This window comes from Camarhynchus parvulus, chromosome 4 (genome assembly GCF_901933205.1).
Source record: "Camarhynchus parvulus chromosome 4, STF_HiC, whole genome shotgun sequence".
Lineage (NCBI taxonomy): Eukaryota > Metazoa > Chordata > Aves > Passeriformes > Thraupidae > Camarhynchus > Camarhynchus parvulus.
The window spans coordinates 2,541,616-2,685,191 of NC_044574.1; the positions used below are offsets into that span (position 1 = coordinate 2,541,616).

At 43.7% G+C, this 143,576-nt stretch overlaps 1 protein-coding gene across 1 annotated transcript; it reads left to right on the forward strand.

Moving 5' to 3' along the window:
- The first annotated feature begins 3,671 nt into the window (after positions 1 to 3,671).
- C4H20orf194 (chromosome 4 C20orf194 homolog) lies at positions 3,672 to 77,897 on the forward strand. The gene is made up of 37 exons (XM_030948458.1): positions 3,672 to 3,794; positions 14,200 to 14,279; positions 20,908 to 21,027; positions 21,838 to 21,962; positions 25,266 to 25,362; positions 27,192 to 27,298; positions 30,911 to 30,988; positions 32,188 to 32,286; positions 33,044 to 33,099; positions 34,254 to 34,389; positions 36,440 to 36,521; positions 37,386 to 37,422; positions 40,031 to 40,118; positions 40,560 to 40,636; positions 40,944 to 40,988; positions 41,547 to 41,592; positions 41,902 to 42,013; positions 42,885 to 42,955; positions 43,841 to 43,891; positions 44,683 to 44,770; positions 46,874 to 46,977; positions 49,534 to 49,680; positions 52,277 to 52,365; positions 52,601 to 52,696; positions 52,953 to 53,070; positions 53,858 to 53,946; positions 55,993 to 56,169; positions 57,982 to 58,107; positions 60,079 to 60,116; positions 65,070 to 65,205; positions 65,553 to 65,639; positions 67,065 to 67,171; positions 67,853 to 67,927; positions 68,079 to 68,281; positions 69,870 to 69,935; positions 70,245 to 70,338; positions 71,907 to 77,897. The coding sequence occupies exons 1-37, from the start codon at positions 3,712 to 3,714 to the stop codon at positions 72,017 to 72,019; spliced, it is 3,543 nt and encodes a 1,180-aa protein (XP_030804318.1). The 5' UTR covers positions 3,672 to 3,711; the 3' UTR covers positions 72,020 to 77,897.
- The last annotated feature ends 65,679 nt before the right edge of the window (positions 77,898 to 143,576 follow it).

Genomic DNA, 143,576 nt, shown 5'->3' on the forward strand with positions numbered 1-143,576 from the left:
CTGCTGACTCTGGGGTTATTTCTGGGTTGCCTTTGCCCATCAGGGATGGAGACAGATCTTCCTGGGGTTCCACCATCCTGGGAAGTCCTGCAGGATGGCTCATGGATAGTTCCCTAGTGTGCACCAGGACGTCAAAGCCATCCCACAGTCCACATTCCCAGCAGCCAACGTTTTCCATGGGGAAGGGTTGTGGCATGGGATGTACCAATCAATTTTTAAATAAAGTTTAGCCTCCAGCCTCACTGAGCAACCATCAGCCCAGGGTGGGAAGTTTAGGCATTCCTCATGGATGGGGGAATAAAGAACCTCTCCAGGTGCACATCTCAGGGTGAACAGCTAATTTTGGCCTCTCTGTGCGTACAGAATTGTTTTCCCCAGCAGGGATTTACTAAAAATAAACAGATATCCAGGGAGGAGGGTGTGCAGGCAGCTGTCTCCATGGGGAGATGCCAACCCTGAGGTACTCAAGCTGAAAACACAGCAAGGATCAGCCCTACCAGCCCACACGAGCAGACTCAACCCACATCTGCTGTTTGCTTTTGGACAACATCTAGGTCAGGAAGACCCACCAAGGAACATCAGCAGCAGCTTTCCCCCTCTTTCCAAACCACTCTGCCACCCCTCTTCCCCTCTCTGGGAATTGTTGTGTGTTTCATTCAGCTTCTGCAGCCCTCAAAACGTGCAACAATAGTGGGATAGGGAAGCTCAGGAAGCTGGAGAGCAGGAACAATAGCTGATGTCACCTTCTTTCCCCTTCCACCTCACCTCACTCCTTCTCCAGGAAGCCTGGCCTCTCTGTTGGGTGTTTTCCAGGTTGTTGGCCTGATTTGTCATCCCAAGGGAGATACGAGGCTGCAGGCCACAGCAGTGGTGTGAAATATCTCCTCTTGTTGGCCAGAAGAGTTTTGGGGGCAAAATGTTCCGAAATACCATCCTGGGAATATCCCTTCTCCCTCTCCTCTCCCGCCATAGCCTTGATGTGTTCCTGGGGCTTTGGAGTGCCTGGGCAGGCTCATGGAAGAGGAGATGGAAGAGAGGAGATGGAAGGAGCCAACACAGCACTCAGATGTTGCAGGGAAAGGATGTGCTGTAAGGACCTGTCTCCTTCCTTATGTGGGTGTTGGATGTAGAGGGGGCTCGGGGAAGGCTTCTGGAAGCTGGTGGTTCATGGACTGGCATGGGACAACCAGCAGGAGCTCTGCAGGACACTGTCCCACTCAGCAAAGGACAGGAGAAGCAGGAGGGATGCATTTCAGGATCTTTCTAGAGGGAAGCAAAGGGTTTTTAGCAATTCTATCCACTTTTGCTTCCAGGCCTTCGGCTCCTGTTGGTGATGCTGCCTTAGCAAGCTCAAAGTGTGTTCAGGGGCTCAAAAAACAGGAAGAAATTGGGATTGGGATGGTGCCCGCTCCTTGTCAGCACAACCTGTGCTGTGGGGACTTGTCTGTACGTGGAACCATCAGAATTTTATCAAGGGCAGCTAAAATGCTTCCCAGTGGCTGCAGGGCAGCTGGGCCATGGCCCAGAATATTTATTTATCTTGTCTTTGCTCCGTGGCACTGAGCAAAGTCCAATTTGGTTTTTGGGGAAAAAAGGAAATAGCACTTTGGAACGTGTTCTCACCTGCACCAGGTTAAAAGTGAGGTGGGAGTGAGAGCCCCTGAGTGTTCCCCACTGGATTGGGATCCTTTGGGAAGGGAAAAGGAGCTTGCTCCAGGCAGCCCCATGTTTCCATCACACTCCAAAGCTGCAGATTTGGGGCTTTACACCGCTGCTGGCAAATAGTGGTGTAATTAAAATAAGATGCAGACGAGGGGTGTTATCCCACTCTCCACCAGGGATGAGGAGCTGGGGGGATTAATGGTGCAGGGAGCTGGTCACAGATTAGCACTGGGGGATGGGGATTAACGTTCTGGGGGGGAATGAGAGCCTCCACAGCAAATTCAGCTTTCCTTGATGCTTACTCAACCTCCAGTCCTTCCCCCAGGGCTGCGTGGTGAGGCAGGAGCATGCAGGAGGAGCAGGATGTGCTCCCCTCAGCTGAGGGTTGTGGGATTAACAGATTTCCAGCCATGTGCCCCTCAAAGCCTGGCTCCAGATCCTTCCCTGAGTTGTGATGACCTCAGTCCTTTATAGATCCTTGCAGGTTTTCTGTGCAGGACCCAAAATCCCTGCTCCTGCTCCCTGGGAGCTGGGGGTGCTGGCTCAGTTGTTTGGCAATGGTGACACATCAAAAAAAATAGGAAAGACTGGGGAAAGGGTGACAGAGGCCAGCAAGGCTGGGATCTCTGGGCAGAGCAGGAAAAACTCCTTTAATTTCTGGTCTGAAGAGAATAAAGGGTGCCTGTAAGGGTGGTTGTGCTGGTATTAGCACACAGAGGGGTGCTGGTTGGAAAGGGGGGGTTATTTTTTGGGGATAACACAAAAAGGACCATGTGGGATGCTGGTGACACCCCAGAAGGGTGCCCAGATGGGACTGTGGTGTTTTATAGGGAACGACAGCTGGGGAGGGGTCCCATGGGGGGTGCAATGCTGGGGGGATCCAGGGCATGTCTGTGTGTTGTAGGGTGTTTTTGGGGACAATACTTTGGGGACACCAGGGTACATCACTCTGGGGAGCTCCAGGACACACCATCCCCCAGGGCTCTGCAGGATGTTGGGGGTCTCTGTGTCCCCCTGCTCCTCGCGGTTCTGTGTCACCCTTCCCTGGAGGGTTTTGTGTCACCCATTCTTGGGGGGCTCTGTGTCACCCCACCCCAAGGGCTTCAGGGGGTCTCAGGGATCCCTTGTCCCCCTCCACGGGGTCTCAGGGGGTCTCAGGGGGTCTCAGGGGTCCCTTGTTCCCCTCCCCGGGATCTCAGGGGGTCTCAGGGGTCCCTTGTCCCCTTCCCGGGCTCTGAGGGGGTCTCGGGGGTCCCTTGTTCCCATTCTCCGGGGTCTCAGGGGTTCCTTGTCCCCTCCCCGCGGTCTCAGGGGGTCTCAGGGGTTCCTTGTCACCCCACCCCGGGGTCTCAGGGGTCCCTTGTCCCCATTCCCCGGGGTCTCAGGGGGTCCCTTGTCCCCTCCCCGGGCTCTGAGGGGGTCTCTCAGGGGTCCCTTGTCCCCCCTCCCCGGGGTCTCAGGGGGTCCCTTGCCCCCCTCCCCGGGCTCTGAGGGTGTCTCTCAGGGGTCCCTTGTCCCCCTCCCCGGGGTCTCAGGGGGTCTCAGGGGGTCCCTTGTCTCCCCTTCCCGGGGTCTCAGGGGGTCTCAGGGGGTCCCTTGTCTCCCCTTCCCGGGGTCTCAGGGGGTCTCTCAGGGGTCCCTTGTCCCCCCTCCCTGCCATCGGACGAGCTCACGCCCCATCGTGGGGGGGACATCAGCAGCTGTGGGGGCTGGACGCGCCCAAGAGCGAGCGGGGGGGGCGTGAGGGGTGTGTGAGCAGGGGGCTGGACTTGGAAGAGCCCATTCCTGCTAGAGGGGGGAACAACCTCATCCCCGCTATGTTTACTCCCAGCTAGGGCCTCTATCCGAGAAATCCCAACCGCACTTCCTGCGAGAGGAGATAAGAACTCAGGATAAATCCTACGCGGACAGAAAATCTGGGAACGGAGGGAGCGGTGCGGGTGTGCCATATCCTTCCCACCCCCGGGCCGCGTGGTGCGCGCGGCGCGGGGCGGGGCGCAGGGCCGCAGTGGCGGAGCCGCCCCGTCGCTCGGGCGCATCGCGGTCGCCATGGCGCTGTGCGGCCGCTCCGCGCTCCTCCCGCCGCCCCCGCGACACCGGCCTCGGCCCCGAGCCCCGGGGCCCTTCGTCAGGTACCGGAGGGGACAGCGGGGAAGGCGAGGAGAGGGGTGACAGCCAGCGGCAGGGCTGCGCTGAAGGGGGTGTGGGGTGGGGAGGGGGTATGCGGGGTGGGGGGGTGTGTTGGAGGGGCGCTGAAGGGGCGATCTGGAGGGTTTTGGTGAATTTAGAAGGAATTTGGTGTGCGAGCAGCTGGGATTTTCACAGCCGTGGCCCTGCTCGTGGAGGAAATAGCGTTAAACGCCGGTTTGGGGGCGTTGGGGTGCGAGGGACGGGGGGCGCAGCGCTTTGGAGGCGCTGGAATAGAGGGGATGGGGAGGGGTTTTAAACCTTAGGATGGGGTCTTGAGGGGTTTGATATGGAAGAATTTGGGGTGTTCGCAGAGCTGAGGGTGATGATTTGGGGTACGATAGGGTTTAACACCTCTTGAAGGTGTTCTGGGAAGGATGGGGGTGGGACAGAAGGGATGGGACATTCATGAGAGGTTTGGCGGCACTGAGCTGTGCGGGTGTTGCGGTCGGATTTGGGATCATGAAAGGGATTTGGGGGGCTGGAGCAGCATGTGAGGGGTTGGGAACGAGAAGGGAAGGACTGGCCATGATGGGGACAGGTAGATTTGGCAGGTGGCTGTCGGGAGGGAGGTATAGGACGGCAGACAGGGGCCTGATGTGACCTTGTGGATGGAGGGATTGTCACAGGCAGAATCCTGCTGGAGGAGGAGGATGTGTGGGTGAGGAGCAGCAGGACATCACAGGGGGCTTGGAGCAGGGCTGGTGTGCACAGAGTGGCTTTGGGGTTGTGTTTCTGTAGCGGATAAACCTGAGACTGATTTCGAAGGGGTCAGCATGAGCTATCTTGGCAATAAAAGAAAAAAAAAAAAGGCTTGTGAAAGGCAGGAGAAGTGAATTTTAGTGTAGGAATAGCTGAGGTTTGGGAGGGGCTGAGGGATTATGGAGAGAAAGAAGAGGTTGTGTTTGTGTGGGGGGTTTGTGGATACAAAGGTAATAAAATTTCCTGAGCTCTGAAAATATGTTGGGTAGGGCTTGACAGGAGCTGGGGTGTGGGGACATGTGAGATGGTGGCATTGGCTCTGTGGGAGCTCAGGTGTCAGCTCAGGTATCCTCGGGAGCTCTGTTTCCTTTTGGAGACTTCAGGTGCACCCATGTGTATGATGCTGCAGCCCATTATCTAAATGGTTTGAATAGAGGAAACGGCCTCAAGGTGTGCCAGGAGAGGTTTAGGCTGGATATTAAGAAATATTTCTCTGCTGGGAGGATTGTCCAGCACTGGAACAGGCTGCTCAGGCCAGTCTTAGAGTGGTCAGATATTTAAAAAGCAGTTAAATCCATTTTTGTGGTGCTAAGTGACGAGGTTTAATGGTGGCTTTGGCAGTGCTGCGGTAACAGCCGGACTCGATGGTCTTGGAGAGCTTTTCCAGCCGAAATGATTCCATGATTCTGTTTTATGGTACCACAAAGGACAACCCAGGAACTGAAGTGCTTGATGCTTTCAATAGTTCCAGCACAATACATGGAAGTATTCAGCAGTGGGAAGCCAGATAATCAGGGAAGGGAGACCTTGCACGTGAATCGCAGACAAACGCTTGGCCAAGCTACCTGGCTCTGTGCTTGCTGCAGATTTTCAATTAAAAACCAAACAAACAGCTTTTTATCTTAAGTACAAGAAGGGAACAAAAGCATTTTCACTTTTTGGATGATTTGCCAGTGAAATGAGGAATTCTGCAGTGAGAGAAGAGAGAAATGGAGGTTGCTCTGCTTGCTTGAAACACGTGAACACGGCTGGTTATGTTCCCTCTCTCCCTTTCTGAATTGAAAATAAGGCAGAAGGAAAAGTGACCTTTTCAAATAATTTTTCCACTGAATAAATTAATATTAATTATTTGGAAAGAGCTTGGTATGTTTTTAGAGCTGTAAAATATCTAAAAATTCATGATGGGTAACGAAATGCCAAGATGGTTAAAAAAAAAAAAAGCTGAAAGAGAAAATGGTTTCCACTCAAGCCTTCCTCTTCCTGAGTGATTTTTGTAATCTGAGACCCTGTTTTAGAGTTGTCATGAGAACATTCAGACTCTCTGAACATCTGCAAGCTTTTGAGCTCCACTGGGAGATGCAGCCAGCAACTGTAATTTGGTGCATTTGTAGGAGCCATGTCATCTGTTAATTTTTTTTCCTCCTTAACATTCATTCTTGTGCTGTTCTTTTTTAAATTTTTTTTTATTGTCAGGCCAGATGGAGGCCAGTGTTTGCAATTAATTTCCCGGGCAGTCAGCAGATAGCAGGCAGTTAATAAAAATAACTTAAAACAAAACAATCTGTTACCCTCCCCCTCCGCCCCCGAGTTCCCAAACAGGAATGGAAAAATTCTTCAGACTATATAAAGACTAGAGAAAGGGCCAGAGATAATTCCTGGAGTTCTTCCACATACTTGAGTGGTTTGGTCTGCCATGTGGCACCTTGGGAGCTGGCGACCCTCAGCATTGTAACAAGTAAAGAATGGGTTTGGAAATAGAAAGAAAAAATCCCTTAAGTAAGAGAGGAGTGCTGCCCAAAAAAGGGGAAGTCTTTTTGGGAGGTGATGTCATCTTTCATGTGCCTGTGTTTGGTGGGGAATGAGTGTTTTCCTTGGGAATACAGGCATTTCTGAACAAAACTCCTACTTGTTTTAAATACCTGCATCAGAAAATCAATTTTTTTCTATTTCAGAGCACTCTGCACCCCCACCCAACCTGAATTACCTTTATGTAAAACAGAGTAAGCAAATCCTCATTATTCATTATCCATGCTGGTAACATAATACAGATGAGTTCTCACCACATGTCCTTGTGGGGAAATGCAAAATGAGTCCTTGGGTTAATTTTTCTGTTGTCTCTTTTTCTGTGCTTAACATTCTCCTGGTCTGTTGTTAATCACATGGTGGTTAAATATTTGGCTTTTTTTTTTTTCCATGAATGGGGTATTTGGGAGCACAGGACCAAAGAGTTGTTGTGGTTTCCCAACCAGTTTTTGTAGGGGACTTGTCTGTGATGCCAGATGAACAAATTTTTCTGTCCCTGTGTGTTCCTTATGTAATTATGCTGAGGTTCAGGATTTTGTAAGAGCACAGTTGCACTGGAATTATTTTTTTTTTTTTAAGGAATGTGCTGTATTTTAGCAATGCAAAGAGAGAGCTAATTTAACTTGCAGTACAGGAGGAAAAAAAGAGAAACAACCCCCATTCCTTGAATATGGATGATTTTCTGCCACCTTAGGGAAATAAGAATTCTCAGGGTCTGCTACAGTGAGAAGTGAGGGGTGTGAAACCATTTGATTGATGGGAATAGAGAGGAAGAAGGGAAATTTGCTAGGGAGAGGAGCAGAGCTATGGTGTGGACCTTTCAGCTGGAATTCTCCCTTTGTGATCATCTCAGCATCTGATTTGGAGCTTTGTGGCCACGTGGCTGCAGAAGTTCTGGCCCAGGAATGAGCCCTGAAGGTGAATTTAGTCTTGAAGCACTGAAAATCAACTTGATTTCTGCCCAAATGCCAGGCAGTGCTCTGTCCTTTTAATCAGAGTGAGTGATGGCAGAATAATCACCCTGGAGCTGCTGCTCTTTGTCACTTTTTCAATTGTTGTCATTTTCTCAGCTGATAATATTTTTGGAAGGGAATAGTTGATGCTCTTCATAATGTGCTGCAACATAAGAAAATGAAAATACAGAGATGGTTTTTGTAAATCAGCCTGTTAAGGAGAGAGAACATCAAGGCTGAGGGTCTGACTGATGGGCAACCCATAATTTAGTAAATATCCTCAAAAAGTTTGTGATTGTGCAGAATGACATCAGGCAGTTCCAGATGTTTGGTAAGGAGAGATTCAGAGTTGTTCCCATGTGCTTTGAGGTCTCTGGATTACAGAATTGAATATTCCTGTCCACTTAAGATCATGATTTGGTCCTGAAAATGCACACAAAGTTAACATTTATTTATCTATGTCCATTTTTTTCTGACTGTTCCTAAAAAATTACTGGATCTCCTGTTTATAGTCAATATCCCAATGCAAATTTCTCTCCCTGTGTAGAGAAATTTGCAAAATAGGTGGAAAATTGACGTCTATTTTAATGTGGGTGAATGTTGTCTTTTATGAGTACCAAGCAGTGAAAGAGTTATTTTGAAATCAATGAAATTCTGAGAGTCTTTAGCTTAGTCTGGCTTCTGGTGTCTGTTTTCACAGCTACAGTGAGATGGGGATAATGTCAGACTGGGAAATCCAGGAAAATCCTGGACTCTTAATACAAGCAAACATTTCTGATAGAAATCATAAGGTCAACAAGAGACCCAAGAAATATAAACTTGATTTTTCAAGGACTAAAATGGAAACAGATGTTCACAACAGCGAGTTAACAAGAAGTGAGTGGGGGGGAAAAAACCCTGTAATTTATCATTCTATTTTATTTATTTGTTTATGGTTAATTGGGCTGTTAATGGTAAAACCATTGACTTTGGTAGGATCTATTCGAGGTGAGGATTTTTTCTAATGTGGGGATATCTCTGATTTTCCCTGCCATCCATCCAGCCTCGGCCACATGGGGGTTTTTAGTGCTGCCAAGCCTTTGTGGGGGAGGAGCAAAACATCTGCCAAGATGAAACACAGGGAAAGCAGCGAAATGCCAGCCTTTGTCAGCTGAATTGGACACAATGAAACACAGCCAGGCTGTGGGAATCCACTGGGAATTGGGAATCCACCAGGAATTGAGAATCCACCCCTGCCAGGCTGTGGGAATCCACTGGGAATTGGGAATCCACCAGGAATTGAGAATCCACCCCTGCCAGGCTGTGGGAATCCACTGGGAACTGGGAATCCACCAGGAATTGAGAATCCACCCCTGCCAGGCTGTGGGAATCCACTGGGAATTGGGAATCCACCAGGAATTGAGAATCCACCCCTGCCAGGCTGTGGGAATCCTCTGGGAATCCACCAGGAATTTAGAATCCACCCCTGCCAGGCTGTGGGAATCCTCTGGGAACTGGGAATCCGCTGGGAACTGGGAATCCACCAGGAATTGGGAATCCACCCCTGCCAGGCTGTGGGAATCTTCTGGGAATTGGGAAATCACTGGGAATTGGGAATCCTTTGGAGATCCACCAGGAATTGGGAATCCACCCCTGCCAGGCTTTGGGAATCCGCTGGGAATTGGGAATCTTCTGGGAATTGGGAAATCACTGGGAATTGGGAATCCACCCCTGCCAGACTGTGGGAATCCTCTGGGAATTGGGAATCCAACAGGAATCCCAATCTGGGGATTCTCAGTTTCTTTTTCTTCCTCTGTCAAGGAAGGCACTTCAGATGGTATTTTGTGCTCAGGCTTAGATTTATTATTTCTTATTTGTATTACAAGTCCTGACTTCTACAGCATTCACCTAACAAGGCACAAAATGGCTAACTGTCTTTTGTTAAAGGTCTTTTAAGGCTAAACTATCCAATTAAGAAATGACACCTAAATTATTTTGATTTTTGACCCTGTAACTAATCACTCATGTCCCGCAATGTGGATTTTTCTGTTCAATTGCAAAATACCACCCAACTCATGAAGATGAAGGTGAGGAAGAACAAGCAGCCACTGCCCTAAAACCTCCATCTTTTTTTTATATATATTACTATATTCTAAAACCTTAAACTCTAAGTTTTCCACCCTGTTATTATATATTATATATTATATATTATATATTATATATTATATATTATATATTATATATTATATATTATATATTATATATTATATATTATATATTATATATTATATATTATATATTATATATTATATATTATATATATTATATATTATGTATTACACATTATCTATTATCTATTAATTATATATTACACACTTCTATATTATATATTACATGCTTCTAATCAAACTACACACCCATAATCCCAGTACTATCAGTCAATTTTTGGAAGCCTTCTCCATGGTCTTACATTAAATACAATATTTTCTTGTGGGTCTGTGCCTTTCAGCACAGAAATTTAAAATTCTCAGCATCCAGGATTCCAACAGGGGTCAATGCTGACGATGCTGCCTCAGTTCTGGATTACCACGTCAAGAAAAGGCAGCTTGCACTCGGGTTAAATCCAGCCAGCAGCCAGGGGAAAAAGCATTGTGGGAGAAGAAACAAGATGGAAATTCAAGCACCATGTGGCTTTCTTGAGGAAATGGATTTGTTCTTTGTGATTGAGAAAGGCACAGTTGTTAATATTCTCTTTATTTGCCAACAGACGTGCCTTGCAGCGCCGTGTCTGTTACCAAGCTGTGACAGGCTGCCTGTTGTAAAGCGATGTACTTTGCATAATTAGTGTGAAGACGTGAACAGATGAGCACTAATTCTTAGAAGTTAATGATTGTCAATTATCTCCCCCTTTTTTTTTTCTGGATCTAGTCCAAGATTAGTGGAATATCAAGTACCTCAAGGTACAGTTCCTTAATTGGCCCAAGCACACTTTATTGCCAGCTGTCGCCCCAAAACGTGGCTTTGCTTTTTGACCTGCCTCAATCAGCAGTCAGGTCAGCTTGCTGCTGTTTGAAAGCATTATTTTCTTTTTAATTCCTGGGCTGGAGGTTGTTTGGATCCATAAGCTGATCTGACCTGACACATGGCTTCCAGATCGTTAGCGCAGACAGAAAGGGGGTGAGGAGGCTGAGACTGTCCCTTGCAGCACCAGGAGATTTTATCTCGCCTTAAACCCACAGGGAAATCCCAGCTTCTGCTCAAAAGTGGTGCAAAAATTCCCACTTCACCTATTTCAACTTCTTACCTGCTCCAGAAGTTGCCTCATAGGTGCTTAAATAACTTCCAGCTCTTGTCTTGCCCAAATCTTGTTGGAATTCAGGATTTTGGAGCTTCCTTAAGAGCATGTTTCCCAACACACCTATATTTTTTTTGTTTTAGCAGCAGGTTATTTAGGTTTAACTGTGGTTATGTAGATGGTGGTGGATCCAGAGCCACAACTTCCAGGGCAGCATCCCAAGGCCCACAGGTTGGTGTGGAGGTTGGTTGTTGTTTCTGTTTGAATTTGTGCTGCTGGAGCAAAATGAAAAGCAGTGCTTGTTTTGGAGATGGGAAAAGTCATGGATTTTTGTTCCCAGGACAGTCTTTTTGTTTTTGGCAGATGACTGTTTAATGTGAAATCCAAGAAAATGCCTTTATTTTCCCCTCTCTGACTTTATACACAGTTTAGCCTGTATTGTTTAAAAGCATGTTGTGAGAATTCTAATTATTCTCTGCCCTATTTCTGAATGGCATCTTTCTTCAGGCACACAAGTCTTCTGTGTTTGGTGTCAGCCTTTGAATATCATGATTTATCCACACTTGAAATGACGTTGAAAATTTTTCTGTGAAGGAGCTTTTGCAAAGAATTCTCTCATTCTCTTATTTCTTAAATAAGGCAAGGAAAAATATTCTGCTAAATATCTGTTTAATATTAAAAATGAAATATCTTTATTGGACATAACTTTTTACTGTGAAATAATGAATGTATAATTTGCTCTGTGCTTTCACATTTTATGTCAGGACACATAGCACTGACATCCAGATTTACCTGGCAGAAATGTTTTAGCAGCTTCATCTGAGATCTTTAGGTATTTTTAAGGGCTGCACCAAAGTTATAATTTATTTGAAAAATAATGAAAGTAATTTGATGAGAGTAAATTGCTAACCTAAAAAGTTAAAATAAGGAAGGAAATGCCCAACCTGTGAGGATTCTCCTCCCCCAATTCTTCTTCCCTTTTTCTACCCAGCACTTGAACTGATCAGAAAATACTTCCCCAGAGCTCAAGAAGACAAAAACCTCATTTATTTTGCTTTTCTCTGCTCTGCTCTTCTTGCACAGTCTCATAGCACTACTTCTTCTAAATGACAAATGTGTTTTTTTAGGTCATTCTTGTGTGGAAGCCTTTGAAATTAAATTTTAAATATCTTAGGAATAGCTAACCTTGTTTCATAGGAAATGTTTTTCAATAAAATGGAAGAAGTCTTTCCCTGTGAGTTTCCATAATTATTCTTTGTCAAATTGAGTTCTAACCATTTTTTAATAAGTGATCAGTACAGGGAGGGGAAAAATAGTGGGAAAATCAAGATGTGTATTGCTGCTCTGTTTATGATGCGTAAGAAGTTCTAAAAATGTTACAGATCCTTAAAAACCTGTTTTTGTCTGGAGAATTAAATTTGCCTTCCCAGTTGACACGAGTAGCAGAAGAATTACTGTGTCTTGTTTTTGAGGAGCTGAAGGAAAATCTCCTCCTTGTGCCCTCAGCATTTTTCCTGTTGACTGTTTCTTTCCTCACTTTGAGCAGGAACAGGAACATGCATCCTCTGATATGAAAAATGTTTTATTAAAAATCACTCAGGGAGTTGCTTGCTGTGTCAGTGCAGAAGTCCTTGGACATGCTTTTTCTCCCAGTTCTTCTAATTTGTCCTTCAGATCCTCTCAGAAATCATGGGATAAATTCCTTTGCAGGCAGGTCAAGAATGAAAAGTTGCTTTCATGTTTTTGGTTTTTTTTTCACAGAGGCTCCAGCAATCCTGCAGCTGCTCCTCAAATAACTGTGGGCTTGTGTAATTTGTGTTGCTGTTTCCATACCAACAAATGAAATAAGTCCAGTTTGTGCCCACAGTGAAGAGTCTGGGGATTTTTTTTCTGCTCTCTGTCTTGTGATATGGGAAGTATAAAAAGATGAGCTCTGAATAGCTTGGAGTGAATCATCTGTCAGCCAGCTGCTCTGGGCTCCTGTTTAATGATGGGATGGAAATTTTCCAGAAAAAGATGCAAAACCTTAATTTTGTGTAGCTGTGAGATTCAGGTTTAGGTGAGGTTTGAAAGAATGAATAATCAGTAGTTGTTTAAATGTGCAGCATAAAGTTCAGCATGGATTTCCTGCCATTGCCCATGTGGGCAAACATCTGATTGTACCTGATGAATCTTTGCTGTCATCAGTGGCTTTAATTTCTGTTTCCTTATCTAAGAGTAGATCAAAATATCCATCCCTCCATCCCTCCATCCATCCATCCCTCCATCCCTCCATCCCTCCATCCATCCATCCATCCATCCATCCATCCATCCATCCATCCATCCATCCATCCATCCATCCATCCATCCATCCATCATCCATCCATCCATCTATCCATCAATCCATTTAATATAAATTGAAATATTCCAGCTAAAAAGAACAATTGAGGGATTCAGAACTGAAACATTTGACCTAAAAAGGGATAAAATTAATGCTTGAGATTGCAGTGACTTTGTGCTTCCCATGGAAATATCTCCAAATGAAGTGTTGTCTGTCCTTTATCATTGATGTTTGAATTTCATTCAGATTTGCCATAATGGAAACCTTTCATGTACATTTCTTTCAGAAAAAGTAGAGCATAATAATTGTAGTACTGCTGAAAAGACCTATTTGCTTTTTTACTTGGCTAAAGTAATGCTGAAAATAGAAATATTTGACCTTACTTTATTGTTTGTTTGAACTGCTCATAAATTTAGCTCTGTTTGAGTGTTTCTGTGAGAGACATTTGTTTCCTGGAGCTGAACAGCTCATATAAACAAGTCTATAAACAAGAAATCCCATTCACTAATATCAACAGTGAAATTTCTTGTCTTTTATCTGTATTTAAACAAACTCCCAGAATGTTGCCTGGAAGCACAAATTGTGTTGCTGTCTGTGTGGCTGTTGTAGCTGAAAGATGCATGTTGGGCAACTGAATTAAAATTTATGTAATGAACTATTCACTTGGATTATTAAAAAATATCTGGCTGTTGCAGATGGAATTTTTGTCTGGTTTAAAGATACATATTGGACAGCTGAAGTAAAATTTATATAATAAATGATTAATTTTGATGGTAAAAATTCTCAGCAATACTTGACATTGTTTTATTTCTCTTTAATGCTTGAATTGGTGATCTTGGAGGTCTTTTCCAACCTTAATGATTCTCCTGATGGTGCTGGAGGTTCCAAAACTTTTCCCCAAAATCCTGTTGGGATATTGGTGCACCCGTGGTCCCTTTTGATGTTACTTTGTTTTTGCTTCTCTGGTAGAAAAGGGAATTTCTGCTGACCAGGTGAGAGCAAACCTGAACAGCAATTTTTGCCAGGTTGGAGATTAACAGAGCTCATGGGTTGAAGGAATAGTTAAAATTCCTGTCTTCTCTCAGTGCTGTGGACTTCATCTTTAGTGGGCAAAAATAATCAGGAATGGCTTGATTTAAGGTCCATTTCTCAAGAAAAAAAACCCAAAATTGAAGTGTGTGTCCATTTACTTTCTGTAACAAAGAAAACAAAGCTGGGTCAGCTCTTCAGCCTCCCAGTTTGACATTTCACAGCAGTGACCTTGAGGACAAATTCTCTTTTTTTTTTTTTTTTTGCAGCTGCAGCCGCCTCCGAAATATTCAGACTATTCTGACACAGAGCAGCAAATCTCAGCCTGATGGAATCCTCTGCATTTTAGGTTAGTGTTACAATTTTTGTTCTCATTATGCTGATAAAGATACCACGAGTTTCAGAAAGAAGAAAAACATCTTGCTGCTGTTTTCTCAGCTGATGTTACACTTTCTTCTCCCTAAACAATTCTTCATTCTATTTACTAATTTTGGGGCAAAGAGTTTTAAAGAGTGGCCCAAAAAACCTGGGAAGCAGTTAGGAGTTAAATGTTAAAATTTCATGTGGTTTCAGTGCTTTATTTCTTCTGGGACTGGGAGAAAAGGGCAACAGGAAATAAGGGTGCAAGTGTGCTGTGGGAAAATAACAGGGGTTTTGTGTTGCTTTAATACCATTTCATTGACTCTTTGTTTCATATTATATGATCAGTGTCAAGATCTTAAAGGAAAAATACAATTATGAGTGAAAACTTGAGTGCTTAGAGAAAAGGACTGAGGAGTAATTCTTTAAATAATGTGTTGCAGTTAAATAGCAGAAATCTGATGTAGCCCTAAAGAAGCTCTGTGTAGGAAGTGATACCACAGTCTGGTTTTTTTAGGGTTTTATTCTGTTTTTTAATGATGTGGCAAGAGAACTTAAAGCTCATTTGCTGGACCACAGAATAAAATTTATAAATAGATATGTAGATGTCACCCTATTCTTCTAAAGTTCTTCTAAGCCTTCTAATGTTTACATTTTTGTAATGGAGTTTCTCAAGTACTTTTCTTATAAACAATGATTGTTTTGCATTCCTTTCTAGAACAGGAGAGAATTGATGGCTGTTAGTTTGACCAGTGTGGTTAGAGAGGTAGCAATTTCATCCTCCAATCCATGGTCACTTTTGGAATTCTATAAATATCAAGATCCAGAAATAAATGTACTTTTTTAACCTTAAACATCTCAGCATGTGTGTGTCATTCATTTTGTGTCATATTTTGACATATATATATTAGTATATATATATATATAGAGGTATATGTATAATAGCTAATTTATAATAGATAATAATTTATAAAATTTAGAAGTAGATAATAATTTGTAGTAGATAACATTCTCTTCTAGTCAGTGTTGAGTGTACAACATGACCCTGCATTCTCTGGGCTAAGAGGTTAAGTCTCTGACTAAGTAGTAACTGTACAGCCAGAAGCTCTGTGAGGTCACTGTGTCAGCCTTCCAGTGAAACTTAATCATACAGGATAAACTCCTTGGGTTCTGCCTTTGCTGCTAATTTAATTCCATAAAACGTGTTAACTGATGACACTGCAGCATTTTTTAATTATTATTAACTCTGAGACTGCAGAAAGTCCCAGAAAACATGGCCCAGCTTTAAGGAAAGCAGAGGAATTGCTTTGTGTAATCCTCAGTGTTGTGTGGAGGATTTAATTCTCTTCAGAAGAACATACCTCTTTATAAATAAGCACTTGTGGTATGGAAATATGGGAGGTGTGTTTTGTTGGGAGATTTGTGCTTTGCCCAGATCTCTCAGCGCCCACAATGGGACTCTTGTGTGCTCTGGCCAGGCTCCTGTAGCCTGCAGAATTTCTGGCATAACTTCCATGAAACAGGCATGCCACTGTTGTAAATGCATTAAATCTGTCATCAAACACAAGCTTCTGATGACAAAACCCATGTAGTTTTACATCCTCCTGACTTGTGTGGAAAGTGGATACTCACAACTGAGGTTTTTTACAGGCAGTGCATGTTCTGTTTCACTTGGCTGCTTTTAATGGCCTGCAGTTATTGCAGTTCCCTCACCTCAACTTCACTTTCAAACTGGGCTGGGAGATAAAACCAGAATAAACTTCCACAGCTTTACTTCAAATTCATGGATATTTGTACTGAAATTAAACCCAGCATTGGAGATCTCACAGCGAGATGAGAACTGGCCCACTGTTGATACAAGTATTTAAATGGAGTTACAGCTGGTTTTTAAAAGGAATTCTCTAATCTGATTTTGAAGGGGTTGCATGGTAACATTCCTGCATTCTTTGCTGGGGATAAAAAGCCTCACAACTGACAAGAAAAAGGAATTTGGAGGTTGGCATGTCAAATGGCTTTAAAAAGCTGTCACGTCTCAGCTGAGTGTGTTGCTGTTTAAACTGATCTACTTAAATTATACTGTAAATTATTTTCTACCATGCTGCTGTTTCTTGGCATCTTACCTTTCAGCAGAGATTTTCAGCTCCTGCTTCAGTTGCTGTGATTTTTGAGGATGTGCATTTGCTGTGGGCAGGGGTGTCTGTAACTACTGGAGCTGTAGCTGCTCTGATTGTGGATTAAACTGTTTCACCATTCACCTCAGCTGAGCTGATTTTGCAAATATTGATATTTATTTTCCATTCTCCTCAAAGAGTGTGGGGACAATTTCAAGGCTTTCCAATATTTATTTTACTTTGATTCTGTTCACATGTTGCTTTTTTAGATTATAAATAATCTAGATTATTTATTTAGATTATTTACTTAGATTACATATTATATAAATATATAAAATAAATATAATATAAATATAAATATATAACACATATAAGTATAATATTATATAAAATATATAATAAATATTAATATATAAAATATATAGTATATATGGTATTATAGTACATATAGTATATATGTATATATTACAGTATATTTAGTATATATGATATTATATATGTAATTGAAATATATAATATAGAACACTTATATTTATACTATTATATAATATATATAATTCTGGTATATTTTATATGGTATATTATATATTAAATATGGTATGTTATATATGTAGATGATATGTAATCTAAATATATAATATATAATATATAATATATAATATATAATATATAAAGTATAATATAATAGATATAATATATGATATAATATATTTTTATAATATATAATATATAATCTAAATAAATCATCTAGGTTATTTATAATTTTAAAAAGCAATACGTGAACAGAACCTAGAAACATAATGTTCATATAATCTTTTTTAGGTTATTTTTTCTCCATTATCTCCATCCCACACAGAGCTCTCCCTGCTGGTGTTTCTCCCACATTCTGAGAACCTTTAGCACATCACTCTGATTGTTCATCCCATTCCCTTTCCAGACAGAGACTATTTGAAGGATTATTTTGCAGCAGTTCCAGAATTCTGTTGCTTTTGGGCCAATATCTGAAGGTGATGTGTCCATTGCCTCCATCCTCTCCCTCCTGCTGTCCCCAGGTGCATTTTGCATCCCTGGGTATCTCACACCCACTTGATCTTATCCAGCAGACAGATTTCCCCCCCTGCATTTGGCCAGAAAGCTTTTTTGAAAATTTTTATGATTGGCTCTTCACAAATATTAAAATGAATATTGTATGTGTTATGTTGGAACGTTATATTGTATTAATTTCTTTTAAGTAGCGTGGTAAATAGAATTTTGAGGCTATAGCATAATATTAAAATGGAAATTATGTGATGTAAGAGACTTTTTTGTAACTGACCCAAGAAATGGAAAAGATAACCAAGAAATTCTTCTCATTATCCTCTCTGGATGGAGATACAACAGGATTCCAAGGAAAGAATTATTGCCTCCTTATTGGGAAGGCCCAGACTCCAGGGAACCAAGGCAATTTACAAGATGAAGGGGGGAAATTGACAATAAACAGAAAAATCCTCAGTTTGAAGGGGATGTTTGCATCATGTATGAGATATATGAATATGCAACAAGCTATTGCTTTTAAGGGTTAATCCTTTGTTAGAGAGCTCTGCTTTTTGGGGCTTAGTGCCCAGGAAGCATCCAGAGGTCCATAATTCTTTGCTTTTATTGTCCTAACTCTGATTGGCCATATTATTATTACTCAATTTTTTAATTACTATTTTTATAGCTATTTTATTACACTTAAACTTTTACAATTTTAAAACAAATTATTGGCTTTTTTCGCACTTTCTACCAATTTAACAACCCGAATGGGCTCTCTGAGGGGCAGCTGAGCCCTGCCTGGGGAGCAGAGCAGGAGCCTCAGGCTCAGCCTGACTCAGGGTGTGCTCACAGCCCTGCCCCGGGCTGGGAACAGGAGGGGGGAGTTCCAAACTCCCAGCTCAGCTGGAGACAGGCGTCGGGCTTTCCTAAATAATGGCCTTGCCCATTGTTCTGGGGAGGACTCCTGATATGCTCTTATCTTGGTCATTGTTTCATTTCCTGTTTGTTTTCTGCTAACTATATCTGTTCCTTTAACTCCATGTGTTGCTGTAGAATAGCACTAAAGTCTCAGTGTGAAAACTCTTGTCTCGACAGGATACTTGAAAGACTCAAGTAAATCACAAATTCCAAATATTTTGCGGAATTCATGGTTTTATGTTAAACAAATGCCTTCCCTCTGTGGCTGTCAGTGCTCTGCAAGCAATAATTCACCCATGTCCTCTATTATAAGAGTTAAATTTGTCAGCTGTCCCCCTTTAAGATCTTTTGTTTTCTCTTCCCCTCCTTCTGTCATTAACTGAAAAAAGCAGGGGTTTGACATTTGGCTTGGAAGATCTTCCCTGCTCTAAGCTGCTGTACCCAGATAAAATCTCAAACTCTTCAAGTGATGGTGACATCAACTTTTTTTTTTTTTTAAAGTGATGGCAGTTTCTCATTTTTCTTCTGATCTTCCAGAAATTAGAATCACAGGATCATAGAATGGTTTAGATTGAAGGGACCTTAAAGTAGTTCCAACTTGGTGCCATGGGCAGGGACACCTGCCACTGTCCCAGGTGGCTCCAAGCCCTGTCCAACCTGGCCTTGGGCACTTCCAGGGATCCAGTGGCAGCCACAGCTGCTCTGGGCACCCTGTGCCAGAACCTCAGCACCCTCACAGGGAACAATTCTTCCCAATATCCCATCCATCCCTGCCCTCTGGCAGTGGGAACCATTCCCTGTGTCCTGTCCCTCCATCCCTTGTCCCCAGTCCCTCTCCAGCTCTCCTGCAGCCCCTTTAGGCACTGGAAGGGGCTTTGAGATCTTTCTGGAGCCTTCTCTTTCCCAGGCTGGACATTGCCAGCTCTTTCAGTCTGTCTGTGCCAGATTGTTGCTCCTCTGAGCCTTCAGAAGGTGCTTCAGTTAGGCAGGTGATCAGTGGAACAGATTATCCTCAGGAGATTGTGTGTGCTCACTTCCCAAGGCTGCAGCTGATTCCAAGGAGGCTGATTCCATTGAAATGGAGTTCTCTAAAACAATGGGACTGTTTCTTCCTGAAAGAAGGGAGTCAGGGAGTCTCCACTTGTTTGTAATTAAAATCCCACCTAGACACAAGGGCTTTGCAGCAATATTTGTTTGTTGAGTCCCGCTGAATTCCAGATTACATTGGTGCGCCTGCTTTCATGGGGCTGAAAATGTAAATAAAACACAGGGACACCTATGAATGAGAGGTCAGAAACAGCAGGAGAATGAGGATTCAAAGATTATGGCTGGAAAAAGACTTTGAGGGCTGAGAAAGCTGAGACAGATGTGAGGCAGCTTTCCATGAAATATCAGATACCTTGGAAAACATGTGAGCTACCAAAGTTACTGAGCAAACAAAGAGTTTGTTAAGAGTTTGTGAGATGTTCAGTAGCTGGATGCAGACACATCATCTGGTTAGCACCCTAAAGCTGAAACCTAACATGAAAAAGGAGCATAAAACCTGAGGTTCGTTCCAGTTTTTGCCAAGTCCAGGTGACTCTTGACTGGTTTGGTTTCCAGTTCAAGTGCTGAGACTCAGATGTTCAGGCCATGTTATTACATTATCAATGTCCTGATCTCTCTTTTAGCAGTGCTAACAAATCCCATTTTGTTGGCAGCCATTCCACTGCATCCTAATGTAATAAATCCAAATTTGTTGGCAAGGATTCCACTGAATTCTAATATAACTTGGTAGGAAAATTTGCCATTAGAGGAATTTTTTGGCATTCAGGACTGGTGAGCTCTGTGAAATGTGGATGGCAAGGATGTTGCTTTATGTGCACTTGTATTTGTTTGAAAAAATTTGGTTTATTACAGTAGAATTATGACTGTGACTGTCATCCAGAGAGATGAAGATAGATGAAAATAGTTTCTAAATCTGTGACCTCATTCCTTTCTTCTTGAATTTATCTTCTGTCTCTTCATTCTCCAGATCTTCAGTTGTTTTCATTTAATTTTCCCAAAGACCAGGAAAGGTTTCTTTGGAAGCTCTTTGTACCCCATATTTTTTGTCAGAACATCTTTTCACAAATTGTCAGAAGTCTGCAGTGGCTCTCTGGTGACTCAGGGATTGCTCTATAACACTGATAAGATAATGTTTAATCATGTATTCTAAAGCAGGAGATTTGGGTCACAGGATTAGTTTGTTAGGAAGCTTCAATCAAGAACATATTAATTAGAATGCATCCTGCATCCAGACAGATGTTTGAATTACTAGAAAAAACAGAATTTTGAATGCACAGCACTGCAGTAAACAAGATATTTAAATTTTTCAAGGAATACTCATGGATTTAGATTGAAAGGAGGATGTCAGCATGTGGCAGTGATCTTGCAAAATCTCCTTTTTCCCTACCCTGTTCTCTCAGTGTGTTCAGTTGGAGAGTTGAGTTCATACTCCTGCTTTAAAATTTAATAAATTGAGGAAGAAAACAAACTTTTCAGGTGTGCAAGGTCAGGACACACACCAATTCTCCTCTGGTTTTGCTTTTGCAGGGATAGACAGTCGATACAATGAAGGGTGCAGAGAGCTGGCAAATTATCTGCTCTTTGGTTTGTACAACCAGAACAACAATGACTTTGAAAGGACAGGTTTTCCTGAAGAAGTTCTGGATGGTGAGTAATGTTCTCAACATTTTTTACCTGTTCTGGACAGAAGATGAGCAGAAAAAGGGACATACAAAAAGAAAAGAAAAGGTCATTAAGTCTCAAGTTGTCTGTGTAGTCTGTATATGCCTGAAGATATCTTCTTAGAAACAATGCTGAAGGACTCATTTTTAAACATAAAAAGATAATTTGTGGAGCATAAAACATATGACATTTATCTCAAATGTTGTAAACTTACACAATTACAGTCCATTAGTTCAGTCAATGTGTGTATGTACGTGTTATTAATATTATGTGATCACACCTCTGCACTTCTGAAATACTTGAGCTCTTTTTTACTTCACCACATTAACTCACCTTTGTCATACTCGGAATGTGGCCAATCCCTGTGATCACAGCTTGTTTTTCCCTTATTTGCATGAAACTTTTGGTTGTTGGCTGTGGTGTTGATAGTTTTTACTTGAAGCAGCTCTGAGGTAACATCAGGCAAGAGCAGCTGGAGTTTAAATTCTGGAAGTGCTCTGGGAAGGCTCATCCTGAGCCTCTTGGCTGCACAAAGGACAGGCTGATGCAAGTTCTGTGCAAGACTTGGGAATTACCCCCCAGTTGTCTGGAGCAGTTACAAGTGCTCTTGTGCTTGGGACTGCCTGTGGCTGCCAACTGTTCTTTCTGCTTGTTTAAAAGAAATCAGGAATTGCATTCAGATAGCTGAACAATTTTCTTTCTTAATGAGGTGCATAATAGAAAAAAATGTTTTTCTGTTCAGTTTCTCTTGTGTGTGGAGTCCTGATGCTGGAATGTTTGTTGTGCTTGTTGCAGATATAATCATATTAATAAAACCTGACAGCGTTCATCTGTACTGCAACCCTGTGAATTACAATCATCTTTTACCCTATGTGGCACACTGGAGGAACTTGCATTTCCACTGTCTGACTGAAAATGAGGTAAGTGAAAAGTGAATGCAGACAAGATTTGCTAATGAACTTGTTAATGAACTGATCCTTAAAGTGAAACTTTAAAAAATGTTCTTTCCAGAAGCCTTTTTTTCTCTTTCCTCCTCAGCAGGGGGGATGATATGTGTATACATCTAGGTATTAATCATTTGCTAAAGTGTGCAAGAAGAATATGTTGTCAATACTTTTATTTGTTGGAGTGTGAGGACAAATTGCTCCTCTCTCCCACTAATTACTGTTGTTTTGACCCGAGTCAGTGATCTTTTAATGAGGAAAAAAATGTGGCTTGTGAAAAATGCAAAATGTGAATCAAGTATCACAGTCAACGCTGAGATTTCCCACATCAAAGCAAAAAGCAGTGTTTGCATTGGCTGCCAGTAGTTTTAGAATATTGGGAAAGATGGGCTTAGTAAGTCCTTTAAAATAAAGAAACTTCATAATGTATTTTCATTTGAACTATTAAATCTTTCTGTCAGGAACTGTTAACCTCACTTCCACTACATCCCATGACTGATGTGAGTTTCATCTTGAACTTAAAGGTCAAAGTATTCTAGAAAAAGTCCATTTATTGTTGTGAAGTATTTTTAGAGGAGTAAAAAATGAAAATACTCTTTGTCTGGGTGTAGAATAAGGACCTTTTCATTCCAGTGGAGACTGGAAATGCTTCTTCCTACACTGAGTTCTGTGTAGTTCCTTTTCTAAGTTAGAATTGTTCTGAATTCTGCAGGGAGTGGGTTTGGAGCCTGTTGTGGTGAGTGGAGCCAGTGGAAAAAAGAGTGGGAAAGTCAGGGAGAGAAACTTTTTGTTGAGTTTTCAGCTTGGAAGGGATGGGACTTAAAATAGCCTGATTGTGTTTTTATGTGTCTGTGATGGGGCTTATAATAGACTGATAGTATTTTTATAGCTTAGATCACAGAATTAGGAAATAATTCAGATTACAGGGGACCTCTGGAGATCATCTTGTCCAGCCTCCTACTTCAGTGGTGAGATCAGATCAGATTTCTCAAGGTTTTTTTGCAGCTGGGTGTTGGAAGCGTCCAAGGATGACTGCAGAACCTCGGCTGCATTTTCCCACTGTCCTCCTAGTGAAAAAGTGTTTCCTTTTGTCAAACCCAAACCTGATCATTTTAAATCATGACTTTTGTCATGACCACTGTGGAGAGGCTGACTTCACCATCTCAGTAATATTTTGGTGGGTTTGAGGTGCAGATATTGAGCAAGCCTGGATGTCTCCTTCTGGGACAAGTGCTGATTGTGGTGGCCCTCCACTGATCTTGCTCCAGTTTATAAATACCTCGTCCATGGATCCCAAAATTGTGGATACAATTCCAGGAGTGCAGCAGAGAGGGATAATTCTTGTTAGGCTAGAACAGCTGAGCTCCAGGTTAAAACATGCCCCAGCAAAACTTAAAGCCTGGCTTCACAAGGCTTCTTTGTTGCCAAAATCCTTGTTGAAAGGGCAAATCTGATGCTGGGAGAACATTTGCACTTTGGAGTCAGGAGCAGAGGAGTTCTTACCATGCAGTTGCCAGTGCAGCTGCAATCTCAGCTATTGAATTTTAAACTTCATCTGCTTATGGGCTTTGATATGATTTATTGTGGTAAAGAACCTTAATCACACAGTGTTGCCTTGAAAAAAATGATGTGACTGGCAAGGTGAACCATGTGCCTTGCTCTTTGTGGAAATGAGGGGAAAGGTTTGGATTTGGAAACTGAAAATACGGTTCTAGTTCATTGCTGTCTGGTGTGAGTGAACTGAGCACTTCCAGTCACATTGCCAATGTATAAAAATTGCCAGTTTCCTAGATTACTACTGAAAGACAAACAAAACCTTGCTGTGTCAGGCTTTTAGTGCATCCTGTTTGCAGGAGAATTGCCTGCAGTGGCTTTTAAGTAGTTGCTTTAGTGATAGAAAGAACTTCATAAAAATGAAACCAAAAAAGCACAAGAATTTTAGAAATAAATAAAGCAATGCTGTACCTGGCTCTGCCAAAACACAGAGCTTCTCCTTCCTTTTTTCCTTCCTACTTGCTTTAACTAGACCACAGGAATTTAAGAGAATATCCTAGTTATTGGGGAAAAAAAATCCCATTTTACTAAAAAAATGCCCATGTTCAAAGTGACCAAATAGGATAAAATACAGAAATTTGCTGTAGTAAATTTTGGGGTGCCACAGTTGAACTGGCTGCAAGAGTAGATTGTGAGCAAACCTTTAGCACCCTGCCAAAACCCAAGTTCTTGTTCCAATGACATTTTGAAGTCTTGAGAAACTGGCAGTTGTTTGGGGCTTGGCTTTGAGCTGCAGCTTTGATCTGACTGCCTGGGATTGAAGGAGGAACACACCACAGAGGAGCTGAGGCTGCAGCTTCAATTCAGGCTTGGCTTAAAAGAACTTGTCCTCAAAAGAAATGTGTTGGGTGTACCCTGAAGCTCACAAGAAATTCATCATCATTTCATTTGCCTTGATAAGAAGCTCAGAGCCCTGCACATAAAAATAAAATTAAATAAAATAACTTAGGCAAAACACCTCTGCCTTCTGGTCTTGCTCCAGAAAACAAGTGGCTCATGAGGAAACCAGCAGGGCTAAACCTGTTGGTTCCAGACTTGCTGCTAAACTGCTTTTCAGCTCAAAGTCAGTGTGTTTGCAGCTTTGTGTTCTGTTAGAAAAATGACTTGAGTGTGATTTGTCTCTTCACTCTGGTTTTTATGCTTTTCTGAGTTAGGATATTTGCTCTTCAGTCTGCTGAAGTCTTCAGACAGTGTTCAGGAGGGTTTCTCCTTTTCTTGCCTCCTCCTTTTCCTGCAGTTCACCTCTCCCTCAGACCAAAACTGATTTTCTTTGCCTAACCCGTGACCTGGGGTTTATTCTGTCATTGATTTTCCTTGCTCAGTGTTGTTTAGCTGGTAATACAGTACCTTATTTTCATTTTTTCCCCTCAGTGGCACGTTTTTCATGGCACATCAGTTGGTATCCTTACAATTACTTCTATCTTTCAAATCTGGATGTTGAAAGACTTCACTGAAAGCTGAAAATAAAGTCTATAATTATACCTTCATATGTCATGATGAAAAACATTGCTTTGAAGTTTGATTTTTTTTCCAATTTCCATTGGCTTGAGTCCATCTCTGCCATGGTGGGATTTCCAAAATCCCAAAGCACCTCCCAGAAATGGGTGCTTGAGCTTCAGGAGGCTGTAGGTGATACTTTAGTGCTTTGAATGCTGCATCTTCTCTTTCCTACCAATCAAATCAGGGCATGGCTAATCCAATTTGATTTGAAATGGCTTCTTTTAGTATGAAGATGAAGAAGCTGCAGAGGAATTCAAGATTTCCAGCTTTGTGGACATGGTCAGGGATTGCAGTCGCATTGGGATCCCCTACAGCTGCCAAGGTAGGGTGGGTGATGCTCAGACTTGTTGGTTTTTGGGGTTTTTTTTGGTCTATTTTTTGTTTTTTTTTTTTTTTGTTAAGGTTGGGATTGAAGGTACTTGAGATGGTATTTCACATTCAAACTTAGATTTTTAAAAAATTTATTTTACAGTTTCATAAGTAGTGAGTTGTGTAGTATTTTACTCACAAGGTATAAAATCCCTAACTCTCTTTCTTTACAAGGTCTTTTAAGGTTAAACTATCTAATTAAGAAATGATACTTAAATTATTTTTATTTTTCACTCAATAACTAATGTTTTATGTCCTGCAATGTGAACTTTTTGTCTCATTTGAAAATATTACTTAAACTCATGAAGAAGAAGGTGAGGAAGAACAACTAGCTACTACTTTAAAACTTCTTATATAGCTTTATATATATTATTATATTTCAAAACTTTAAACTCTGCATTTTCTACTTTGTGATATTACACACACTTATTCAAATTACACACTTGTAATTACAAATTACACACTTGTAATTACACGCTTCATGTGTATTATTCTATTTTAAACTTTAAACTCTTAAGTTTTCTACTTTGTGATATCACACACTCTTATTCAAATTACACACTTGTAATCTTAGTGCTGTTAATCCATTTTGGAAGCCTTCTCTACAGCCTTAGGTTAAATATAAGATTCTCTCGTGGGTCTGTGCTTTTCAAAAGACAAAGTTTAAAATTCTCCTAAAGTTCCAGCACAGAGTGTGGAAGTGTTTTTGCACCCTGCAGCTTCAGGGAATGAAGATTTCCTTGCCTTAGGAGAGAAATAAGGATTAGTAAGTCATTAGTTTCCTTTTCCCTGAAGAGTTGAATTTCTTTCTGAGAGCTGGAAGCCCTCAGAGTTCATTTGGGGAGCGAATTCCCCCAGTGTGAGGCAGAGAAATGATTTGCATTCAGAGCAGTGTCTTGAGCTGCTACAGAACTTCTCTGTTCCCATGGGAGCTCCAGATAAATCCTTCTTTATGGAAGGGGAGAACAAACATTTCTTTATGCAAATTTCCTTTTTTAGAACTGAAAAAAACTGCCCTGCACAGCTTCCTGTTGGGATCTGGAGCCAGCCTTGAGCCTCAGCACTGTAATCTTGCATTCTTTTTTTAGTCCTAATTCTTTATTGCTTCCCTTAGGGAAGGCTGATATGCTCTGACTGACTGAAAAGTCATTAATAGAAGTGCCAGGAGGAAGTTTTAATCTCCCTCAACTTAAAATTCTGATTAAATGGGGTTGATGGAAGAAATTCCTCCCTGTGAGGGTGGTGAGACCCTGGCACAGGGTGCCCAGAGAAGCTGTGGCTGCCCCTGGATCCCTGGAATTGGGTCCAGGGATCAGGATCCAAGCCCCATCCAACCAAGGCCAGGTTGGACAGGGCTTGGAGCACCTTGGGGCGGTGGAAGGTGTCCCTGCCCATGGCAGGGGGAAAATGGGATGAACTTTAAGGTCCTTTCCCATCCAAACCATTCTGGGATTCTGTGATTTTGACAGTATTTCCTTAAGACCAAGCATTTGATGAACTGGAGTAAGCAGAGCTCCCTCTTTATTATCTTGAATTTTAATTGTTAATCAGCATGTAATGAGGTTTGCAAGGGAGATGTGAAATATCCTGAGAAAAAGGCACAAATTCACAGTGTAGAGGAGCTTCCAAAATTGCCGTCTGCATGAAAAATGTTTTTCGCTTCAAGATTTTCAATTGTACAAAAATAGGATTTTCCTACAACTGGATCTGTGAATCCCAAGGACTCAGGGAGAGCTGAAATGCCAGGATTTGTGAGGGAATGTTGCTGTGCTTGCTTTGCAGGCCACCTGCAGATATTTGACATGTTCATCGTGGAGAAGTGGCCGATCGTGCAGGCCTTCGCGCTCGAGGGGATCGGGGGCGACGGCTTCTTCACCATGAAATATGAAGTGAGTGCTTCCCTTGGTCGTCTCCTTCCTGAGGCACAGCTTACTCATGAAATTCTTTTGTTTGGAGAGCACTTTTGGGGATGATCTGGTCCTGACTCACTGCTCAAGCGAGCTGCTAAATTGGATGGAGGTTTTTGGGATCTTGTAAAACTGTGGCAGGATGGGGAGCCTGTGGTGTGGCTGAGGTTCTGTTCTGGGTTACACAGCACTTTTCTTGGATTAACCATTATTTGAACATTCTCCCCAGGCCTCTGCTGTGATTTAGAACTCTTTTTCCTTTCCTTTCCTTTTTTCCTTTCCTTTTTTCCTTTCCTTTTTCCCTTTTTCCCTTTTTCCCTTTTTCCCTTTTTCCCTTTTTCCCTTTTTCCCTTTTTCCCTTTTTCCTTTCCTTTTTCCTTTCCTTTTTCCTTTCCTTTTTCCTTTCCTTTTTCCTTTCCTTTTTTCCTTTCCTTTTTTCCTTTCCTTTTTTCCTTTCCTTTTTTCCTTTCCTTTTTTCCCTTTCCCTTTTTTCCTTTCCTTTTTTTCCTTTTCCTTTTTTCCTTTCCTTTTTCCTTTTTCTTTTTTCCTTTCCTTTTTCCTTTTTTCCCTTTTTCCTTTTCCCCTTTTTCTTTTTTCCCCTTTCTTTTTCCTTTTATTTTTCCCCTTTCCTTTTTCCCTTTCCTTTTCCCCTTTCCTTTTCCCCTTTCCTTTTCCCCTTTCCTTTTCCCCTTTCCTTTTCCCCTTTCCTTTTCCCCTTTCCTTTTCCCCTTTCCTTTTCCCCTTTCCTTTTTCCCCTTTCCTTTTCCCCTTTCCTTTCCCCTTTCCTTTCCCCTTTCCCTTCCCTTCCCTCTGGAGCCATTTCTACCAATAACCAATTTTTTTGCCCCCAGATGGATTTTTTTTACCCCTAATTTTTTAGATGGGCTCTAGATCTTCAAGAGCAGAGGAGGAGGAGCTGGTTAGTGACAAACACCTTGAGATGAGCTCAGAAAATAAGAAAAGACTATTCTTGGGTCACTGGTTTTGACCAAAGAGATGCATCTCCTTCTCTCCCTGACATTTTATATTCCTGGTTCATCATACTCTGCTCAATAGGGCAACAATCAGGATTTAATTGCTCCTATATTTAATAATGATTTAACTCTGAGCAACTTATGTCATTGATTTGCCCATTTATTAATTATGCTCTGAACAGCATTTTCAGATAACAGCTTTGCATTTCTGTGCTTGTTTAAAGCTTCTTTGCTTTCGTTTTTGAATCTCTGCCACAGCAGTGCAGATGTTCCATTTTTTCTTATCACTCCTCCATTTTTACAGCCACAATGGGCTTTTGTCTGACTCCTGATAGCTGGAGAACCTCCAGAGGATGAATAGTGCCATTTCTGAAGTCTCATCATATCTATAATTGTCCATGCTTGCTCAGAAATATTCTCTGTGAGTTCCTGTGCCTTTGTGAGCACCGTGCTCTTTCCACTGGGTGGAAAATTTTAAGCTTTCTTCAGGTTTTTCAGTTTTTTTTTCATTCCATCGCTGGTACTGTAACACCTTGTGGTGTGAACCTGCCCAAAGCATTAAACACAGAGTGCCAACAGATGAGATCTTTGGGGAGGGCAATCAATCACCCTTCTTGATGCATAAAATGAGTTAATGAAAATTTCACTGCCAATTCAGGAGCTGTTTGGGTCTTTAAATGCCCTTTAATTACCCCAGTTCATTTCAGAAATCAGTAGAGGCTCTGAAAAAAAAAAAAAACCATGTTCAGACATGGTGGCACAGACAGAACCTCTCCTGTGTGATCCAGGGAGCTGATTCTGTCCCCAAGCACTCCTGGAATGCTTCAAAAGGAGCAGGGAAAATTCTTGGACTCATTTTTTGAGAGCAATCATGTTGGCTCTGGCCGTCCAGGCAGCTCCAGCTGGAGTTCTTGTTTGCTTCCTCCTTGAAATCATGAGGGGATTTCAAATGGGAAGTGACATTCTTAACTTTGTACATGTTTGTGTGGTTCTGTGTCACTGAGGGGGGAGGAAACCAGGCTGGAAGTGCATTTGGGATCACTGTAAATCATCTATAAATTAATTCTGCCGTTATTAAAAGGGGAGGTTTTTGGTGCATTTTTAGCTCAGACTTTCCCTCTGAGGTTTCCCCTCTCCTGTGTGTTCTCTTAGATTGGAATATAATTGAAGGATGATAATTCAGGATTTTTCCCCATCTTTTAAAGGCACTTCCTCTTTTACTGGATATATCAGAGTTGTTAATGATGCTGTAATTTAGAAAATTTCCTGTATTTATAGGAATGGAATGGAAGTGAGGTTTGGGAAATCATTATTACATGAGTACCTGGAATAACTGTAAAGAAAACTGGTTAAGAAATTCCAGCCAATGTTGCATTTTTAACTAAGTGGATGATGGGGAGTAGATGCAGAATCATTCACATACAAGTGTCCCTTAAGAATATATTTTTAAATATTGTTCTCCATATGCATCTCTCATATGCATCATCTGTAATTTAGAGAATTTCCTGTATTTATAGGAATGGAAGGGAAGTGAGGTCTGGGCAATCATTATTGCACTGGAATAGCAGTAAAGCAGTTTGTTGAGAACATTCCAGCCAGTGTTGCATTTTTAACTAAGTGGGTGATGGGGAACCCTGTAAATGGAGAATCATTCATATACAAGTGTCCCTTTCAGAATATATTTTAAAATGTTTTTCTCCATATACATCTCTCATATGCATCATCTGTAATTTAGAGAATTTCCTGTATTTATAGGAATGGAATGGAAGTGAGGTTTGGGAAATCATTATTCCAAGAGTACCTGGAATAACTGTAAAGAAAACTGGTTAAGAAAATTCCAGCCAATGTTGAATTTTTAACTGAGTGAGTGATGGGGAACCCTGTAAATGCAGAATTATTCAGATACAAGTGTCCCTTTAAGAAGTGAGGTCTGGGAAATCATTATAGCATAAGTACCTGGAATAACTGTAAAGCAGAGGGTTAAGAAAATTCCAGCCAGTGTTGCATTTGTAACTAAGTGGGTGATGGGGAATAAATGCAGAATTATTCAGATACCAGTATCCCTCAAGAATATATTTTTAAATATTGCTCCCCATATGCATCATCCTGCTACTTGGAAGAAAGTATTGCAAAGTTAAAATACTGTCTTAGCCTAAATTTAGTATTGCTAAGTTAAAATGCTGTTTTAGCCTAAATTTAGTATTGCAAAGTTAAACTGTCTTGGCCTAAATTTACATCAGCTTGGAGCAGGTTTTGGCTGATGTTTAGGATGAGTAGCCCTGGAATTGGCTCTTGGCTGTCTTAACTCAGAAAACTCATCTTGCCCTTTTGCCTGCACCAGCTCATGCGGTTCTTTGCTATTAAATTGAAAAATATTGTGAAATTATTTGTTTGGAGCATGCAGAGAAAGCTTTGCACAGAGTTCAGACTCTCACTGGTCAGTTCTTTTGTAACAGAGTGGAAATATTTGTGAAATCAGAGTGGAAATATTTGTGAAATCAGAGTTAAGGAGCACTGTTAGACAGGGCACTGTTCCCTAATTCTGTCTCATCTTAAACCTCAGTCTGTGGCCTTCTTTGTGGTGTTTTTAACACAGAAATGTGTTTAAAATCTCTTTCAGTTAATGGATGTCAGTGCTGATTTATGGAAGACCTACAGCAAAATGGATCCTGTGTCCTTGGAGGATTTGCTTTTTGAGGTAATGCAGGTGAAATGTTCTGCCTCAGCTCCTGCTTGGTGTAACCTCAGAGTAAAAGTTTGATTTTGTTTGGTTTTAGTGAAGTTTGTGGGGTTAATTTTCAGGCTCTGCGTGCTGTTGCTTGCAGGGTCTCCTCCCATTCCTTAAATCTACCACAAACTCTGCAAAACACTAAAATAATTTGCCTTGCTTTCCTTGAATGTATTGCTTTGTCTGAAAATCTCCTAAAAACTTTCCTTCATGTCATTAAACCATGTACAAAATACATAAAGTTGCTGTGGTTTTGTGTGTTAATCCTCCTTTTGCAGCAAGGAGGGTTAAAAAAATCCCCTTTAACACACAACCATTATTCCAGGAATGAAAAAAAAAGCATTTTTCAAATGTTTTGTAGCTCCTTGAAGTGGGGAACAGTGACACTCAGTGGCTGCTCTGATGCTGTGGGAAATACAAACAGAGGGAAGGGATTCTCACATTATTGCCAGGCTCTGATCTCAGTGCTAGAGGAGAAACCATTGTATAAATATTAGTATTTGTAATTATAATTGATATTTGTAATTTATCTATATTTATTTCTATTATAATTTATATGTATCATAATTTATTATAATGGATTTATATTATGATTTAATTATTTATATTTATAATTTACTAAATTAGTATTTATACTTTAATAGCATACATAATTTTATAATTCTTGATATATATTAATTTTTAGTCTGTTTCTAGCTTGATAGCAAATTAATATGTACAAAATTCAGCAGGAATTATCATTTATTAATAATATATTGGTAGTTCACACCAATTTAGTTGTTCAGTCAACTGCTGTAATGAAAATTAAAATATCGTAGAGTTTTTACAAGGCTCTCAGTCTAAGTAATCACTCTCTGAAATTTCACTTCCCTTCTCTGTGTGGAAGTGAGATTAATGTTTGGGACTTGTCCTACACTCTGAGCAGGCCTATTTATTATAATTTGAAGTTTTCAACCTGAAAGTTGTTAAATTGACTTAAATTTTCTGAAAACAATAAACGTAAACCACACACCCACAAAAAGACATCCTGAAATCCAGCAGAATGTCCTTATCTTCTAAAATATATTTATTTTCCTGAGCTTGTTGTTTCTTTGGGCAGTCTGTATTCCAGAGAAATGTCACCTTTGCCTTCATTTCTCTTGAAGTAATGTCAAATATTTTCCTTCTAGGATTTAATGATTTTTGAACACCAGTGGACCAACTTTTTTGCTAATTTTGACACTGAAATTCCCTTCATTCTGGAACTCTCAGAATCTCAGGCTGGGGAGGTAAGCCTGCTTCAGCAATCCTCCAGTATCCATGCAGAAGGAATAATTATTCAGCATTAATTTGGGGATTTTTTTTCCTCTATCCCATCTCACTTTTCATGTTTGAGGGTTAAAAACACATAATTTGAATTTTTTAAAGTCACCACCCACCTTAAAAATCCATGGTATGATGGCTTAGGGCTGCAGGGGTAATTCAGTCAAGTGTTTGCTCACTGATAATTCAATTTCTACCTGCACAGGAGATATTTGTAGGTAGATTTAACTTGCATTTGGATGGAATCTGGTTTGTTCAGGGCTTAACAAGTTGAATTTGCACATCTCAAACATCAGACAAAACTGAGGGGGTGACACAGAGCATGGGAGAAAACAGCACAACATTTCTGGGGGTGGCTGTTGCTTTTTTGATGCATTTTGTTGCCTTTTTGATGCATTTTGTTGCTGTTTTGAGACATTTTGAAGCCTTTTGATGCTTTTTTGAAGCATTTTGTTGCTTCCTCTGTTATGGTGGAAGGTGTCTCTGCCCATAGCAGAGGGTTGGAACTAAATGGGCTTTAAGGTCCCTCCCAACCTAAATAATTTAATGATTTAATGAAATGAGAGATTTAGTGGTGTTTGGGTTTATTTGTGGAGATGGAAGTATTTTCTGAGGATTCAGGAGTTTTCTCTGAGAAAGATAATTCAGGTTTAATTAACAAGAGGATATTTCACACTTCTGTCCATGTACTTCTTAATAATTTTTGTTTTCAATTCTTCCCAGCCCTTCAGAAGTTATTTCAGCCATGGCATGATCTCAAGCCATATAACAGATAACAGGTAATTATTACTACTACTACTACTTCTTCTTCTTCTGCTTCTGCTTCTTCTTCTTCTGCTTCTCCTTCTTCTCCTTCTTCTCCTTCTTCTCCTTCTTCTTCTCCTTCTTCTCCTTCTTCTCCTCCTTCTCCTCCTTCTCCTTCTTGTTATTATTATTATTATTATTATTATTATTATTATTATTATTATTATTATTATTATTATTATCATCATTATTATTACTCATTATTCCCTCTGCTGTCATTACTACCTCAGTATTTTATTTCCATATCCCTGATGCCATAGTGTTTAAAATTCTTTTCGATATCACCTCAGTAGATCCAATCTCATACTAAAAAAAGCCTGTGCAAAGTTCCTTCATGTCCTGGAAGGATAAACGGAATTTTCCCAGTGTTTAATGCTGTAATTCTTACCTATACCATGAAATTTTGTTCATTATGATCAGTTCCTTCCTTGTTCCATCCCTGGAAAATTTGGATGGGGCTTGGAACAACCTGGGATAGTGGAAGATTGGAATGAGATTATTTTTAAGGTTCCTTCCAACCCAAACCATTCTGTGACTTTATGAGAGACTTTTAACCAAAAGTTGTTGTTTAGCTGAAGGTTTCTGTTGCAAAATCCATGTTCTGCTGTTGTGAGCTAATCAAGGTTTGTTTAGCTAATTCAATCTCTCTGCACATTCTCCTCTATTTGGAATAAACCAGTGCAGTTTAATGTCCTTTATTGCTGGCAGCATCCTCTGGTGTTTGCATTGCGTTAAAGAAAAGAAAATCTTTGACCTCTCCAGCTGAGTCTTGGGCCCAAAGCCAGAGCTAAACCCAAAATAGTTTTGTTTGTTTCCAACAGAGTAATTTCAGGGCTTTTCAAGATAGTAAATTTTAAGCTAAGCAGCTTTTCAAGGCAGTTTAAGATAAAAGAATCTTCTAAGAGCATTTGGGAGCAACCTTGAGATAAGTTCATTGTATTTGAAAGAAATTACCATTTTATAAATGCAAGTAGATTTTTTCTTTTGAACTTGCTCCTTTCACTGTGAAGCTTTAGTAATTTTTTTTATTATTAGAATGAGAATTTCAGCAGTTAAAAGCTTTGATTTCATTTGTTGTTTGTAAACTTGCTGCAAGTATTTTGGTGGTGATTCCCTGTCTCCTCCTCAGCCCAAGCAGGCAGCCCTTTGTCCTGTTTGGCAGCCACTCCACAAAGGAAAACTTGAACACTGGGAACTTTAATTTTCCATCTGAAGGGCATCTGGTCCGAAACACTGGCCCTGGTGGAAGCACTGCCAAGCATATGGTAAGGCTTTGGAGAAGTTTTCTGAGATTTTAAAGTATATTCTCTTTTTCTTTGTATATTTTTTGTGCTTGTCTTTCATGAGTTAAATGCCTAATTCTTCTTAACATAAAGCACCTTAGCAATCCATCAGTTCAAGGAAAAAATGTGATTTTTCTTGCTCTTTCCAAGTGGAACCATATTGGATTCTTAATCAGGGACTGCTGAATGAATTTAAATAATTTATTCTCTGGAAAAAGACAACTTTTGCTGTAAGTGGGTGGGGGAGAGGGAAATGCTGTTTGTGTCCTGGCCACAAAGTGAAAACCTTCTGTGATACACTTAACTGTGACCCACAGATTCTATTTTAGTCACATTTATTTAGCCATTTCTTAAAAAAGAAACAAAAAGCCACTTTTTTTTGGATAATATCTTTCTGAATAAACCTGGGATATACCACACATATCCAAATTCCAGTGTGTGCTTCAACAACTATTGACAAAACTCTGAAAAACCTTTCATAAAATTCCAGGACTGTTCTGATGAGGATGCAAAGCTTAACTTATTTCCACTTCCAAGTAAAACATGATTAACTAGTTTCCATTTCCAAGTGAAACCTGGGTTGTTAAACATGCTTTTAGTTGTTTTGTTAAACTTTTGCTTTTACTTTTCCATGTCCAAGTAAAAGCTGAGTTGTTAAAGATGATTAACTTGTTTCCCTTTCTAAGTAAAAGCTGGGATAATAAACATGATTAACTTTTTTCCATTTCCCAGTAAAAGTTGGGTTGTTGAACATGATTAACTTATTTCCACTTCCCAGTAAAAGCTGGGTTGTTAAACATGCTTTTACTTGTTTTGTTAAACTTCTGTTTTTACTTTTACATTTCCAAGTAAAAGCTGGGATATTAAACGTGATTAACTTGTTTCCATGTCCAAGTAAAAGTTGGGCTGTTGAACATGATTAACTTGTTTCCATTTCCCAGTAAAATCTGGGATGTTAAAGATGATTAACTTGTTTCCATTTCTAAGTAAAAGCTGGGATGTTAAACATGGTTAACTTGTTTCTATTTCCCAGTAAAAGTTGAGTTGTTGAAGATGATTAACTTGTTTCCATTTCCAAGGGAAAGTTGGGTTGTTGAACATGATTAACTTGTTTCTATTTCCCAGTAAAAGTTGGGTTGTTGAACATGATTAACTTGTTTCCATTTCCCAGTAAAAGCTGGGTTGTTAAACATGTGCTGAGGTCCATCACCCCAGGGATTTGGAATCCTCTGGCTGGGTGGCTCCAGAAGGCAACTTGGCAGCGAAGGAGGAGAGAGGTAGAGTGTGGAGAGAGCTCCCTGCTGCCTCCAGGGGCTCTGGGAGTGCTGTGAGCCCTGAGCAGGTGGATGTGAGAGCATGAGTGAGCCCATGAGTTGATGAGTTTGTCAGCATTTCATGTGCAGCTGCCTCAGGGATGGATGGACGTGGGGCTTCTGGGCACAAATCACGTGTGCAGAGCCTGAGAAAAGAGTGGGTTTGCATCTTGGTGAAATCTCATCCTCCATTTGCTGCTCTTAACATGATTTCTGTGAAAACGCTTTCAATTCTGTCTTTCCTTCCCTTGTTAACGATAAGATACCTTTGAAAATGCAAGTACTGTGTTATTGTGATGTACTTGCTCCATCTGTTGTCCTCAGATTCTGATGCTGTTCTTAAAAAGGTGGTTTATTTACAGGTACAGGTGATACTGTTTTAATAGGGTGTCATGAAAATAGTAAATAAGACCAAGTGCCAGCCTAGTTATGGGAACCTGACCCACTTTCCTCTTCATGAAAAGAGCAGTTGACATAGGAAATTGAAAACACAAGTCAGAGCTGATCTCCTTTCCAAAGTCTTTCAACCATTCAGGTCAAGTCAAAAGTGAAATAGACCTTTGAAAACGTAAGTTGCTTTTTCACAATCCAGTTCTGTGTTGTAAACTTCTGTAGTCTGTCAGTGCTTAGAAGACTAAAGGGGAATGTAGTTAATTGTTAATTATTGCACCAATTTGTTTTACTGATGTCTTTTGTATCTCATTAATACTGACTGCTAGGTAGTGCAGTGTGTATCTCCAAAGGGACCTCTGGCTTGTTCAAGGACCTATTTTTTTGGAGCCACTCACATTCCTTTCCTGGGTAAGTGCATTAAATACACCAAGGCAATTATTACCTCTGATTCCATGAAAATTTGTAGCAATTAAAGGCTTTGCTTCCTTTCTAAGTGGTGGATTCTGTAACCAGTGCATGAAATCATAGCAGATTTTGTGGGGAAAATCTGTCAGATCTGAGTGTTGAACATAAAATATGTCAGATCTCAGTGTGCAGACTCTTTTTAAAGCATTAAACAAATATTTCAGTCCATGTTCCATATGGAATTATAAAAAAACAGTCTCCAAAGTACATAATTCAAACTGAGAGTTGCCAAGTAACTGAGGATTTTTAGGATGAAGGAAATTCTTTCAATTCTATCTTTTATCCTCAGTGTAATGAGTTTCAGTAGCTGTATTCCTAATATTCCTAAATAAAAACAAGCCATGTAAAATTTTTAAAAACCATTTTCTTATGTATTTTAAATGGCTGGAAATGTCCATGGATGAAGTCAGTCCTTAGGGTTATCTTGAAAAAAAATAAAATTATAAAATATATATTATATGTAACATATATATTGTATATTGTATATTGTATATTATATTTATATTATATATGTGTAATATATACTTAGTATGTATGTAATATATATATTTTATATATAATATATAGAAGTATATAATATATAAAATATAAAAATATATAAAATATATACAGATATAATATACTGGGCTCAGAACAGCTGAAGAAAGGATGGTTGGAGAATTGGAATTACAGCCTGTGTTTGCCCCAGTAGCATAAAATACTGGATAAATTCCATGTAAGATGTGCAGCAGAAATGTTTTCAGAGTGCTTAAACCAAACTTTTTTTTATTATTATTTTTGGTTTTTTTTATTTTTGTTTTAATACAGGAAATGACAACGAGATACACAAGCAAGCTGAGCAAGTGTAAGCTGCCAATTTTTTATATTATTCCTTAACTCTTCTCTCTTTCTACCTCGTGGCGGTAGGTGAAACCTGCTTTTAGTGGCTGTTGGCATTTGCAGGGACATTTTTATTCAGAATAATGTGCATGGGACAGGGTTGTAGAAGCAAAATACTTGTGGGGAGTTTCAGTGGGTACATGGGGAGTTGTTCAGAAAGGAAATATTAGTAAATTTTGCTCAAATTGTAGTAAAAAAAAATCTTGAATAATTTTTAAAGATACTTTATGTAAACCAAGGGGAAAAAGTCTCTCACACTGTAGCATCATGCACAGATAGAAGAAAAAGTAAATTTTTGACCAGTTTCATTAAGAATGTGGAAGATTTCTGATGCTCAGTGAAAATGCCAACAGGGAACAGTCAAACCTATGAAGAAATTCACTGTGTTCAAGTCAGATCAACCTTAATTTTTCCTAAAATTTGGGAAGCTGCAAAGCTTCTGCACATTTTAACCTTCTCAAAATCCCACTTTGTTTATCCATGTTGATGTCCACTTCCTGTGCATGTTGTAGATCCCTGTCCAGCTTGGAGAACACAATAGAAAATCTGCTTTGGTCCTGCTCTCTCTCTTGATAAATCAGATTTTTCCTTAGAGATTTTTGTCCTCCTTATTAGTTGGGATCATTTTAGGAGCCTGTTTTTGCTTCTGCAAAGCTGCATGACCTGGTAGCAAGATATTAAAAATATTAAAGATGTGTCAGTACTGTCACAATAAATACTGTTGACTCTTGGTAATTGTGAGACATAAAAATGAAATTACTGCACTGAGCAGCAGATTTTTCTTTATGTTGGAGAAAACTGAACTCCAACAGGTGTTTTTTCTTGCATCTGTGTGCTGCTCAAACATTTTTTGTCCTCCTTCAAAAACTCTTTTTACTAAATACATTTTAATCAGGATGAGTAGAGAAGCTCTAAACAAAGTAGAGGTGGATAAAAGCAGTCATTTAAAAATAATGTTTTTTCCTTGGAAGCATCCTTGTATTGGTTCAAATAATCTAATTTCAACAACAGTAGTATAATTGGCTTTTTTGACAAACCTGAACTCATGATATTCAACTTAGTTGGCAGTTGTGTCCTGCTTCTTACAGTTGTCAATATCTTATAAAAAGTGAAATAAAAAGTATTTTATGAACACTATTCATTCCAAATTTGGCTGTACTGATTGCCTGGAGTGCATAAACCAACTCTGTAAATGGAATGATAAACTGGGATAAATTTTGTGGTTTTATTTTTATTTAAGAAAATGCTTCAAAAGCAACACAAAAGAAATCCTGTGCTTTTTTTTTTGGTTTTTTTTTTTTCCTGCTAGCTTTAAAATGTTAAAATAGGAAGAAGAATAAGACAAAGGGCACCTCACTGAGATGTTTTCTTGTAAATATATATGTGAATTTGAGGGAAAATAGGGATGGTTACAAAGACTGGAAGAATTACAGTATAAAGGAATTACATTGCTTTAATGCAGTGAAAATATGCTAAGTGCATGGAAAGCACAGGAAAATTCAATCCAGAAACCTGAAAAAATAGTGAAAAAGCTGAATTTTAAAATCACTTGCTGCTGTTGGGGATGATCCAAGACAAGCTTTGGTGCGTTTTGAGGTTTCCTCCATGTTTGGGATCTTCAGATGCTTTTTTCCCATCCTTCAGGAATGCTTTGCCTTTGGCTTAAATGCTGGATCCTCTTTCCTCCCCACTCTTCACTCCCTCAATACTGACAGTGGAGTCATGAGAAAACTTAAAATTTAGGGAGTAATTTTATTGGCCTGTTCATCTTTTTATTGTAATTTAGCAGGAAAACAGAAGCTGATGTTCCTTGGTTGGGTTTTTCCCCAGTGGTTCTGGAGCTGTAAATGTGTCAATAGCTGAAAGTCACTCCTGGCTTCTCCTGGCTTTGGTTTATTTCTTTACAATTTTTTCAGTCCCCTTTTAAGAAGGGAATTGGACTAAGCTGGGATGGAGATTTCATGGAATTGTGGGATGGTTGGAAAAGATCTTTAAAGATCATCTCATTCCAATATTCTGCCAGGAGAGGGAGGGACAGCAGGGACACCTTCCACTGTCCCAAGTGGCTCCAAGCCCTTGGACACTTCCAAGTGGCCTTGGACACTTCCAGGGGTGCAGGGACAGCCCCAGCTTCTCTGGGAATTCCATCCCAGGCCTCCCCACCCTCACAGGGAACAATTCCCTCCCAGGGTCCCATCCATCCCTGCCCCTGTCAATGTGAAGCAATTCCCGCTGTCACTCCAGACCCTGCATGTAGGATGTGGTTCTTAAACCCAACTGCAGCAAAAGGCAACAGTAAACCAGATTTTTTATTCCTGACTAACAAAAGCACCAGACACATTTATATCAAGGGTTATTTCCCTAAAATATCCTGTAATTTGAGCAATTTCCTCGCTCTGATTTCATTTTCTTAAACAGAAAGCTTAACTATAAAACCACTTCACTTATTCCAACAAAGATCCCTTCCTTATTATTAAGGGAGTTGTGCAATGAGAGGAAAAAGTGCTCCTTTAAAGAGAGGAGGAAGAAAACTCTGCCTGTCCAGTAAATGTTGTGTTTGTATTTCTCTTCAGTACGCTGTTGTCGCAAATATATTCTGCTGTTGTAGAGGCTGTGCTTGCTGGCATTGAGTGCTATGCTAAAACTTCCACTGAATCCAAGGTAAATGAAGTTGGTAAATGAAATTTAATTGTTCTCTCTCTGTAATTGTTGATTTGGATTGCTTGCAGTATGAGATTTACGTGCAAACCAAAAAAAAAACCCCAAAATAAATTCAGTGTTTTGCTCAATGGAATAACACAAGGTTCATACCCTGCCCTCCAAGCAGGCTCTGAATTCTGTTTTAAAAAAAAAAAATAAAATAAAAGAGAGATTTCAGAGTGTGTCTAATTTTACCCATCTCCAGTTGGTTTTCCATCTTCTCATGAATTTTCCTGACCTCCTAGTAAGGAAAATGAGATCTGTGAAAAATCAAATTTTAGCCTGGTGCATCAGTGTGTTACAGTTTAGTGTCTCCTGTTGGTCTTAGGGTGCTCCTGGAGCTGCTGGGAGTTGGAAAGGGGATGGCAAAAGGATATTTTAATTTTTATTTCCTTTTTTCAGGCAAAGGAAGTGGCAGAGCAGGTGCTGCTGTCTGCGTTAGACTCCCTTGGCTTAGCACAGCTGAAATCTGCTTTACGGTGTGTATTTCCAGAGTTACTCATTTAGATACTTTGGGGGAAAAAATATCGATTATAAACTGAAAAATATCATTTATAAACTGAAAAATATTAATTATAAACTGAAAAATATTAATTTTAAACTGAGCTTGTCTGACTGCCAGATTTCAAGACTTCATAATGCATCCAGCCTTTAAAAATCGTTATAATTATCCCATTTTCCAGTTTTCTTAATCACTTCTTTTGCTTTAAATCTATTCCTGCTTATTTTTTACCATTTAAAAATATAAACCAAACACATTTCACCTGTACAATTTCTATTCTACAGCTCCAAAATTGCTTTTCAAATCCAGGCTGTGAACAACCATGGCAGGTTTGTATCACTATCTTACAACTTCTTGTTATTAATTACATAATTATGTAATCAATAACTACAATAATAATATTAATAAATAATTAATATTAACAAATATAATAATAATTATATTATTATCTTGTTATTAATTACAGTGATTTACATACACTAATAAATAAATTTTTCTCCTCTTGGAACTCCTGTAAAACCCCTTGTGTTTGATAATTTCACACAAGTTGTGCTAAGTGCTTTTGTGTATGAGGTAATTCAGTGATTTCATATCTGTAATTCTGTGGAATCTTAAAAACATTAAAAGGAATAAAAAGCAGTTGGGCAGACTGATTTTTATTAACTGTTAATGAGTAGAAGCAGCATGAGCTCATTAAGTTTCCTTTGAAAAATGTTTTTAACTTAGTTGATATCACAAACTTGTGCTTATTTAATCCCCACACTAATTGACTGAAATGACCTGCACAAATAAGTGTTTGTTTTAAACCAAAACAGCTTTTTTGGTTGCTGTGGAGTCACAGAAAGATGATCTAACTTTTAAATATTTAATTATCATTGTTGTTCTAGAATTACTCCATTAGATAATGAGGACAGCCTGAGTTTAATCAAAACGGTAAGAAATAATAATATTTATTTATTTTATTAGAAAATAGAGCTCAAGTGTCTGTTTTTCTGGGTTATACTGAGATTTTTGTGTGAATACAAATGTAAGGGGAGACATGAGAGAGATTTCAGATGCTGGACCAGGTTTAACAAGAAATCAGAATTCAGAATAAAACATTAACACAGATTTATGATCTCAGACTTTAACCACAATGTAGAAATACTGGTTTAGGATGCTTGAAAAATACAAATTTTGCTTTTTCAATTGAAATATTTCAAGTTCTTCTTTCTCTTCCCTCCAACTGCTGGATGGCTGCAGGCATCCATGATGGTGTTTGACATTCCAGACCTGCTCACAGGAAGAGGATGCTTGGGATCTGTTGTGTTTTCGGAGTCCTTCCTGACATCACAGATACAGGTCAAAGAAAAAGGTGAGCAGTTTAAATTCTAAAATTCAACACCACTCATGTCCTTCTGTGATGAGAAAGCCAAAGGAATTCCTTTGGATGTTTTTGCTGTTACCCTGATGGGTTTGGAACAGTAAGAGCAAAGGAAGAAGCCATGGAAAGATCAGAATAAATCAGGATTTCTTTGGAACTCTGGAGCAGCCATGGAAAGATCAGAATAAATCAGGATTTCTTTAGAACTCTGGAGCAGCTCTGTGTATGTCAGAGCACAAGAGAAGAGGACTGGGAGTTAGCTCTGAAAACTCCATTTAAACACTCAGAAATCCTTAAAAGAATGAGATTTTCATATTTACTAAAGAAATTTCCAGTCTTAACAGTTAACATACATTATATTCTGAAGTATGTGGGTGGTATAAGTTTAGTGGCCATGGTGATATTAGATCAGATGTTGAAAATTCTAAAATTCAACACCACTCTTGTTCTTCTGTTGGCTTTGCTGTGATGGGAAAGCCAAAGGAATTCCATTGGATGTTTTTGCTGTTACCCTGATGGGTTTGGAACAGTAAGAGCAAAGGAAGAAGCCATGGAAAGATCAGAATAAACCAGGATTTCTTTAGAACTCTGGAGCAGCTCTGTGTATGTCAGAGCACAAAAGCACTGGGAATCTCTCTGTGAAAACTTCATTGAAACACTCATAAACCCTTAAAATAATAAGATTTTCAAATTTACTAAAGAAATTTCAAGTCTTAACAGTACCATACTGGGCATTCTGAAGTATAAGTTTAGTGGCCATGGTGATATTAGGTCAGAGGTTGAACTTAATGATCTTGGAGGTGTTTTCCAAACTTAATAATTCCCTGTTTCCATTGCTTTGCTTCCCGTGGCTTCCCTGCAGATGGCAGCATCCATCCAAACTCCAGGCACGTTATCCTGACTGCAGCTATCCCAAGATTTGCTTCCTGGCTGGTGAGTGAGAGCACAGAGCCTCAGCTCAGCTCATCCACAGGGCAAAACTTGCTCTGGGCATGGGCTTGGCTGAGGGAAAATCTGGAACCTGAGCATTGAAACACAATGTTGTATGTATGTTTTAATATAAACATACCCTGGTTTTTTAGATCTGGACAATAAATGAAAAATTAAGCTGATGGTTCCATGATGCATAGCAGGAGTTTTAAATTATTATTATTAAAATTATTTAAAATAATTAAATATCATTAAATATAATACTAATACTAATACATAGCAATAACAATAATAGCAGCAGCAACAACAACAACAACAAAACAACAACAACAACAACAACAACAACAACAATAATAACAATAACAACAACAACAACAACAACAATAATTTCCTTGTCACCTCGTCAGGTTTTTAATCTTTTTAAAGGTCTGGTTGCTTTTGAAGTGTACAGTTTGACTTTTGAAAATTCTGTTTATTGTGGGGCATTGTAGATCAGCCCAAAAAAGTTTGATTCAAGACTTCTGATGCCCTACACTGTGTGAGAGATAGAATTCCCAAGAATATTACAAAGCTGGGCATTGCCCTTGGCAATGCAAGCTTGAGCAGTAATAAAACAATAAAACTGCATGCTTTCTATCTATATAATATTTTAGTCCATAAAGCAATTTAATGGGGAGAATGTGGTGCAAGAAATTATTTTGATCCCATGGTAACACAGTATTAAGAGGAAAAAATTGTTTTTGGAACATTCTGGGCTCAAGGCTTCTTCTGTCTGTGGTACCTGAGGTTCTTGTTGGTCTCAAAGCTTTTTTAATGCTTTTTATTTAGTGTTAGACTTGCTTTATTTGTATAAATCACAATTCAAATGGAAGCTCTTTCTGGCTGCAGGTTGAAGACAGTGATGTGAAACTCTCTGAAAAGGCACAGCAAGTATTAAAGGTAAAATTAAATATTTTTCTTAAACTAAAAAAGTTACACGTTGATGGACCAGTATTTGAAAAACTTGAGCCACTACCAGACTCTCTTTTTATTATGTGTGTTACTTGTCTTCTACAAGACTTGCCTGTTCTGCCTTGTCTTTTTCTAACTTGCACATACAAAATAATATATTGTGTGTAAAAGTTTGAGGCTTTCTTTATTTCAAAGAATCATAAAACCCAAGAGCAGAAAGAATCCTAATAAAACTATGATTTCATGGAAGTCTCACTAAACATTACTCATGGAGCTCATGTGTCTCCAAAAACCCCTAAAACTTGATGCAACTTTCTTTTAACTTAATTAGCATGCTAATGTCTAAAGGAAAACACTCTAAGCACTAGGAAAAAAAAAAGGAGTTTGGAATCTGGAAACATCTTAAATCACATGAGTTTCACATTTGTGGTGCAATTTGTGGTTCCCAGGAATGTTCATTATAAATAGATTTATTTTCATGTTTTAGCTCAGTAGATGGACAAAGTAAAAACAAAAAGCTCAGCCTTGTGGTTGTGACAATAACTTGTAACTTCATTGCTGCTGGCAAAACCAAAACGGGGGGAAGGCTTTTAAAAATGATACTCTTGCCTTGCTCTCTTTCCCTGGTCCATGCAGGATAAAACTCTTTCAAAAGTTCTTGACTGATGCTGTTTGAAAATTAAATATTTTCTCTTGGAGCAAAAGCAAGAGAAAATATTCCTGCTTGGTTTGGTCCTTGATTCAGTGTGTGATGTTGCTGTTTGGTTTTTCCTGTTTAGGAGGACAAATCTTTCCTGGGCACTTTACTCACTGGGGGTGATGGAATTTATATCTGTTCCAGCAACCCACAGGCCACGCCTGCAGAAGGTGAGATGTAGTTGGGTGGTTTTCTTTTTTGCTTGCTTTTTCTTGTTTTGGTGGGTTTTTAAACAGGAGAGAGCTTGTGAGATTCACACTCTGGTGAGCCAAACTGTGCCATCATCTTAAACTTCCAATTTGCCTTTCCATGTCTCTTGTTTTTAATTCCATTTTTTTTTTGGCCCCAACCTCTGCCTGGAAGTCCTGGAAGGAGAATTCCTGCAGAGCTTTGGGCTTTGCAGACTTTTGGTGGGAGGAGGCTTTTCCCCACAGCTCACCTTCAAAAATGCCCAAACAAGCTCCTCCTGTCCTTGCCAGATGTGCTGCCAGATGTTTTCTGCCTTTTCTGTCTCTTGAAAGATGAGGTTGGAAGGATTGGCCATTGCAGAAGTTCTGTGGGTTCCCAGCTCAGGAGGAGAAGGCAAATATTCCTCCCAAAGCCTCCTCCTGGAGCTGACATGTTCCAGGTTTCTGCCACTGCCATTTTCTCTCAGGAATTCAGAATTTGTCAGCCCAGCTGCTCAGTGTGGCACAGAAAAATGCCTGAATTTGGTCCTTCTCAGATCCAATCCAGTTACAGCTTTTTGACACAACATCCCTGACAGCAGTCTTGGATTATTCCTGTTTTTTTGGTGCCTTTTCCTTCAAGAACTTAAACAACATGAATATCCCAGGAATAAGACTGAAAATAATCTGATAGGACTGGTAGATTTCCCTCCCTCCTTGTGCCCTGAATGCATAGATTCTTTTTAAGTAATTTTCTATATATTCTGTAATATATAATTCTATTCTATAATATATTCCTGTATATTTTCTATATATATTTTCTACAGAGAAGGTGCTGCTGTCACAGTGCTGATGTGCAGCAGGAGGTGCTGAATATCTGACATTAAGTGCTTGCTGCTGACAGTATTTAGAGGAGAACCTTCAGCTTTATTGTCTTTGCCCCGGAGTGTGGAGGATAAATAATGATGTGCAAGGCAATTAAACAGCAACCCTCACATCAGGGCAGCTGCTTTGGCTCTAATTGATCAGATTTCAAAGAGAAGAGGTTAATGCAGAGTGGGATGTTCTGCTGTTTTGCAATGCAGTGCTGTGGGCACTTGTTCACTCAGTAAATAACTGGAGAACTCTGGATTTTATTTTATTTTATTTTAATTTTTTTTTCTTTTGTTAAAACTGGCTCTGTGTGCCTCCAAAGGAGCAATTTTTTCTTTTTTAAATTTTTAAAAATTTTTTTTTGAGATTTCTGAAGTTCAGTGTTTTACCAACTCTTGAGCTGGAGAGTTACAAATAGATGCTATGAAGACCATTAGGAAACACTGCAAGGAACATGAAATTTTTTTCATGACATGACAGTGAAGCTGATTTTGTTCCCCAATTTGTTGGGCTCAAATCTGGGCTCTGCTGAGGTTGCAGCCCTGTAGCCTGGCACTGTGAGGTGCAAAAGGTGCATAAAATTCATGGAATAGTTTGGGTTGGAACATTTAGATCCAACCCCTTGCCCTGGGCAGGGACACCTTTCACTGACCCAGGTTGCTCCAAAAAAGTTAATTATTAAGTAAATTTTAATTTAAAAGCCTAATTTAAAATTATTTCTTTTAAGTTTAAATTAAACTTAATGTTAAATTTTCTATTTAAACATTTTTATGCTTCAGTTTTTTACATTATTTAAATTTCCAGTTGTTTTGGATGCAATCTTTACTGAAGTTCTTGTATTGTCAATTTTATATTTCTGGAAGTTTGAAGTTTGGCAGGATGGAACTTTTTGCTTTTAATTAAAAAAAAGGTGCCTCAGAATATTTATGATAAGTGTTTCTGTGGGGTCAGATAATCTCAGATGCAGTTGTAGTCATGAATCCTGCCCTTGGTAGTGAGATCCAGTAAAGACTGAATAGTTGTAAATATTATCCAAAAATAAAAGAAATATTTTTATTTAATAAAAATAAAATAAATATCACTAAATATTATCCCAAATCAAATCTACTGCTTGTTAAATACAACAAAATCCTGCAGGAACATAGATTTCTTCCTCAGGAAGACAAGACAGTGATCATGAGAAGCTGAAAAGTTGATTTATACCTCATACAATTATTTTTCCTTAAATTCTAGGCAAACTGTATTTCTTTTCTGATGGAATTCTGTTCTGTGATCCCCACCATGGCAGCATTTCCATTCCCAAGAACCACATGAGCTCCATTTCTCTCTATGATGGGGTGAGTATTTTGTCTCTTTTTTCTTAAGTTTCCATCAATTTTTAACAATGATTCTGTTGGGTACAAAGTTTAGATTTAAGTTTTAAGTGTCTGTACAACTGTAATAACTGATGCAAATCACTGCAGTTTTGGTGCTGATTAACTGAAATTAGTGAATAAGGAGGAGAGAATTTTGTATTGCAGTTAGCAATGTGTTGTTAACAGTGTGAAAACTGCTTTTTGTTAAAAGAAAAATGACACAACATGACATTCATTAAACATCCCACAGGGTGAAGGGATGGATAGAGAAGAGTTCAAGGTGTGGTGAAGTCATGGATGGTGAAATTCTGCCTTTATTAAAAATATATTTGAATCTCTCACTTGGCCACCAGAGCAGTGGCAATTGAGAGGTTAATGATGGCAACTCAGCTCTGTCCACCTCAAGGCAGAAACACTGTGTTAGCCATCACTTCTTCAGGGTGGAAAAGAGATTTTTTGTGTTGGTTACTGTGTCCTAAACACTGGGGGGAAAAAAATCAGTTTCCTTTGGTTTCCCTTTTGTTCAGGTACAGTATTCCCCATTTATTCAGTGACCTCCCTCAGCATTGTGCTGGGTGATTTCATCCCACAATACAGGAAACCAGTAAAATACAATAAAAATGGAATTCAATTGAGATGAAAACACAGCAGCTCAGAGAGTCTTACCTTAGCTGCCTTTTCTTGGACATCAGATTGATTGCCCCTCGTTTCAGAAGCTATTTTAACACTGACCTTCCTGGGATTGTTTGAGTCAAGACACTCACTTTCATAAAAGTTGCTATTTCTGGGACCTGGCCATCATTCTTGAAATGATGCCAGATTTTTGTGTGAAGCTAAGCCTTGACAGGGAGTGTATTATTGTTCTACTGACTTGGCAGAATATGAGGGTGGAGGGTTTTGAAACTGTTAAGAAGTGACAGGAGAACCAAGGGACTCGTTGGTTGCTCTTTCCAAAAGTTCCTGCAGTAATATGGATGGAAAAGAAAAAGGAGAATTTAATGTTCTGATTAAAATAAAAGATAGCAAACTTTGAAGTGATGCAAAATGCAGGTTTTTTTAGCAGCTTTAGCATGATGCCTGTGAGATATTCTCCTTTTTAACTTGAAAATATCTGGAATTCTGTTCCTGTGCTGTGAGGAACTGGGCATTGAGCTGCCCCTGAACTCCTGAAATCCCTGGCACTCATGCAGGGCAGGGGAGATTCTGGCCATTCATCAAGGAAACAAATATTACCAAGCAATATTTAGATTTCACAATGACATGCACATCTTGTAAAACTTGGAGCTGGCTCCTTTCAACCTCGTGTCCGTGGGGATTATTGCTGCTGCTGCTGCTGCTGCTTTTCAGCTTTTTTCAATTTGTGGAGCCCAAAATGTTTTCCAGGAGCAGATTTTGTTGGACACTTCTCGTGCTGACAGCAGCGTGGATGAGTTGGCCTTAAAGTCACTTCTCAGGAAATCTCTAAACCATCCTAAAGAATCCAGGATCTGTGGATTCTGTTCCAAAAGCCATTTTCTCTTAAAAGAAATTGTTCTCTTTGAGGAGAATATTTTTGTATGTTCTTCAGTGACCTCAGTGACTTTGAGAGGATTATTTTTATGATTAATCCCTCACTCAGCAAAGCAGAGAGATTCTGTTTGCAAATGTCTCTGAGCTGATACCAACTCTTATGTAACAGTTCCCCAACTTGAGCTTTTTCTTCTCAACAATGAGTACAGTGAGTTCTTTGCCCATTTCTATTGAAAGTGAAGGGGATGCCACTAAAAATTCTGATTTGAGCCCTACATAATTGAATTCCCATTTCCCAGAAATGCTTCATGCTTCTAAATTGTTCTGATTTTCTAAAACTTTAATCTGAAAGGGGTTATAAGTGAAAAGGGCTCGAATATAAAACACTTCAGCATCCTGCAGATTTGTATATAAAATCCTGTCCTGGATTCCACAGTCATGGGATGGTTTGGGTTGGAAGGGACCTTAAAAACCATCTTGTTCCACCCCCAGCCTTGGAACTCCTTCCACTTTCCCAGGTTGCTCCAAGCCCCATCCAGCCTGGCCTTGAGCACTTCCAGGGATGGGACATCAGCCACCACTCTGGGGAAAAAAATCCCAAAACAAACTAAAAAAATAACCCCCAAAAATCAGTATTTTCTCAGAAAAAAATTGAACCCGAGTTCAGTTCTTCTGAGAGAAACACAACCTGAAGGCTTCAGCCTCCCTTGTCACCTTTTTAGGTGGCATTTAATTCATTTTTCGTGTGCTGTCTGTGTTGGAGATGTGAGTTTAGACAAAGAGTTGTTGTTTGAAGCAGTAGCAGAGGAAGGGTCTAGATTTTGGTGTGGACAAGAGAAGATATTAAAATTTAAGCTTTGTTTTCAGGACAAAAGTTTAGTGCTTCACTCAAACTCAGATCCTTTATTTTGAGTTTGTGATATCTCCAGTAACTGCAGATATTTGTGCTCCACCCCTCCTGCTCCACCTCTGTGCCATACAAAGTAGAAAATATTAATTATTTACTTGTCCTGTTTCTTTCTTTTCCAGGATTCCAACAGCATTGTCGCTGCTGTCTTTATAGACTTCAAAAGTTCCCTGCTTCCTCATCTCCCCATTGAATTCCACACCCAGAACAACTTTCTGATGATTGCACTTTTCCCCAAAAGAAAGATTTATAAAGCTTTTTATTCACAGGTAAAGGGGAAAAAGTTTGGTTGGGGTGGGGGAGAAACCACATAATTGCTGTGTGTGTGTTTAAGATGTGTGAGAAAAACTCAAATTTCTGTAAGAATTTCCAGTGCTGGTGCTGCTCGTTGTGTTTAATGCTCCCATGTGCTTTCACTTTGCCTTCTGGAGGCAGCCAGGGCTCTAAAATCTCCTTTTCTGAGCTGCATTTCAATGTAGTTCTGGTGTCTAATTTGCTGCAGGGATTGTATGGAGTGGCAGAGGTTCCATTGTGTGTTTTTGTGGTCAGACACATTTGGATCTTGATCCCCGGGGAAGTGGAGTTAAAGTTTTTCAGTCTCCCATATGGCATTGTATTATTCCCTAAGTAGATTGGCTTCTTGCATTGTGCTGCAGAGGCTTTTAATAAACCCAACTTTATAACAATAGTGCTTTTGAGGAAATGAGCCTGGAGATTTTAGGGCTTCACAAGGGTTTTTGGGATGTGCTCATCACACTGACTTGGAAAAGACCACCTAGCTCAGTGAGTAGTTCCCACTGGTCACATTAATGGTCCCATAAAATGTCTCTTCCTTTTATCTTAAGTGTTTAAATTCCTCCCACTGTTCCACTCTGAATGGCTGGCAATCTGTTGTTTGTTTGTATTTGAATTTTCAGCCTATTTTATTAATTCTACTTCTATATCTGTTTTATTTTTCTTTTCTCTACCAGAACACATCCTCGAGATACTCACAAATCTCAGATCTATTCTTTCTGCTTTATTTGGCCTAATAAAACAAAACCAGATTCTTTTCAATCTATGCCTATAAAATGTTCTTTTTTCTTCTGATAGTTGTAATGCTTTTCTTTTGATCTGGTTTTTGGCTGTAGATATCCAAACTGTTTGTATTATCTGAGATGAGGGTGTTTGTTTCCTGTATTGTTTTTTCTCAGGGCTATTTATTCCTGTCCTCCTTTGAGTTAATTTTTTTGGTGAACAGTTCCACACTGAGGTTCAGTTTGGGCAGTTAAAGTTTCTCATTTGGCACCACACCAGTTGCTTTGCTCAAGCAAATAAAACAAATCTTTTGTCTTCAGGATGTTCTCTCATGAACAAAACTCTTCATCAAATTGACTCTACCTGATTGTGCAAATCATGGAAATATATTGTATTTTGTCAGTAGTTTCCTTCAGGTGTTTATTGATTTCCTCCAAAATTCTTTCTGAAAGTCTGTGTGCTTGCAGGTTACAAAGATTCACTAAAATTTAGATGCTGCTTCTACTCTTCTCAATTATCTGGCTTGATACCTCACTCACTGGAGCTTTACTTGGATTATTCCAAGCCTCCTGGGATTAGGGAATTGCAACTGCCCTGTTACCCAAATCTGGGTTTGTTAAAAACTGAGATGTTGAGCCCACAGAGGTGAAATCTGCTGTGCAGGATGAGGTGATGCCTTTCCCATCCTCGCTCTAAAGGGTGCAGGAGGAAAATTTACTTAGGCTTTGGGATGTGTTGATTTCTCTCTTTTTTTTTCTTTGATGCCACAGCAACTTTTTTTTTACACTTTCCTTAAGTTATACAAAAGGTTCTGATATATTTCTTATGGGCCTGATATATTTCTATATTGCTAACACTTGCTAGCCTGACCTATGTTTTCACTTTATCCCCAACCCTTTGACTCTTACAGAACACAAATTTCCCTTGACCATTCCTTTTTTCCATCCCTCCCACGCGTTTCTTTGAGTCCCTTCTGTGTGTTTTGAAGTGGTTATTTCTTTAGTTGTGTGGATCCTTCTGCATGAGCAATATTGCCTTTGTTAATATCAAAAGTATATTTTATTTTGATGGTTTTTATCTCCTACCCTTGTGTTTGGGATGCTGAGTTTTTAATGGAAAGCAGTCGTGTCCCCCCCAGTTGTTTTGTCTTGCAGACAGTTATTGTGAAAAATGACAATGGCTGTTGCCTTTACTTATGAAAAGAAGGGAAATTCCAAACACTGACAGGATTTTGTGATTCATCTGAACCTGATTTCTAGGTTCCCAGTGCCATTCAGATTAATGTGTCTTGGCTGGAGCAATTGGATGGGAGCCAGAACATTCCCTGGAGAAACGAAGGGTTTCCTTTTCTTTTGGGAGGGAACAGAGTTTTTTCTTCAATTTTGAGTAATGATTGCTGCAATCTCACCTCATGAAAATTACAACAGTGTTTCAAAGAGACTTGAATTAATTCAGTTCCTTCTGTAGGGCTATAAACACCTACATTTCTATCAGGGAAAACGAGGCCATATCAGTAAATTCCTAAAGCTCTTCCAGTCTAGCCAAAGAAAAGGTTGCAAAATCTGATCAGTGGATTTGAATTTTAAAATTGGAAGGGACCTCAAGGCTCATCTCATTCCACACCCCCTTCCACTCTCCCAGGTTTCTCCAAGCCTCATCCAACACTTGGACACTTCCAGGGATGGGGCAGCCACAGCTTCCCTTGCAGCAAAACCTTTGTTGTGTAATATCTAATGGCTTGTGAAAATGTGTTTGTTTTTTTTTAGGTGAGCAAAACCAATTCCTAAACAAATCCACAGCAAATTTGGGAAAATAATGACACTCATGCATAGATCTGATTTATTCCAGGTTTTCTCTTCATGGCATAACCAGACAAGCTCAGGATTATCTTTAAGGGTTGTCCCAGAAGAATTCCTGTCTGAGGAACAAAAGAGGCTGTAAGTTCCTGCTAGTGCAGTGCAATTACACAGAAGCTGCAATCAGAAAAATGCTGTTATTTATTGGTTTTAATAATAATAATAAAATTCTGATAATAATTTAAAAAATGGTGCATTCTTAGTGCAACACTCACATTGTTTTTTTATTGTACCATTTAATATGAGCCCGCTTTGTTTAAAGAAGAGAAAATTTTAGGTTTCTCCTTTAACTAATTAATTAATTTTCTTCTTTTAGGCATTCCAGTGTTCAGAAGCTCTTCAATGCCTCTTTTGCTTCTGGGGAAAGATGCAGGGAGCTGAAACTGTCTGCTGCCATTCCAGGATTGGAGAGGTGAGAAATTACTTTGGTGTCCAAGGGATTCATTCTGTCAGAAATGAGACAAAACTGTTTTGGTAGATGTGATAGCCATCTAAAAATGTTTCTTAAATAATTCTCTCTTTACACTAGGATGTTTTCATTCTGAGATAAATTATTTCCTCTCTAGCTTGACCTTTTCATACTCTTGTTTTAGTAATTTCCCAGCTATTTATGTGGATGAAATCTTTTGCTGTCAATTGTAAGGAAATAAACCTTTTATTTTTGGAAGGTTTGTGCAGCACTTCACAGTCAGCAGTGTCAGCACCAAGCCAGTGATGAGGACACATCTTCCTGTCCTTCTCCAACAGTCAGAAACCATTTCTGACAGCAAAGCAGAAGGTGATAAGGTAAGGAAACAACTCCACAATAATTTCTAGCCCTCATATAGAATATTTGGAATATTCTGTCAGTAGTTCTGTTGTAGTGTGATAAAATACTAATCCTGTTCAGCGATGCTCTGCCTCCTTCTCCACTAACACCAGTTTTTTGGTTTTTTTTTTTTCTGGTTAAATACTTAATTCTTTTCCATTTAAACAATCTTTTGGAAGTGCAAATGGCCTTTCAACCTGATGAATAAGAGGCAGAAAATGAGGTGTAGATCTTTAAGTGAAGTGTTTTCTCTCATGTCCAGAGAGACTTTGCCCTAAAGCAGGCAGCTTGTTTTTATGAATTGCTGAATAATTTAACTGAATTGTTCTCTGGAACATAAAAGTCCTTTAAATAGCATAGAGGCAGCACATGGTATTTAACATTTGCTGATATTATCTGTATAACAATCCTTTCTCTATAGGGGCAATAACAATTGTCCAGTTTAAGGTGGGCTTTAAATAGCATTTTCAGAGAAAATATTTCCTTGCAGCTTCCCAGCTTTTGAAATCTGCTGAAAACAAAGCCAAAGCAGCAGGAATATAATCTTTCCTTGCAATATTGCTGGGGTCTGGTTCAGAGACCATTCTGATAATAAACCCTTAGGAATGTTTTAAAATCTGATTTTAAGGTTGGTTAACTGTGGATTTTCTTTAAAAAAAAGAAAAATCTATATGAATCATAGAAAACAGCCTTTTTGGTGTCTGCACCAGTGTTTCTGTGGTTATTTTGTGTTTAGACTTGCCTTGTCCTGTTCCTGTGTTGCAGGTGATCATCACCATCCTCACTGGGCTGCCCGGGTGCCGTTCCAGCGACCTCTGTTCTTTCCTTGTTACTTTCACCAAGGAGCATGGGAGGTTGGTGCAGCTCTGCTTACACTGATCACCAAAAAACATCTTGGCATGAAGGCAAAAAATAATTATCACTGTTTCATTTGGTGGTTTTTAAACATAATTTCAGACTGCCAGGTAGATTCACCCTTAAATCTATACATTTAGACAGAAAAACAGCACAGGAGATTTCTTTGTTGCTTATTCCATGTGGTGAAGAGCTTCCATTTATTGATCTGTAGTGATTTTAAAATGTTTTTTTGGTTGTTTTTTGAGAAAAGACTGTACTAGCAGTCCTTGCCCCACAGCATTGTTTTTAATTTAACCTGATTTGAGGTGCATTCAGGACATCTGTTATATGGCAATGAGATGAATCTGCTATAGGAATTTGCCAGTCTGTGTCTTGATAGAGCATCTGAAAAATAAAAAAAAAAAATCTTACCCTTTTAATTCTTACAGCCAAACACCTTAGCATTTAATCTTAGCCATGTTCTGCGCTGTTCTTTTACTTTTAACTCAATGTCTTGATTTTACCGAGTTGATTCAGAACAGTTTTGTGGCTCTGTTATAGGGCAAACATGTAAGGTGACTTTTGAAGGTTGTGTAATAACACATCTCCTCGTGTTTTCCTGCAAATGTCATTGTTACTTTCCATTTTTGCAGTGAAATATTTTCATGCCCAGAGTCTTGAATTGGATTTGTCTAATTTTTGTTTACTGCATCACTGCCAGTGATCAGAATTACTCATATGATGTACAGCTTTGAAAAAAGCTGCTGAACGTTGTTTTATTGAAAAACAACAAAAAACACCCACAAACCCCTTTGGCAGCCATGTAAAGAATGTGCATATGCTGGAAATGATAGAAAGCCAAATAAATTCCCATTCCCCACGTGGAACGAGATCATGATGAGAGATGTGAAATCTTTGGCCTTGTCAAACTTCATTTTGGTCTGTTGCTTGAAAATAGGTGTTCTGCTTTGAAAGCAAGACCAGTGAGACACTCCAAATCAGAAATGTAATTTATTAGGAAAAGGGAAAAAAAAGCCCAAAATACATACAATGTTACAAAAGAAAAACCCTTGAGAGAGTCAGAATACAACCTGACACCCTTTGGTAGCAGTCCAGTTGGAATGGTGGCTCAGCCCTCCTGCAGTGCCAGCTGTGGTTCTGCTGGAGCAGGGATCCTGCACAAGGGGGGAGTTTTCCTCTGCAGCTCCAGGGCTGCTGGAGATGGGCCTGGGCTCCCTCTGAAGATCCAGTGGAAAAGGCAGCTGTTCCTCTGGGAATCCAGTGGAAAGGCTGTTCTGGTGTCCCAAACCTCAGATTGTATCCAGGTAGGAATGCTTGGCTCCTCCCCTGGGCAGCGCATCTCCCGATGGGATGATGGAATTTTATCAGCCATGCAGGGACACTCACTGGCCCATGAACAGAAGATAATTAATAATTAATGACCCATTAAGAGAACACATGTCACAGACATATTTTATGAAAAATCTTTTCGTTAAGATCTCTACTCCTGAGAAGCTGAGAGACCTCAGGAACAAAATGTAAACAATGATTATCTGCTGCTGTGGAATGCAACAGGTGCATCTGTGATTGGTCTCATGTGGTTGTTTTTAATTAATGGCCAATCACAGTCTGGCTGCCTTGGACTCTCTGGTCAGTCACAAGATTTTATTATCATTCTATTATTTTCCTTTTAAGCCTTCTGATGAAATCTTTTCTTCTATTCTTTTAGTATAGTTTTAATATAATATATATCATAAAATAATAAGTCAGCTTTCTGAAACACAGAGTCAAAATTCTCATCTCTTCCCTCATCCTGGGACCCCTGTGAGCACCACCACAAACATAATTAATAATTCACGGTCCATGAACAGCAGATATCTCCCCGGAGGGAGGATTGGCTGTGGAAGAGATAAAGCAAACTGCCCAATGAACAGAAGATAACTGCCCCACCTCTAACAGATGGCAAATATAATACAGATTGCCTTCAATTTAGGACAATAGGGAGAAAACAGAGCTGTTGTGTGCCAGCTCCTGACCTGCCTTGCTCCCTGTGTGTGCCCCAGGTGGATTGTGTATCGGCAGACCATGGACAGCCCGCAGTGTTTCAGCGCCTCCCACTTCCAGCGCTTCCTGACCGGGCTCCTGGAGGCCCAGCAGAACCTTGGGGTCCATCAGTCCACCCTGAAGAGCACTGGGAAGCCCACTGGGAAGAACAACAGGCTCCTGGTGGTGCTGCAAGGGTAAAGAATCCAAATTTTTAGGACTGTTGTGCAGAATAAGGCAATTCTGGTTTATATATGGACCAAACTCAGCTTTTCTGTCCCTGTTGGTTTTGTTGCTCCTGTAAAAAAGGTGTCCTCAGCTTTCCTTCCATGGTCTGGGTGCACTCACAGCCCAGAACCCCTCTGTGTGGGCAGCAAGGGAGGGGGGATTCTGCCCCTGTGCCCTGCTCAGGTGAGATCCCACCTGCAGAGCTGTCCCAGCTCTTAGATCCCAACAGCAGAAGGACTTGGAGGTGCTGGAGAGTCCAGAGGAGGCCACAGAGCTGCTCCAGGGCTGGAGCCCCTCTGCCCTGAAACCAGGCTGGGAGAACTGGAGGTGCTCACAAGGCTCCAGGGAGAGCTCAGAGCCCCTTGCAGGGCCTGAAGGGGATCCAGGAGAGCTGGAGAGGGACTGGGGACAAGGCCTGGAGGGACAGGACACAGGGAATGGCTCCCACTGAGAAAGGGGAGATTTGGGTGGGATATTGGGAAGGAATCCCTGGCTGTGAGGGTGGTGGGACCCTGGCACAGGGTGCCCAGAGAAGCTGTGGCTGCCCCTGGATCCCTGGCAGTGCCCAAGGCCAGGCTGGAGCAGCCTGGGGTAGTGGAAGATGTCCCTGGTTGTTGCAGGAGGTTGAACTAAGGTGACCTTTAAAGGTCCTTTCCAAACCAAACTGTTCTGTGATTCTGACTCCAGAACTGCCAGCAGAGTTCAAACTGTCAAAAATCTTGTTGCCTGATAGAGCAGGTGATAACAGAGGAGGACTTAGTGATGTGTTTTGGATAAATGCCATTTTCCTTGTGGGATAAAGGTGAAGACTGAGCCACCTACCTGTGTTTGACATTTCCATCTCCAATGTAGCATTTGAGAACCAGGATCATCTTCTGAGTCATTAAGAAGGTGACACAAACCAGCGTGAGGGAGGCAGTACCCTGACTTGGCTGCTGTGATTTCCACTTCATCCTTCTCACTGAGGATGTACAAATGGAGCTCAGCATTTTCTTCATTATGGTCCATTCTGATAGTGCTAAAAACCATCATTTTTTCCATTTTGGAGCCAGATTGATTTTTTTTTTTGTGTAATTAGTAGGGATGGTGTTAAATCAATTGATGGGCAAAATAACTGATACTCTGGTAGCAGCACTGGCTTCAGGAACAGATAATTGGAAGTTTTTAATTCTTTATGGATAGTTAGGTGTTAGTTACTTTAGAGGAGCTGGAGTTCTCTAAATATCCCATTCAACTGATAACTGAATAAAAGTTTGTAGATAAAAGTTTGTAACTGGCTGAGAAATAAATACCTGAAATGAAAACTCAGGTTCACCTAAGCCTTGATGTCATACAGAGATAAAATGCAGCAGTGGTGGAAGTCCTGATAAAAAATGGATGCATTAATGGTAGAAACATATTTAAATTGGGATGCTGATAACTGAGAGAGGCTGTTATTTTATTCATTTTTTAACTCAATTTGTGCTTCATTTACTTGGCATTAGGCATAAAATGTTTGTGTTATATTGTGCTTTTTGTGCTTTCTGCAAGCTGCCAGTTGTTCAGTGCAAGGTTTACACTGTTTTTCTCTGGATTGTTAATAATTTAATTTTAATGTAACTACCAGTCAGGTTATTTGCTGGATTTGCTTAATTTGTTTGGATCTGCCAAGCTCTGAGCTGCTTTCCATCTCTTTTGGTAGTTCTTTTGGAAATCTAGTTTTCCTCCAAGCCATCAATTTCTTCCTGAGTAGGGAACTGTTCTGGTTCTCTGAACCCATTTTTCCTTTTGGATTCTTGCAGGTACACTGATGTTATTGATGTTGTGCAAGCTCTGCAGACTCATCCTGACCCAGATGTGAAATCTTCTTTCATCATTGGAACAATCAACACCTGCGTGGAGCCTCTGAGCTGCTACATGGAACACAGGTGTGCTTTGAAATATTTGAACACATTTAAGAGCAGATATGTCAATTTTTGGTATCACTTTTATAATAATTAGTGATTTGTGATGGTTAAAAGCCACTTAAATCCCATAAAATTGCTTAATAATCCATCTTGGAGGAACCTGGAAGTGCTGTTTGGTTTATCAGGATAGCACTTGGTTTCTAGTGGATATTTAATTATATAGAATATCAACAGAAGTTCAGCTCCAGTAGAAGTTCAGCTCCTAGAAGAATAAATAAAGTTTGTGTAAATATAAATATTTTGGTTAAAGGCTTTGTAACATTTGGACAGTCAGTTGTCCTCTGAATAATTCTCTTTTTTGCAATCTTGTAGTACGTCAGATTAAAAATGGAGATGTGCATCTCATGGGTTATTGATTCTGCCACTACTTTTGGATGTTTAAAAAGACTTTACAGGTTTCAAATATGGAATTGAAAGGAAACAATCCCTGAAATGGGGAAGGGAATGACAAAGCACGGAAACCAAAGCATTGCAAGTGTTAAAATCTGATATCCTGGGTTACTGCAGAGCCAGGGTGGGGAGGAAATGGTCACAGAGCCAAGTCACTGACCTTTGGAAATAGTTTGGTTTCATAGTAAATGTGTGTGCTCCAGACTTCAACAAACATGGGAATCATTTCTCAGACCTACCTGTAAAATTGTAACACTCCAATTTTTTAATTATGCCTTGCAGCTGATTTGATAAAAGTAAGTTCCAGCAGTTAGAGTTTTTGGAGTTGGTAGCACTGCTTCTGTTTGTGATCAAACTGTGCATCACAGCTTAGAGGAGAACTGCCCAAGCAGTTTCTAAAAGTGCATTCTTGACATTTCCTGGCTGTTTTTAAACACTAACCAAGGTGCTGCTTGTGCTTTGCAGTAGTCAATAAATAGACCTTACCTTGCTGCTTCCTCTTGTCTCCGTGACAAAGACACCAAACAAATACTAAAGACTACATAAAAAAAATAGTGAATTGATGCTGGAGTGCTGTTTAAACTTGTTCTTTCCATAATTCTAGGAAAGACAAGTTCCATTTCTGTTTTATTTTTAACTTACTAACGTGTTACTAGTCCTGGTACTGTGTAGTGTTTAGCAGCAGCAGCCTGCACTCCTTTCACACTGTTTTTCTCCTCAAGTGCAGAAGCAATTGAAGGCAGAGGCTCAGCCTTTGCTGGAGATTATTTCTATTTTGCTTTGGAGTTTCTTCTGATAAGAATTTCCCAAGTAGCCACACAGTGTCAATGGCAAACCTTGCAGTTGGGAAGCTTTGGTGATTTCACTGGGAGAATGGAACAGAGTGGATTTCATGTCTGGCTTGAAACTTGCATTCAAGAAAATCAAACCCATTTCCTGCCTCAGAGTTCATCACTGTAGAGATCCAGCTCTTCCATGAGCTTGGCATGGAGCTTTTCCCCATTCTGATTTAGCAGACCAGGGCAGGGGAGAGAGAGTTGAAGGGAACAGGTAAAATTCCTCTTCTTGAAGGTTTGTTTCCATGATAAAACTCCTGAAAAGAATTGTCACTTGTCTGGCACAGCAGGAGAAATTGGCATTCTGTACATCCAGTCTTTCTGTGGAAAGTTCCCACTCTTTGAAAGGCACAATTCTTTAGGGCAAATTTTAAATTCCTATTGTTTAAATAAGAATTAAAATAACATTGAAGCGTTTCTCCTTCAATTCTTAGAGTTCTTCTTCTATTTCTTAGAGTACAGAAGAAATTGCATGGTGGGAATTAGCTCTTAAATCTATTGGAGAATTAAAACCATCTACAAAACTGATTTTTGGGGGAAAAGTCCTGAAAGACAAAACCTGTGAGGATGTTGCAGTTACATGGATTGAGGAAAAGAAGCATGAAAATGGTTTGGTTTGTGAGACTATGTCAGCATCCAAGTGAATGTAAATGTTTTACTTAAATAATATCCATTCCTGATATGTGAACTTTTTTTGGTTTTTTAGGCTTCTTTTTCCCAAGTTCTTGGACCAGTGTTCACAAGGTATGTGTCACTTTTGCTGACTTTGAGCTTTACAGAATTGGTCATTGTTGAAGGAGAAACTGCAAAATGCCCAGGACAAGAGTAGCTGATTTTCTTGCAGTCAAAATGCTGCAAGAATTACAAATACCTGAGCCATGTGGCCAAATAAATACCTGTATTTATTATTTTGTGCTATTAATAGATGTAGCCAAAGAGTCATGATAAACTCTTGGAGGTAAGAACAGACAATCTCTGTCAAACATAGGCAGAAATTGTAAAAATTCTGGAGCATGATCCATTTTGAAGTCCTCATGTGCAAGATGGGTTTCCTAAAATCATGAATTAAACATTAATTAAACTGCTCACACTGAACTGTTGTAAGTGAAATGGATTGGAGTTCCACCTTCCTTTGGGGATGTGTGAGGAAATGGAGCTTTACTTTCATTTTTGCTCTATTATTAAAAAGGGAAAAATGAGGGGTGATCTTGTTCCCCAAATCCTTCTCCTGGTGTGGCCTGGAGGGTCCTTGCAGGGTGTTCAGTTTTATTCCTGAAATCAATCTCTGACTGCACTGTCCTCCTTGCCAGGCTTGGGAATTAAAGCAGAATTTGGCATAAATGCCTTCAAATCCCTGCCCCAAGTGTTCAAGGCCAGGTTGGGTTTATTTTTGGTTTTATTTTGTCTTCATATTTAAATGCAGTTGTTGGAAAATCAGAGTAGGATTCTGTGCCCTTCTGGTGGCTGCTTAAATTCTGATTGCTCTGCTTGGCTGCCAGAGTGCTGCCACCTCTTTTTCTTGTGTGAAGAAAACCTTAAAGAATGAAGTTGTGAACAAACTGGACAGAAAGTGGGTGCTGTTACATAAATCAATATTTTATTTGGAGAAAAGTGTTGGTGCTCCACATTGGAAAATTATCACGTATACAGCCCCTGGTAAAATTGAAGAGAGCAGGAGAATGTTAAGAATATGAAGAATTATTAATAACTGCAGAGAAGTTAAAGGTGCAAATTGTTTTATGAAAGAATAAATAAAACACTCAAAGTTTTGTTTTTCTTAAAGTGAATTTGTACAGACTGGATTGGGTGAGAATTGGTCATTGTTGAAGGAGAAACTGCAAAATGCCCAGGACAAGAGTAGCTGATTTTCTTGCAGTCAAAATGCTGCAAGAATTACAAATACTGGAGGTTAGAGGAATGTTCTTGTGGCAGGGAATAATTTCTGCACATTGCAAAGTGTTGTCATCCAGTTCTGTGATACAGAATGTGACACCAGATGCCTGAGAGGTTGCTTTGTAGAAAGAAATAGTTTCACAAAAATAGGGGTAATTTTTGTGTAAAAGGTTCAGGAGGAAAAGCATGCTTTGAAGTGAGATGTGGCCCACTTAAACTTTGCAGACAGATGCAGAATTGTGTCATGTGTGCAGTAGTAGAGAATTTACATCTGCATAATTCATAGAATCACAGACTGGTTTGGGTTGAAGGGACCTTAAATGCATTTAGTGCCACCCCTTGCCATGGCAGGGACACCTTCCACTGTCCCAGGGTGCTCCAAGCCCTGTCCAACCTCTCCTTGGACACTTCCAGGGATCCAGGGGCAGCCACAGCTGCTCTGGGAACAATTGAGAGAAAATTCCTTATGTTTCACACACCTGGGAATTCGATTTTTGGTGCAACAACAGCAAGATTTAATGAGACATTCACACTGAGATATTAATTCATATTTCTGGAATGGTGTGCACCCCAATATTGTTTGTTTTGCTGTGTCACCAATAGGTCAGGACTATGTTGTGTTGGTTTTTGGATTTTTTTCTTGTTGAAGTTGGGATTGAAGGTACAAGAGTGACAGGGCCAGGCACACACAGAGCAGAGATTGATGGAGAAGGTACCAAGACTGTGTTGTGTTGGTTTTCTGGATTTTTTTTTAAGTTGTGATTGAAGGTACTTGAGATGATATTTTGTGTTTAGATTTAAATTTTTATTTTTAAAAAATATCACAGTTTTATAGGTAGTGAGCTTTGTATTTAGTATTTTACTAATAAGGTACAAAATGGTTAACTAATTTTTGTTTTAAGGTTTTTTAAGGTTAAACTATCTAACTAAAAATGATACTTAAATTGTTTTTACATTTAACTTAATAATTAACTACTTGAAGTCTGCAATGCAGATTTTTCTGTCTAATTACAAAATCCTACTCAAACTTATGAAGAAGGTGAAGAAGAAGCTTTTGTTCTAAAACTTTTATTTTGTTTTATATATATTACTATACTTTAAAACCCTGAACTCTAAGTTTTTTAATTTGTGATATTATATGCTTTTAACTAAACTATACACTTGTAATTTTAGTTATTAATTAATTTTGGCAGTTTTCTTTATGGCTTCAGGTCAAATTAGTGTTTTCTTGGGAGTTAGGGTCTGTTAGTACAGAAAGTCTAAAATTCTCAATATCTAGAACTGTACTGGGCTTTGTAGAGATCTGAAACCAGAACTTTGTTGGGTGTGAGAAGAGCCAAGTAGGAATTAATTAGAAGGAATTAATTAGACTTTGGAGCTGTACTTTTTCCTTCTATCTTCACATGTGGGGAGTGAGTTGGGTTTGCCTTCTGCTGCCTTTCTCTGTATCACAGAGGTTCCTGGGCAAGTTATCAATGTGACATTTTCCAGAATTTCTGTTTGGAGAGGCCCAAGACTGACAGAGGCAGATGGGGATTGGGGAGAACTGACAAAGCCAAAGACCAACAGGAGTATCCTGTGCATACTTCCTTAAACTTCTCCAAAAATTCCTGCCACCATCTGTGTGCTGTAATTCCCTTTTGTCTCTCTTTTCTTTATTTTTTTTGGTCTTTCTGTCCTTTCTTTCTTTCTTTCTTTCTTACACAGAAGCTGTAAGATGATACCTTCCTAGTCCAAGGGCACCCTGGCATCCCTTGTGAAACAATTTCATATAGAACACAAATTAAGACATCACCATTGTTAAATATTCCCATTGTAAGTTTAGGAGCGAAGAGGAGCCATTATTTTCATACAGCATATGTATTTTTAATCCATCCCTCCTGTTCCTTTCCTGCTTCCATTGAACATGTTATTCCCCAGGCTGCAAGGGTTCTTTTCTTTAGAGGAGTGTATAAATAAAGATTTAAACAAAACTGGGTGGTCTTCAAAATGCATCTCTTAGAAACAAAGATGGCAGTGGCAATTTAAATAAAAAAGGTTAAATTTGTTCATTTCTGAAGCCTTGAAGGCACCTTCCAATTCTCAGGAAGTTGTTTTGTTTTTCTTTGAGTTACACTCCCTGTTTTTTGGTTTTTTTTTTAACTTAGAGTTTTTCCAGCTTATCCTGGACAGTTATGGATCCTCTCCAAGGCTTGGTGCTGCCATTTGTCACATGGACTCAGTGGCAGCTCAGTGGCACAGCCACAGGCTGGTGGTGGGTGATTCAGGAATCCAGAATGCTTTGGGTTGGAAGGGACCTCAAAGCTCATCTGATTCCAACCCCCTTCCACCTTCCACCATCCCAGGCTGCTCCAAGCCCCATCCAACCTGGCCTGGAATAGTCCAGGGGTAGAATTATTATTTTATTCACATTTTTATCCTAATTTCATGATTAATATCCCCAAACCTGATATCATTTCAAGCCTGCACATGGCTTAAATTTCAAAGGGTGCTTGCTGTTCTCCTTTCCCCTCTTCCAAGAGCAAGTGTGTATTGGAAAATACATGGATGTGGCTGAAATTGGAGTGGAAGCTTTCTGTTAAAAGAGAAATACAGTGATGGAGATCTGTGCTGTTAATGAAGTTCTGGCTTGGAAGGGTCAGTGATGCAAAGAGCAGTGACTGGGAGTCTGTGGTGCAATTCAACAGCCCCAGAAATATTTGGTGCAGGAATTTGTGTGTAAAGCAGCCTTTGCATGGATTAATGTGATTTAACACTTTGTGTAAAGACCAGGAATTGGTGTGATCCGTTGTTACATCTTTGCTTTGAATAGTTGGAGGCAGAGGAAATGCACCCTGGCTCAGTTGTTCCTGGATATTTGAGATTTTCTGTTCTCCCTTCCACTCTACTTGTAGTCACAGGAAAGTGTCAGAGCAGGGCTGCACATCTTGAGCAAAGAAATAACATTTCTTGTAGAATTACAGAATTTTTTAGGTTGGAAAAGACCTGTAAGATCAGCAAACCCAATTATCAACCCAGCAGCACTGCCCAGTTCCCCATTACCCCTGTCAAGAGCCACATCCACGTGTTCTTTGAACACTTCCAGGGATGGGGGCTCCACCACTGCCCTGGGCAGGGCTGGACAACCCTTTCCATGAAGAAATATTTCCTAATATCTCATCTAACCCTCCCCTGACACAACTTGAGGCTGTTTCCTTTCCATTTCCTCTCCATCCCTCCCACTCAGGACAATGCAGACATCCTAAGGAGGCACCAAGTGTTGACACTGCAGTTTCTTTGAAGAACTGGGCTGAAAGTCAAATCATGTAGAATTGGAAAGCAGGGATCCTAGAACTGAAATCAACTGGATGGTTTTCTGTTAATTTTTGATGCTTCATGGATTCAGTCTTGCTGTCTGAATAACCTTTTGGAGTCTTTAAAGGCAAAGAATAATCCTAAATCCTTCTCTTGTGGCAACTGAGTGTCCAAAATACTGATTTTTAGCTGTTCAGTCTCTTACTGCACATTGAATTCATCACACCCTAATGTTCTTTTTTTTTAACTAGTCCTGCTCAAATTGATTCTTGTATGGATTTGTTATTTTAATTAATTGATTCTGTGGATTGAGTCTAAACTGATTCTGTTAGATGAAACATTCTCTGCTTGGTTTTTTGTTGTAGTGGATTTTCTTTTTGTCTTTAATGAAAGAATGCATTGAGAGGGAAGGAAAATAAGAGAAGAATGGTTGGAATATCACTGAATGGTTTATTAGTCACTGTTTACATGCCTGAACTGTGTAAAATATCCCCTGATTTCCTTCCACAGGACTGGTGAGTAATGTGGTTTTCACAAGTCATGCCACAGAGCAGAGGCACCCACTGCTGGTGCAGCTGCAGAACCTGATCAGAGCAGCAAATCCTGCAGTTTCCTTCATCCTGGCAGAAAATGGGATTGTAACAAGGTAACTTCCAGCAGGATTTATTGCTTTTGGCACATGGGCCACCAGCACTCAGAAACTTCTGTTCTCATGTTTTTACTCTGGTGATTTATAGGAAGGAAATGCAGATTTTTTTCTTAATTGCTTCTCGTGCAAAAGGGATTTTCCCTTTACGTTTATGGGCATATAAATACAGGGATTAGGAAATGTGTTTTGTTTGCAGAGTGTGATTTATGTTGCTGTTACTGCCATACTAAAGGAAAAGTGCTCTTAATTTTACTGTCACTAGCACATTATGTTTTATGTACGTAGATAGTGGCCATTTTATTTAACTCAGAAAATTAAAAATCTTCATTTTTATCTCTTTACAGGAATGAGGATATTGAACTAATTCTCTCAGAAAGCAGTTTTTCAAGTCCTCAGATGATGAGAGCTCGATATTTAATGTACCCTGGCTGGCAAGTATCTAGACTAAGAAGTATTAAAACTATTTTTCTAATTAACTTGAAGATTAAAATGTTTCACTAACTTCATTTATATATATATTTTTTTTCCCTAAGACTACTCTTTTGGAACAGGCAGCAGCTTTGTAAATCATTTTTAAGAGAGCTGATGATTATTCTTAGTGGATACAAGATTGCTGCCCTTTTATGGGGGGAAAAAGCTCCTTTCTGGCCACCATTTAAATCAATAGCAAGATTACTGTTGCTTTCCAGAAGAATAGGCAAGAATATTCCCAGTGGGAATAAACTGGGAAGGATTGGGATGGGTGAGGTCAATAATGACTGGAGTAATTTCATCCTGACAGCCATTCAGCATTACTGGAGTGAGCTTGCTCTGTCAGTCTGGCCATTAGCAGAGCAATTATTCACAAAAACCAGGAACCTCAGTGACAGCCCTGGCACAGCTCAGCCACAAACCCACGTGGCACCAAATTTCCACTGAACACCGAGGGAGATTTCTCCTGGCTCAGGGCTCTTCACACATCTTGTTGCAATTCTTTCTGCTGCACCTTTTTGGCAGAAATTTGCAGCTCTCAGCAATCATAACTCCTGGCTGACCAGGCTCTGTGCTGGAAACATTTATTTATCATACCTTGCAGTCTGTATCTCTTTATTAATAAATCTGGTTCTGAATTGGATGCAAGTAGCCAAGTAAAGCTACTGGAGTGAAGCACAAGGCTTGGGGTGAGGATATTGAATAATATCATCAGAGCTGCTGGTGGATTGCATGGAGCCAAAGACAGAGAACAGGAAAAGAAAATATTTCAAACTTTTGGGCAGCTGTTAATCTATTTGATGACAATATGCAAGAATTGGATCTGGGTAATGTGGAAGAGAAGGAAAGCAGCAGGAAGAGCATCAGAAGCATCCAGGGAGATCTTTTTGCAGCCTTGCAGTACCTAAAGAGGGCTCATAAAAAAGGAGTAGAATGAGTTTTGACATGGGTAGATGGTGACAGGACAAGGGAGAAGGGTTTTAAGCTAAAGATAAGATCTTAGGGAAAATTCTTCCCTGTGAGGGTGCCCAGAGAAGCTGTGGCTGCCCCTGGATCCCTGGAAGTGCCCAAGGCCAGGTTGGACAGGGCTTGGAGGAGCATGGCCTAGTGGAAGGTGTCCCTGCACATGGCAGGGCTGGGAATGAGATGATTTTTAAGGTCCATTCTGACTCAAACCATTTCATGACTCCATGAAAAAGGAGTCCTGAGTGCTTTGACCAACGTCATGCTGTTGGCAGCGCATTTTCACAGAGAAGAAATCTCTGTATTTTCCTTCCTCTCTGATCAAGGCTCATCTGTGGTGAAAGAACAGATGTTTTTTGCTGGATGAGAAGCAGAAGCTGCTGTGATTTCTGTGTGTTGAAGGTGTTTGTTTTTGTGTGCAGGTATGAGGGCAGGTATGGGGCTGGGCCCGTGTTCCCTCCCATGGTTCAGATCTGTGTGTGGTTCAGCCGCCCTCTGGAGAAAACAAGATTTGTCACCAAATGCAAAGGTACCAATGAACTTTGCCTGACTTGATTGAAATCCAAGTTTGGGATGCTGAGGGATAGAGGGGAAGGAAGGCACTGACGTAACACAGTTATTTAATCACTGCTGAAGTTCATTTTTAATTGAAAACTCAGCTTTCCTTCCTAAAAGTACAGTAAATTCTGCTCCTTAGTGTCAGCTCTTGAAAATTGTCCCATGATTTTTGTTCAGATGAAAATCTAATTGAATTTTTGGTTTCTAGGACTGAGACAACTTCCTGTGTTTGCTTTTTTTTATTTTATGTCTCATTGTATTTGGGAGTGTTGAAATACAGTTTTATAAGTGACCATCAGCTTCTACTTTTTATGCCAAATAATTCTTTGTAGCTCCTAGAAAACAGACTCAGCTCTAGAGTAGATGCATTATCAAACCTCTCCTCTGCTTAGCTAAGTAGTGTAAAAGAGGATTTTAACCTCCCACACACACTGTGAGAGTTCCTTATGCCAAACACACCTCATTTCCCAAACTCCATGGCAAAGGATGAGAAAATAAATGTTACATAGTGAGACTCCAAGGCACATGGCAGCTTTTCCTTTGGAAGCAGTGGGATGTGGATTAGGGATCAGTTGCACAGGTTTTACCAGAAGCTCCACCAAGGAGAAGAAAAATAAGTTGAGATAATCTGTTTATCTTCTGTTTCAAACAGCAATTAAGTCGTTGCTCAAGCCAAGTCCTTTTTCTGGAAACATTTATCACATCATGGGCAAAGTGAAGTTTTCAGGTAAGGGCAAATTACTCTGAGGTGTTGTGATCACACTGCACCTTATGGATGTTTAAAAAAGTATTTCTGCCCTGCATTCTGTCTGCACCAGTGTTGATGTTAGATTAGATTAGCAATTATCAGCCTCTTCCTTCTGTCTTCTCCTTGTTAGATGCTGATAAAGTCATTGAAGTGTGTCACAACACAGCAGCAAATTCCCTCAGCCTGGTGCCTGTTCCAGAGGGGCCAACTCCTCCTGATTCCAGAAATGATCCCAGAGACTGCAGCAGTCAACAGGAATATTTCCTTGTGTTCGTTGGCTGCTCCCTGAAGGAAGAGGATATCAAAGATTGGCTCAGAGAAACTGCAAAACAGGTTTGTGGGCAGGTTTCCTTTTGTTCAGTGCTTGGCATTTCTTAACAGCCAAAGGAAAAATTCGAATGGCTCAGTGAAACGTTTGGGTTTCTTAATTAATCTCTTTTTTTTTTTTTTCTTCTACCAAGGTATTGACATTCTAGGGTGCAAATGGATTTCAGGAAGGGGACTAAGAGTTTACAAATGTGTGTTGTAATCTCTGTATTGTTTTAGTGCTTGCTACAGCTTATTCATGGATTGATTTGCTTTTGAATGCTTGAGCAAATGGATTATGTCCAGGATAAACACAGGATGATTTAGCTGAGCTGTGATTGCCAAGGGCTGAAGTGTGCTGTGAAATAAATCTTCTTCCAGTACCTGAATGCTGGCAAAGCTGAAAATTTGTTTTGATTCACTAAATTAAACCTCCTTGGAAGTAATCCACTGAAATGGAGGGTAGAGTCCTGTTCATTTTGTCATCTTTAATTAGTGTATATCTGCATGGCTGATGTATGCGTGCAGTGAGGAGTGAGGAGCAGGGAATGTGGCTGTTGTAGGGAGCTCAGAAAGCAGAGTTTGCACAGAGGTACTGCCACAGCTGATTGACAGAATCACAGATCCATAAAATCCTGCAATGGTTTGGGTTGGAAGGGACCTTAAATCCCATCCAGTTCCACCCCACTGCCATGGGCAGGGACATCTTCCACCATCCCAAATTGTTCCAAGCCCTGTCCAACCTGGCCTTGGACACCTCCAGGGATCCAGGGGCAGCCACAGCTTCTCTGGGCAACTTTTTGGAACATTTTGTAAGTTAAAATTATTTTTAACTTCTATATGGATTAAGATTTGCACAATGTCTCCCTCCAAAAATTTGTGTAGGAAGGGAAAAGTGTTTTCTGCAGACTGTGGCTGGAGCAGTTGCTAAAGTTCCGAGATTTCTGAGGTTTTTGAATTTCTGAGATGCTCAGGTTCTCATCTTTTGTTCCCCTGTGTTAATTCAGGGAATTAATCCATTTTCTGTGCTGATTATCTTGTGTTCTGTACTTACCACAGAGGTAATAAATGGAGACAAATGCTTTGCCATGTAAGAAAGCTCTTGGTGGAATACTACTTAAATTTTATGAAAACTTGGAACTTAAATGCTTATCTCAAGTGTGAAGTGTTTCCTCTTAGAGCAATTCAGGACTATAAACACTTTTTGTACAGTCATGGCTAATTGAGGGTTTCAGATAGCTCTAAGAGTTACCACATGCTGCAGGAAAGAAAAGGATTTCAGAATTTCTCAGGCTCAAAATAAAGTTGTTTTTCTGTTCCTGTGCCAGCTTTCTTACAGTAAAGCTGTATTTAAATTGTCTCGTTTAAAACACTTACAGAATTTTAAATTTCTGAGTGGTTTCTGTAAGATCAGTGAATTTTTACTTTTGTTTTCAGAACATAGTTGTGAGTGCCTTCATAGAACTGCATAATTTTAAAAATGAATTTTTTGAAATACGTGCTTCTATGTGGTGGTTTGGTTTCTTTTTTGTTTTAAATTTATTTTTTAACCAACTAAGCAGTGATATCACATTATCACTGTAGTCACATAACTGGAATCTCCTTCTTCATACAGAAACCTCAGAGGAAAGCCCTGAAAACCAGAGGAATGTTAACCCTTCAGGAAATCAAAAACATCCATGTGAGTAAAAGCAATAATTTACAAATCCTTCTTTTGGCTGATTTCCCTTAAATATCCATCTGGATGACAGAGAACCTGCCACAACAAGTGTGCTGAGCACTAAATTATTACAGCACTTTTGGAGCTGTCCAGGAGGGATTTGAGGTATAAATCTGATCTCAGAGCTCCAAATTCACTCTGGAAAGCAGGAGAAGGTGTAAAATTTGCCATCTTTGGTTGCTGTAATGGCCTTTTCATTTTCTTTTATCTATTTGAGTTTGTAAGGACTGTCCCTACAGGTGTTTAATTTAAATTCTTTTCCTGCTGCAGGTGAAACGCCACTTGGATCCACTCCCAGCTGGTTATTTTTACAATGGGACTCAATTTGTGAATTTTTTTGGTGACAAAATGGATTATCATCCATGTATCCTTTAAAATGAGGGGTTTTGGGGAAGATTTTAGGTAGACAAAGAACTGTGCAGCTCTGAAATGTTGAGTGCCAAAGCAGATTGGTAAAGAACCAGTTCCTTGCCAGCTAAAGCTTAGTTTTAAAGCCTTTCTTGAGAGATAAGATCTCAGAAACAGAATAGAACCAACAAAACAAACCCCAAACTGCCCATGAGCTCATGCAGGGAATAATTTATGGACCACAGCTTGTCAAAAAAATATTTTTCAAACCAAATAGTGCTGTAATAGCACTGAATGCCTGGGCACGACTGATAAAACTTCCAAATGAATGTAATTTCATGTGTGCACACACTCCAGTGAAAACAATCATACTTTTGTCCTTAGTTTTACCCTGGAATTCCTTGCCAAGGTTCCTCTTGTCCTTGGTCACCACCTGGGGACCTGGGTCTGTGGTGGTCATGGCGCTGCTGGGTTAACGGCTGCCCTTGGTGATCTCTGAGGGTTTATCCAGCCTTAATGATTCTGTGATTCTCTCATTTTCATAACTTCCTTTTGTTTTTGTCTTTGGTCACCAACTTCCAAATTGGTTTTATATTCCCAGTTTACTTCTTACAGTAACTTCTCCAAACTTGGTGAAAATCCAGGTGATGCTGCTTTGGAATAAGAACAGAGTTATTTCCTGTGCCCTGTGGGACAACTTGAAAATTTTAAGCAGATTTCTGTCTGCAGGACACAAAACCCAACAGCAAACTTGGACTTCACTGGAAAATTCTTGATGCCCCATCCCCAGAAGTGTCCAAGGCCAGTTTGGATGGGGCTTGGAGCAACGTGGGATAGTGGGAGGTGTCTCTGAACACAAAGCCCAACAGCAAACTTGGACTTCACTGGTAAATTCTTGATCCCCCTGGATCCCTGGAAGTGTCCAAGGCCAGGTTGGATGGGGCTTGGAGCACCTTGGGATAGTGGGAGGTGTCTCTGTCCATGAACAGGAGGTGGGATGACATGGACTTTAAGCTGCTTCCACCCCAAACCATTCCAGGATTCTTCACTCCACCTCCCCTTGGTGTTTGGCAGGGAAAGCTGCAGGCCTGGTTAAGCCTTTCTGGGGGATTTGAGTTTTGGGCAGAGTTTTAAACTTTTCAACAGCTGGAAATGTGTTCAGAGTCCCAGAATGGTTTGGGTTGGAAGGGACCTTGAAGCTGATCTCATTCCAGCACCTTCCAGGGATGGGGAGTCCAAAACCTCTCTGGGCAACCTGTGCCAGGGCCTCACCACCCACCCAGGGAAGAATTTTTTCCTAACATCCCATTTAACCCTGCTGTGGTTTTGCTGTTCTTAGATCTTCCTTCTGGCTGGGAAATATCCCTTGTGCTGCTCCTTTATTCCCTGAGCTGGAGTAGCTCTGACTTCTAGAACTAGAAGTTCTAGAGAACTTCTGGAAGTTCTCTAGAACTTCCAGAAAGTAATATATTGAATTTCTGCTTTCACTGAGTGTCCCAGAACTGGCACTTCCTTCAAATCTGGATGTTCTTTTTTACTAAACTCCATTTGCACAAATATTCTTCCTTTACCTTTCCCAACCAGTAATGGACCAGTTCATGAATGATTACTTGGAAGAAGCCAACAGGGAAATTGAGAAGTACAACAGGGAGCTGGAGGAGCAGGAGTACCACGACCTCTTTGAGCAGAAGATTTAAGCACGTGGATCCTGAGTGTTCCTGTCCTTATGTCAGGAACCAAAAATGCTGTTTTGTCCTTCTGGCTCACAAGAAATCGAGTGAAATGTCTGTTTTCAGCACTCCTTCCCAAACTAAGGGATTGTTCCCCTAAGGTTGGCATTTAACATGGTAACTGCTTAGCTGTTCGTACTGTCAGGATTGCTTCCACTTCACCTTAATTCCAGACTGTCCAAAGCATCACCTGGAATCTCTGGCTTGTGGTGGAAACGTGGGAAAAAGAAGAAGAAGGAGGAGAAAAGAAGCAAAACTGGATTTATTTCCTTAAAAAGGTCAGAATGTAATTGTGGAATTGGGCCATGGTGCAGATATCAAACAATCCCTGGGTGTCCCTTGGACATCGTTGCACAGGAGCATCGATGGTCAGGGGGGACTCAGGATGTGGGATTGGGGTTCCCAAAGCGAGAAATGGGGGAACAGACTCGGGAGAGTCCCCAGTCCCAGAACTCTTTGGGTGTTCCTGAAGCAAAAAATGGGGGAATAATTAAAAAAAGTAAGAGAGTCCCTAATGCCGCAGCTGCTGGGATGTTCCCGAAGCAAGAAATGGGGGAACACTTTCTTGGAGTCCCTAATCCCACAGCTGCTGGGATGTTCCCAAAGCGAGAAATGGGGGAACACGGGGAACAACCCAGAAAAGTCCCTAATCCCACAGCTCTTGGTGTGTTCCCAAAACGAGAAATGGGGGAACAATGGGAAGAACTCAGAACTGAGTCCCTAATCAACAGCTGTTGGGGTGTTCCCTAAGTGAGAAATGGGGGAACAGTGGGAACGACTCAGAAGAGTCCCTAATTCCAGAGCTGTCAGGGTGTTCCCAAAGCTCGAAATGGGGGAACAATGGGAAAAACTCAGAATTGAGTCCCTAATTCCACAGCTCTTGGTGTGTTCCCAAAGCAAGAAATGGGAGAATGGTTCAAAAACAGAATCTCTGAATCTTCAGCTGTTGGGATGTTCCCAAAGCGAGAAATGGGGGAACATTGGGAAGAACTCGGAATTGGATCCCTAATCCCAGAGCTGTCAGAGCATTCCCAAAACGAGAAATGGGGGAATGGGAAAAGCTTGGATGAGCACCTAATCCCACAGTTGTCAGGATGTTCCCAAAGTGACAGATGGGGAAACAATGGGAAAAACTCAGAAGAGTTCCTAATTCAACAGTTCTTGGTGTGTTCCCAAAGCGAGAAGTGGGGGAACAGTGGGGATAACTCTGACGAGCCCCTGATCCCAGAGCTGTTGGTGTGTTCCCAAAGCAAGAAATGGGAGAATGATTCAAAATTTAGAATCCCTGAATCTGCAGTTGTTGGGATGTTCCCAAAGCGAGAAATGGGGGAACAGTGGGGAAAACTCAGAATTGAGTCCCTAATCCCAGAGCTGTCAGAGCATTCCCAAAGGGAGAAATGGGGGAATGGGAAAAGCTTGGATGAGCACCTAATCCCACAGTTGTTAGGATGTTCCCAAAGTGACAGATGGGGAAACAATGGGAAAAACTCAGAAGAGTTCCTAATTAACAGTTGTTGGGATGTTCCCAAAGCGAGAAATGGGGGAACAGTGGGGAAAACTCAGAACTGAGTGCCTGATCCCACAGCTGTTGGTGTGTTCCCAAAGCGAGAAATGGGGGAACACTTTCCAGAGTCCCTAATCCCAGAGCTGTCAAGGCAATCCCAAAGGGAAAAATGTGGAAACAGTGGGAACAACTCATAAAAGTCCCTAATCCCAGAGCTGTCAGGGTGTTCCCAAAGTGAGAAATGGCAAGAACTCAGAATGGAGTCCCCGATCCCACAGCTTTCAGAGAGTTCCCAAAGTGAGAAATGGGGGAATGGGAAAAGCTCAGATGGGCCCCTAATCCCACAGCTCTTGGTGTGTTCCCAAAGCAAGAAATGGGAGAATGATTAGAAAATGTAGAATCCCCGAATCTGCAGCTGTTGGGATGTTCCCAAAGCGACAAATGGGGGAACAATGGGAAGAACTCAGAATTGAGTCCCTAATCCCAGAGCTGTCAGAGCATTCCCAAAGTGAGAAATGGGGGAACATTCTCAGAGTCTCTAATCCCAGAACTGTTAAGATGTTCCCAAAGTGAGAAATGGGGGAACAGTGGGGAAAACTCAGAACTGAGTCCCTGATCCTACAGCTGTTGTTGTGTTCCCAAAGCGAGAAATGGGGGAACACTTTCCAGAGTCCCTAATCCCAGAGCTGTCAAGGCAATCCCAAAGGGAAAATTGTGGAAACAGTGGGAACAACTCATAAAAGTCCCTAATCCCAGAGCTGTCAGGGTGTTCCCAAAGTGAGAGATGAGGGAACACTCCCACCCCCACCTTTGCCAGGGCTCAGCCCATCTCAAACCTCAGCACAGTTTGAGTCTGCACGCGAAATTCTGACTTTAAAGAAAAGCAATTTATACATTTCAGGGTGAGAAATCAGTGGAGAAATCTTAATTTCTTCCCAGTGCTCTCATTGGGATTCTGGAAAATATTTCCTGGCTGGCTGCAATGTGCACCTTGCTTAGATTATCCCTGGAGGATTCCTATTGCAGTCCTAAAAATGAGGCAAGGCAAGGCAAGGGGGAGATTCTTCAGCTAAAGAATTCCTTTTCATGAAGATAAATGATTTCCAAAGGTAAAAAATAGCAAAGGATATTACTTGAAAGAGGCAGGAACTTGTTTGTGGAGCTTCCAGAGGAGTTTGCACGCTGTAACATTTCACTGTGCTGGTGAGAAATCAGCTTTTTAAATACTTGCAACAGATTTTTTATAGTTCCTAAATGATAGAACAGGAATGCTGGCAGCCTGTCCTGACTTAATTCAGTATCATTTTAAAGGAGGCTTTATAAATCCCTGCCTGAAGGATTCTAAAGTACCTTAGCAGCTACTTACAGGTAATTATTGGAGTTTATTTGAATAAGCAGATTATTATAGCATGCATGTGTTCAGAATTTAGGTGAGTGCAGCCCAGCAGGAATTTTTTATTTTCATATTCCTTTGCCTTAGGGACGGCTCAATCTTTTACTGCAACTGCAGCTTTTCTTTCTGACCAGATGTTTGTGATACAGCAAGAAATGGAATGAAAAATCTCTTGCAGGACACTTAAAATACTTCAAATGTATCTGCACAACCTCATCCCGAGGCAGGAAAATGAGATTTAACCCCTGCCATCAAACCTGAGGCTGAATTAGAGTTTATGCTTTGCTAAAGAGCTCTATTTTTTACCTTTGGAATATGAAATAAGTGAAATTTCAGTAACCTGAAGCACATTTTAGGTGGTTTTGGTCTTCATTGCTGGATGCCTGTCCTGTGAGTGTTGCCCAGTGCAGAGGTGGAATTCCAGGTGCTGCAGGCTGGGGTAGAAATATTGATAAGGTTTCATTCCTTGCTTTCCTCCTAGATTTAAAAAGCTGTCTGAATTGAAGACTTTAGTATTTTATTTTATTTTTATTTTTTGCACACCACGAGACTTTATATAAAAACTACTTGTATCCTGTTAGAGGCCAGTAAAAGCCAGCAATTAGTTTGTGTTTTTAGGCTTTCCTGGGGTATTCCCTGGATCACAAGTGTGGAGCATCCTGATAAAGCTCGTGAGTTTTATCTATGCATGGCTAAATTTTAGTCTTAATATCCTGTAGTGCCTGTAGAGCAAAGGTAGCTAGCAGTGGGTTTGGGGGGGGCTGCCAGGGGTTTACAACTAAATCCAGTTGGTTGCATGAAATGATTTCGCAGCCCAGAATTTTTAGGAATCCCAAAATTCTGGCGGTGGCGGGGCTGCAATGAAAAGGGGCATTAGGAAATGGAGCTCCGATTGGAATTGTTTTGCCAATGAACTCAGTGTAAACCCAGCTGTTCCAGTCCCAGTTCTCTCACCTGCAAAGCCATATTTTTAGAGTAGTGGGATGTGATGTGGGAAGAAATTCCAGTGGTTGGGACAGCAGGCACGTGCTGGAGGCTTTGTCTCAACTCCTGAGTGGATACAGAGTAGATTTAAGTGCAATTGATTGAAAATAGATGAAGATGCTGTAGCTGATTTTTGCTCTGCTGAACTCTTTTTAAGAACTCCAATTTGTGCAGCTCTCAAATCAATACAGATGGGGCTTGATCCAGCTGGAATTCCAAGCCCTGTGAACAAAAAAAAATGGAAATAATTGGGTTGTGAGTGTGCAAATTGAGGTGTTCCTTAAAAACTGGAGCAGAAGAGCTCGGAACAAAGGCCTAGAACCCTCCTGTGCTGTGCTGCATGTGCTCTATGGTCATAGCTGTGTATTACAAAGACCTTTCACCAGACTGGTACTGGCTCAATTCATGTATTTTGGTATTGAAAGAAATTGATTACCTCAATTTTTATCCTTTATTTTTAAACTGTGACTTTCAACCAGAACAAAATACAAAGAAAAAAAAAAATAAAAATACCGAAATAGTGAAACTGTGACAATGGTATCCTTTAAATGTAGTAGTGCCTTGCAGATGACACCATTTATTCCCCAAATAAATGGATGTCAGGGGTTGCACCACCCCCTTTCTTTTTTTAAAGGAAAATAACGGTTTTGGTGAAAGGACTTAAAAAAAATTTAACCTAGTGACAAATATTAGCACAAATGGTTAAACTGTTTAAAAGAAAACTCTTTGAGGACTGAAATGCCTGATGCTGCTGCTGCTGTTGAAGAGCAGTTGCTGATTTTTTGGGAGTCAATTCTAACAATCAGCAGTGCTTTTTGAATTTTTTTTTAATTTTTTTTTTAAGAAGAGTGTAACTTTTGTACTCTGGTCAGAGCTGTTTGTACTGTATGGAATCCCCAACCCAGGGGATTTGGTGTCCTCACTCTTTGGAAGTCAGGGTGAGGATGGAACTCGAGGTTTGAACAATTTTTTCTACTGTATAATTAAAAAAAAAAACAACAAAAAAAGCACCATTTCTAACCCACTGATGTTTGGATACAGCAAAAGTGCCATTACACCTTTCCTTTTCTCTTTTATTGTACTTGGGAAAATTTGTGTCCAGGCATTCCTGAGCTTGGGAAGTGCTGAAGAGTCCTCAAGGGGTTTCCACGCTTTGCTGACCTTTGTTAGCAGCTTGTGGTGGTGTTTTTTTCTTTCTCCTCACCGAGAATGAGTGTGATCAGAAGTTACTGAAGTTATAGGATTCAAATGTGACAAACTTAGCAGGGGAACCTTTGCAACTTGAGCTGCTCTGCAATCTGGGAGTATTTGAATTTGAAGCTGTGCAATTTGGGATTAATCCAGTTTTACACTTTGCAATTAACACACCGGATTGCAGGGAGGAGTTGAGTTGCACGTGAGGGTTCCCTGATAAGTTGGAATTTTTTTTTTTAAATTATTGTTATTTTTTAATTGAAACTTGTCTGAATTTGCACAGATTTAAGCTCTGGAATACTTTGGTATTCTTGAAAAGGAAAAAAAAAAATTGTGACTAGTATAGTGAATTGTGAACTGTGAGTTGGTAGAACCACAAGGTTGATCTAATCTTAGGTTGTTAAAAATGTACCTCAGAAAGCTCGTGAGAAATTGCTTCATTTTTACCCAACAGCCAGATCCTGGTGTAACACTTCTCACTTTACAATGTGCCAAAATTCACTTTTATACTAGTTCTCAATGCTTTAATATTTGCAAGTCTAAGTGAAAAACGTGTTATTTACAAACACTACTGTAACTTCAGTTCAGCTGAATGGTGTGATTGAAGCTTTTTGCCTCTCGTATTTATTACACAACTTGATTCAGTAAATATAAAATTACCTTTCCATTTATTTTTGTATTGTTTTACATGTTTATACCTGCAGTTTGTGTGACTTTTACACCTGTAACTCAGATGTGATGGAGAGAACCAATAAACAGTATCCATCCACTGCCTGGCTTTGACTCCTTTAATAAAATCAAAGGTCCCTAAACTGGAATTTTTAAACCTGGAGTGGTTTTCATTTAAAATTTTGAAACTGGCAGAAAAGTGAGTTGTTTGTATTCAAATTAAAATATAAAAATTTAAGGTTTTATGGGGTATTTTTAGGCTGCTATTTTAAGTTTAGACCTTCTTGCTTGGACTTTTAATTGGGTAAAATTCAAACTCAAAGAAGATTCATCTGCTTTGTGCTGCTGTCTCTGTTTTTCAGCAGCTGTGTGTGAGCAGAAATTGATATTTACAGATTTACAAATACAGGGAGGTGCTAAACCTTCCCCTTGTGCTCACAGAAACGAGGATGCAGCTTCAGGATCTGTGGATCTCAAATCTGGCTGCCATGGAGAGGGCAATCCCACCTTACCCTGCTTTCTCTGAGGGGCTGAGCATCAATCACATTTTTGCTGGTTAAGCTGAGCCTGCAGCTGATTTTGTGTCTCTGTTTTACATCACTTTTGCATTTTGGGGGGACACTTTGGACACTTTATGTAAATCCAGCCTGCTTTGCATATTCCAGATGTGCACATAAAGCAGCAGCTTCTGGGGCATGGATTTTGCACTGGAATCCAGGAGTTTTCCTTTGCTGTGCAGCTGGGTTTGGAAAGAGCTCCCAGCTGTAAATCAGGAATCTGGGTGGCAGCAGGACCAGGGCAGTGCCCGTGCCCTGTGCTGGCATTGCTGGGGCACCTCCAGTGCTGGGGGTGGTTTTGGGGGCTGGGGAAGGGGCTGGAGCACCAGGAGCTGGGAAGGGGCTCAGCCTGGAGCAAAGGAGGCTCAGGGGGGACCTTGTGGCTCTGCACAGCTCCTGCCAGGAGGGGACAGCCGGGGAGTCGGGCTCTGCTCCAGGGAACAGGGACAGGAGGAGAGGGAACAGCCTCAGGCTGGGCCAGGGGAGGGTCAGGTTGGATATTTGGGAAGATTTCTTCCTGGGAAGGGTTGTTGCTCATTGCTCAGAAGCTCTCCAAGGTTACCAAGTCCAACTGCCAAGGCCACCACTGACCACGTTCCCAAGTGTCACATCCACATGGCTTTTAAACACCTCCAGGAATGGGGATTCCACCACTGCCAAGGCTGGACACCCTTTCCATGAAAAAAATGGGAAGTTAAAAACCCTTTGAGAGGCTTTAGGTGATGGGGTACTATCTGAGTATCATTTCCTAACAGAGATGAGGTAAATTTTCCTGAGCATACCCCAAATCAGGGTTTTTAGTCCCATTTCTTGCTTTTAATTATCTCATTTTGGTCAGTCTGGTTGTATCTGGAGAGGTTTCCAGCTCTCCTTGGCTTTTCATGAGCTCCTCTTCCTTCCATGTGAACTCGTCTGGAATTTCTTTGCCTACGTGTCCACCAACAAATGGTGCCTCTTTAGCTTCATAAATTACCAGCCTAATTAAAGGAATGAATTCCCAACAGGAATTGCATGGAAATGGGAGCACTTGTTAATTGAATAGCCCTGGGTTAGGCTCCCATTGTACACGTCCCACAAGGTGCTTGTGTGATCCCTCCTATTGAATTGGCTTAAAATAAACCTTCAGGGCAGTTTGATGTCTTGGTAGGAAAGAAAACACCCAACAGGCAAGGCCTGGAGGATTTCAATAGCTTTTACTGCTCCAGGACAGACAGAAAAACAACCAAAAAAAAAAAGCATGGAAATTAAAATGTGGGTGACCCATTCATGGCTAGGAATTCAGCAGGCACACAATGCATTGTATAGATCACTGCAAAACCTCCCCACACGAGTGAAACAGGAAATTTCTAATGGTTCCAATTGAGCCCTCGCTCAACCCCACCAAAAATCTTCCATTTTTCTGTGTTATCAAAGTTAGTTCAATATTTGCTTTATATACATCCTGTTCCGGACTTTGATTCCTCTATACTGCACCTTCCTGCCTTCTAATATCTGATTTATTGCAGAGCCCTTGTTCTTCCAAAGGTTTGGCTTTGCCTGCTTTAACTCTTTATCTTGTCAGCCTTGGCCACAGCCTTTCCTTGGGCCTCTCCTTGCTTTGGGAAGCTCTGGAGAAAGGATAACAGAGGAGCTGGAAGAGAAGGAGAGGCTGCAGGGGCTGTTGGGATGGGTCATAGGATTTTTGGCACAGAAATCTGGAATATCTATGGTGCTTGAGTGCATCAAACCAGAAGTTGGGACCTTAAAGAACATCCAGTTCCAACGCCCTGTCCTGGGCAGGGACACCTTCCATCATCCCAGATGGATCCAACCTGGCCTTGGGCACTGCCAGGGATCCAGGGGCAGCCCCAGCTGCTCTGGGCACTCTGTGCCAGGGCCTGCCCACCCTCACAAGGAACAATTCCCAATTCCCAATATCCCATCCATCCCTGCCCTGTGGCAGTGGGAGCCATTTCCTGTGTCCTGTCCCTCCATCTCTTGTCCCCAGCCCCTCTCCAGCTCTCCTGCAGCCCCTTCAGGCCCTGGAAGATCTTTGAAGGTGTCCCCAGACCCTTCAGGCCCTGGAAGGTGTTTGAAGGTGTCCCTGAACCCTTTAGGTCCTGGAAGGTGTTTGAAGGTGTCTCTAGGCCCTGCAAGGTGTTTGAAGGTGTCCCAAACCTCTTTAAGCCCTGGAAGGTGTTTGAAGGTGTCCCCAGACCCTTCTCCAGGCCCTGGAAGGTGTTTGAAGGTGTCCCCAGACCCTTCTCCAGGATCTGGATCCTTCCCACCCCTCCCATCTGTGGTGCTGGATTGGGATCCCTGCCCTCCCCGTGCTCTGGGGTTTTTTGTCCATCCCAGGGGAAATGAGGAGGAAGTTCCCTGCTCCAGGTCAGTGTGGATGTCTCCACCCCTCAGGGAAGGTCCCAGAGGCAGGCTGGATGCTGAAGTGTGACCATGGTCACTGGGGTTTTCAGGTGAGGTGAGAGACGAGAACGTTGACTCCATGATCAGAAGGCTCGATTTATTATTTTATGATATATACATATATTATAACTATACTAAAAAGAAAAAGAAAACAAGAGTTTCCAGCAGCTACCTAAGCTAAGAATAGACTAGAAAGAATGATAACAAAGGCAGCTCTCTCGGAGTCTGTCTGAGAGAGCTTGGTCCTTGATTGGCCATTAACCATAAACATCCAAGATGGCCCAATCCAGACGGACCTGTTGTGTTCCACAGCAGCAGATAATTATTGTTTACCTTTTGTCTCTGAGGCCTCAGCTCCTCAGAAGGGAAAATTCCTTAAGGAAGGATTTTTAGTGAAAAGGATGTCTGTGACAGTGAAGGCTCCTGAAGATGTTTTTCCCGTGCAACAATAGGGAATTCTGTTCCGTTTCCCTGTGGAACCTCTTGAGGTAAGTGCTGAAGTTCCTCCTGTCCCAGCAGACACATCCCTCCTCCCTTTGCTGGCACAAAGGAGAGCACAAAGACAGAATTGCAAATTGTGGTGGCTCCTAAAAATGCCTTGAGCTGTCAGAGCTGTCCTGCCCCATTCACTGTGCTCCATCCCGAATGGACCATGGGATTGTAGGACACAGGGAATGGCTTCCCACTGCCAGAGGGCAGGGATGGGTGGGAGACTGGGAAAGAATTCTTCCCTTTGAGGGTGGCCAGAGCAGCTGTGGCTGCCCCTGGATCCCTGGAAGTGTCCAAGGCCAGGTTGGACAAAGGGCTTGGAGTCACCTGGGCTCCTGGAAGGTGTCCCTGCCCATGGCAGGGGGTGGAATGAGACAATCTTCAATGTCCCTTCCAACCCAACCCATTCCATAATTCCCTGCATTCTCTGCAACTTCCTTTCTTCTGAAGATGGAGTAAAAAAATCTCCTTGAATTCTGCAATTTTCCCCTAAAATCTAAAAGGCTCTGCTGTCCCCTGCCCTATCCCTGGCAGTAGGATGTGGTCATGACAGAGCAGAGCTGATAAGAGATTTCTCTTCTCAAAGGCAAGGCTTGGTGTGTGCTGCAGATTAAAATCACTGCTGCAAAGCCAATGGAACACAAATGTTTGGGCTTGGCTGGCTTTGGGAGGGTGTCCCTTCCTCTGGCCGCTGTTTGTTTGCTTAGGTGAAGTGGGTGCAAGTTCGAACAATAAACTTTCCTGGGAACACCACAGGAGAGGTCAGGGAAAAAGGAGAAACCGGCAGCAGGCATGGGATGGGATCCTGGGGAGGGATGTGGGAGGATGAAGTGGGCACAGGGTTGGGATGTGCTCCTTGCTGTGTTTGTGTTTGCCTCATCCTCCTCACAGGCAGAGAGGATCATCCCTTTGGGCCTTGTGTCCTTTCAGCCCCTCCTGCCAAGGTAAGTCCCCATTAAAGGGGTTAAAGCAGTGTGGGGTGAGAGAAGAAGGGAAAAACAAAACAACAAAACAAAACAAAACAACAAAAAAAACCCCATGGAAATTAAAATGTGGGTGACCCATTCATGGCTAGGAATTCAGCAGGCACACAATGCATTGTATAGATCACTGCAAAGCCTCCCCACATGAGTGAAACAGGAAATTTCTAATGGTTCCAATGGAGCCCTCACTCCACCAAAAATCTTCCATTTTTCTGTGTTATCAAAGTTAGTTCAATATTTGCTTTATATACATCCTGTTCTGGACTTTGATTCCTCTATACAGCACCTTCCTGCCTTCTAACATCCAGGGTGGCAGTGGATGGCCTGGGAGTGTCCAAGGCCAGGTTGGACAGGGCTTGGAGCCACCTGGGACAGTGGGAGGTGTCCCTGCCCATGGATGGGGTTGGAACTGGATGATCTGTAAGGCTCCTTCCCACCCAAACCATTCCATCATTACAATTTAAGGAAGGAAACTTCCAGTTTGAGCCTGGTGGAAACAGGGAGAGAAAAATCCCATGGTCAGCTCAGAGCAGGTGGCTCCAAGCCCTGTCCAACCCGGCCTTGGACACCTCCAGGGATCCAGGGCAGCCACCCTGTGCCAGGGTCTTACAGCAAAGAGTTTCTTCCTAACGCCACTTCTAGGAGCCAGCCCGTCTGCCTGATGCTGAGGGACACATGGAGGGACAGCTCAGCATCACCCAGGATCTCCTGGGATACCTCAGAATGACCCAGGATCTCCTGGGACACCTCAGCATCATCCAGGATCTCCTGGGACAGCTCAGCATAACCCAGGATCTCCTGGGACACCTCAGCATCACCCAGGATCTCCTGGGACAGCTCAGCATCATCCAGGATCTCCTGGGACAGCTCAGCACCATCCAGGATCTCCTGGGACACCTCAGCATCATCCAGGATCTCCTGGGACAGCTCAGCATCACCCAGGATCTCCTAAACTCCATCCTGCACTTGCTGCTCCCTCTAGGATGCAGGATTCAGTTCCTGGGAAGCTCCTGCTGCCTCTGGCTCCCAGACAGAGCTGAGCTCACCCATCTGCTCAGTCTTGGCAGCAGGGGAGGGGAGGAACAACAATCCTTTTCAATCCAAGCCTGGTGTGCGCACAAAGAGCCCCGAGGATTCGTCTGGCACGGCCCCTGGTGGGGGAGGATGGCTGCTGGAGTGGGCTAGGAGGAGTTTTCCTCCTGTCCTGGCTCAACCTTGTGTTGGAAGTGAACATTTCTGACTGTCTGCAGCCAGCCTGCCGTGGCTGAGTGTCTCTTGCTCTCCATGGAGGTGTTCTCATCCCTTTTGTGCCTTTGGGAGTCCATCCAGCATTTCCAGCACAATTCCTGCCCTGTTGCAGAGAGCCTTCAGAGGCTGAGCCATGAGGACACTGGCTTGGGACTCATGGTTTTCTCCCAGCAGCTTTCCCATTGCTGCCCAGGCCAGCAATCCACATTCCCACCCTACTAAGAGGACAACAAGGAGCAAATCAACATTTTCTTTGTGATCTGGACATTGGAGAGGTTTTCTGATCATTTAAATCCCTGTTTTTCTGCTCTGGGTGTGCAGTTGTCTGTGCAACCTCATCCAGACCTGTTTTCCTTCCTGTTCCCCCCTTAGTGTGGGCACAGAGAAGCTGTGGCTGCCCCTGAGAGTGCCCAAGGCCAGGCTGGACAGGGCTTGGAGGCAGTAAGGAAAACGGAAAGGTAAATTTGGTGTGTGCCAGGGTGGGGATGCAGGATGCTGGAAACTGGAAGGGTGAGGAGAGGTGAAGCTCTGGTGGTGGAGAGCAGCATTTGGGGAGATCTAAAGAGGGTTTACAGGAAGACTGGAGAGGGACTTTGGGCAAAGGATGGAATTACAGGACAAGGGGGAATGGCCTAATGTGGATTGCTGCCCAGGCCAGCAATCCACATTCCCACCCTACCAACAGGACAGTGAGGAGCAAATCAACATTTTCTTTGTGATCTGGACATTGGAGAGGTTTTCTGATCATTTAAATCCCTGTTTTTCTGCTCTGGGTGTGCAGTTGTCTGTGCAACCTCATCCAGACCTGTTTTCCTTCCTGTTCCCCCAAGTGTGCACAGAGACTGTGCGCCCTGAGCCCAACGGCTGGCAGGCGGAGGCATAAAAAACGTAATTGTGTTCGGTGGGGATGCAGGATGCTGGAAACTGGAAGGGTGAAAGAACTCTGGTGGTGGAGACAGCATTTGGGGATCTAAAGAGGGTTTACAGGAAGACTGGAGAGGGACTTTGGGCAAAGGATGGAATTACAGGACAAGGGGGACATGTCCTAGATTCCCCAGCCCGCAATCCACATTCCCACCCTACCAACAGGACAGTGAGGAGCAAATCAACATTTTCTTTGTGATCTGGACATTGGAGAGGTTTTCTGATCATTTAAATCCCTGTTTTTCTGCTCTGGGTGTGCAGTTGTCTGTGCAACCTCATCCAAACCTGTTTTCCTTCCTGTTCTCCCCAAGTGTGGGCACAGAGAAGCTGTGGCTGCCCCTGGCAGTGCCCAAGGCCAGGCTGGACAGGGCTTGGAGCCACCTGGGACAGTGGGAGGTGTCCCTGTCCATGGATGGGGTGGGATGAGATGATCCTTGAGGTCTCTCCCAGCCCAACCCATTCTGGAATTCTAAAGCAAAAGGTGAAAGATGCTTTTAGCTTTTCCTAAGGACAACACATTGCTTAATGGGTTGGAAACATCCTCAAGGCTGTCAGTCAGCCCTTGATGTGTTCACTGACACCTGCACAAGGCTACAATTTAGGGAAAACCTGTCTCAACCAGACCATCACGCCAGATAAATTATTGTGACTTAATTGAATTGCCTTTTTTCCCCCCCTATTTTTTCCCCTTTCTTTTGTCTCTAAGTCAGAGGCTTTCAGTTATTTACGTATCATGTGAAGCCAGATTTCCTCTCATTTCCAGTGGAAGAAAAGGGAGCTGGTGAACCCTGTCCAGAAAGAAAAGCTGCTGGGCTTTGGGGGAAATGGTGGTTTCTGGTTCAAAGCCCAGCCCTGGTGCTGAGTTGTTTGTGTCTTTGCTTCCCCAGCAGCTTTTTGCTGCTGTATCACTCCTGGTTTGCATGGAGAGAACACTCTGGATTCCTCCTTCCATGGAGCCTCATGCTTTTTTCCCTTGAAGGGGTCACTTGATCCACAGAAAGGGCTTTGAACTTTTCTGTTGTGTTAAAAATCCATTCTTGGCCTCAGTGCTGTTGTGGAGCTGCCTCTTGTGGGAGAAAAGTGGAGAAAAAAGGCAAAATAATGGGAAAAAGATACAGAGTGAATCCCCTCTCAGGCTTGGGAGGAAAAGCTCAGCTAAAGAAGACTCTGAACGCCAAAATCCTCCCATCTGCTCCAGCTTTTTAGTTGACCCTACAGATGATGTAAAGGAAGGGGACAGCCTTGATTCAGCTGCTTAAATCCAGGTCAAAATGCTTAAAAACCCCAGTGTGAAGTTGCTGTGGGGCTGCAGATCCCTGCATGGAGCCCCTGTCCCAAATCAGCAGAGCAAGGAGCAGAAATTCCTCTGGTTTTCCTTCCAGGTGAGGATAAAAAGGAGGTAAGAGAAAGAAAACCAAGAGCAGAGCTGTTTCCCTGCTCCTGTGTTGCCTCTGCTGAGGGTTATTTTGGGATCTGAGCTGTGTTTTGTTCCCTTTTTGAGATACCTGAAATGTTGAGTTCAGAATATCTCAGGGGAAGGCTTAGAGGAAAAAAAAAAAGAATGGATTCAGCACATTTCTAGTAAAGTTACTGAAGTAAAACCTGAATTTAAATGTTAATGGAAATGGACCCCCAGCCTGGCTGTCCCAGCTTGTGATGCCACCTTGACCACAGGTGACCAAGTTCTACAAGGAAAGGAGAATTTCTGGAGACAAAAGTCCCTAAAATAGCTAAAAAAAAAAATTAAAAAAAACCATTCTGTTGTGTTTATAAAGCACAGGTGAACAAAATTCTGGGTACAGCAGCTGGATCTTCTCTCAGCTCCTGGAAAGGGGAAACTGGACACATCCTTGGAGCCTGAGGCTAGGAAGTGTAAAATGAGGAATGTTGTTGATCACTGGTTCCCCTGTTTCTGTTTGAGATCTGCAGAAGGTTCAGGGGTGCTTGATCCTCACCTGGCTCGTGGTCATTCCCAGGAACAGGAGTGCACCATCCTCTCCTCCAGCTGGATAATCAGGAATGCCACCAATCCATCACTGCATGTGAGGACTGGGTCAGTTCCCAGCCATTCCTTGCAGCAGGAACTGCCCTGGGATAAAAAAACCTACATTAAATATCTCAGTATTTCCCAGCAGGGCTGGATTGGGATACCCTTGGGGTCTCTTGGGAACAATCTGCAGTCCAGCCCAATTCTGTGGTGCAAAAGAATTGGAGAACAACTTCTCCTTCAGGAGGCAGTAAGGAAAACGGAAAGGTAAATTTGGTGTGTGCCAGGGTGGGCATGCAGGATGCTGGAAACTGGAAGGGTGAGGAGAGGTGAAGCTCTGGTGGTGGAGAGCAGGATTTGGGGAGACCTAAAGGGGGTTTACAGGAAGACTGGAGAGGGACTTTGGGCAAAGGATGGAATTACAGGACAAGGGGGAATGGCCTTAAGCTGAGGGAGAGAAGGTTTAGGAGGGATTTTGGGAAGGAATTCCTGGCTGTGAGGGTGCTGTGCCCTGGCAGAGAAGCTGTGGCTGCCCCTGGATCCATGGAAGTGCCCAAGGCCAGGCTGGATGGAGCTTGGAGCAACCTGGGATGGTGGAAGGTGTCCTTGCCCATAGGAGGGAGTTGGAAATGGTCTTTAAACCCCTTCCAACCCAACCCAACCCAACCCAACCCATTCCATGGTTCTGTGATTTTTTGGCTGCTCTGTTTGGGGTGTGGGATCTGTTTCCCCGTGCTCAGGGTTTGGTACAGCAGAGCCCTGCTCCATCCCATCACTGCACCACCAAAAAGAGGGAGGGGGAATTTTGCTTTCTCTGGGAACGAAACTCACAGGAGCAGAACCCCAGTAACCCTGGTGACCACATTTCATTTGTGCTGAGCTGAAAGGCTGGCAGGAGAAGTCCTTTCCTCATGGATGCACCGAGCACTCCGTGTCCCCACGGAGGGGAAGCAGCACAGCAAGGAGGCAAGGACGACTCTGGTGAGGCAAGAAAAGCGTTGTCAATGTGGTGTCACGGGGTTCTCATTACTCCAGTGCTCTTGGCACGTCCCTCCTGAGCAATTCCACTCTTTGATGCAAGGAGAAGTTGTTCCTTCTCCCCTTTGTTCTTGCCCAACGTTACGTCCCATGGAGATTTGTTTTTGTAGCTCCTGGAGATGAAACAACCCCTGAGTGAAAATGCTAACGAGGTGTCCATGCTCAGATGGCTTTGTAAAAAAGGGGGTTGTGCTTTAAATCTTTAATCATGTTGGATTTGGGAGGGATTTTTGCCCAATCTTCAGCCTACCCAGGACAATACCTGGGTTCTGTTATAGGAATGCCCCTTTGCGGCTTTCCTTTGGCTCTGGAAGGTCTCTCCTGCCCTGTGCAGAAATTCCTGCTCATAATTTCCTCCCTTTTCCTGCTGGAAGTGAGACTTCCACAGCCAGAGTTTTGACTTGTGCTGTTTCTTCCTTCTCCTCCTCAGGGAATTCCCAGACTCCTCTTTCCCCATGTTCCCAATGTTGTGTCTCCGGTCTGGTGAGGAGGTTGGCACCTCCAGATGTCTGTTTAATCTCCAGCCCCTCCTGTGCTCCAGGCCCTCTGGAGACACATCTCACATCTCACATCTCATATTTTTAACCCTTCCTGCCTCCCACTCGTCTTCCCAAGCCAGATCCCCTGGGAACTCTCTGAACGAGATTGTTCTCACTTACAGAGTCTCTGGTGACTGCACAGAAGAGCTTAGCTCTGCTTTCAGAAATAAACTTCTTACACCTATTTTTCTTGTCTATACCCAGTTTTTTTTCCCTTGCATTTTCACATGAAATCCCAGTTGTCAGGCCAACAAGGGGAAGTTTGAAGCCTATTTGAATTTTAACTTGAAGTGGATGATTTTTTTTTTAATTTTTTTTTACATCTTTCTGTATTTTGAAGTCCTTTGGGCGATGTTAGGCCTGTTTTTCACAGTGCATTCTCTGACCTGATTGACCAAAGTTTTTGTGCTGTTCTCATACAAATTTTGGAACTTTTTTGATGACGTGCAGGCTTTTATTTAGTCTGGTATCTTAAAGCTGTGTGTCCTACCCCCGTGCAGATATTGTTGCTGCTGTATCCCACACTTGATGATTGGACTGGATGACCTTGGAGATCTTTCCTAACCTCAAGGATTCTGTGATTCCGTCACCCCCAAGCTGCGGGAGCAGCACAGGGGAGCCTCTCATCCAAGATGAACCACAGAGTGGGGTGAAACCTCCTTGTTTTGGGTTTGTGTGGCCAGGTTTTGCTAGCCAGGGGCTACAGGGCTGGCTTCTGGGAAGCTGCTGGAATAAATTAAATTAATTCCCCCAGCTGAATCTGTTTCACCCACGGCGTTAACTGGTGAGTGATTCCTGCTCAATTTTTGGCCGTGCTCAGCTCGGTGCCTGCCTGGAGGCCTCCTCCTGACTTTTTGAACCGAGTTTGCTCAGAACAAGGTGTGTTTTATAGCTGCAGGTATGTGCTGTAATCTCCTTCCCCCTGATTTAATCCTGCTGGGCAGAGAGGAGCAGAGATGTGTGGGTTTGTTCTCATTGTTGTTCCACCAGTGACGCTCAGCCCAGGGCTGTTATTTTTGGAGAGTTTGGTGCTCGTGTTTATTGCGGAGGCTCCTCGAGCTCTGGGGCTTTGAGGTGCATAAATCTAAATAAAAAAAATAAGGATGACATTTTAAAATAGGTTGCATGCTCTCCCCGAGTGTGCAGAGAGGAAATATGAGTAGACTGACTTCAGATACTTCAAGTTAAAAAATCCCCCGTGGGAGTGTCATTAAAGTTCTCAGCACCTCCAGGTAATTGTATTCTGACATAAGTTGTTTGGACCACAATTCAAGGTAACTCTAATCTGGACCTCATTACGACGGATAAAGAGGAATTAATCACTGAGCTGGAAGCAGGATTGTTCCCTGGAGGCGTGTGGTCATGACCTGCCTGCTGAAATTTGGGCAAGGATGGGACAGTTGGAGCTAAAATCCTGTGTGGAAACACAGATACAGGGAGAGGCTCAGGAGGGGTGGGCAGCACAGCTGACAAAAGTTAATGGGAAAGGAAGGATTGGGAAGGAAAAGGATATGGAGAGGGGGATGGAAGTGGGAGCTGAGAGTCATGGAATTGGGTTGGAAGAGACCTCAAACACCACCCAGTGCCACCCTCTGCCATGCAGGGACACCTTCCACTGTCCCAGCGTGCTCCAAACCCTGTCCAACCTGGCCTTGGGCACTTCCAGGGATCCAAGGGCAGCCACAGCTTCTCTGGGCACCCTGTGCCAGTCATTTTTCTTCTCCCAGACAAAATTCTTCCACAAAAACCAAGAGAAATTACAGTTTTTGGGAGCCTGCTGGGTCTGCAGGTACAATTTCCCTTCCAGAGCTGCCCCTGGACAGTGAAGAGCTGGGAAGCTCCCAGGAGCTCTGGAGGAGCAGCATTCCATTTCTCCTTGGAAAGGAAGGCTCATGTCCAGGTACTCAGCTGATGGGGGGAGTTTGGAGGACAGCAGCCACTTCCAGCAGTTTTCCAGGCTCTGGAAGGGTTGGATTGTCTGCTCAGCCTTGTGGAGAGCAGAGGGTTTTTTTGTCTAGGGTTATTCCCATCCCTGGCACAGCTGCCCAAGGCAGTGGTGGAGTCCCCATCCCTGGAGGGATTCAAAACCTTGTGGATGTGGCACTTGGGGACATGGTCAGTGGTGGCCTTGGCAGTGCTGGGGGAATGGTTGGACTGGATGATCTGAGTGGAATGATGGAAGAAATGATTCTGTGAGTCTGATTCGGAAAGACACACACGGGGTCTGAAGTCCCACTGTGCTTCTCTTTCCCTTATCATTTATTCTGATATGGAATATTCAGAATATGGCTGAAAATAGAAAGATCTGGGGAACTTCTTAACTGTTCTCCAGGACCACAGGCAGGAGTTCAGCTGATCCTGACTGGAACAAGCTCTTCCTCTGGTTGAAACTGGTCCTTGTACTTTGTTCTTCACCACAGCAGCGTGGCCCCAGCAGGTTCCATGTCCAGTGTGGATCCTGGTGTTTTACCTCTAGTAATTATTTCCTGGCCTGGAAAAGGTTCAAACTGACTTGAGCTTTTGGTACAACTCAGATTTAAATTGCCAGACCTGAAGAAAGCAAACCCTGTCCCCCCACTACCTTTGGTACAGCATCCAAAAAATAGCCCAATGTTTTTTCCTTCATTATTGCAACCAGAATCCCCCTTTGAAGCATCAATCCAGGCCAGGTATGGAGCAATATTCCCTCTGTGCATCTTTTAACCCACCAAAGTAGGAACATGGGGCTGTCTTTCAGGAATTTGGGGGTTGTCAGAGTTTAAGGGCAGAGTTGCCAGTGCTTTCCGTCCAGTGATGGGATGTTTTGCTTCCTTCCTGTTCCCTCTCTTTGTTTCAATCCTTTTTATATGAATCCTCAAGATTTACACACCATCCTTGATAATGAAAGCCTGGGAGATATTTTAAAGATACAGATGATAAAATACTTCATCTCTACTTTCTTTCCCCTTCCCTCTGCCCAAACAAGAAGGCTTTCCTTGTTTTACTATATATTTACATTAAAAAAATCTTGCTGCCATCTGAAGCTGCTGGCTCCACTTTGGGCTTTCTTGGGTGTTTTTTTTTTTTTTTTTTTTTTTTTTTTAATTCATTTTTTTTGTTGTTGTTATCCTCTGGAGAGAAGGAAACAGCGCGGGTTTCCAAGTTCCTTGAATAAATGTCAAATAAAACATTCCAAACAATTATTCAAGCTGGTAATAAGCAGTGAGACATCCTTCCTGTAGAGAAGCTGAACAATGGTTTCCTCTGACAGAAGCACAATATTAGGAGCCTTCCATATGTTGGTGCTGATTTGAACGGCGGCAGCATCTCCGAGAGGGACCCGAGGCCCCAGTGAGTATCTGGATATCCTGTGGGAAGAAAAGCTCTGTGGGTAACACCCTGACTGCCCCTGAAAAAAAATTATCTGGGAGTTTTGTCCCTGTCTCCTCAACATCCTCCAGTTTTGAGAGTGTTTGCTTCCTTCCCTGGGATTTTCAATCCTTCCCAGCACATCCAGGGAGGCAGGTGAGCCATCCCTCACCTCCAGCTCCAGGATGGCCTCCAGGGAGGAGCAGCACTGGCTCCCAGTTTGACCAGTTTGACCAGTTGGATGTGTGTCCCTGCAGCCCTGGTGAACACATCCCCTTCCCCTTTTTGCTCCAGCAACACCCCCTCTCCTCCATGGGCTGTGTTCCCCGGGGAAGGGATCCCACCTGGGATGGGAGAAGCAGCAGATAACAGCCACAGATATCGACAAACTCCTTATTTTCCTTCTAAATTCCTTATTTTCCTTCTAAAAATTGGGCTTCTCCCAATTTTTAGATGCCCAAATGTAGGAGCACAAAGCTCACCCTGACTTTCCTCCTCAGGTGGTGACCAGGATGGGCCTCTCCAGGTGAAGCTGGCACTGGTGGTGTTGTCCTTGTTCAAGCTGGTGGCCACCTTGGCTTTGGGGACATGTGGAAGGTGACAGTGGGGGCAGAGTGGCTGTGGATTTGTCCTGGCTCGAGCGGTGGCCCCAATGGGCACATGTGGGGTGGCACTGGGGACAGTGATGTGGATTGTTGGTCGAGCACTTTGGCACTGGGGCTGTCAGAGTGGCACTGGGGCGTTTGTCCTTGCTCGAGCTGGTGGCCACCTCCACACTGGGGACATGATGTGGAAGGTGACAGTGGGGTCAGAGTGGCCATGGCTTTGTCCTTGCTTGAGCTGGTGGCCACCTCCACACTGGGGACACGTGGAAGGTGACAGTGGGGGCAGAGTGGTTGTTGTTGGAAAGGCTGTGGTTCCTGGAGCTGGTCCCAGTCCTGCAGTCCAAGCTCAGCCCCCAAGGGAAGAGCCTGTTCTGGTTGATGGGTCCCAAACAAGGAGTGAGGAAATTGGCCACGTTCCTGGTGTGGTGCCTCCTAAATCCTGCGCAAACATGGACAGCTGGGAGTGACCCTGGAGAGGCCAGAGCTCCTCAGGTAGTTCTTGCTCAGAGCAGCATCTAAATCTTTATTAACCAGCTCAGACATGGCCAGAAAAAGGTCAGGATGTCTGGAGAGTCAGGAGCAAATTTCCCCTTTGGGTTGCTCTCCTTGATGCCAAAATCTCTCAAATTTCAGTGAAAACGCCAGAAATTAAAAGGGTTTTTGGGCAATTTTTCCCTGTTGTGTGGCCCCAGGCATTGGAACTGGTAGAAGCACACCCAGCTGTTGTCCTGGGAGTCAGTGAGGTCAAACAGGCCCTTGGCTGGGGTAGTCACCTCAATGGTCACTTGTTCACCGTCACCATCCCATGAACATCCTCTCCATTTGTGGTGTCCTGGATTTTGGAGAGCTGGAGGTGAACCCCGTTCCTTGCTTGTAAGAGATCCCAAATCACTGCCATGTTTTAGGAATTAATTTAATTTTCCCGTTATTATCATTAGCAGTGTTATTAAAGTAATTTTTCTCTAAATTTTGGCCTCCCCAAATCACAGAAACCCACAAGCTTCTGGCTCAGGGTGTGTGTGCTGACCAGGAAAGAGGGCAGAGCAGGAGGTCCAAAGGGGAGGTGTTGGTGGTACAGCAATGCTGGGGCTCTTTCCCAAAGGTTTTTTCTCCTTGGGTGGACATCATCAACCTCCTGCTCAGGATGGTCACCAGCAGCAGCTCAGTCTGCTCCTCCAGGCTTTAAAGCCACCCTGGACCCACCTTCCCAGCAGAAGCAAAGAACCCCTGGCGAGGTCACTGTGGAGAAGAAGTGTTGTGGTGGCCTTGGTTTTACCCCAACCCTCCATGTGCTGTGTCCTGCTCCTCACAAACCCACCCTGCAGTACAAGGGACCAGTTTTGGGTGCAGGCAGCTTTCTCAAGGGATTTCCCTCTGCTCCTGGGCAGGAGGGATATCTGGCTGAATTTGCAATGGGGACAGAAAAAGGTTTCCCAGGCCCTGAGGAAGTTGAGGTTGAGCACCTCACGAGCTCCATATCCCACACGAAGCCACAGGTACGGGGCAGCCTGGCTAGAAAACCCTTGTTAAATGATATTTTTGACCTCTTTATTTCCAGGTATAACCAAAACCATGGGGAAAACAGGCACAGAGAGCAAGGCTTGGAGTCCTTTTAGCTTTGCAGAGCCTGGCAGTGGCACAGAGCTGAGCTGCGTGCTCGACCCCGCGCCCTCGAGGGCCATGCAGATGAAGCCTGCCCTGCATTCCCCAGGCTCCCCGAGTGCCCAGGGATGGATTGTCTCACATCCAGCGTGTGGCTGCTCTGCATCCTCCCATCCTCACCACGGTTTTGCTGGAGAGAGGGGAGGAGGGAGCCCCGGCCCAGCGGGAGCCCTCGGCCGAGCCCGGCACCCGCGCTCTGCACAATGTCCATTTGTTCTGGGTGCTAACACGAAATGACAAAAGACTCCAGATTCATGCTGAACAAAATTGTCCCCTTGCTAATTATTAGATTATGAAATGTGTTTCATAATGTAATGAATAATGGGGGGGGACGTTGGCTTATTTCAATTTTTTTTTTCCCTGCTTGAATCTGGATTTTTTCATTGTTTGCCCCGGAGTTTTTGTTGGTAGGTTGAAACAGAGATGCGAAAAGAATGGGAAAGGCTGGGTTTTATTTGTGCCTTGCCTGTTTAAGCTGTGACTTGGCTCACACAGTAAGTGCAAACAATTCTCTCCTGGCAAGTGTTCAGTGGAGACATTACTGATGACAGACTTTATTAAGTGCAGGTTTGCTTGTTATTAAATTCGCTCTGTGCTTGTTTCCGAAGCTGCTGGCCCGGCCGGCTGCATCCCATTAAGATCTTTAGGAGGAAAGAAAGGAACAGAACATTGTCTGCAGCACAGCCAGCGATGAGGTGATAGGGAAGCCAGCACTGGGGAAGGAGACCCAAGGAGATAATTAATTGCTACGTTTTAAAACAAACATTTGTTTGGTTTATTGAGTTAATTCGAGCCACCCCTTGGGGATTCCTGGTTTCCAGGTGAAGCTGGGCATGTGTTCCCATGTCAGCACGCTCAGGGCTGTGGGAGGTCAATGTATGTTGCATTAATTGTTTGGTGGGGGGAGAAAAACCACCATTAAAGCAGAGGCATGTTTCTAATTTCTCAGAGCCTTGTTTAAACTCTTCCCTTTTCCCATCCCAGCTATTGTATGGACAGCACGCCGCCAATGACAGCCTTTCTATGCAAAATAAATATCTTACAAACTCTTAATGTCGTGATTGAATGCCTGCATTGCTGCAGTTCCCAACTCTAATTGCCCAGGCCATGTTAAAAATGAAAAAGTTTGAGTGTCCAGCAGGTGGGTGCCAGGTATTTCCTGAAAATCAGGTCCCTTTTCAAGGCGTCCCAGCTCCAGATCCCATCAGAGGGTGATTTGTGTGAGGAATCTTGGCCGATAGTTTGGAAGCACTTGAAGCAAATGGGAGCTGCTCAAATTTAATTGATCCACAGTAGTCAAAGAGGAAAAATAGGCTGATTTTGCCCTGAAGATCTCAAGAGTTTTTAGACTGAGATTTTTCAAGTGTACCCTGTGAGGTGATATCTTGCTCCCATCAGCCTAGATCAATATAACCATAATTTTGGATCAACAACTGGTTTGGTGTAGACATCTGGGGTATTTTTTTCTCAGTCTGAGTTTTCAATTTGTTCTTTAAAGCACATTTCTGATATGGAGTTTGGTGTAGATATCTGGGGTTTTTTTCTCAGTCCGAGTTTGCAACTTGTTCTTTAAGGCACATTTCTGGTATGGAGCTGGCTGTTGAGGCTGCTTGCAGTGATGAAACAGCTCAGGTCCAGGAATTACAGTTCTTTCCCTCCACAAGGTAAGAAATTCACAAAGAAAAACAGAAAAAAAAGTTGGATTTATCTTTTATTCCTGCTTCTAATGGAACAATACCCTTTCACCTCAGTTTTGGGGTGAAAAAGGAAACTGTGCCTGCCACCCAGTGAATTTTGTAGTTGAGAGACAAGACCTCCTCCAGTCAAAGGGGTTCCAAGGAATGATGAGGTTGGGATGTGCCAGGCAGGTTTGCTCCCCTGGCATCTCTTGCAGCCAGCAAGGACCCAAAGCCCTCAGCTGCCTCTGGGCTCCATCTCTGTGTCCTCTGACTATCAAAAACCACGGGAGGGAGGGGACAGAATAACAAAATATTTCTCTTCCCTCATTCCTCCCTTCGGGCTTTTGAGGCACCACTAATGGCAGTGGGTGAGAGTCCGAGTTTTGCAATTTATCACTTTGGCACACGGAGGAAGGGACTGGCTGCATTCCTGATCCCCTCTTTTCCCTCTGAGGTCACAGACATTGTGTTGTTTAGGGTTTTTTTTTTGCCTGGGATCCTCCCTGGAGACCTGGGCCTGGAAGGAGTTTCTCCAGGTCTCCTGCTTTTGCCCCAGAGGTGACCTTGGGTGAGAGGTGAAATCCCCTCCTTGGGATGCTCTGAGGTGGAGAAGCACCACGAGAACTTTACACAAAAGGCAGAACTGACTTCTCAACCATTCCAAATTTAATGTGATTTGCACAGGCCACTCTCTGCTCAAAAGCTCTGTCACAGCCCATCCTGGCATCCTGGAAATACTGGAGAAGTTTGATTTCTGGCTAAGTAATAACCTCCCTCAGTCAAAAGCTTTCCAGGCTGCTTTGTGTGCTGTCCATTTATTTTCTATAAGGCAGATGACTCCCCTCAACCTGAGATTGCTTTATCTTCCACTTTGCTCTCTTGCTGAAATAAATTGCAGGAAAAATCCATATACTCCTAGGAGAATCCAGGGGAGTGGATGTACAAAGGGTGCCTGGGGAAAATGAATATTGTGCTGATTCCATCTGAAAAATCATTATAAAGCTGCAGTCACAGAAAACCAACTCCACCTCCCTCCTTTCATTTTAAAAAACTGGAGCAGGAATGTTGCAGGCCATGTTTTATCTGGGAGTCTCCCTTCCCAGCTTGGGAACACAATGAGGATTGTGTCCCAGGTATGTCGGAGCTATTTTGCTACTGTTGGTGAATTTAGATGGGAAAAGTCAGGCACAAAAGGGCTTAAGTGATTTGGTTCAATTAACTATAATTTATGAACCCTAATTCCCAATTTACTAATCAGAGTATCACACAATGGCCCTGATTTCAGAAATTGCTTAAATATGTGCCTCTGCTCTGCTCAATGTTAAACATGTGCATAAAAATAGGCAGATGGGCCATTTTGGAAGGAGAAATGTTTTCCAAATGAGATTTTGTACCAGTCAGATTTAGCCCTTGTGTTTCATTTACCTGCTTTTGGAGAAAGGAGGGAGAGCTGAAGTCTGAAGGGCTCTGATGTTTTAAAAACTCTCTGCTCAAAGTTTTCCATGACATGAAAGGCTGGAGGAGTTGCCAGTGAGGGCTCTCAGGGACAATGGGTCTCAATGGAGTGCTCAGGGTCAGAAAGGGAGAAAAAAGATCATCATTCCTGCAGGGTGAGAGGAGAAGACACCATGGAAGGAACAGGAAAACCCTCAGCATCACAAGTGGTCCTGAGGGATGGATGGAAAGAGAAAGGAGCTTCCTCCACACCATCAGAGCTTCACCAGCTTCAGCAAAGGAGGACTGAGCTCACATTTGGCCTTTCATTGTCCCCTGCTCTTATTTCTCTCTCCGTTTTCCGTATGGAGATGCCCAGAGACTGCAGTTCCCAGCTCTCTCCAGCAGCAGTTGGGATGACCTGCAGAGGAGATAATTTTATGGAGTGATTTCCCTACCCAGGCCTTTTATTGAGGACATATTCCAATATTCCTGTGATCCCAGTTTAATGATCTTCCAAGACTTTATGTGCGATTTAATAATCAAAAGCCCTCTTGATTCCATTTTATGCCTGACTTTTCAAACCTTCTGCCTGTCCACAACTCCCTGACAGGAGAGGGTCGGGCTCTGCTCCCAGGGGACAGGGACAGGAGGAGAGGAAATGGCCTCAGGCTGTGCCAGGGGAGGTTCAGGTTGGACATCAGGAGGAATTTCCTCATGGAAAGCATGGTCAGACATTGGCAGGGGCTGCCCAGGGAGGTTTGGAGTCCCCATCCCTGGAGGTGTCCAAGGAACACCTGGAGGTGGCACTCAGTGCTCTGGGCTGGTGACAAGGTGGGGATTGGTCACAGGCTGGATTTGGTGATCTTGGAGGTCTTTCCTAACCCTAGTGATTCTGGGATTCATCCTGTGCAGTCCTGTTGACCTGAAGTTTTGAGGACACTCTTGGATCCATGAAAAGATGTTATCTCTGCCTCTTGCTCTAGGTGATGTTTCACTCTCCTTCTCTTTTCCCCATGCTCAGCTAAAAACAACCCACACTCACTGGTGTTTTAAACTGCTCTCAGCGAGATAATTACCTATTAGAAATTCCACAATTATTTCATTATGTATTATTACAGAGAGAGAGAAAAAAATTAAAAATGCAATCCCATCATGCAGTTAATGGAAATTATTAAGTTCTACAAATAACTTCCATGAGAGTCATTATTTGCTGAACATGGGCTGAGGAATCCCAGGCAATTACATACGGAGCCACATCAGAGCAGAGTTGCTGTGAAAATGAGGATTTGTCACTTTGTAAGTGACACTCACCACAGATTAAAAACAAGTTGCAGGGGGAAGGTCATCATCTGGAAAGTTCCTGCCCCGGGAATGGTGATGTTTCCATGGAGATCATCCAGGTTTCCGTGAGTCTCCACCATAGCTGAGGATGAGCAGAATAACTCCATGGATCTTCTCGGAGGTGTCTCTGAAACAGGAGCTCCAGGTGAATCCAGAGGGTGTTGGAATGGTTGGATGGACACTCTGGGCTACGTCCAAAGTCAGGATGAGCCTTGTCCATGTGTGCTGGGGAGCCTGCAGGGGTCTCACCAGGAGGCTCTGCTGTCTGTCCATCTCTGTAGAGTTCCTGCTGTCCTGCTGCTGGCACCACCCGTCCCCACGGGAGCCTGGGCTCCAGCCAGACCCTGGGACCTCCACATGGCTCCATCAGAGCCAGCAGGAGAGATAAATGCAGACCAAATCCTCCTCTGTTCTTGCTTTCTTGGAGAGCAACCCAACCCTCATGGCGAGTTCAGCTCCTCCTTCTTACAGCCACAACCCTGCTCGTGATCTTGGACAAGTTCAGCTTTGGTCCTTCTGTCCCCGCAGTGACTCCCAACCGTCATCCCTCATGTTCCTGGTTCTGGTTAATCTGTCAAAGCCAGATGTGCTCCTCCATCCATGAGAAGGAGGAGGAGGAGGACGAGGAGGGAGGCAGCTGCTTTGCCCAAGGAAATGGTGAGTCCATGAAGTCACAGAAAGGTTTGCGTTAGAAAGGACCTTAAAGATCATCCAGTGCCACCCCTGCCCATAGTCAGGAACACCTTCCACTATCTCAGGTTGCTCCAAGCCCCATCCAACCTGGTTTTGCCATTTCCAGGGATCCAGGGGCAGCCACAGCTGCTCTGGGCACCCTGTGCCAGGGTCTCCCCCCTCACAGGGAAGAATTTCATTCCCAATATCTCACCCCAAACCTGCCCTGTGCCAGCTGAAATTATTTTGGTTGTGTGGCAAATGCCACATAGAATGTCAGATGTGTGTCCCCTCCTCAGACCCTCAAGGGTCTTTCTCCTCAAGGGCCTGGAGGAGAAAGCCCAAGGTGAGTTTTACCTGCACATCTTCTGACAAAAATTGACCTACCCAGAGCACGGAGGTTTGTAGGACCTGGTGTGGTGTGTGGATCTTCTGAGAGAGAGACCCAAGATCCATACACATCCTATGCTAGGAAAGGGAAAACACCACTCAATTTCAAGCCAACATAAAGCCTATTATTCCCAAAACGATCCCATTCCTTCTGCCCAGCCCTATTTCTGTGCCTACCCACCCTGGAAGCCATGAGAGCTCTTTCATCCGTCATAACTCAAGGAGCAAAGAGCTGCCAAGGCCCTGGGGCTGCTGAGTTCCCATGTGAACAAGCCCTGCCCCATTCAGGGGAGCACAGGACACTGGCATTGTCTGCCACACATGGATGTCATAGGGTGAAGGACACAAAGCTGGCATTGTGCTGCCATTCCCATGTCCCCAAATGCCCTGCTGCATTCCCATTATCAGGGAAACAGCCCCCAGGGCACTGAGGGGGCAGCAGCGGGGCTTTACTGGGGTCTCTGGGGGTCTGGGCTCACCTGAGAGCTGGAATTGTGTTTTGTGGTGCGAATCAATCCCTGCTCCAGGCATTTTCCTGAATTTGAGAAGGGGACATTTCAATTCACTTCTGTAGGGTCTGTTCTGCTCTCCCTGTTTGGATTTGATCCTCAAAGTCTGTTCCAACCTTAATGATTCCACGCAGGACATGAAGAGCCTGAACACAGGAGGTGGATTATGACAAAAGGGATATTTCCTGCCTACAAAACCATGGATCATACTGCCCACACCATCTCTCTCTGGGATTTGGGATCAGTGGGATGATGGTGGCCTGGATGGATGACCTGGAACACCCAGACTTCACCTGGAGTGGGGAGGATGGGTGAGTCAAAAGGAACAGGGTGGGTGGGTGACTGTTCCATGTGTTGGATTTGCTGGAAAAACAATGCACACCACAAAACCCCCAAACCTGCATTTTTTTTTCTCCTCCACACTTCAAATTTAAAATGCAACAGTACAATTTGGGGCAGAATGGGGAGTTTCCCCCCTTTTTCTAGGCCTGGTTTTACAAAAGCCTCAGGGCTGGGGTTGCAGGCTGGAGGAAATGAAGGTGGCATTTCCCGTTCCTCTGGATCAGCTGGTTGGGATGGGCAGTGTCATTGCTCTGGTGCCCTCTCTATCACTTCAGCGTGTCCTCTGGCCCAGAATATCTTGTCCTAGAGGTGGATCTCTCCAGTGCAGCTCCTTTGCAACACTCAAGCAGTGCCAGAAGGCTTCCAGCCCTTCTCCAATTATCATCTCCCTGTGTTTATGCAGAACAGAACCAGGCTGGTGGCTCAGTTGGCTTTTTTAGGCTGTGAAACCTCACTCAAACCCATGCACCAAACTGAATGGAAAGGGATTTTTTTTGCCTTACCACTAAAATTTCACTTTTTAAATCCCCCACCTGACCCCAAAGAAAGCCTTCCTGCCCCTTCCTCCCATTCAAACATTCCCATTTCTGGGCTCTTCCCTCCTTTGTGATAGCACAAGCATTTTTAGCAGGAGGCTTTTCTTTCCCTGGGTTAAATTTAGTCCACCTCATTCCTCCAACGTCCTGCCTCTGCAATTTCATTCCTCAAAGACTTTCCTGTCTCAACCATCTGTAAGATAGTTTCACACAGATGGAAATTCCTTTTTTTTTTAGCTTCTGGGAAATGTTGGTGTTGTAATGGCTGAAAGTTTTCCTTGGGATGTGAGTTTTGAAAGGAATTAATGCAGCCAGGAGAGCACCTGTGTCTAAATGATGATGCTCCTGCTGCTCATCCACCTTTCTGTCATGAGACTCTTGTGGCACAGCCTGCAGCTGTGAGGCAAACAAATAATAATAGATATTCTGAAAGGAAAAAACTATTACTCAGCCATCCAATATTTACCTCCTTGCCTGTCTGAACATCTCAAATTGATCCCAAGTCTGGGCTACTCTTTGTTCCAGATGCTGATGGTAAGGAGTAGTTTTGAGGTGAGAGTGCAATGTTTCCAAATAGTTCCAGCCTCGATTATCTTGGAATCATAGAAGGGTTTAGGTTGGAAGGGACCTTAAAGGTCATGCAGATCCACCTCCTTGCAATGGGCAGGGATATCTTCCACTATATGGTGGATTTGGGAGATCCTGAAGAAATGGGGCAGAGCATTCTGTGCTGCAGTAGCTGCTGGTGCAGCATTTGGAGTTGAAGGATGGAGCTGTTTCCTCCAAAACCACCCAGGAATGATCCTGCTGAGACCCTTCCCATGCTCATGATGGATGGATGGCTGTAAGCACTCTGGAAACTACTCCCAAATGGCCAAGAAACAGGTTCAGATTTCACAGAATTCACAGAATGACCAGGTTGTGTCACAGACATGTTTTATGAAAAATCCTTTTGCTAAGATCTTTTTCTCCCAAGAAGCTGAGAGGCCTCAGAAATGAATGTAAACAATAATTGTCTGCTGCTGTGGAATGCAACAGGTGCATCTTTGATTGGTCTCATGTGGTTGTTTTTAATTAATGGCCAATCACAGTCTGGCTGTCCTGGACTCTGGTTAGTCACAAGACTTTATCATCATTCCTTCCTTTTCCTTTCAAGCCTTCTGATGAAATCCTTTCTTCTATTCTTTTAGTATAGTTTTAATGTATAATTTTCTTTTAAGATAATATATATCATAAAATAATAAATCAGCCTTCTAAAACAGAGTCAAGATTCTCATCTCTTCCCTTGTTGGGGTTGCCTGCAAATTCCACAAGGTTGGAAGAGACCTTCAAGATCAAGTCCAACCCAGCCCCAACACCTCAACTCAACCCTGGCACCCAGTGCCACATCCAGGCTTTGTTAAACACACCCAGGGATGGTGAATCCATCACCTCTCCGGGCAGAACATTCCAGAACTTTATCATTCTTTCTGTAAAAAACTTTTTCCTGATATCCTACCTATATTTCCCTTGGTGGAACTTAGGACTGTGTCCTCTGCTTCTGTCAGTGCTGCCTGGAGAAAGTGCACAGCCCCTTGTGCACCTGCACTGCCTTGGGGCTCTCCCTCCATCACCCTGGGGAGTGGCAGCAGGGCTTGGTGGGGACAGGGGACAATCCTGTGCCCCACAGCCCCAAATCAAGGCTGCTGAGGTGCAACACTCCACTCGTGGGTGGTCACTAAACTCCTCCACTGCTGCTCTTGGCTCCAATAATTCCAAAGTGCACCAGGTTTTAGTGCAGCTGGAGCTTTGAATAAACAGGGAAACAACTTGTTCCCGTGACTCCCCACTGCCTTGGAGGTATTTTTGGTTGTTTATTACGCTCTTGTTCCGATCTTCCCAATCCCTCCTCCTCCTCTCTCTTCTCTTTTTAATAGACTAGGTAGACCCTGAAATCGTCAAGCATCCTTCTTCCCCCGAGGGATATTTGGCCTCGGGCGAGGTACAAATTACGGGTTTAACAATAAGGGAGAGCACAATTAGCACTTGTGCCTCTCGGCTGTCGCTAACGAGCTGACACGGGAGCTGCAAAGGTTCAGCATTCGCTGCTCAGGAGGTCGTGCTGAGCCTGGGGCAGAGATTGCACGGACAATGCCTGGGTCAGGGAATGGGGAGGAATTACAGGATCCGGCTCCTTCCCTCCGGGCTCCCGAGCATCCAGAAAGTGGGAGCATCATGTAAGGACACAGCCAATGCTTTCTCCTCGAGGAAAAACAGAATTTAGGCTGCAAAAGAGGTGAAGGGGTTGTTGCTGGATCCGTGGGGTTTTTATGGAGGAAGGACACTGGAAAAACACAGCCTGTGCTGCCTCGGGGTATCCTGTGCTCTGTGTCTCTTCTTTTCATCTTCTTGCATCTTTTCTAGAAGGTTTTCCAGGATTCCTCCAGCCCCAGCAATCCTGTCTGGGACCCTGGAAAATTCCTGTGTATGATGAAACCAACTCTTCATCTGAACTGGGGGGGCTCAGCCTGGAGAAAAGGGGGACCAGAGGGGACCTTGTGGCTCTGCACAGCTCCTGACAGGAGGGGACAGCCGGGGAAACACCAGCTGGAGAGGAAAAAGATGTTGCCATCAAGGCATCATCTCCCAGCAGCTGAGGTGTAGGATGAAAGGGTTGAAAAAAAAAACCTTCCCTCAAGCAAAAGAGAAGTATGATTATTTTTTATTTTTAATATTTTTTTAGGAGATTTGGACAGAGCCTTGGTGGGGGATTCAGGGGATAGGACTGGCCCTAGGGTGGTGCTGGGGTGGTGACCACAGGTGGCAGAGGGGACTGAGCCCACTGAGGTTGGGGTTGGCTTTGCTGGGCCTGGCCTGGGGGGTGAAAAGCTCCTTTAGAAGCAAGGGGAAGGATGGGATGGTGCAAGAACCATGAGCCTCTCACAACAAGACCTGGAGGGGCTGGAGAGTGTCCAGGGAAGGGAACAGAGCTGGGGAAGGGGCTGGAGCACCAGGAGCAGCTGAGGGAGCTGGGAAGGGGCTCAGCCTGGAGAAAAGGAGGCTTAGGGGGGGCCTTGTGGCTCTGCACAGCTCCTGCCAGGAGGGGACAGCCAGGGGAACCGGGTCAGGAGGAGAGGGAACAGCCTCAAGTTGTGCCAGGGGAGGATTAGATTGGATATTTGGGAAAATTTCTTCATGGAAAAGGTGGTCACGTGTCGGAGTCCCCATCCCTGGAGGGATTTAAAAGCCATGTGGATGTGGCACTTGGGGACATGTCAGAGATGGCCTTGGCAGTGCTGGGGGAATGGTTGGATGATCTTTGGGGATTTTTCCACCTTTAATGATTCAGTGACTGTATCTGCTGATGGCATCATCTCTACTCCTGCTGAGTGACACCAGCACCTCCCTGCTGGCCCACGTGTAGGACAGGAGGTATCTACATGGCTTAAAAACTTCCAGTCAGAGCAGAAATCCCTCCTGGTCTTCCTCTGGGAATTTTTAGCCTGTTTCTCTTCTTCCAAGCTGCCAAGCCCTTCTTCATCACGGAGGGCTGGAGATCAACTTCCCACAGTGACAGACAACTTCTGCCCAGGGAGGTTTGGAGTCCCCATCCCTGGAGGTGTCCAAGGAACACCTGGAGGTGGCACTCAGTGCTCTGGGCTGGTGACAAGGTGGGGATTGGTCACAGGTTGGATTTGGTGATCTTGGAGGCCTTTTCCAACCTTAGGGCTTCTGGGATTCTATGAAAATCTTTCCCTCAGGAGAAATCCCACCTCCCTGCCCCCTGTATGTTTCTGTTTTGCTCTGATCCACTTCTGCCACTCAGGCAGAAAAAAAACCCCAATCATTTTTGGCATTATTTCTTCACCCCTGAAATGTGGGTGTGCTGGGTGAGAAGCTTTCGGGAGAAAACACATGAAAAAGTGGAGGGGAAGGTTCAGCCCAGGATCAGTGAGGAGTTAAAGCTGTGGGTAGAGCCAGCCCTTGCACCCCCTCAACCTCTGCACGGCGCTCGCCAGTTTTATCTCGGTTTCGCTTCTATTTGCTGTTGTTGTTTTTAATCATGAAATGACTATTTGTGCAATGCAAATAGCAGAGCCTACTGTGAGCCACTTAGCAGAGCCCAGAAATGTCACTCTCCACATTCATCCAGCCTCTCCCATGCTGGGTTTTCAACAGCTGCACTGGGGCGCCGGCCGCGCTCTTCCAGGAAAGCGCGATGTCACTCATCCCTCCCTGCACCACCCTGCTTGTCCCCTCCCTGCTTGGCATTCAGGCTTCCACAGCCTTGGCCAGGAGAGAGAAGAGGTTGTGGCCACTCCAGGCTTGCCCAATTTTTTTTTTTTTTTATGATGCATCAGGTTTTGGCTTTTTGATTTTTCAGATTCTATTCTGCTTTAGTGTGTCGGTCTGGGTTTCATATGAGGGGATGGTGAGCTCTCTGCACAGAGCAGGGAGACAAAACAATTCCTTCTCTAGCTGGGCACCAAGGACAAATGATCCAAATCTCAGGCCCAGGAGCACAAACAACGTGGGCTGAAGAGAGGAAAACAAGCAGGATGGGACTTCATAACCTAAAACTATAATTGGACAATTAACTCCAATATGCAAATGGAGCCGAACTTATAAAAGTGAGACACCCCATGACCAGTTGTCCATTTTTGTGACCATTTTGGTTCATCTTGGGCTGGGCTCTTGTGCTGCCCAAGGTGGATCCATGGAGGAGATCCTTTTAATAAATCCCTACTTTATTCTTTACCTCTGTCCAGTCTCTGTTCTAGGTCAGCCTTCCAATGGCATCAGTTATTAACACTCAAACATTTGAACATTGAGAGGTTTCCAACAGCTCCAAAAGGTTAATCCATACTGGATGCTCAGGTTCACTTCCTGACCAGTCAAAGGTTGGACTTGATGCTCTTGGAGGTCTTTTCCAAGCTTTGAGATTCCATGATTCTGCACCTGTAGGGTGCCCCAATGGCAGGATGTGCCCTGGATCCATCCTGAGTGCATAGGATGGTTTCCTTTGCAGGACAGTTGCAGAGTTTTACTCTTTGTTTGAGGAATTTGGGGGTTTGAAGCCAAATTTTTTTCACAGCTGTGCTTTATGAGCACAAGATTCTGTCCTGCCTTCCCTCATGGCATTTGGGATAAGTAGTTTGGGCCCAGGGTTGAGATGCTCCCACAGCACTTAGTAATACTGGAAAACCTGTGTTCTCTCTGATGACTGAAAATGTGAAAATCCTCACTTTTTTTGCCCGATTTATTCTTTAATCTGAGCACTTTTCCTTGGGTTTGAACTAATATTTTCATTCAGCTCCACATTGCTTCTGCATCTGTGGCTCCAAAAGGAATTTAGGCAAAAGCACCACTTTGATATCAGCCTAAAGACTTTCCCCTCATGCTTCACACAACAACCTCTGGCTGAGAAATCCCTAAATCACTGCTTGCCAACAGTCAGAGCAGAGGATAACAGGGGATTGCTGCTTCCTTACTCTCCCCACAAATTTAATCTGTGGCTGCAGAGGACAGGTGCCATCCCAGGGACACTTGTGCTACCAGCAGACTCTTGACTCTCAATCCCAGACAGGCATTCCAGCCTGCTCAGAGCAGATAAATGCAATTTTAAAGCACCCTGGGCAGCATTCATTGTGGCAGCCCTGTGTGGTGGCAGTGTCAGCAGCACAGGAATTGCTTTGCCTTTTGTGGGCTGTAATGGCAGCAGCTCAGAGGTAAAGTGGATCAAGTGGAAAACCCCCACAAGATGAGAGGAAGGGGCCATCTGACATCTCTGCAGCATCCCTGCTGTGGGAGCCAGCCTGGAAAGAGGTGGAGAGGGAAAGGGGGAAGACTTGGGAAGGGCAAAAAAAGCCCTGTTGGGATGCAGAGGATTTGGGGCAAGGAAAGGGGAGGAGGTCAGGAGTTGTGATGGGAAGCAGATGATCTTTGAGGTCCCTTCAAACACAAACATTGTGGGCTGGGCTCTTTCTCCAGGCAGCACTGACAGAACCAGAGGACACAGTTCTAAGTTCCACCAAGGGAAATAGAGGTTGGATAGCAGGAAAAAGATTTTCACAGAAAGGGTGATGAAGTTCTGGAATTTTCTGTCCAGGAAGGTGGTGGAGTCACCATCCCTGGGTGTGTTTAACAAAGCCTGGATGTGGCACTGGGTGCCAGGGTTGAGTTGAGGTGTTGGGGCTGGGTTGGACTCGATGATCGTGAAGGTCTCTTCCAACATGATCATTCTGGGAATCCTGTGAATTCTGTGATTCTGTGAATTCTGTGATTTTGTGATTCTGTGATTCTGTGAATTCTGTGAATCGTGTGAATTCAGTGAATTCTGTGAATTCTGTGGATTCTGTGAATTCTGTGATTCTGTGGTTCTGTGATTCTGTGAATTCTGTGATTCTGTGAATTCTGTGAATCCTAAGAATTTTGTGATTTTGTGATTCTGTGAATTCTGTGAATTCTGTGAATTCTGTGAATCCTGTGAATCCTGTGAATTCTGTGATAAAGAGAGCCCCAAAGCAGAGCCAGGCTGGATCCCACTCCACACGGGGATGTGACATTTTTCCTGCTGTGGCACAGGGAATGAAGTGGATGGAGCCCAGGGAATCACTGCAGAGGGGTGACAAACACCTGGGAGATGATGCCCAGAGGGTCTGTGAGGTGGCAGGAGACCCTGGGGAGATCCAGAGTGGCAGAGCCAGCAAAGCCTTTGGAAAATGAGGATGTTCCTACGGGAGCAGAAGGTAGGAGACTCCTGCCAACCCCTGTCCCTTTTACACAGGTTCCAAACCAATCCTCTCTTCCTCTTTTTTTGTGCCTTGCTTATGTCAGGAGGGCTGGAAATGCTGTAAAGCATGGAGGAATGTGCCAACAGAGCTGCTGCCAAGCAGCCCTGGCACTTCTGCTGAGCACAGCGTTGTATTTACAGGGGGTCTGGGGGAGATAAGAGGTTTTCCCTTATCAGTGCCCAGGTTTTTGGCAGGACAGCCTGGCTGGCTCACGTCCATGCCCCTGCATGAGGAGGGCAGCTGCAGAAATACCCATGCCAGTTTGGGTATTTCTGCAGGGTTCCTCCTGCCTTGGTTGAATTTCTGAGCATCTTTCACTGTGTTCTTACAGTGATTTGAGTTTCATCATCCTGGCTTTGCCCTGGTAGGGATTTGGGGAAAGCCATGAGCTGGTGTGATTGTTTTTTCTCCCTCTCATTAGAACTGCTTGGAAAGATCTGGATGTCTTGTGGGATGCTCATGGAGCAACTCATCACTGCAATCCCTGAATTTATTGCGTCCCTGATTTTCCCACTCTTCTGCAAAACTCCCAGTGCCATCAGGCTGCACCTGCAGCGTTGCAAGGGAGACTTTTTTCTGGCTTTTGACAGCTCAGGCTCCTTTGAAAGCCCTGTACTCTGAGAAGTCCCCACTGCTCATCAGGATTAAGAGCAGAGTCTCACAGAGGTGACCAAAAATTTGCACCATGGATGTTGGAATATTGTTCTTTATTATTATTCATGTTCCACTAAGTGGCATCATATCCCTTGTTTCTATTCCCTCTGTATCCAAATATTGTGAATTTTCTTTACCAAGCGAACAGAAAATAACAAGGGAGGAAAAATCTTTGCCAACTGAAGGGAAATGTGTTTTTCGAGGAATTTTTCCCCAGTTTCTGGCTGAAAAAAGAAGAAAAAAATTGCCTTGGAAAAAAAAAAAAGAGGAATATTTAATTTAACCTCCCCTCCTGGCTTTCTCCCTTTGCCTGGAGTTTGGAATGCTCAGGCTCCTGATCCTCCAGGTTCCCCCCAGTGCAGGGCTGGCTCTGTTCTGGGTCCAGCAGCCACTGTGCCATTTGTGTCCCTGCACTGAGACCTTTCTAATTCCCAGAAAATGTTTTCAGAATGAAATTTTCACAGCCAGTGGGTTTTGGCACGGGGAGCCTTTGGGGAGAGGGAAGGAGATTCCAGAGCTCCAAGATATTTCCAGTGATGGGTCTGGTTTGAAATGAGTGACCCTGTGCTGGTCCCTGCTCAGCCCAGAGAGCCAAGGAAACACTGCAGAGGTTCTGACAGGCATCACCCCCATGTGTGTCTGGAGCAGAAATACATTCAAATTGCACCAGGGGAGGTTTAGGTTGGATATTAGGGATGATTTCTTCATGGAAAGGGGTGTCCAGACCTGGCACAGCTGCCCAGGGCAGTGGTGGTGATGCCTTAAGGAGCTGGAACAGAGGCTGGAGGGAGTTAAGAGGAATAAAGTGAATATTTATTGATATTTATTGAAGTGCTTTCAAAGGCCACACAATCGTGGCTCTGCCTGGATGGCTCCAAGATGGAAGCAAAAGAGGACTCGGTCATGAGATCTCACATAAAATGGACTTTTATAAGTTTTAGTCCATTTGCATACAAGAGTTAACTGTCCAATTAATAGCTTCAAATTATGAAGTCTCATCCTCCTTGCTTGCTTGCCCACCCTCCTCTTTTCACGTTTGTGCTTTGGGCCTGAAGTTTGAAGAGCTTGTCCTTGAGTCTCCAGCTGGAACAAGATTGTTTTGTCTTCACCCCCCTGTGACAAGATCCCAGTGACGCTTTATATAAAGCTAAAGCTGCACAGCAAAGAACAGAAAAACTGAAAACCCAAGGTATCAGTGGAGTCCCCATCCCTGGAGGGATTTAAAAGCCATGTGGATGTGGCACTTGGGGACATGGGCAGTGGTGGCCTTGGCAGTGCTGGGGGAATGGTTGGATGATTTTAGAGTGTTTTTCCAGCTGAAACAACTCTGTGATTCCGTGATTTGGCTTGTCTGTGCTCATCACTTCTAAAAGAAATATACATAGGCAGTTGCAGTGTCTGATTATTATTACACACAACTATAAGAACACAGCTAGAATTCCTAGCTGTTTAATAAGGTTTTTATTTTTAATAAGTAAAAGTAGTGATCATTTCTAGTGAGTATAAAGTTGTGAGAAATACTTGCACTGCAGTGTAAGCATCCACTTTGCCTTTTCCATTGCTGCCATCAGCACGTCCAAGAAAACAATTTAATGTCACCTTTAAAGATCTCTGACTTACTGAAATCTGTATTGCATGCCAATAAGGCAGTGGTGGCCTTGGCAGTGCTGGGGGAATGGTTGGACTCAGTGATTTTAGAGGGTTTTTCCAGCTTTAACAACTCTGTGATTCCATGATTTGGCTTCTCCATGCTCATCAAAGAACCAAGTGAGGATGAACTCTGATACACAGGAAATTGTCTCTGTCCTTTCTGAGCAGTTCTTTAACCAGACGAGTAAAAGAGATTTAGATTAGAAATTAGGAAGAAATTCCAGGCTGGGAGAATGGTGATGCCCTGGCACAGGGTGCCCAGATTTGCTGTGGCTGCCCCTGGATTCCTGGAAGTGCCCAAGGCCAGGTTGGACAAGGCTTGGAGCCACCTGGGATGGTGGAAGGTGTCGCTGCTCATGGCAGAGGATGGAATGGGATGATCACTAAGGTTCCTTCCAGCCCAAACCATTCCATGATTCCATGGTGTTTGAAGGGTGAATTAAAGCTTTTGCAAAGGAAATTGAAGGAAAATTGAATGAAAAACCCACCCCAGACTGACCAAGGGCTTCTCCAAAAAGTGATGAACCAACACGGGCTGGGCAGCTCTACTGGGCACCCAGGAGAGGCAAAAGGGGCTTGCAGGAAAAGGTGAATTTTCAGAGGGTTTAAAACAGAGGGAGAAGGTGCTGCTGTGGTTGTATTTGGGGCTTTCCTCAGGAAAATACCACAAAATTCCTTGCTTGGAGATCCAGCAGCTCGCAGAGGATGAAGCAGGAGCCTGGAGATGGAGGTGGGAGCTGAGGTGAGACAAGAGAGGACACAGAGGATTTAGAGAACAGAGATCAGTCCCTTCTTCCCTCCTCTCACAAAGGGGAAACAGTGCAGAGGGTCAGCACACACCAACCTTGACCTGACCACTAAAAACCCCTCGCAGAGAGGTTTTTTGCAGGTGCAATGGAGGAAAATTTGCATCAGAGGAGCCCAGAGGAGAGGCTGTGACAGTGACCCTGTGCAGAACAAGAGCCCTGATGAGCTGCTGGGTGGGCAGAGCCTTGAAATTCCAGGGGCAAGGATGAAGGCTTCAGGGATGGCAGAAAACCTGAGGCTGCTGTGGATTTGATCCTCCTTATGCATAATTTCTCCCTTCAGGTGGAGCTGTAGGTGGATGTTTGAAGATCAGGCTGGCATAAACAGAGCTGTGCTGAGCCCACCTTGGTTCCAGGGCATGGAACAGGATAAAAATGCCCTGTTGGGTTGGACATCCCCATCTCAGAGCCAGGGCTTTGCTCATCCTGCAGAGCAAGGGGGAATTTCAGGCAGACAAACTCTGCAGAGCCACGAGAAATTTGGGATTCCAGTTTGTGACCAGCTGTGGGCTCCCAAGCCAGGCTGTGGATCACGGTCCTGCAGCTCCCACGTGCACAGTAATTTTAATTTTAATGCTTTCTTTTCCTTTTACATCCTTGCAGACTCGGGGAATCTCTCGGCTTAAAAGCTGTTTTTTGGTGTTTTTTTTTATATAAAGAGCTCAGTAGGAATCCAGAATTTAAGAGACAAGAGAGAATTGCTCACCCTTCAGACGTTGGCAGCAAGCCACTCTTCCAGTGTATTTCCCTGGAAAGAGGGGAGGAATACATGGAAATAAATCAAACCCAGTGTTTTAAAACCCTCCAGATAAGCACCTTCTCACTTGAAGTAGCTGTGGGATGGCTTTTCAAGCCAGCAGCTTTCCTCACCTGGCAGATCCAAACAGGGAAATCCAGAGCTGGAAAACCAGCCCTGGGCAATGCTTGAATGACTGAATCTGTGAAAATGTTCTATGAAAAGTGCAATTTTGTGGGTCAGGGTCACCTTGTTGTGCTGTTTGTACCACACCTGCTGGGCTGGTGTCAGGGTCTGAGGGATGCTGCTCGTGTCTGTGTTTCCAGAAATCCCAGCTGGAGAAGGATTTGTGTCCTGGGGCTGTATTTGAAAGCAGGAAATGTAAAAAATAAGCAAAAACCAACCAAACAAACAAAGAGATGAGTAAGTGATGCTTCACAATGTGTTAATTTGGAGGTCTGTGTATTTTGAAGGGTTTTTTTATGCTGTTCATGAACACAATAAAATTTGAAAGCTGGAATTTCTGCTTTCCCACCTGAGGCTATAAGGTCATATTGGATCATGGACTCCTGGAATGGTTTGGGTTGGAAGGGACCTCAAAGACTTCTAATTCCAGCCCCTGCCATGGGCAGGGACATCTTCCCTAATCCAAGATGGATCCAAGTCCATCCCAGCCTGGCCTTGGGCACTGCCAGTGATCCAGGGGCAGCCACAGCAAATCTGGGAATTCCAGCCCAGCCAGGAATTCCTTGCCAAGATCCCAGCCCAATCTCCCCTTTCCCAGTGGGAGCCATTCCCTGGCTCCTGTCCCTGCAGGCCTTGTCCCCAGTCCCTCTCCAGCGCTCCTGGGGCCCCTTCAGGGACTCTGAGGATTCCCTGGAGTTTTCTCTTCTCCGGGGGAACATTCCCAGCTCTCCCAGAGCAGAGGGGCTCCAGAATCCTTGAATGGTTTGGATTGGAAGGGACCTTAAATTCCATCCAGACTCACCAGGGACACCTCCCACCACCCCAGATGGATACAAAACCATCCAACCTGGCCTTGGGCACTTCCAGGGATCCAGGGGCAGCCACAGCTGCTTGGGAATTCCAGCCCAACCCCTCCCCGCCCTCCCAGCCAGGAATTCCTTCCCAATATCCCACCCAAATCTCCCCTTTCCTGGTGGGAAGCTGTCACCCTGATTTTTTAAGATTTTCTAAGCCTTCTGATGTTCACATTCTTGTAATGAACTTTCTCACACACTTTATGAAAATAACTTATTGTTTTGCATTCTTTTATGGAGGAGGAGAAATTTGATGGGCTGTTGGCTTGTCCAGTGTCATTGGAGAGGTGGCACTGTCACCCTCGAATCCACTGTCACTTTTTTTGGAAGTCTGTAAGTATTAAAGTCAAAAATTAAAAATTCTCTTTTTACCATCAGAAAGCTGCGTGTCCACCTTGTGTTATTTCATGTCCTATGGCAACAGGAAGCCATTCCCCGTGTCCTGTCCCTCCATCCCTTGTCCCCAGCCCCTCTCCAGCTCTCCTGAGGCCCCTTCAGGCCCTGGAAGGCCACAGCAAAGTCTCCCCAGAGAGGTTTGGCCGCTCCAATCAAACGTAGGCTGTGGTGGGTCCAGCTCACCCCTCTTCACCAGGAGCTGCTGTGGTGCCAAGGAACTTTAAGAACAACAAAGGAATAACAAACCAGACACCTCTGTCACCAGGTTGGCCCATCTTATGCATCACTGTCTTTGATGACCTTTCTCAAGAGCTTTCTCTTAATGAACAGTTATTTTCTGCCAAGTGAAGAGGGACACAGTGCCTGTGACGCTTCCCTTCACTCATCATTTCCTTTGTTTGCCTTTGCTTTGTTTTGCCATTTCTTTCAGGTGAATTCTTGAACCAGAAATGAATCAACTTCTTCTTCTTTTTTATTTTTTTTTTTTTGGATCAAAAGCACGAAATGTCCTGCAGGGACTGGGCACATTCTGCTTTCTGAACTCAGAGCTGGCACCACACCACGAGGAGGATGTGTCTGAGGAGCTCCTAATGCCACTGCAAAGAGCTGTCCCCTGCTCCTGGCTCCAGTGTCACACCGGAGGCTTTGAAGCCTGCACAAGTATTTAATTGACATCACTGAGCTGGCCCCGTGTCACCGTGCTGGAGCTGTCAGAACAAAGGGAAGGAACAATGGAAGTGACCTTTTTGTTTAGAGGATGTTGGAGTGGTGGGAAGAACAGCCAAGAATTAGAGAAAATGGGATTCCTGAGGCTTTTCCATGATTTTATACCCTGTGGCATGAGGTATGGAAGGGCAGGGACACTTTCCACCATCCCAGGTTGCTCCAAGCTGGCTTTGGACATTTCCAGGAATGTGGCAGCCACAGCTTCTCTGGGAAACCTCTTCCAGGGCCTCCCCACCCTCTCAGGGAGGAATTCCTTCCTAAATTTTAATCTAAACAGCTAATACCTAATTTAATTTAAAGCCATTAATGCCTTCATATGCTGGATCCCAGAAGAAATGAGATGTGCTGGATGTCCAGTAAGGCTCTTAGCGCTGGGAAAATTTCCAAATGCAACTTTTAGGGTGAAAAAATTGTTGCCCAAACCTTCAGTTCCTTGAGGTCTGTTTGCCAAAGGCAGAGAGTCCATGGGATCCACGTGGATCATACGTGAGATTCCAGACCTGGAACTAAGATGTGACCACCACCACCAGCAGAGGAAGCCACCAGGAGTGTGATGATTGATATAAGGGTCTCTTCTCAATCTTGGAGATCTATTTCATACCCAAGATAGCTCAGCCACCTCAGATGGCATAAAATCAGCAGGATGGCTTCTGTGGCATTGTTGGAAACAGAAAAGTTTTAATAAAACGCAAAATAACAAAACTCTTTACAGAGAAAAAACCTGAGCCAGGTGCAAGAGGTTCTTGCTCCTGGTAAAACACCTCACAAAAGTGATTATTTCCTTTTGTTCTCTACTTTTTCTGGTAAATTGCTTAGGCAGGACTTTTTGGCTCCTGTCCAATTGGCTATCCTTAAGTTTGAGGTGAAGTCCCCAAAGTCCTATGAGGTGTCTTTTTGCCTAATTGAGGAGAGAAACTTCTGGGCTTTTTTCCTTTTTTTGGGAGAAAAAGGATAATTTTGTCACTCCATCAACAAGAAGCACATTCCTACAGATGACAAAGGCACCTCCCAGTTTGCACTGGCCATGTCACCCTGTGGTGTCTGCTGGTTTTATGCTGGTTCCTGTCACCTTTTCACCCTCCCAGACCCAGAGCAGCCAGGGCAAGCTGCTAGCACAGAAATGTTTCTTTTTACCCATCCCTGCTTCGTGTGGGAAGAGCAAATGATCCGTCCTTGCAGATTGGAAGGGAGGGAAGAAGTAAACAGGATTTTAAGGCAAGATCAGGCTTGAAAAGCAGCAAGCCTGGATTTTAAAGCATGATTGGGCTTAGGGGTGACTTTATAAGGAAAATGTGTTACGGACATATTTTTTGAAAAATCCTTTTGACAGGATTTTTTCTCCTGAGAAGCTGAGAAGCCTCAGAGGAAAAGAAAAACAACAATTATCTGCTGCTGTGGAATGCAACAGGTGCATCTTTGATTGGTCCATGTGAGTTGTTTCTACTTGATGACCAATCACAGGTCCAGCTGTGTTGGGACTCTGGTCAGTCACAAGATTTTATTATCATTCTATTTCTTTCCTTTCAAGCCTTCTGATAAAATCCTTTCTTCTATTTTTTTAGTATAGTTTTAAGATGTAATTTTCTTTTGATATAATATATATCATAAAATAATAAGTCAGCCTTCTGAAACATGGAGTCAAGATTCTCATCTCTTCCATCATTGTGGGACCCCTGTGAACACCACCACAAAAAAATGGGTGGTTTTCATCCCTAGCACAAGCAGGAGAAGAGAAAGCCAGGCAGGAGAAAGCTCTGAGAGAAGCAGCCAGGCCTTCTGCAAAGGTTAAAGAGGATGGATCCTCTTCCTTTGATGGAGCCTGGCCATCAGCACAGCAGGCACTGGCTGTGATCATGGAATCACCATGGAATCACCATGGAATCATGGAATGGTTTGGGTTGGAAGGGACCTTAAAGCTGCCATGGACAGGGACACCTTCCACTGTCCCAGGTGGCACCAAGCCCTGTCCAACCTGGACCTGGGCACTTCCAGGGATCCAGGGGCAGCCACAGCTGCTCTGGGAATTCCATTCCAGGGCCTCATCACCCTCACAGGGAAGAATTCCTTCACAAAATCCCATCCATCCTTGCCCTCTGGCAGTGGGAAGCATTCCCTTGTCCCGTCACTCCATTCCTTATCCAAAGAAGAATTTTCCCCTAATATCTATTACTGGATCATGCAGGATTTGTGGGCACCCATGGATGCTGTTTTCCAAGGGGTTTGTCCCATTTAGAAGGGCTGGGTGAATTCTGGATGCTTCAAAGGAAATGTCTGATCTGGGCTGACATCAGCTGTGGATCCAGTGTTCCCAGCCCAGGACTGTTTTATTGGATTGATTATCCTTGCTGGTGTAACCAGCAGCTCTGTAATCATAACTCTTATTCTTTATGGGTCCCCACAGACCCATTAAACCCCATTGTAATCTCTAGGATCCCTGGAGGATAAGAAAATTAATAGCAGTGCCTGCGCATCACAGTTACCACCAGGCAAAACTCAGACATTCCTTTTTACTGGAAAGTTCAATTCTCTGGAAAACAGTGATTCAGAATTACCAAATCTTAAGAAAACAGGAATACTGAAATAAAACACCAGAACTTCTTTTTTCTCAGCTATTTCAATACCTGCACCTTGAGCTGCTCTAAGGCAGACCAGACTATTTTTCTTTTAATTTACTCTTAGTGTTGTGTTAAAAAAAACCCCACCACAACCAGCTGCTACTCTAATTAACATCGAGCGAAACAGCTTCTTTAACCATCTAATTCAAAATGTCAAACAGCTCCCAGCAGCCAGACACACCTCAAACAAGCAGATAAGATGTTTCATTAGAGCAGGAGCGCTGCTATTGTGGAATATTAGGAGCTGGAGTGGGAGGCAGGCAGGAGAAATCCTAGGTTAACTTGGCCCCCAGCTGTTGTCCCAGGCAGATTGTTAAGTGCAATTTTTATTTTCTAAATCTTTTTATTATATTTCTTTTTCCTGGAAAATTGATTGATTTCCAAGAGAAATTTTCAGTCTTGCCAAAACTTCTTTTTTTTTTTTCGGAGAAACTGCAGTTGTGATAAACCTGCAGCACCCACGGGACCTGTGCTGGGAGGTTCATGCACCCCCCCAGGAGATCAGACAATCCATTTTCTGCCCATTTCACTGCCAAAGAAACACCCCAGGAGTGACTGAGCCCCTTCTTCAGGGGGTTGGAGCCACAGGTTGGTCTTTAAGGTCCCTTCTGAGCCAAACCATGCCATGATTCTGTGATTAATCCATGTTTAATCACTGGCTTGTAGGAGCTGCAGCTCCTCCTGTGGAGCAGGAGCTTTGAAAATACTCAGAGGACAACCTCTACTTTGAAAAAAATCTCAGTTTAAAAGTTCATATAATCATAGTCAGGGATGAAAACAAGAATAATTAATGTAGGAAAATGGAAGAAATAGGAATAAATTCCTGCATGTGAAGGTGGCGAGGCACAGGGTGCCCAGAGCAGCTGTGGCTGCCTCTGGGGATCCCTGGAAGTGCCCAAGGCCAGGCTGGACAGGGCTTGGAGCAACCTGGGACAGTGGAAGGTGTCCCTGTCCATGGCAGGGGTGGAATGAGATGATCTTTAATGTCCCTTCCAACCCAAACCATTCCAGAATTGTGTAAATGTGTGAAGCAGCATTGCTCCCCATGGAAAAGGAGTGGAGGCTCCAAGGCACTCCTGAATTTGGCCCAGGACTGCGTCTCCAAGGCTTGCAGGCAGCACCTGAGGTGAGAATCAGGATCTCAGCCTTAGAATGACACTTACTGCTGTGGAAAATGCCAGGGAAATATGGAATTATAGATTTGTTTAGGCTGGAAAAACCCCCTAGATCATCCACCCCAAGCATTCCCTCAGCACTGCCAAGGCCACCACTGCCCCAGGTCCCCAGGTGCCACATCCACAGGGCTTTTAAACCCCTCCAGGGAGGTTTTGCTAAGCTGGACTTGAACTTCTGCTCTGCTTTTGAGCCTTGGTGTCCAGTGAAGGCTCCAGATGTGGAGTATGGACTTTTGGTAGGGTCAGAAGCTCTTCCACAGACCCTGACCCCCTTCCTACTATTTTCTTTTTTTTCTGGAGGGTTTCTGACAGAGAATTTTTAGAAAGATTCCTGCTCTAAAAAAAGACAGGAGGGACCTGCACGGAGGTGTTTGACATGGCTGGAAGTGGTGGGAGAAGCTGGGAAGGCAGCTGGAGAGCTCTCCCTGTGGGAGGGGAAGAGTTCTCCTCCCTCCCTCCCTCAGGCGGGGTTTTTAGAGTTCCCCAATGAAATGAAATGATGTGGACACTGGAATTCCAAGGTAAGAAGAATAAGAAGAAAGAAGAAGAAAGAAGGAAGAAGAAGGAAGAAAGAAGGAGGAAGAAGCAAGATGAAGAAGGAAGAAAGAAGGAAGGAAGAAGAAGAAAAAGAAGAAGAAGAAAAGAAGAAGAAGAAAAAGAAGAAGAAGAAAGAAGAAGAAGAAAAAGAAGAAAAAGAAGAAAAAGAAGAAGAAAAAGAAGAAGAAGAAAGGAACAAGAAGAAAAGAAGAAGAAAAAGAAGAAGAAAGGAACAAGAAGAAAAGAAGAAGAAGAAAGAAGAAGAAAAGAAGAAGAAGAAAAGAAGAAGAAGAAAAGAAGAAGAAGAAGAAGAAGACGAAGAAGAAGAAAGAAGAATAAAGAAGAAGAAAGAAGAAGAAGAAGAAGCAGAAGAAAAGTTTATTTCCTGACTCCAATATTTATAGATTTTCAAAAGTGACAGTGGATTGGAGGACGAACTTGCCACCTCTCCAATGACACTGGACAAACCAACCAAGTCCACCAAATTTCTCCTCCTCTAGAGAGGAATGTAAAAACAATAATTATTTACAGAAAAATGGGTGAGAAAAAGGCTTAGAAGAACTTTAGAACATTACAAAAAGGCTTAGAAGAACTTTAGAAGAACAGGGTGACACCCCAGGTCTGACTCAGACAGGTTTAATGGGGTCACAGATTATCCTGAGCTGGATGGGACCCACCAGGATCATCGATCCACTCCTGGCCCTGCACAGACCCCCAACAATCCCACCCTGGGCATCCCTGGGTGTGTTGTCCAGACTCTCCTGGAGCTCTGGCAGGTTTGGGGCTGTGCCCATTCCCAGGGGAGCCTGGGGCACCCTCTGGATGAGGAACCTTTCCCTGATCCCCAAACCAAACCTCCCCTGACCCAGCTCCAGCCCTTCCCTGGGTGCTGTCCCTGTCCCAGAGCAGAGATTGGGGTTTGTGGGATCACCCTGGGTGGGCTCTGTGTCCCTCTGCTGAGCCAGCAGCGCTCACAACCCACCCTGGAGCCCCCCCAGTCCATCTCCATCCTCACCTCTGCTCCCTGCTGGCCCATGGGACACTCGGGGACACATAAAGAGAGGGCAGTGCTGCCGCTGCTCCCAGTGGGACAGAGCCTCCTCACATTGTTTGAGTAACAAACAGAGGAAATCTCTGTAATCTCTCTTCCCTGCCCCTCCTAGGGAGCTATCTCATGGCCTTTCCTGTGGAGTCCTCTGCTCTGCTTCTGCCTCTGGGAACTGCTTCCCAAATGGATTATTCAAGCTTGGAGCAGTTCTTCTCAGTTTTTATTATATATTTCTTTTATCACAGAGTTCCCCTTTTGCACATCTGTCCTTCTTGGCAGGAGGAAAAGAAACAGAGGGATCTCCAGTTTCTGTCCGAGTTGGGATGCTCTGGCAGCTCCTCTCCTGCCAAAGCTCACTTCTTGATGCTCTGGTTATTTCTGAACCAGAAGTTTCCGTCTGATCCCCCTTTTCTCCAGGCTGAACCCCTTTCCAGCCCCCTCAGTTTCTCCTGGGGTTCCAGCCCCTTCCCCAGCTCCTAAAACTGCTGGATGCCACAGCCACTGAGCTGAAGGAAGCTGAGGATCCTCCCTCCTCTCAATGCAAGCTCCTAATTAAATCCCTGCTAATTACATGCCTGTCTGTATCCTCCCCTTGAGCAGATTCCCATCCTGCTGTGCCTGCGCTCCTCCTCACCCCAGCTGGCACAGATCTGCTTCTCTCTGTGTGGTTTTGGGAGAAAAAAGGTATTTTTAAGCTTTGGAGGTTTAGGATGACCCAGTTTGGCTGAAAACTTTTTGATTTGGCTGAAATTTTTTTTGAAAAAAAGGTGTTTGGCTGATTTTTTTTTGATTTTGGCTGAAATTTTTCTTATTTTGGCTGAAAACATTTTTTAAAAAGGTCTTTGGCTAAAAACTTTTTGATTTTGGCTGAAAACTTTTTGATTTGGCTAAAAAGATTTTGATTTTGGCTGAAAACTTTTTGATTTTGGAAAAAAAAGGATCTTTGAAAACTTTTTGATTTTTGGCTGAAAATTTTTTGATAAAAAGGTCTTTTGCTGAAAACTTTTTGATTTTGGATGAAAACTTTTTGAAAAAAGGTCTTTTGCTGAAAATGTTTTGATATTGTTTGAAAACTTTTTGATTTTGATTGAAAACTTTTTGATTTTGGTTGAAAACTTTTTGATTTTGGCTGAAAACTTTTTGAAAAAAGGTCTTTTGGTGAAAATGTTTTGATTTTGGTTGAAAACGTTTTGATTTTGGCTGAAAACTTTTTGATTTTGGCTGAAAACACTGATTTTGGCTGAAAACCTTTTTGAAAAAAGGCCTTTGGCTGAAAACTTTTTGATTTTGGCTGAAAAATTTTGATTTTGGCTGAAAACTTTTTGAAAAAAAGGTCTTTAGCTGAAAACTTTTTGATTTTGCTTGAAAACCTTTTGATTTTGGCTGAAAACTTTTTGATTTTGGTTGAAAACTTTTTGATTTTTCCCTTCCCTCTCACCCTTGCAGCACTCCAGCACCTCTTTCCTCCAAGCATGACAGTTTGGGTTCAGCCTCTCAGCAAAATAAATCTCATCAGCACCACCCAGGATGCTCCAGTTGTGGTCTTGGTGTCATCAACGCTTCCCTGGAGCATCCCACGTGCCAGGATGACAATTTTTGCCTCAGTTTCTCCAAGAAAAATATCCCCCATCTCCATATTTTGTCCTCTTCCACCATCCCCAAACTGTAATTTTCCCCCTTTTAATCCAAGTTTTTGTTTGATCCCATCGGCACACGCTCTCTTATTAAACATATTAAATTCCACACATTTTAGCTCTCAGGCTTTTTGTCTTTTGTGATAATTTCCAATTCTTCCTTCTGCAGAGTCTTTATGTCTGTACCCACAGCAACAATCAGCTTCCTGCTCTTCCTTCAATCCTAACAATTAGTGAAAAAATAAATATATTTTTAAGAAAGGTGCCCAAAGTCTCACATTTCAACTTAATTCCCATCCATTGCTTCCTCTCCCATCAAAACCTGGCATTGTCCACCCCCTGGTGCTCCCTCATCCTCACAGATTCCAAACAAATCCTCTTTTGTCGGGATAAATAAGGTGCCAGGCACGATGCCAGCAAATAGATCAGACAGGAGACCTCTGAAAATTCCCTTTTCTAGGAAATCTCTGGTTTGTGGCAGCAAATCAGGGATAGAGGCAGGGGAGAAAAGGCACAGAGGCAGCTCCTGCTGTCAGGAGCAATTGTCCTGAGCTGCAATTGATTTCCAGCCAGGACAATTGGGGCTCCTCCCTCCTGATTTTTGATGTTTGAGTCCCTCCTGCTCAGGAGGAGGAGCAGGCCCAGGTCTGTCCCTCACTGATTTTATTGATGTGATGCCACCTTTGTCTATTCCCTGCAGGGTAAACAAAAAAAAGCTCCAGCTGCTGGAAGAACTGCTCCAGGCCGGGCTCTGGATGGTTCCTTGGCATGGGAATGTTTTAAATGTGGCTTAAAAATGGGGAAAATACAAAATCCCCAAACTGTGTGTTGGCAGGACATGAAATGGGAGATGGGTAGCACAGGGGGTGAGGTGGGGATGGACCCACAGGGATGAATCCCTCAGGACCCCCTCAGCTCTGGATCCAGGCTGGGAGAGCTGGGAATGTTCACCTGGAGAGGGGAAAAATCCAGGGAATCCTCAGAGTCCCTGAAGGGGCTCCAGGAGAGGGACTGGGGACGAGGGATGGAGGGACAGGACCCAGGGGAATGGCTTCCACTGGGAAATGGCAGAGTTAGATTGGATACTGGGAAGGAATTCTGAATAGGAATTCTGAAATATGAATTTTATTCCATGATAAAATCATGGAATGGTTTGGGTTGGAAGGGACCTTAAATCCCATCCAGTTCCACCCCCTGCCATTGGCAGGGACACCTCCCACTGTCCCAGGGTGCTCCAACCCCATCCAACCTGGCCTTGGACACTGCCAGGGATCCAGGGGCAGCCACAGCTTCTCTGGGCACCCTGTGCCAGGGCCTGCCCACCCTCACAGGGAACAATTCCTTCCCAATATCTCACCTAAATCTCTCCCTTTTATTTACACCTTGGTGCTACAAAGCCAAATGGTGCTCCTGTCTTTCTAGATCAACTCCAGACTTACACTAAGACGCCCCTAAATGATAAATATTCCCAAAAAGCACCCCAGAAAGAGAAGAAAATATAAAAGGTGCATGTGTCAGTTGCAAGGAAATTATTCAGTGAGGAATTAAGCCATTTATAGGGTCAGAAACCCCTTGTTATAGCTGAGATGAGAGGCAGGAAAGACTTGCTGAATTTTTCACAGCACTGAATTTCCTTTAATTGGCATTTTCTTCACGTGGACCTGCTGCTGACAGTCCCCAGGGCAGAAGAACTTTGCTCCATCTCTGTTTTTTTTTTCTACTATAAAATCTTTCAGGCCCAGGCTGAGGTTTATTTTGCCACCCCAGGTGGAAACACTGGAGACACGACCATGAATTTATATTTTCTATTTCCTTGCGTATTTTCCTTCCAGAACTGGCCATTAATGAAGCCCACTCCCGGGCAGAATTGTCTCACCAGCCTCATTTGTGTGCTGAGAGATAAGGGGATGGATTTGGCTGGCTCTCAGTTCATTAACAGGCCACTGATGAGTTGGTGCCACTCTCTGCAGGTGTTCTCACCCTCCTGGGCACCTGCTGAACGCTGGGGGTGGAGGACAGAGAGTTCTGGGACATCTCTGATGCAGAGCTGGGGCCCCTGGGCTCTGTGCCCCCCTCCAAACTGAGCACTTGCTACTCCCAGATACCCCCAAGCAATGGATCTCTCTAAATTAAAATAAGAAAATCCAGGGCAGGACGCCCCCCATGGCCTCCATGTTGTGCACATCCCCAAATTTTAATTTTTCACAAAAGAAAATCACACTTTTTATTATTTTTTTTTCTCTGAACAAATGATAAAAAAATCCCAGGGTTTGGCAGTGCAAGGCTGCTGTCAGAGGTGGCTTTGGGGAAAATCCCTTTTTGCTGCATGTTTTGGGGACTGAAAACCCTTTTTCAGATGAAGCCCTCCCTTTTCTGAGCAGGGCTGCATCTGCTGTGGGATGAGTGGAGAGAAAACACGTGGCAGGGGAAGGAAATGTGCGCACATTCTCTGGATGTGCAGAGAATCATCTGAGCTCAGGTATGAAAATAAGCCAATAATCATTTGTGGGTTTTTAACCAGCTTTAATTCTCCAATTTTTTCCCACTCTGTCTTGTTCTCCTTTCTGTGCTTCTAATCTAGAAGGAAAGAACCAGAAAAAAATCCATGTAATAATCACAAGACATTTTGGATTTTGGCAACACTCAGTTGCTCAGAGAGGTTGTGGACTCCTCTTTAAGCTCATTCCAAGCCAAACCATCCCATGATTCTGTGACTTCCATAACATCTGTAGAGTGCTCCAACTATTCATGAGAAATTCCAATGGTGGCCTGAGAAGGTTCCTGAGCAGGTTTTACGAAGAGAATTGGACAAATTTCTTCAATTTTGGTGCTCTACAGAGCATCCCACGATGCTGCGCAGAAGCTTGGCCTGAGGGAGCTCAGAAAAGCCCTCAGAAAAACACAAACTCATGGCCTAAATGTGTTTATTTCCAACCATCAATCCAGAAGAACATGCTGGGATGGTGGGGAATGCTGCCAGGGAAGCAGGGGCTGGAAGGATTTGGGGACTGGCCTGTTGAGTCCTGGCTCCCAGTTGGATGCTGTGACCAAAAAAAGCTCTCAGGGCTCTTTGTGTGGGGCAGCTCAGGTAGGAAGGTGACCTCAGGTAACTCAACCTTGCTTCAAGAAATGGAGTCTGAAAATAAAATTTTTGGATACACCGTCATTCAAAAAAAAAAAAAAAGTTCCTCCTGATTCATCACAGAAATGGTTTCCAAAGCCATTTTTTTTTCACCCTGTGCAGATCCAGCCCAGATCTCCCTGGAGCTGTGAGTTGTGTTGTATTAACTGGGAATTACAAATGCCGAGGAAATGCAGGGTCCATTCTTTCATTGTTGATGCAACATTCACGTTGTGTTGCTAAAACAGGACTTTAAAGGAGCCCCAGGGGGACTGAGACAACCAAACCCTTGGGATTTCAGCACAGGGTGAGTGTGGGCCTCATTCTCACGGGAAATAGGTGGCTCCTCTTTAATCTGTTTTGCCCTCAAAGCCAGAGAAAACAAAACATCTCATCTTGTGGTGAAGGGAAACATTTGTGCAGGTCTCTCTCTTTTTAGATAATAATCCTCAGCCATTTCTGGTTTGTTGTTTACTTTTCTTTCTTCTTTAATTGAAGCCCCGCTGTAAAGGATTAAAAGCAAACTATTTTGTAAAAGGGCTGCACATGGTCCCAAGTAAATTTTTGTGAGCTTTCCCCACTGCTCAGAGCTCTGGGATTTGCTGATCTGTGCCTTCCCGCACTTTTTGGCTTTAATTAAAAATTGGTCTTTGCTCCTTTGCCTGCATCTGCATCCCTCCACTTCCCTGTGCTCCCTGCCAGGTTTGGGAATGCACCAGCTCTGATGGAGAACCTGCAGAAGGAGCAGGAGGTGGACAGCAGCATCCCTTGAGGTGCACCATGCTGGTGGCCTCCCTTCTGCTGAACATCTCCCTGTCAGTAGCCTTCTCCTCTCTGCTCCCATTCCACATCTGTCAGCACCTCCTGAAGCCCAGGGAAAGAGGAAATCAGGGAATGAAGCACAAAGACCGGCAGGGAGGGAGAGGTGAGGGGCAGGGAGGATGTTTCCACACTTGGCTGGGAAGATCTGGGGCTTAAAGATGGGATAAGCCAACAAAAGGGGGGTCAGCATGATTCAGACCTGGTCAGCAGCTCCCTGTAGTCCAGGCTCATCCTCAGCTGTGGCACGTAGAGGTGAATTCTGGTTGTGGAATCTCCTCCTGCCCTGTCACCCTTCTGGACAGACTGCGGAGCCTTGGGAAGCCACCCTGTACAGCCAAGGGCAAGGGTAAATGAGGCTGCAGTGCTTGAATTTCAGGCAGGAGGCCCCTGGAAGCGCTTGCAAGGAGTGCATTTGTTTCCAAATCCACTGTGGAAGGGCTCATCCCGCTCCAACATGGGACAGAACCTCCCTGGTGGATATCAGGTGCTGTCTCTCGGTTCAGATTCACTCTACATCTAATAAGAGCTTGCAATGAGTTTTTAACTGCTCTGGAGAAGACAACCCAGGCACCAGAGAGAGCAGAAAAAGGCAATTTCTGCCGATGGCACGGAAGGGAAGAGCGGCCTTTACTGGACAAGGACGTGCCATGGAGCAGAGCAACTTGGCAGCGATCCCCCCCCTGGTTCTGATTATTGGGGTATCAATAACAGACCTAATGGCCCTCTGGTTCCAGATACAATGTGCAAGGCTGTTTACAGCCTCTGCTGAGAGCCTCTTACTTTTACTCTCATTGGCAAATCATTGTTTACATCTCGCGTTTCGAAATGCAGCTGGGCTCCAGCCTTCCCTCACCCACCGGCGGAGCCGAGCGGATCCGTGCCCCATGTGCTGCTCTTTAGCAACACAAACAGCACAGCCAGATCCCACTGAGCAGGGTTTGCTCACTCCCCAAACACGCAGGGCTTGGCTCTGAGCTGGCTCCTACCCACCGGCTCCGCGTGTGCCGCTGGAGAGGCACGGCCAGGACGGAGGGTGGCTGAGCACCTCTGGGATATCCTGGGACATCCTGGGACAAGGGTGGGCTCCATTCTCCTGGCAGGGTCAGGGGTGGGCTGTGGTTCATCTTGACGTAGCCAGGTCACTTTTCTTCCCAGGTTTTTTGTGGGTTGGGTTGATAGCTGGGCTTGATGAACTTCGAGGTCTTTTCTGACCTAGAAGATTCTACAGAATCATGGAGTCAATGAGGTTGGAAAAGACCTCCAAGCTCATCAAATCCAACCTTTGACTGATCAACTTGACCTTGCCAACCTTGTCAACCAGCCCAGTGTCACAGACACATTTTATGAAAAATCCTTTCCTTAGGATTTTTTCTCCTGAGAAGCTGAGAGGCCTCAGGAACAAAATGTAAACAATGGTTATCTGCTGCTGTGGAATGCAACAGGTGGATCTTTGATTGGTCTCGTGTTTGTTTCTAATTAATGGCCAATCACAGCCCAGCTGGCTCGGACTCTCTGTCCAAGACACAAACTTTTATTATCATTCCATTCTTTTTCTATTCTTAGCTAGCCTTCTGATGAAATCCTTTCTTCTATTCTTTTAGTATAGTTTTAATATAATATTTATAGTAAAATAATAAATCAAGCCTTCTGAAACATGGAGTCAGATCCTTGTCTCTTCCCTCATCCCAAGACCCCTGTGAACATGGTCACAGCCCAGGGCACTGAGTGCCACGTGCAGTCATTCCCTGGACACCTCCAGGGATGGGGAGGCCACCACCTCCTTGGGCATTTCCAATGCCTGACCACCCTTTCCATGAAGAAATTCCTCCTGATGTCCAACCTGAAATTCCTCCTGATGTCCAACCTGAGCCTCCCCTGGCACAGCTTGAGGCCATCTCCTCTTGTCCTGTGCAAGCACTCTCAATCCCTCTTTGTGGGTTTGTTGTCAGCCATGGGAAAAAGGGACAAAACGTACAAAAAGCTGAAAAATTGTAGCAGAAGCAGTTGAGTGAGGGGTAAATGCTGAATTTCAGCCAAGTGGGCAATAAGAAGTTGCTCGGTGTGAAGGTTTGAGAAAGAATGGCTGGACATGTATTTTGAGCAGAAGGAAAGAGGAAAAAGGAGAAATTTAGAAGAAGGAAGGGCAGAGCACAAAGCCCAAAGCTTGTCAGTTCATCCTGTAGAGGTGGGAAATCTGAGGTCACAGAATCACAGGATGGTTTTGATTGGAAGAAACCTTAAAGTCCAACTCATTCCAACCTGCTGCCATGGACAGGGACACCTTCCACTATCCCTGGTTGTCTGGTGGTCAAATGGACAAAAAAATCCAAAAGAATTGGTCATGTTTGCCACTCTGCCACCTTGAGCCCTTAAATCTAGAGAGGAAAGATCAGCCCCTATCTCCAGTAACCCCTCAATGCTCAGGGGAAACCTCATTCACTGAATTTACTCAAAGGGATTTCCACTTGTGTCCTAAACCATCTCAGGACTTTCTTTCATGCACGCCAGTGCTGCTTCACAGGACAGGTTAAAAATCTCCCTTTTTCAGAGCAGACAGCATTTTTAAACAGATTTATTCTGCATTTTTTCATGTTTTAGCAAACAAAACACATGATGGAAGGGTTGCTGCCTGTTGGCCGCCCTGGGGCTGTGTTTGGGAGGCTGGGGCTGCCCTGGGCTCTGCTCCCCCTTGCTGGGAAGCAGGCAGGGCTCAGAATACCTGGGAGAAATCACTAATTTTTGTTTCCCACTCTGGTGCCACGTCCAGGTCGCTGATGGAGCAGGGAGCAGTGGCTGACTTGTGCTTCCCAGGAGCCCCAGAGAGCTCCTGACCCCCTCTGGTTCTGTGTTACATAAAGGAGACACCCCCGTGCCAGATGTGCTGCATCTCATTCCCCTTCAGCAGAATCCGTGGGCTCTCCAAACCATGCCATGTTTATGTAGACTCCCCAGCACCAATTTTGCAATCTTTCCCATTCTCTCAAGCCAACACACATCCAATTAAACTGTCCAGTTACCATGGTTTCCTCCTCACCAACCTGGGGAGTTTGGATGTGGGGTTTGTGGAAAAGAAAAAGTGTTTTCTTGTAAGGAAATGCGCTCCTTGGGCTGATGGGATTAAAATTTTGTGTTCAGCCCACTTTGTGTTTGGGGGTTTGATGGTGTTACTGTGAGGGGGTTCTTTGGGTACTGAAATCCATGGAAAGGGAAGAGCTTGTGAATGGTTTACCATGACAAATGCATTGTTTTCAGAGTCAATTTAAGCAGCAAGAGGGGAGGACTGGAGCTGGGGAATGTTTGCTGGAGTAGCTGAACGTGCTGTTGGAAATAGTTTGTTGTTGGTAAAAGCTGGGTTTAATTGTAGTCTCTTAAAACCCCTGAATGTCATATAAAAAAAAAAAAAAGCTTTACAACAAAACATGCCTTTCAGGGCAGAGTTGGAAATGAATGTAGAGCCTAGAAACAGACTGGGGTTGCCTGGACTGGATTAGTAAACTCTGACTGTTGTCATGCAGCACATCCACCATCCTGCTTTTCAGGATCCTTACACAGCTGAGGAAGCTGGACTCAAACCCCTGTGTCCAAGAAATGCTTTCAGAATCAAACAAGGAAAAAGAAGATCAAGACTCACTGAATGATCTGCAGAGAGCTGGAATTCATCACATGTAATGACCACCAAGTAAAGGTGATTGGCAAGGTCCTGGAGGAATTTCATCCTGACATCTTTGGCTTCCTCTGTTTTCTTTCTCCTTTCCATGGTCAAGGGAGATGAACTGAAATTGAAAGAGGAGGGACAGTGAGGAAACCCAAACCTCAATCCCCACCAAAAAAAACCCCAAAAAACCAACCAACCAAACCAACCAACCAACCAACCAACCAACCAACCAACCAAAACAACACAACACAAAAAACAAACAAACAAAGGAAATGTCCAAAACCCGACCAAACAAACCCCAACCGAACAAAACCTCAAAAAACAAACAAACAAACAAACAAACAAAACCCAAACAAAAAGCCCCCCGCCCAAACCAAATCAAGAGCTGCTGGACATTTTATAATGCTGAAAAAACAGGATGGAAAATGGGTTAAACACCTGTCAGATGACCATCTCAATGGTTTCATCTCCTCCATACATTTTGGCCTGCTCTGTGCCCCATCCTGCTCTCCCTAAAAAATCTGGAAGCTTTGCAGGGGCCAGCAAAATTCAGGGGCTGTCACCTGTGGGGAATATGGAGAAAAAAAATTCCTATTTTACAGTAAGGGGCAGAGTGTGATCACAGGCCTGGCTTCTCCCTGTGCCTCCAGGGCCAGAGGGGAGACCTTGGCCATGTTTAATTTGCTACTCAATGCTTGGCCCTGCCTCGTGTGCTGTTTTTATAGAGCCTGGTTGGACTGAGAGGGCGTATTTGGTGTGAATAACAGGGAAGGAGGAGAGTTATGGAAGGTAACAGACTGTCTGCACCAACACTTGTGGTGTGAACTGTGGAGGAATAAATTCTGGGTGAGGTTTGGAAGTGGCTGTTTAACAGCATGGGTGTGAGGTGGCGAACAGGCTGATGATCTGAGGGGTGGGATACAAGAACTGGGTGCTGAGCCTAGGGAAAAATTAAAATTATAGCCAGAGGTCCATGAATAAGAGGGATGCTCCAGAGTTCAAGGCAAAGAATCATGGAATGGTTTGGATTGAAGAGGACCTTAACGACATTTCATTATCCCAGGTTGTTCCAAGCCTGACCTGGAGCATTTCCAGGCATCCAGGGGCAGCCACAGCTTCCCAGTTTAGGGAAAAATTAAAATTACAGCCAGAGGTCCATGAATAAGAGGGATGCTCCAGAGGTTAAGGCAAAGAATCATGGAATGGTTTGGATTGGAGGGGACCTTAAAGACAATCCATTATCCCAGGGTGTTCCAAGCCTGGCCTGCAACATTTCCAGGGATCCAAGGACAGCCACAGCTTCCCAGTTTAGGGAAAAATTAAAATTACAGCCAGAGGTCCATGAATAAGAGGGATGCTCCAGAGGTTAAGGCAAAGAATCATGGAATGGTTTGGATTGGAGGGGACCTTAAAGACATCAATTATCCCAGGGTGTTCCAAGCCTGGCCTGCAACATTTCCAGGGATCCAAGGACAGTCACAGCTTCCCAGTTTAGGGAAAAATTAAATTACAGCAGATCCATGAATAAGAGGATCAGAGTTAAGGCAAATATGGAATGTGGATTGAATAAAGACATCCATTATCCAGGGTGTCCAAGCCTGGCCTGCAACATTTCAGGGATCCAAGGACAGCCACAGCTTCCCAGTTTAGGGAAAAATTAAAATTACAGCCAGAGGTCCATGAATAAGAGGGATGCTCCAGAGGTTAAGGCAAAGAATCATGGAATGGTTTGGATTGGAGGGGACCTTAAAGACATCCATTATCCCAGGGTTGTTCCAAGCCTGGCCTGCAACATTTCCAGGGATCAGCCACAGCTTCTCTGGGCAACCTGAGGGTCTCACAGCACATCAGAGGCTGCCTTGCTCCAGTCAGAGGATGAGGACTGGAACTAGGAGCTCTCCCATTTCCATCAGCTCCCTGGTGAGCGTGGCCCGGGCAGTCTGAGCTCATGAGATCATTTGCTTCCCTGAGGTCAGCACGGAACAACATTTCACCACTGGTGCAAACCCCAAAGCCAAGCCAAGCCGCTGAAGCCATAATTATGTCTTTATTGTGCAGGGCTGGGCTGTGTGGGCTGGCAGGGAGCCTTTCATTCTGCAGGGCCTGGGGCATTCATCCTGCATTACACATTGTGGGCTGGGGCTGGGGGTGCCGCAGGATTCACAGCTCCATTCACGGCGCTCCCTTGGCCACAGCGCTCTCAGGGCCACGGGGATGGAGAGCCCAAAAAGAAGGATTTTGTTGTGCCTGTCTCCCAGGAAAGATGCTCCTGGCCACCAGCACAGGGAGTGATGTAAAAGGGCTTTGTGTGGCTTGGCAGCAGGAAGGCTCCAGCTGGGATGGGGAATGGCACAGACGAGGTGGGTGCGTGGTGGGGATGAGGCAGGAGAGGAGGAGGAGGGGATCAAAGGTGGGTGGAGGAGGGTAGGGATGGGGTGTGACTTGTGATAAAGAGGTTTTGGAAGTGCTGAGGAAGGTGGAAGAGTGGGGAGAATTGGATTGGCAGGATTAAGGCCATGTGGGGGGATTGATGGCAGTAGCAGAGAGATCCTGGAATCCCAGAATCCTGTGATCATTAAGACTGGAAAAATCCCTCCAAGGTCATCAAGTCCCACCTGTGCCTGATCCCCACCTTGTCACCAGAGCAGAGCACTGAGTGCCACATCCAGGCATTCCTTGGACACCTGCAAGGATGGGGACTCCACCACCTCCCTGGGCATGGGAGCTTTCCTTGGACACCTCCAAGGATGGGGACTCCACCACCTCCCTCCCCAGCACCTTCTGGGCATGGGAAGTTTCCATTCCAATGCCCTACAACCCTTTCCATGAAGAAATTCTTCCTGAATTGGGTATGGGGTAGGAGTCAGGGCTCACTGAGCAGATGATTGCAGTGCTGGAGGATGGCAGAGCAGAGCCAAGGGCTCAGGAGTGTGTTGGGAGATGCCATTGATGTGCCAGGGGTGACCAAGAGGGACAGATGTGGTGGAGATGGCAGGAGAGAGAGAAGGGATGAGCTCCTGAGGATTAGTGAAAGGCAGAGCAGAAGGAAGTTTAATTATTAAAGGATAAGAAATGAGAGAGAAGAGTTGAGTCAAGATCTGGAGCAGATGAGAGGAAGGGTGAGAGGAGAAGGGTTTGAGAGAGGCTGCTGAGGTGTCAAAAATACAGATTGCAGGAGTGGGACCCCCTTTCACTCAGGGATCTGTGATTGCTACTGACCAAAAGGGAAAATCCAGGATCTGATGGAGCTGATTTGACAGCTCCTGCCTGTCTTGTTTCTGATCAGGATGGTTGTGGTGGTTGGACCACAAGGTGCTGGGCTGGACCAGCAAGGCAGGGATGAGAAATGGACACAGGGATAGGCAGAGTTTGAACTGTAGGGCTGTGGACACGTCTCCCTGTGCCTTGGAAATCCAAGGGGAATGTTGAAGTAGGCTAAGAATAGCCTGTCAGCCCAATCCTCAGACACCAGTGGCCATGGGAAGAGGAACACCACACAAACCACAGCAGAAATTCAGGGTGAGCGAAGTCTCTGCTAATAATCAGACATTATCATGCCATTGCTGCAAAATGTGTTTCTTTCCCACAGGACAGCCTGTCCTGGCCTCCTTCCTTGGGAGGAGAAACTGAAGCGAGTCTGGGGGAGCAGCAGCAATCCATGAAATTCCATGAAATTCCCCAGGCTCCTCATCACCTTGGACTTTGTGTCACGAGCCAGGGCTGTGTCCAGGTGAGTTCCTATGGGAGGTCTGGCTCTGCAGGGATGGGATGAGATGTAGTGCACTGCAGTTCATCCTCCAGAGGGGTTTATTAGGGAAAACACTTAAAATGTGCTCCAAAGGACACCTGGGACATGTCTACACCGTAGACAGAATGAGCAGGGAAAATCTCACCATGGGAAGATGCTGGAGATACCAAGACTGCTGAGGATGAAGGAGCAATGGGAAGTTTGTTGGGTCCAAAACTATGGTAAATAATATTTAGGCACTACCAGACCAGTTTACCCAGCAGGCTGGGACTCAGAGGCTCTGCCAAACTTGAATAAATTGGTTCACCTCGTGTCACCTCAGCAGAATGGGGACATTGCAGGCTCCTTCAGCAGGACTGTCAGCATTTCTGTGTGTCCTGCTGTGCACCACAAGTGCTGACAGCAGCTGTGAAGAGCAGCAAACCCCTGGATGCAGTGAAAGGTGTCCCAGCTGAATCAAATGAAAGCACTTTTAGGCCTCAGAGTTCTTTCAGGCCATACCTGAGCTGACGAGCATTCATGGAAAAATTGTGAGGATGAACCCCCTCCCTGTGAAATAGTCAAAAATGACCCATTTTGAAGCAAAAGCCAGGGGGAGATTCCCTGGAGAAAGGACCCATGCTGGTCTGCAGAAGATACCCAGATCCTCCTGCCTCTCCTGGAGGGAGGATAAAGGATGCTACATCCTGATTGCTTCAGGCAATCCCATGTCATCCAATCAGCAGGAAAACACCTTTCCCTCCCCAGCTCTGCCTGTCCTGCTGCAACAGGGAGGCTTCTCCAGTGAAGGAAATGCTTTGTGCAGCACAAATGCATTTTGTCACATCAGGGACAGAGCATCTCTGTGTGTCTTGGCTCTTGCACATGCAGGAAAAAGAGAAATTAGCAACCTGAGTTGCCATGGTAAGTAATACAGCAGCACCCTTGCTTAATGCCACTCTGCAAATGCTTTAATATTGAATGACTGTAATTTTGCTTTAGAGTCTGGAAAATAGATCCTGAGACCAACTGAACAGGAGCTGATGAAAATAATTTTGCAGTGGTCTCTTAACACAGCCAGGCAGGCAGAGGCCAGAGAAATAAGAAACCTTATAGTCAGAGTTTTTTAAAGCATCGCAAAGCAGCAATTGGATGGTAGATGTGCTATCAATGCACTTGGTGGGGATGTGGGTTTGGTGGTGCTGAATGGCAGGAATGCCTTCAGTGTACATCCCTGTTATTTATGGAGTAGTGACAGTGGCTTTAGAGCAGCACATGGCAGAGGAGAAGTCCCAGCTCTCCAGCACAGGGTTTTAAATAGCTCTGAGGAGCAATGCAGCTTCAGGGGAAGTGCTGAATGTGGTGGGGAGCTTTGGAAAAACAAACCAATCCAGGACCCTCTTCCCTTCCCTTCTCTGATGTTTTCTCCCTGATTTCTCCTCCATTCCCCTCTCCCAGCAGCTGTGGTGACTGGAGAACATAAATTATACTCTGTGGCAGGACAGAACACAACTTCACACCCCCAGAACTTGATCCTTGCCTGGTGAGCTGTCAGTCCAGGCTCCTTCCCAGGGGAGATGCTCCATGATTCAATTGCAATGGAGCAGAGGAAGAGCTCAGCAGACTTGGCTGAACGAAGAGTCAGCAGGGCTGGACTCTGCCACTTTCTCCTGCTTCTCCTTGGCCAGGGGACACCTCTCTGTGTTGTGTTTTTTGGGTGAGGAGCTCATCCCAAATCCAGAGATGCTGTTCCTCACTGGGTTTGTCACCTCCCACCATGTACATGGGGTGGAACAGGTTGAGGTGACCTTGCAGCTGCCCCTCAGAGGTTCTCCCAGACTTCTCAGAGCAGCAGTTTTTTATCATGAGGTCACAGGGGAGCTGGGCTGAATCTGATCCTGTCACCATCTGTGCTGTGAGTGGCTCCAGCATCACTCAGATCCTCTATCCCTGGCACTGCTCTCCTGCTTCTCCTTGGCCAGGGGACACCTCTCTGTGCTGTCTTTTTTGGGTGAGGAACTCATCCCAAATCCAGAGATGCTGTTCCTCACTGGGTTTCTCATCTCCCACCATGTGGGAGGTTTGGGTTGACCTTGCAGCTGCCCCTCAGAGGTTCTCCCAAACTTCTCAGAGCAGCAGTTTTTTTATCATGGAGTCACAGGGGAGCTGGGCTGAATCTGATCCTGTCACCCTCTATGCTGTGGGTGGCTCCAGCATCACCCAGATCCTCTGTCCTGGAGAAAGAGAGGGGAACATAAATGCCCTGAAAGGAATGTCCTCAGCCTTTATGCAAAATACTGGTCTTGGTACATGGTCTTTATCCAAGATATTGATCAGCCAAAGGGCTTCCTGGAGTGGTGGATTGTGGATTTTACATATTCACTAAGGAAAGGAAAATACAAACACTCAATAAGACTCCTCATAGTTTTTAATTTGGGGCACTGAAGAAGTACCAACCCCAAAGCCCATCTGGAATATATTCAGTGTCTTGCCCTGTTGCTGACATCAGCAGCTCACAAGAGGAGAAAGGATTAGCAGGTGCTGGATTTTTGTCTCCTGAGGGTCTGAGAAGTGTGGAAGGCTGTGCTGAGCAAGGTGTGGAAGTATATTTGATTGCATTTTTCCTTCTTTAACAAAACCCCAAACCAACAACACAGAAGCAACCGAGTGTTCTGTTTAAAAAGTAATAGAAAAGTTGTGCACAAATATCTCAAAAAAAAAAAAAAAAAAAAGAAGAAAAGAAAAAGAGAAAAAAATAGAAAAAAAAAAGAAAAAAGAAAATGTCTCCTCCAGAAACAAGCTGTATCTTCTCCTGGATTCTGGTGTGGAGGAAAGATGACAAATCCCTTGCCCTGACAAAACACCAGTGGTAGGTCTCAGAACAGCATGTGAGGCATCAGTTCCTCCAGGAGGTTTCTCATTCATTCACAGGCCTGCAATACATGGTGTGCTCCAACCACTGGGCAGGCTTGTGCTGTCAAGTTTTCTTTCCTCCCTGTGGTTTTGGCAGCGGAGGAAGCTGGAAATTGGGATTACTTGATATTCCTCTGCCCAGCTCCACATCATCCTGCTCTTTTCCCACACAAAAATCTCCTTTTGACAGAGCTCCACCACACATCAGAGACATCAACCTTTCTCCAGGGCTTCAGAGCTGTTTGGGCACAAACCACACGTGGGCAAGACAAACCTTGGTGATAGCTGGAGCACTTGGACCTTGTCTCTAAATCTTGGGTGATGGCTTGGACAGTGATAAGAGAACAAACTTTAATTTTTCAGGGCATTTTGCTGAATTTCTCTCTAACACAGCCTGGCTCTGTGAAGGTTTCAGCACTGGCCTTGCTTGGCACATCATGGGGTTGGTCTTTGAGTGAGTCAAGCTCAAGAGATGGCCAGGATGGATTCTCCACACTCCAGGATGGTTTTCTGTGATGTGAGTGCCCACCAGAGCTGGTCTGTGGTACCCTTCCCTCAGGGGAGATGCCCCAAGCAGGGCATTTGGGTAGAGCTGAGCATTTGGGATAGGAAGGACCAGGAATAGGGAGCAAAGAAATAATTTCCACTCATTCATTGGACTGATAACCTTAAAGATCTTTTCCAACCTAAGCTGTTCCATGATTCTATGATCCCTTCTCAAGGACATTTCCCGCCTGCATCCTGCTGAGGTGGAGGCTCCACCTGCTGAGGTGGAGGCTCCACCTGCTGAGGTGGAGGCTCCACCTGCTGAGGTGGAGGCTGCTGCAGGCTCAGCACAGGCCCCAGGAGTGCTGTTTCCACCCCTTTCCTCCCAAAACTGGGCAGCCATGACTCCATACTCTTGGCAACTCCCAGATTTGCAGAGGAGAGGGATTTCACACAGGTTTGGAGATGGAGAGCTGTAGCTTCACCCTTCCTTGTGTCTCCTCTCCCAGGGTCTGTCCTCACGGACAATATGTTTGATTGGCCTTCATGATGTTCATATCCTACAGAGAGGGACGTCCCTTCCTCCCTTCCTTAGAGGTCATTTGTGAAAAAGATGAAGACGGAGTTTTTGTGACAGGACAAGGAGTTGTTGGCTGCCCCTGGATCCCTGGAAGTGCCCAAGGCCAGGTTGGACAGGGCTTGGAGCACCCTGGGACAGTGGAAGGTGTCCCGTGGCAGGGAGGTTGGATCCCATAACTTCTAACATCCCTTCCAACCCAAACCATTCCACGATCCCTCCTCTCTGAGAGCAGCAGAATTTGCTCTCTGACTTGGGGGCTGCACACAAAAACATCTCCACCAAGATTTCTCAGATTGCCAAGACCTTCTCTCCTTCTCCTGGAGCCTTTGCCACAATTACCCTGCTTGCTTCAAAGCCATCCCTGCAAGGCCAGATCTGTCAACAAGAGGAGGCTATCAGGGCTGCTGATAAGAGCCCAGCACGCCCAGTTCCAGGGGACATTTGCTGTGGGGATGGATTTTAGGGCAGGTTTTCATTATGTGGAAAGCGTGTATCCAAGCTGTCCTGCAGGGTGGCGTGGTGCCTGTATTTACAGCGCTGGCAGCTTTCAATAGCAATCTATTTTTAATGAATCCAAGCTGGAACGTGGTGCCTAAAGCCCTGATTTAAGGCAGATTTCTAAAGGGAAGATTTACGCAAATTTGCTTGATTGGAAATTAATTACTGCAACAGTCAAGTTCAGCTCAAATAATCTCGCAGAGACGGCTGCAGGAGTCAGATAATTCATGCTGGAGAGAAGACATCAATTTACATTCCTTACATTTCCATCTGGAAGGTTTCCTAATGCTAGAGCATCACAGACAAAGCCAAAGGTGAGGGGGACTGGTTGCAAACTGCATCTGCTGAGGGGCACTCGGTGATCTTGGAGCTCTTTTTCAGCTTAAAAATTCTGTGATTCTGGGTCATTCCCCAAAACGCTCCCAGGAGAGCCATTGTGCCACTGAGTTATGGCAAGCTGGGTTTCAAAAGGGGTGAAATATTCCAGACCCTGTTGGTTCTCCAGCTCTGCTGGATGCTCCTGTGAAGGGGATTTTTGGGGGTCCAGGTATGAGAGGGAGACATTTATTGGTCTGGGTGAGGGAAAGGTTTTGATTTGCATGTTGTTTTTTTTTTTTTAATTATTCATCTTATTTTGCTGCAAGGAGCTCTTATCAGATTTGGGAAGGCTCTGTTGGGCTCTGGTCCTGCTTGCATTTCACAGATCCTCTCTGATTTCCTAAGACAACAGATAAATTTGGGGAATAGAGGGAGGAACTGAGCCAGGTCTGGGGTTCAACAGGTGATGGGGACTTGAAAAGTTTGAAGTCACCCCTCATTGCAGCAGTGCCTTTAGCCATATAAGTTGATTATTTCCTATTTATTTGTACTCCAATCCTTAAAGTATATTAGGAAAGCAGAACTTTGGTGTGCTCACAGAGATGGGAGCCCCTCACCCTCCCAGTCAGGGCCTGCAAACTTGGTATTTCATTTATTTATGGCTGGGCTGAGACATGGGGTTTTCTCTTCTTCCCCTGTGCACGATGAGCTTAATGAATCATAGAATTATAGAATGAATCACAGAATGGTTTGGGTTGGAAAGGACCCTAAAGCTCATCTCATTCCAATACCTGCCATGAGCAGGGACACATTCCACTATCCCAGGGTGCTCCAAGCTCTGTCCAACCTGGCCTTGGACACTTCCAGGGATCCAAGGGCAGTCATAGCTTCTCTGGAGGGCCTCACCACCCTCACAGGGAACAATTCCTCCCCAATATTCCATCCATCCCACCCTCTGGAGTCAGAAGCCATTCCCTGGGTCCTGTCACTCCACCTGTTGTTCCAAGTTCCTCTCCAGCTCTTCTGGAGCTCTCCCTGGAGCCTTCTCCTCTCCAGGCTGGACATTCCCAGCTCTCCCAGCCTGGCTCCAGGCTCCTAATCCACTTGGTGACCCTCTGGCCTCTCTCCATCTCCTCACCATCACCAGGGACCCCAGAACTTCACAGATTGCTCACCCCTAACATCAGCTCTGGGACAGGTTTGGTTGCCAGTGAGCACCTTCACAAAGCCTGAGGGACACATTAGCTCCATTCCTGACCTGGAAAGCCTCAACTTGGATTTTTCTGAGGGTCCACATCTGCCCTTATTCATTTGGGCATTGTCCAGGCTGATCCTGAGGCAGGAGGGAGCAAGGAATGGGGAGAAGAGGGTCAGGTTGGGAAAGGTGGCGGTGCCTTGGCGGGGTGTTGCCACATTTCTCTTCCCAGAGAAAAGCAAGGCCCAGTTCTTCCCAAGAATATTTCTGGGTTTCACCTTCTCTGAACCTCAGAGAAAGGAAAAGCACAATTCATATAATTTTCTGTGTCTATGTTTGTGCAAAAGTAGAATGCAATATGGAGATTGTTTCCCCAATGATGGTGTTGTGGTTCCTTGGCCTATCAAGGCCAAGCGTGTGTGTGTGAAATTCAGTGTAGTTGTGTGCAGTTGAGTGCTTGGCAGATTCAGTTTAGGTGTAATGCATCATAGTGTAACATAATACAGAATAATATAGTATAATGAAGTAATTAATTGGCCGTCTGATAAGATGGAGTCAGATGCATCATTCTGTCCCCTCATCAGGACATATTGTCCCCTATGGGACAATAGAGTGTAATATTGTTGCCACATTTGTTTTCACAGAAAAAAGCAAGGCCCAATTCTTCCCAAGAAGAATTTCTTGGGTTTCACCTTCTCTGAACCTCAGAGAAAGGGAAAACACAATTCTTATCATTTGCTGTGCCTGTGTTTGTGCAAAAGTAGAATGCAATATGGAGATTGTTTACCCAGAGTGATGGGGTTTTGTTTCCTTGGCCTAGCAGGGCCAAGCGTGTGTGTGAAATTTGGTGTAGTTGTGCAGTTGAGTGCTTGGCAGATTCAGTTTAGATGTAATGCATCTATAATATAGAATAATAGAGTATAATAAAGTAATTAATGAGCCTTCTGATAAGATGGAGTCGGATGCATCATTCTCTCCCCTCATTGGGGATCCCTGCAAATACTCTAGTGGGGTACCTGCCCTCAACCCGGCCCAGGCAGGAATTCCAGTTGGGAATGATTAACAAAGCTCAGCTCTCCTCCTTCCCCAGTCGCTCCTGGGCTGCATTCTGTGGAAACCCAGGGCACTGTGAATATTTCTCTGTCTGCTCTGGGGTGCCCTGACCCCCAGGGGCAGCACTGACTCTGACCCTCACTCATGGAGAAAGTTTCCCAGACTTCAAGATAGACTGGAATCCACAAAAGTGTGAAATAGATTATAGAGAGCAGTGCAGGTGTATCACTTGGTGAGAAATTTAGGTTTTAGGATTTTTAGGATGTTGTAAGTGGAAGCAAGATGGAGGGCACAGGGTGTCATCCTGGATTTCTTCTTCATGCTTCTTTTTCCTCCTTCTTCATAGATTTGGGTGGCATCTTAGAATTAGGTGGAAAAATCAGCATTGTGGGCTCTGTGGGATCAGTTATTGGGTTAAAAGGGGAAATAATCCAGGTGTCAGTTCTTCATTGGATAGTTTAGCTTTAAAAGACCTTGTAACAAGAGATTGTTGGCCATTTTTGTGGTGCTTTTCCAGTGCGCTGAGCCTGGTGTGGACAGCGTGCAAAACTTTAGACAAGACAATAATAAACAAGAACCTGAAGACTGAAAAAATCCAGCGTGTCTCTCTTTCCTGACACAAAACCGCTCCAGGAGGGTCTCCCCCAACTGGGGAAGGCCCAGCCTGAGTCCCAGAAGTCGGGGAATCAGCAACAAGCACCCCAACAATGCTCAGGGTTTCTCCTGTTCTCCCAGCTCCTGTGACACACAGGGAGGCCCTGGCTCCATCACTTTGGTTGTTTCCTCAGCCTCTCTGCTGCCCCACACGCTCCAAATCCCTTTTCTTCAGGAAGCAGACCTGGGATGGGAAGGATGCTCTGAATCCCTGCAGCGCTGAAGGCTGAGTTTCCCTTTGAAGCTGGATTGTTTTCCCAGCCTTTTCCAGTTTGCTGTTGATGTGTGTGACATCTCTTCTCCCCCAAAAGCACTTCAGGAATTCCTCTGATCCCTTCCTTAGCCAGAGGGGAGAGCAGAACATGTTGTCCCTTCTCCTCTCAAAACTCAGTCAAGAAAATGCTCCTAGCTGAGCTGTCACACCCTGGAACTCAGAATGAACCTCATGGGTGGTTATTGATGTTCCTCCTGTTTGCCCATGGTTACCAAGAGCTTTGTGGCCATTGTGGCTTCAGACCATGGGCTGGGAGCTGTTGGAACACCTGGCAGCTCCTTGAGGGATTTCTCTGAGGAAGAAATGCTGGGTTTGATGCCAGAAATCCATCTTGCTAAAATGGCTGGCATCCCACTGAGGTCCAGCTCTAGCCCAGTGTGGTGTGATTAATGCATGAAAAAGCTGTTTGCAAACAAGGACATTAAGATAGTAATTCATCCTGGACTGAAATGTCATCTTGCCCATTCTCTGCCACGGGACAATAGGAAAAATACAGGAATGTTGTTGTGATGCTTTCCTAAATGCAGACTGAGAGACCTGGGGCTGTTCAGCCTGGAGAAGAGGGAGCTCTGGGGAGATCTTCCAGCACCTTCCAGTGCCTGAAGGGGGCTTACAAGAAGTTTGGAGGGGGACTTTGGACAAGTGATGGAGTGACAGGATACAGGGAATGGCCTTAAGCTGCCAGAGGGCAGGGATGGATGGGATATTGGGAAGAAATTGTGAGGCTGGTGAGGCCCTGGCACAGGTTGCCCAGGGAAGGTGTGGCTGCCCCTGGATCCCTGGCAGTGTCCAAGGCCAGGCTGGACAGGGCTTGGAGCCACCTGGGCTGGTGGAAGGTGTCCCTGCCCACAGGGACAAACAACCAACCCAAACAATTCAATATTTCTATGACACTCTCCCAAGCACCAACCATTTGTTTAGGATCCTCCCAAACCCGAGCTGTCTGCATGTTTAATATCCTCAGCCACATTTTTCTTTCCTGAATTCTTCCATCTCAATTGGAACACATGGGCTCAGATATTTATCTGGAGACCCAAATTCTGCCCCTACCTCACCCCAGGTTACCTCAGTGATGCACCAAGTCCTGGGGATGCTGAGCAGTGCTGGGGAGCTGGAAGGATCCAGACTTTTCTGGAAGATTCAGTCAGTGGCAGCTCTCCTCCAGGTTCTGGGAACAGCCAAGTGGCTTTGAAACACCTTGGGGGGGCAAACAGATGGAGAACACCACGGAGCACAAGCTGCATTTCCTAAGGAGACCTGGATAGGAATAAATAATGGTGATTTTAGCAAGGAGGAGCAGACAAGCATTTTGTTTTCCTACCACAGGATGCCATGGGTACAACAAGTAACACAGAACATTAAATTTGCTTCCAGAAAGTGGCTGACAGCATCCCTTTCTGCTAATTAAAGTAATTCTAGGTAGCTTTTTCTTGCTTGAAATGAGGCAGGGTAATTTAATCATATTTAGGTCACTCTCAGTGCACACACTGCATTTAGCAATGCAGGCTTTTTTTTTTTGGCTGATGTGGTTGTCTCTGCCTGCACTCATGAATATCTACAGATTTTTTCTTTGTAGATATTCAAGCATCCCAAAAATGAGAGATGAAAGATGAAATCTTGAGAATTGCTGATGGTTGTTCTCATCAAGGAGCAGAGGCTCCCCTTTGAGCTCAAGGAAGGGAAGGGTGGCCTACATTTTGTGTGGGAGAGGATTGCAAATAGTTTTGCTCAGACACAAAGATGGTGTTTTCTCTTTGGTTGTTCACCATGCTCTAATTAGTCCAGCATTAATGGGAATTAAGTGTCCTATTTAGCTGGAGTAAGTGCCCATGCTAATGTTATTAGTGCAGTCAGTTGATATTCCTGAGCACAACAGGGGCTCTGGCACCTCGGAGGGATTCTCTCCTTGCTGGGGAATCCAGAATTCCATGCAGGCACCAACAGGATTTCATGTGATTTCACCTTCTCAGGGAAGCTGAAAGGGACCAGAAGAGGACAAATTTCTGCTGAAATTGGATTCTCATCAAAATTTCACAAAGGAAAGGGAAGGAATCATACAGTGCTTGGGAGACAAGGACAAAAAGCAAGCAGACCCTGACCTGGTGTGAAAAAAGCATTTCCTACACCTCAGAAATTCTTGGCCAGCACCAAACAGAGAGCCCATCCAGAAGGATGTACAAAATGTTGTTGTCCCAAGCTCCATTGAGCACAGTGCCCTGTCCCCAAGAGGGAGGGAGGGGATTATTAGAGAAATAGAGAAAAAAAAAAAAAAGATGATAAGCACAGTGGTGCATCCCCTGCAGCAATGAGCAGCTTAGAGCTCCAGGGCCAGACATGAGAGCTGGAACATCAAATTTATTGAAAGAGGAAGAGTTATCCTCCAGAAATGTCATCATCACCCCAAAAGCCTGTGGAGAGGGTTCCCTGTGAGCCGTGGCTGCCCCTGGATCCCTGGAAGTGCCCAGGCCAGGTTGGACATTGGGGATTGGAGCACCCTGGTCCTGGCAGGGGGTTGGTACAAGATGGAACAAGGTCCCTTCCAACCCAAAACCATTCCAGAATTTTATGATAATTCCTTGATTTCCAAGGCACTGAGCTCCAGCAGATCCCAGTTCAGGTGAGAACAGCACCCACTTGTGTCTGTCTGCTCAGTGCTGCACTTTTTGTGTCTGGGGGTTAAATTAAACCAGCACCTTCCCGCCCTGCCATGGACTCACAGCTTGGCTGGGTGGCTCAGGTGGCAACCTGTCATTTAAGGAATTTACTGCTGTCCTGCAACACAATCAGGGTGGCACTAAATTTTGGAAATAGCTCTAAAAATTGTTCTTTTCTGAGCCTTCCGCACATTCAAGAGCAAGGGCTTATGGGTTTTTCCATCCCATGCCAGGTCCCCTCAGGGTGCATGATGATTTTCTGGGGCTGTGGTACCTCAGGGAATCTTCTGCCCAGCTAAAAACCTTTCAGTGAGAAGTAAAACACTTTTTCCGGGAAATGGGGGAAAAAATAAAAGATTTGTCAATGTCTTTAGTCTGGTCTATTATTGCAAAAACTCAAAAGTACCAGTAGATGACCCAGACAGATCTGTGCTAATTTATGGGATGGAGGGACAGTCCTGGTCCTAAACTGCCCTACAATTGATGTGCCAGACAAGAGATTCTCAAATGGTTTTCCAGGAAGGTTCCTGGCTGCTTCCCCTGATAACCAGACACCTTTGCTGGTGGATGTCACAGGTTTTTCATCCAATTCATAGGGCTGGAAAACACAAAGCCCATGGCAGTGCCTCATATTTCTGCCTGTCTGTCCTGCTGGGAGATTGATCCCGTGGGTTCAAACCCTCTGGAGCTGAAATCACCACATGAACATCCCTGTGTTGCCACGGCAACCTCAGCATTCACTCCAGGGATCTGGACACACGTGGCTTTGTCTTCTGGCTCTGAAACACCTCCTAAAGCTACCTCCAATCTACTTTTCCCAAGGATTGTCTTTGGAAAAGGCAAATTTCTGCACTCAGATGGGAAGTGCTGAATTTATAGAATGATTTAACTCTTGTCCCAGCCTGCTGGAGTTTTCTGAGCTTTAATTCCTCAGTGACATGGGAAGGGCCAGAGTGTGCCAGAACCAGTGGCCAGCCTTACTCCTGACCCTGCTTTTGACATTAATCATTCCCAGCTGCTTCAAAGAAAGATGGAAGAAATGCTCCACTTGATAAATTATGCAATTTTCCCACAGAAGTTTCATCCTAATGGGCTGTTGGTAGCTTGTTTGTGCTCTGCAGCATGAGAATTGATATCCCTTTTCAGACCAATCTAGCAGAGCTGTAGATGCTCCAAAACAGAGATAAATTCCATTTTCTTTCTCTATTTTTTTTATGAAAAAAAAATTTTTTTGCAATCTTTCTAACCTCTGAGCTTGCACAATCACTCTTGGTGATGAGTTCCACAGCTTAATTAGGCATTGTAATCACACAGTTTAAATTGATGAGGTGCTCTGGTTGCCTTTGAACTG

Bases quoted from the DNA above. Each gene is read 5' to 3' on its own strand.
- C4H20orf194 (XM_030948458.1), top strand. From the start codon at position 3,712: ATGGCGCTGTGCGGCCGCTCCGCGCTCCTCCCGCCGCCCCCGCGACAC. The intron at 33,100-34,253 runs GTAATTATTACT...TCTCCTCCTCAG, and splicing joins AGCCATATAACAGATAACAG to CCCAAGCAGGCAGCCCTTTG. The intron at 40,989-41,546 runs GTTTGTATCACT...TTGTTGTTCTAG, and splicing joins GCTGTGAACAACCATGGCAG to AATTACTCCATTAGATAATG.